General features: G+C 44.2%; 2 protein-coding genes across 2 annotated transcripts; both read left to right on the top strand.

The window, feature by feature from the left end:
- Window positions 1–45,908: 45,908 nt before the first annotated feature.
- On the top strand, window positions 45,909–62,701 carry Epcam (epithelial cell adhesion molecule). Its single transcript, XM_035445840.1, has 9 exons — window positions 45,909–46,105; window positions 46,198–46,337; window positions 50,091–50,334; window positions 52,008–52,073; window positions 52,707–52,770; window positions 53,758–53,859; window positions 56,251–56,454; window positions 59,940–59,984; window positions 62,251–62,701. The coding sequence occupies exons 1-9, from the start codon at window positions 45,909–45,911 to the stop codon at window positions 62,290–62,292; spliced, it is 1,104 nt and encodes a 367-aa protein (XP_035301731.1). The 3' UTR covers window positions 62,293–62,701.
- Window positions 62,702–66,460: 3,759 nt separating this feature from the next.
- On the top strand, window positions 66,461–119,022 carry Msh2 (mutS homolog 2). Its single transcript, XM_027417993.2, has 16 exons — window positions 66,461–66,760; window positions 71,094–71,248; window positions 72,546–72,824; window positions 75,670–75,816; window positions 81,475–81,624; window positions 82,205–82,338; window positions 84,999–85,198; window positions 95,619–95,728; window positions 103,675–103,798; window positions 104,871–105,021; window positions 107,099–107,196; window positions 110,721–110,966; window positions 112,116–112,320; window positions 113,782–114,029; window positions 115,435–115,613; window positions 118,625–119,022. Exons 1-16 carry the CDS (start codon window positions 66,550–66,552, stop codon window positions 118,790–118,792), a joined length of 2,805 nt encoding a protein of 934 aa, XP_027273794.1. The 5' UTR covers window positions 66,461–66,549; the 3' UTR covers window positions 118,793–119,022.
- Window positions 119,023–144,179: the final 25,157 nt, after the last annotated feature.

Here is a 144,179-nt window from a genome sequence, read left to right on the forward strand (position 1 = left end):
TTGGGATTAAAGGCATGTGCCACCACCGCCCAGCATTTTTTTTTTACTTTTGAGACAGGTCCCAGCAAATTGCTCTATCAGGCTTTAAAGTCTTAACTCCTCCTGCCTCTGCTTCCCAAATGCTGGAATTACAGGTGTGTGTCACCACTCCTGGTTAACACACAACCTTGCCTAGCCTAGGAACAAGGTTTTAGACTTGGTCATGACCTCCAGTGACCCCCATCTACCACTATCGTGAACAGTATGCTTTGAAAGCAAAATGCCAACAACCAACCACTCTACAGCAAAACACAGAAGAGGTCAGGTGGTGGTGACGGCTTTAACTCCAGCACTTGAGAGGCAGAGGCAGATGGATCTCTGAGTTCCAGGTCAGCCTGATCTACAGAGTGAATTCCAGGACAGCCAGGGAAACCCTGTCTCAAACAAACAAAAATCCCAAGCAAAACAGTAGATAGTCTCAGGGTAGGCACCACTAAGAAGCATTCAGTGGGCAGTGTCAGGTCTTGAGTCCCATACTAGGTTGGATACACAATGACCAGGGGGAGAAAAAGCACGCTATCTAGTTGGGTGGTGGGGAGGACATTAGACTTTTTAATCTTAGCACTCAGGAGGCAGAGGTAGGTGGATCTCTGTGAGTTCAAGGCCAGCCTGGTCTACAGCATGAGTTCCAGGACAGCCAGAGCTATTACACAGAGAAACTCTGTCTTGAAAAACCACAGCAGAAGAATGAGGAGGAGGAGGGGGAGGAGGAGGAAGAGGAAGAGGGAGGGAGGGAAGGAAAGAAGGAAGAAAGGAAGGAAGGAAGGAAGGAAGAAAAGAAAAAGAAAGAAAGGTAGACATTAACAAAATCACCTAAGTATGCATTGCAATCTGTCATGAGAACCTAAAGGAAGGGTGAAGACAGAAGTTTCTGTGCCACCTGGTCCCACAACTGTTCAGTCCCAAATAAACACACAGGGACTTCTATTAATTATAAATTGTTTGGGCAATGGCTCAGGATTCTTATTGGCTCTCTCTCTCTCTCTTGATTATTAAATTATGTATTGCCATAATGCTGTGACTTACCCATAGTGCTCCCACATGTTACTCCTTCAGCGGCTACATGGAATCTCTCTGGCTACTCTCTGCATTTCTCTTCCCAGCCTTCCCCTAGCCTAGTAGCTCCACCTGCCTGGTTACTGGCCAATCAGCATTTATTCACCAACTGATAAAAGAAACATATATTCACAACATACAGAAGGGCATCCCCCATCATCATTCCAGGTGATAACTCAACCCAGGACTAGGTAACCATAGCCCTTGGTGCTCTAAGGGACCCTCAACTCTGTGCACTCATTGTTTCTGGAGGTGAAGTGACTCCCAGATACCTAGCCCTCCTCTTGGCAGACAGACAACAGGAAGGTCACCAAAGCATGAATGGGGTCCCAGAAGCAGGGTCAGCAAGGTGCCCAGGGCTAGTACATCTCAGACTATCTGTGAGCAAATGTGACTGGTGCATAGAAATCACAGAGTAAGGCTGATGAGATGTCCAGCTGGTAAAAGCTCTTGCTGCCTGAGGACCTGAATTAGATGCCCAGAACCCACAAGGGGAACAGAGGGAACCAACTCCTACAAGTTCAAGTTGTCCTCTGACTTCATATGCCTGCTAGTTCATGCACACATGCAATTAGTAAATATAATTTTAAATAAGCATTGTTTATTGCTATTTGAGATGACTTGAGGAAAATCCCATACTCTTTCTATAGGCAGTTTTGACTTCAGTTGTGTTGAGGTTTCTTTTTTTTCTGTTTGTTTATTTGCTTGGATTTTTGAGAAAATGAGCCAAATTTTATTTGTTCATTTCTCTTTCATAATACTTTATTTTAATTTCATGTGCTTTCATGTTTTGCATGCATGTATATAAGTGTGAAGGTGTCAGATTGCCAGAAACTAGAGTTACAGACAGTTGTGGGCTGCCACGTAGATGCTGGGAATTGAACCTGGGTCCTCTGGAAAAGCAGCCAGTGCTCTTAACTGATGAACCATCTCTCCAGCCCCATATTTGTTCATTTCTTGCATCTGAAATATCTGTAATATCCTTCAATGACATCCTTGGCTTGAGATACTTTGCCATAGTCTTTAGCCACTGGACAATTTTGACCAACCACTTTACAGTGTTTCCTCTCTCAGTCAGTTTTACAGAGACCAACCTCTTCCCTTAGTTTCTTGTCACCAACCTCGATTAGTTTGATATGGTGGGGAGGTGGAGCAGGTGGAGTGTGGTGGTTTGAACAGGAATGGTCCCCTCCTCCTAGGCTCATAAATTTGAATGCTTGATCATTAGGCAGTGGCAGGGATTAGGAGGTGTGGCCTTGTTGGAAGAAGTATGTGATGGGGAATGTACTGTATATGTTTATCTTATTGATTGTTAAATAAAGTTCTGTTTGGCCAATGAGGCAGCAAGTTAGACGGGACTAGGAGTCAAAGAGGATTCTGGGAAATGTAGTAGAGAAGTGGTGATCCAGGCAGTAAGTGACATAGCAAGGAGACTCATATTTAAGCAAGGAGAAACAGGAGGCGTCCCCTTTCCCCTTCACCTCCCCCAGTGGCAGGATGTGAGCCACCGGCAAGAGAGGGTACCAGCAGAAGGCATCCTCTATAAGATAAGTCTTATAAAATATATAGATTTATGATAATTAAGACTGAGCTAACAGATGAGAACTGGCCAAGCAGCATTGTACCTAATTCAAGTCTCTCTGTGCATTAATTGGGGCCCTAACTCAGGTGGCGGCTGGCGTAAAGCACACATGTGGCGGTAGGGCTTGTTGGCTTTTGGCGGAAAGATTTATCGTAACAAGTATGTCTCTGGGGATAGACTTAGGGTGTTTCAAAATATCAGATCAGTCTCTCTCTCTCTCTCTCTCTCTCTCTCTCTCTCTCTCTTCCTACTGCCTGTAGATTCAGATGTAGAACTCTCAGCTCCTTCTCCAGCACCATGACTGCCTGCATGCTGTCATGCTCCCTGCCCTGATAATAATGGACTAAAACTCTGAACTGTAAATCAGCCCCAATTAAATGTTTTCTTTTATGAGTTCTGAAGTCATGGCGTCTCTTTACAGTGATAGAACACTGACTAAGACAGCAGAAGCTGGTACCAGGAGTTTGGTAATGCTGTGATAGGCCTGATCATGCTTTTGTTTGAAGGAATGTGGAACACTTTAGGACTTTGAACTAGAAAAGTGATTAGATACTTCAAGTAGAGCTAATGGGCCAGCCTCACAGAAGCATAGAAGGCAGTGATGCCAAGGGTGATTTGAACTTTGGGAGCCCAGGACAAGAAGCTTCAGAGGGGAAGAATATTAGTAAGTGACCTAGAGACCATTCTTGTGATATTTTGGTGAAACGTGAAACGTGCAGCTGCTTTCTGTCCTTGTCAAAAAAAAAAATCTGTCTGAAGCTAAATTGAAGAGCTTTAGATACATGACCTAGGCAGAGGTGATTTCAGGACAGCCCAGTATTAACTTTGTCATGTGGTTATTATGGTTCTCGTGTGGGTCTATAATGAAAAGAAGCAAGTTGAGCAAGGAAAAACACAAAATGTACAGTTTGAGGAGAAAGGGGAAACTAAGAAGTTTAATGGAGCCAAGAACTGTGCCCAAGGAGATAAGCAGATTAAAGAAAAGCCTGAGGCTAAATGTAATTAAGGGAGTGGTGAACTCAGGGCAAGACCTCACCCAGCTAAGTTTCCAACAAGTGAAAAGGAGTTAAAGAAAAAATGTAGGGTTGCATGGTGGCACATGCCTTTAATCCCAGCACTCGGGAGGCAGAGGCAGGAGGATCTCTGAGGTCCAGGCCAGCCTGGTCTACAGAGAGAGTTCCAGGACAGCCAGGGTTAGGCAGTAAAGGAAACCATAGAAAACAGAAATCTGGTGAGGCCAGGCATTTGTCAGGGGTGTCCCTGGATGGAGGCCTAGAGAAGCCATTGCATGAAGCTGTGAAGTGAAGCCTGGATTGCCTCAGAGACCCCAAGATGATGGAGATGCCAGAGTCAGAGGATACCTGCCAAGGTGAGCTGCTAATGGTATGAAACCAGTCCAAGAGAATAGAAGTGTGTTCAGTCAACAAAGCTGAAAGGAGTTGGAGATCTAAAGAATACTTTGACATCAAACATGGAGATACAGAGTTTAGTTTTTGGTCTTATTTTGGTCCAATATTCCCTTGCTATGCTCCCTTCCCTGCATTTTGGAATGGTAATGTATATACTAGGCCATTGTATATTGGAGTATGTGATCTGCTTTTTGATTTTGATTTTACAGAGGGCTACAGTTAAGAGATTGCTGTGAGTCTCTGTAGAGACTTTGAACTTTAAAACAGTATTGAGACTGTGATAGACTTTGGGGACTTTTGAAGTTGGATTGAATGCATTTCTACATTTTAATATTGTTGCAAGCTTATGGGGGCCAGGGAGTGGAATGCGGTGGTTTAAATAGGAATGACCCCCATAGGCTCATAGACTTGAATGTTTGGTCACCAGGGATAGATTTGGTCACCAGGCACTGCTTGACAGGGATAGGAGGTGTGTGGCCTTTTTGGAGGCAACGTGTCACTAGTGGTGAGCTTTGAGATTTCAAATTCTCAAGTCAGCCCCAATGCCTCTCTCTCTCTGACTGCTGCCTGAAGATCGAGATGTAGAACTCTTAGCTACTCTCCACTTCCATGTCTGCCTCCATGCCTCTATGCCCCATGCCATGCTGATAATAGACTAAACATCTGAAACTGTAAGCCAGCCCCAATTAAATGCTTCTTATGTAAGAGTTGCCTTGGCCATGGTGTCTCTTCACAACAATACAACACTGACTAAGACACTGAGGTTTCTTGACTCTTAGTCAGAAAGAAAAGCAAACTAGATCCCAGGATAAGGGTTCTTCATGACCCCCCCACCTCACCCCACCTTTCATTTCTTCTTTCCACAGAAAAATCTTGTTAAGTGAAGGCTGCCCTTCAGCCAGGTATGGTGGGACACATTAGTGATCTCAGCACTCAGAGTAAGGCAGGAGAACCTCAATAATGAATACTTTAAGAGCCCTGAGTTGTACTGCTTTGCCCAGAACATACTCTGTGCTGCCCCACAGATTCTAATGTCTCAGAAATATCAGGCACCGTTCCTTTATGGCTCGTATCAGATGTCAGGCTCTGCCTATCGACCCACTAGAAACAGTTAACCGTCTAGACGAACAAAAAGAGCATCCAAGTCATTCAACATGTACTGTCAGGACTCTTGTTCCAGTTCCTTCTCAGTGGAGTGTGTCCTGCTGAGAATGAGAGGTCTGAGGTACAGGGGGAAGTGTTTACCAGACCAGACATTAGGGCTGCAGAGATGGCTCAGCAGTTATCCAGAGGACCTGGGTTCAATTCCCAGCAATCGTATGGTGGCTCACAACCATCTATAATGAGATCTGATGCTCTTTTCTGGCCTGCAAGGATACATACAGGCTGAATACTGCATACATAATAAATAAAATAAATATTTAAAAATAGACACTGTGGACACACGAAGAGACCATTCCTGAGAGGCAATGAGGTCTGTTCATAGCAGTGAAGACAAGTTACCTGGGGCTGCAGAGATGACTCAGCCATTCACAGTGCTTGCTGCTCTTGCAGAGCACCGGGGTTCCATTCCCAGCACCCACATGGTGGCTCACAAGCATCAGTAACTCCAGCTCCAGGGGATCTGACCCTTTCTTCTGGCCTGGACACCAGGCAAGCATATGGTATACATACATACATGTAGGCAAAATGCTCAGATATATCATACAAAATAAATAAGTCTAAGATCGAGGGAGAGGGAAGGAGGAGTTAGCTGGCAAGCTTCCTGCACCCTTTATGTGAGGTCGTATTTGAATAGGGTTCAAGAGGGCAGCTCATTATCTTGAAGTGGTAAATTTTATGGCACTTGCTGGCCCTTTGGCCTTTTTGGGGTGAGGCACTAGTAACCACAGGGCTCTAATTGTTTGCCTAAGATCTCAGGAGCCACTAGCTCCTGGGTTTAGTAAGGGATTTTGCTTTTTATTCTGGCTCTTTTAATTTTGTCTTCTTTGTCTCTGTAGAGCAAGAGACTATGAGTCAGTTGGGGAAGCAAGAAGCAAGTGGCACTGTCCTCCACTTTCTCATGTCCTCCATGCTTTCACATCCTTTCCTCTGTGGCCCATGCCATACTGTGACCCGAGCCAAATGTCACAAGACACAGGAAGAGAACGTGAGCTTCCAAGCCTTCCAGGCTGGGCTCAAGACAAACGCCAATAGAGCATGCTACTTGTGAGCTCCACCCAGCTGTGATTTTCCTTGGTTTGTTCTTTTATTCATACCATTTTTTTCTGGGTTTTTTTGTTTGTTTGTTTGTTGAGACAGGGTTTCTCTCTGTAGCTTTGGAGCCTCTCCTGGAAATCACTCTGTAGTGACCTCAAACTCACAGAGATCCACCTGCCTCTGCCTCCCGAGTGCTGGAACGAAAGATAGGAGCCATGATGGGATCTTTGAATTTCCCAAGTTTTGTGGATTCACCTCTCCCATCTTGTCCCCTGCCCCATGCCCCTAACCTACCCAGTACCCTGGCATGACCCCATTGCCTCCTTTGCATCAATATGTCCTGTTGCCCTCCCCTTTTCAATGCTTTCTTCCTTTCATGGTCTTGTTACTAGTTTCAAAGCTTATACTCTCCTTGAGACTTCTTACCCACTGAGCCATCTCCATGGCCTCCATTGTTTTGTCTTTTAGAGTTTGAGCTATCTCAACTATCTGAGCTATCTCAGTTAACATACCATGCTCCAAATCCATCCATTTTGTTTTTCATTTTCTTTTCTTTCTTTTCTTTTTGGTTTTTTGAGACAGCGTTTCTCTGTAGCTTTGGAGCCTATCCTGGCACTCACTCTGTAGACCAGGCTGACCTCAAACTCACAGAGATTCGCCTGCCTCTTCCTCCTGAGAGCTGGACTAAAGGCATGCGCCACCAACGCCCGGCTTGTTTTTTTTTTTTTTTTTTTTTTTTTTTTTTTTTTTTTTACAGCCAAGTAAAATCTCAATGTGTATGTCTATGTCACATTTTTGTCATGCATTCACCACGGATGGACTTGTTCCATTCGCTTGCTATTGTTGAGTCAGGCAGCAATAAGCATGATATGCAGGTATCTGTAGGACAGATACAGAATCCTGTGAGTGCATGCTTGGGTATCGCTGGGTCATACGGAAGTCCCGATTTTTTTTTTTTTTTCGAGACAGGGTTTCTCTGTGTAGCTTTGGAGCCTATCCTGGCACTCGCTCTGGAGACCAGGCTGGCCTCGAACTCACAGAGATCCGCTTGCCTCTGCCTCCCGAGTGCTGGGATTAAAGGCGTGCGCCACCAACGCCTGGCAGAAGTCCCAATTTTTAAAAATTATTTTTGCCGGGCTGTGGTGGCCCATGCCTTTAATCTCAGCACTTGGGAGACAGAAGCAGGCTGATGTCTGTGAGTTCTAGGCCAGCCTGATCTACAAGAGCTAGCTCCAGGACAGGCTCCAAAACCACAGAGAAACCCTGTCTCAAAAATAATAATAATAATAATTTTTACTTATTTATTAATTTTATGCATATTGGTGTTTGCCTGCATATGTGTCTGTATGAGGGTGTCAGGTTCCCTAGAACTGGAGTTACAGACAGTTGTGAGCTGCTATGTGGTTGCTGGGAATTGAACCCAGGTCGACTGGAAGAGCAGCCAGTGCTCTCCAGCCATGGAAGTCTATTTTTAATTTTTGAGAAACCTCCATACTGATTTTCATAACGGCTATGCTAGCTTACATTGGTTTTCTTCATGAAAGCCATTCTAATTGGGGTGAGATTAAAAACTCAAAATAGTTTGCATTTCCCTGCTGGCTAAGTATAATGAAGACAGTATCTCTTTAACAAGAGTCTAGCATGATGGCTCAGTTGGTGAAGGTGCTTGCTTCAAGTTTGACAACCTGAATTTGATACTGGAGCCCATATAATGAAAGGAGAGAACCCACTTCAGTAAGCTAGCTTCTGAATTCCACAGCTGTGCCATAGCACCATACCCACACACATGTGGCACCCATACACACACACACACACACACACACACACACACACACAATATTTTTTAAATTAAAAAGGAGAAAAAGGGCAGCGGACGTAGCTCGGTTGGTAAAGTGCTTGCCTAACATGCACAAGTCCCTGGGTTTCACCTTTAACATGAAGAATAAATCCTGCATAGTTGTACACACCGGTAATCCCAATGGTTAGAAAGTGAAGGCAAGGGCAGGAGGATCAGAAAGTAAGTTTGAGGCCAGCCTAGTATATGTGAAACTTTGCCAGGAAACAAAAGTTGGGGCCAGGGATAGTAATGGAGGGAGACCGGGAAAGTGGTTCAGGGAGGAAAGACACTTACTTCAGAGCTTGGTGACCCAACTTCAATCCCACGTGACAGAAGGAGCAAACTGATACTCTAAATTGTTGTTTGGCCTCCACATGCAAGCCATGGCATATCCATAACACACACATACATACACACACACACATGCACACACACACATTACACATGCACACACATACACATGCATATACACACACATACATACACACGCATACGAATGTATACACATGCATATACACACACATACATACAACACACATACATACACACACACATGCACGCACACACATACGCATGCACACACATACACATGCATATACACACACATACATACATACACACAGTGTAGTGGTGCTCACCTTTAATCACAGCACTGGGGGGTGGAGAGAAAAGAAAAGAAAGAAGGCTGGAGAGATGGCTCAGAGGTTAAGAGCACTGACTGCTCTTCCAGAGGACCCGAGTTCAATTCCCAGCAACCACATGGTGGCTCACAACCATCTGTAATAAGATCTGGTACCCTCCTCTGGTGTGCATGCATGCAGATAACTATATACGTAATAAACAAATAAACAAATTAAATAAATAAATAAATAAATAAGATCTTTAGAAAAAAAGAAATATAAGACTATGTAAGGGGGCTGGAGAGATGGCTCAGAGGTTAAGAGCACTGACTGGCTCTTCCAGAGGTCCTGAGTTCAATTCCCAGCAACCACATGGTGGCTCATAACCATCTGTTCTCATAACCATCTGTTATGAGAGCTGGTGCCCTCTTCTGGTATGGAAGCAGAATGTTGTATACATAATAAATAAATAAAATCTTTAAAAAAAAAAAAAGATATGTAAGGTAGGTTTAAAAAAAGAAAAGAGAAGAGCAGCTAGGCATGGTGACACACACCTTTAATTCCAGAACTCGGGAGGCAGACTTTCCAGGACAGGCTCCAAAGCTACAGAGAAACATTGTCTCAAAAAACAACAAAAGAAAAGAAGAGAGCTAGCTGCTCTTCAGAAGACAGGTTCAAGTTCTAGAACCTACATGGTAGTTCAAAACCTGTGGCAACTCCAGGCCAAGGGAATCCAAACCCTCTTCTGGCCTCCCTGGGTACCAGGCCTGTAACTGATGCACAGACATATATACAGAGAAAACTTACATACATATAAATAAAACTAATTTAAAATAAATAAATAAACTGGGCAGTGGTGATGCACACCTTTAATCCCAGCACTTGGGAGACAGAAGCAGGAGGATCTCTGTGAGTTCGAGACCAGCCTGGTCTTACAAGTGCTAGTTCTAGGCCAGCTTCCAAAGCCACAGAGAAACCCTGTCTCAAAAAAAGCTCTGTGTGTGTGTGTGTGTGTGTGTGTGTGTGTGTGTGTGTCAGTCATATATTAAACTTAAACTTCCCAAACTGCTTCCCATATCATTTTGAATAAATACCCAAGTTGAAAATGTTTTTGCCAGGCAAACATAGCAGGGCATTGAAATTCCTTTCTGTGTATGGGCCCCTGTTGCACGTGAAACTGACTGGGCTCCAGCATTTAGAGCGAACTGCCTACAAGTTTCCATCCTCCACAATGTCACTCGCTTCCAGTAGTTCTGAGCAGAGCCGAGATGGGTCCTCAGACTGGCCTTAGGAGAGATGGGACTTTTGGGATACTGCCGCTTCAAAAATAAATCGTGAAAGTCTCAGGCCTAGTTCTTGCGAATGTGCAGATTTAGAGTGCCGCCACCTCCTGGGGGGCTCTTGGGACTTAAATTTGTTGGTGTCGAAAGGAATAAATGGCATTTGGCTTGCTTCTTTTGTTTGTTTGATTTTTGTTTGTTTGTTGGGTTTATCGAGGCAGAGTTTCTCTGTGGCTTTGGAGGCTGTCCTGGAACTAGCTCTTGTAGACCAGGCTGGTCTCGAACTCACAGAGACCCTCTGCCTCTGCCCCTGCCCCTGCCTCCCAAGTTCTGGGAGTCAAGATGTGTGCCACCACCTCCCGGCTGTTTTTGATTTTCAAGACAGGGTTTCTCTCTGTGTAGCCTTGGGACTGTCCTGGAACTCCCTCTGTAGACCAGGCTGGCCTCAGAGATCCGCTTGCCTCTGCCTCCTGAGTGCTGGGATTTAGCATGAGCCACCACCACCCAGTTCAAAAAAAAATTTTTTTAATATAAAAAGGCAATACATATGGTGGCTTTTGTTAATACCGTAGCATAGCACCAGGCAACTAAATCACTTTTTTTTTTTGACCATCCAAGTGTATCTAACATAAACTCTAACTAATGCTGGGCCCCTTCTGCAGAAACTGGGCCTATTTCAGCTAGCAACTGTGGGGGATTTAAACATCAGTGGTGGAAATCTTTGGAGAGGCAGGGAAGCAGGAGCTTGGTGGCTTCTACCCATGCCGGCAACCCCAGGCCATGAACAACCAGCAGGAACTTCAGAATCTCCGGGCGTGTCTTTGGGAGGCAGCCCAGGACCTGGAATCTAGGAGGTGGGTGGGGCTAGCAGCCATTGTTCTTTGAACATTCAAGACCCTGGAACCTAGTTTGCTAAACTCGCGCCCGAGAATTAGCTGTCCCTGTTTAAATTCAAAGCCAAAGACAGCCAGAGGTGTTTTCCGAGGATCTTTCCGGGTTTGTGCTGTTTTTGTGCAGCTCTCCCCCCAGACAAGGAGTCAGGGTCCCTGAGGTACAGAGCCGCTGTACCTCAAGACAGCCAGCAGAGGGCAGCACTGCATTTCAGAGCGACAGGGACCAGCCAGAGAGCTAAGACAAGCGTTGGAGCCGTTGGAGCCCTCGGAGCCACGCTCTGGTTTCACAAGTTTGCCCAGGGGGAAAGCTCTGGTTCTCCGCCGCTGCCCCAATTGGGGAAAACTGAAGTCAGCTGGAAATGGTTCTGCTGCCTTTGTGATACGGAAAACCGATTTATTCCCTTATAACAACAGGCATGAGCAAATCCAGACTATCCCACAGGGCCAACACACTCTCACACACTCACACACCATACACACATACCACACACACTCATACACACACACATACACTCACACTTCCTCTTCCTCTCTCTAGTTGCTCTTCCCACGCCATTTTAAGTGTGCTCTGTAATGGGAGTCCTGGCTCCTGGTGAAGGAATGCCAAGGAACACACTTGGGGAAGCACCCTGCTCTCCCAGCAGACCTGCCCTGCCGCCAACCCTACCTTAAAGGCAGGTCACAGCCAGTGCCCGATTTCGGAGAAGTACAAGCAGCAGTAACGTGAGGCCCAGTCTCCCTGCCTGGATCCCGCCTCCAACCCGCATGGCACCCCCACGCCCACCCTTCTCAGGACTGACAGCCCAAACAAGTTCCAGACCAGACCTGTAGCCAGCGCAGTGGCCACATAAGACAAGAGTTTCCTATGTAGGGCATTCTCCTTTGCTTTCTCCAGTGCCACCTTCGGGCCATCCAAACTGCTGTTTGGCGACTGCGAGCTCACTCTGATCTTCCCTCTGCAGTTTGGACCCTCTGGAACCTGTCTGTGCCTTTTCCCTGGCTCTTAGGATAGTTAAACAGACATTTCCATTCAGCCTGTTTTCCTTGCATTTGCCTTCTGCAGCTCAGGTGACAGGGTGTGCTCTCAGCTAGGAGCCTGAATGAAAAGGAAAGAAAAGAGAAACCCCATTCATGAGGAGATGTTCACATCTAACCAGGGGACAGCTCCCAAGGCATCAAACTGTAAGGCGTAAAGCGGCTCCAGCTTTTGGAGACTACGTCACCTGGGTGTTTGTCTGTACCCAGAGAACAAGAACAGCTCACCTGGCCAGGTTTGGTAAGCAGCCCTAGAGCAACCACTGTTTCTTGGCTCACTCATGGTGACCTCACTCTAGTGTCTGTTCCCAGACTCTCCCGTGAAGCCTTCTCGGCTCCTCAGCTCCCTAATGTGCACTGAACTCCGTGGACTTTACCTCAGCTCTGTTTCAGGTTTTCTCTCTTTCCACAGGCTTGGGGCCCAAGGCCATGGTATCTCACTTTTATGGTGCAGATAATACCCTTGACCTAGAACCTTCTGGTTCCACCCACTCCTTCCAGTGCCTGACCGTGTTTTTCTCAGGGACTTGAATGGGCTCCATTGAGCAACACTGTGTGCTGGGAAGGGTTATGGCAGACTGCATTCCTGCTATGAACTTCTCAATGTGATATTTTCATAAGCAGTCTCTCACCAGGAACTCCAAGCCATTTATGGACTTCTCTTTTAGCTTCCACAAGAACCCTGAAGTAGGAGGGAAGGCTTGTCATCCTGTAAAAAAAGGGCAGGCTGAAGGGAACTTTCAGACCTTCTCTGTAGAAGAAATAGCCCACCCGGCATTTACTCATGGCTTTCCCTCTGTGCTTGATAAGGGGCATTTAGGTTTGACAATCCCTGCGCCATTCCAAGAAAACTGCATTCTGCGGTTATGATAATCCTGATTCAAACTGAGTTTAAGGCCAGCCTGATCTATACGAGACCATTTCACAAAAACAAGAGAGAGGTATTGAATGGTCAGAACACAGAGAAATGATGTCTGGGATGAGAGTTATGCTAATTGCCCCGATCTGATCATTACTTGGTGTTGATTTGTTTGATTGTTGTTGTTGGGTTTTTTGTTTTGTTTTGTTTTTGTTTTTTGAGACAGGGTTTCTCTGTGTAGTTTTGGAGCCTATCCTGGCACTCACTCTGTAGACCAGGTTGGCCTCAAACTCACAGAGATCCGCCAGCCTCTGCCTCCCAAGTGCTGGGATTAAAATTATGCACCACCGCCTGGCTGTTGTTTTTATAGTGCCTCTTGTAGACCAGGCTGGCCTTGAACTCACCAAGTCGTTGAAGCTTGACCTTGAACTCCTGATTCTACAGCTTTTACCTGATGAGTGCTGGGATCATAGGGCATGCACCACTGACTACCGTTGTATACAAGAACTAAAATGTCACACTGTGCCCTGTGAGCACCTAGTTACGTGTCGGCTACTGAATTCAGGCTTTGAGGGTACAAACTACATTGACTCAGTTCCTAGCACCCAGATGGGGCAATTCACAACTGTCTGCAACTCTAACCCTAGGGGATCCAGTTCCCTTCCACAGACACCTCTACTCATGTAAGCAAACATGCATACAGGTACAATAAATAAAATAGCTGGGCATTGATGGTGCATGCCTTTAATCCCAGCACTCAGGAGGCAGAGGCACTGAGTTCTCTGTGAGTTCAAAGGCCAGCCTGGTCTACAAATTGAGTTCCAGGATAGCCAGAGCTGTTACACAGAGAAAGCCAATATTTAAAAGAAAAAAAAGGGGGGGGGGGCTGGAGAGATGTCTGGGTATTAAGAGCACTGGCTGCTCTTCCAAAGCTTCCGAGTTCAATTCCCAGCAACCACATGGTGGCTCACAACCATCTCTAGTGTGATCTGATACCCTCTTCTGGCATGCAGTTTAGATCAAAGAAGTTTGGTTGCTTTTGTTTTTTTGGACAGGTGTGGTGACACATGCCTTTGATCCTAGCACTGAGAGACAAAGGCAGACATCTCTTTTCAAGGCCAGCCTGGTCTACAGAATTCCAGGCCAGCCAGGACTGTTATACAGAGAAACCCTGTCTGGAGAAGAAGAAGAAGAAGAAGAAGAAGAAGAAGAAGAAGAAGAAGAAGAAGAAGAAGAAGAAGAAGAAGAAGAAGAAGAAACCTCTTTTTGTAGTAGGTAGCAATCACTGTAGACTCATGACTGGCCAAGTGCTGAGACTAAGTGACTATTGAATGATCAGTCACAAATAGGAAGTCCTATGACAATCCCCTCCACAGCTCAGGGAGCATGATGGCGGAGAGAACAGGAAGAATACGAGAGCTGAATCATGAGGTGGAGCACTGTGGAACTCTGCCTTCCAGTGCCACCTGCCACAGAAACTGACTGATCACTTGCTCCGGACCAGCACAAAGCCTAGCCCATCAGCATCCTGCCACAGGGCAGGGAGGGGCTCACAAGGCCTGCACTCACCCTGAGGAGCTACAGGTAAGTTGATGGTTGCTGGGGGCGGGAGAGATATTTTCTTCAGTGATGCTGTCATGTGTGAGGTGGCTGTGCTCAAATAACCTGTCATCATCCATACTCCTATGAGTCACCCTGATGGAACTCACTGAGCACTGGGACATACACACACACACACACACACAACACACACACACACACACACACACACACACACAGAGAGAGAGAGAGAGAGAGAGAGAGAGAGAGAGAGAGAGAGAGATTAGCTAGGAGGAAAGGGATCAGCTACAATGGGAGGGTGGGAAGAGAGCTTGATGGAGGAAGAATATGTTCAAAATACATTTTATATATCTATAAAAATCTATAAAAATGTCAATGAAGCCGGGTATTGGTGGCACACACCTTTAATCCCAGAACTCAGGAGGCAGAGGCAGGCAGATCTCTCAGGAGCAGAGGCGAGGCCAGATCTCTCTCCAGAGCGAGGCCAGCCTGGTCTAGAGCGATACAGGTACTAAAGCTACACAGAGAAACCCTGTCAAAAAAAAAAAAAAAAAAAAAAAAATCAATGAAATCGTCATTGTAAGTAGCATATACTAGTAAAAATATAAAATAGACAGATAAAATATTTTTTAAATCTTCCTTTTTCCAGATATTCCATTCTCTACCAGGACAAAGAAACTTCCCATCCACTTGAAGTGAGGGGCTGGCAAAATAGATCCCGCTAAGGTCTAACCAAGGAGAAAGAGCAGGCGGCACACAACTGGCTGGACTGGTTTTCTCACAAATCTCAGTAACTTAATCCCAAAGAGATTCAATTTTAAAGGCAATTGACTAGAAGAAGCAGGGCTGAGGAGCAGCCCCGAGTGAGGCCAGCCTTGCTCTCCTGGGAAAGCCAGGTGTGTCAACCGCCCTCTGCCCAGGAGGAACCTTTTCTATGGAGATTCATTCACCTGTGGAAGATGTAATAGGTCAGAAATTAGCCAAGATGTGAGCAACAAGCTGTGAGGGTTCAAAATTAAGACAGTGATTCATTCCATCTGGGGAAAGGAGTCCCTTCCCTGCGGAGGCGATGTCTCACTAAGCAATGTCTGGCCAGAGTCCTTAGCCCTGAGAGGGCGGCATTATGTGTCACACTGAGAGACAGAGAAGACACCTACCTACCAGGAACACTTGGGGTTTTTCAAGGAGTGTTTCACTGATAATGGGTTAGTGCTCTTTTCTGGGTGGGGAGACAAAGCCTTCCATTCTTGGCTTGCCAAGAGGGTTCTCACTATCGCCCCTCTGGCCATCCAGTTGGGGACAGAATTCACTTTGGCACAGCTGAGAAACAGGACATTTGAGGAAATGTACATAGAAGATTCGGAACTGCTAAGAGCCTCTTCTCAAATACATTTTACTTTAAAAAAGAAATTTATTTATTTTTATTTTATGTGTGTTGGCGTAGCGCCTGCATGTAGCCTGTGCAGTACATATGAAAGTACCCTCAGAGGCCAGAAGAGGTTGCTGGGTATCCTGGAATTGGAATTACAGATAGCTGTTGGCTATTATGTGGGTGCTGAGAACGGAATCCAGGACCTCTGGAAGAGCAGCCAGTGCTCCTAACCCCTGAGTCATCTCTCCAGCCCCCCTCAACTACATTTTGTTAGGTGGCTTCTGTGGTGTGGGGGAACCCTTTGTCTAACACTTTCAAAATCTGGCTACCATATCTAAGCTCTAGCTACATCACTAAAAACAACAATGAAGCCAGGTGGTGGTGCACACCTTTAATCCTGGCACTCGGGAGGCAGAGGCAGGCGGATCTCTATGAGTTCAAGGCCAACCTGGTCTACAGAGCTAGTTCCAGGACAGCCTCGAAAGCCACAGAGAAATCCTGTCTCAAAAAAACCAAAAGAATTAAACACACACACACACACACACACACACACACACACACACACACACACCTAGTGGCCCCATTTGTTTCTTCCTGGGGCATAGCCCATAGTCAAGACATGTGACCTAAAAAGGAGACCATGTAAGTCCTGAAAGTAGAGTTGACTCTGGTGTCCAGAACGTGGTCTAGGGAAAGGGCGCAGGCTGCAGTGGACATGGTCCTATTGACTCTTCCCGAGAGAAGGAAACATGACTAGAACAAATATAGAGCAGACTCTCTGAGACCTGGGGCCCCCAAAGGAGACTCCATTTCCCCAAGTCCTAGAACTGCAAGGAAACAGAGCTAAACTCTATAAAAACTGCCATCATTTCCTTGCTTTGTCATGACCACTAGACAATGTCAATCAGCACAGCTATGCAGTATAGAGAGTTCCCTAGGGCAAACTTCTCTGAGGCAGGGCTCCTCAAGCATCGAGGGACATTTTCTGCCACACGTAAGAGGTAAGGCTGGCGGGATAGCTCAGAAGTCAAAGCACTTGTTGCCGGGCCCGATATGATCTAAATTTAATCTCTAGAATCACATGATAGAGTGAAAGGACCGACTCCCACAAGCTGTCCTCTGACCTGTTTGCACACATGTACACACATGCATCCAGACATAAGTAAGCAAACAATCTTATGTCTAAAAAAGATGTATGGGGGCTGGAGAGTCGGCTCAGCGGTTAAGAGCACTGACTGCTCTTCTAGAGGTCCCAAGTTCAATTCCCAGCACCTACAAGGTGGCTCACAACTGTCTGTAACTCCAGTTCCAGGGGCTCTGCTGGCAATTGCATGTAAAATAAAGTTTTAAAAAAGATGTAGTAGATGATAGTCAAATATCTTACGATACAGCCCTAAAGAAAGTCCTTGCTCACAGTTTGTTCCTGGGAACCCTTGTGAAGGTGGATGGAGAAAAAGGGAGAGCAACCAAAAAAAAAAAAAGCGTAAGAATCAATAGCAAGGTGTTGCAGGCCTGTAGCCTCAGCACTTGGTGGGCAGGAGCAGGGGACAATGAGTTCAAGGTTATCCTCAGCTGTAGTTTGAGTTCTAGGCCAATCTGAATTACATGAAAACCTACCTCAAAAAAAAAAAAAAAAAAGCAATAAAACAATTTGATGGTGAACTTGGGATTATATTATCAAACTAGGGGCCCAGCCACCAGTTGTTCCAGGCTCCCAAAGACTAGACAGTTTAAATTTTTCCATCTCCTCTCTTACACAGCTTTGCCACCTGCCACACCTACCCTTCCATGCACAAAGTTTGTTCTCCAAGCAACTAAATCCGCATTGATTCATTGATTGATTGATTAATTAGATTGGATTTCTGTAGTCATGGAGATGAACCCATGACCAGGCAGGGGCTCTACCACTAAGCCATATCCCCAGCAAAAATAAATAAATAAATAAATAAATAAATAATTTTTTTCAATGATGCAAAGTTGGAAGAAGTTTTTTTTTTTTTTTTAGCATAGACGGAAGCACAGAGGTTAATAGGTTTTTTTTTTTATTTTTGGATTAATTTAGTTTCATTTTTTGGTCTTTTGAGGTGGGGTCTCATGCTAACTCCTGGTTCTTCTGCCTCTACCTTGCCAGTACTGTGATGACAAACATGTGCCACCATGCCACACTCCTAACACCACAGTAAGAAAGCCAACTGTTTGGTTTTCTTTGGAAACTAACGTTTCAAGTAGGCTTTACATAGTCTACTTTAAAAAACAAAAACAAAAACACACACACAAAAAAAAATAATGCTGGGTGGTGATGGTCTACAGAGTGGGTTCTAGGACAGGCTCCAAAGCTACAGAGAAACCATGTCTCAAAACCAAACAAAGCAAAAATAAAATGAAACAATTTTTTTTTTTTTTTTTTTTTGGTTTTTCGAGACAGGGTTTCTCTGTGTAGCTTTGGAGCCTATCCTGGCACTTGCTCTGGAGACCAGGCTGGCCTCGAACTCACAGAGATCCACCTGCCTCTGCCTCCCGAGTGCTGGGATTAAAGGCGTGCGCCACCAACACCCCGCTGAAAAATTTTTTTTTTTTTTTTTAATGTATAGAGGTTTTGCCTGCATGTCTGATCACCTCACTACTTGGCATGACTGGTTCCTGCTGAGGCTGGAGGAGGGGACAGGTGCCCTGGCACCAGTGAGCTGCTATGTGGGTGCTGGGAATTGAACCCAGGTGGCTCTGGAAGAGCAGTCAGTGCTCTTAACAGCTGAACCATCTCTCCAGCCCTACACTATGTTTTCCAGGTTGTTCTATGTAGGGCATGGAAGAAGAATTTAGACTTAGGCTGCATGATTATATTTTGAATATGTTACCTAGTGTTTTGTCCTCTCTCTGGCAGAAAATGGTTTTCTAACTATCAACCCTCACGGCCCCATCCCCAGACTCAGGACTTGAGAAACAGCGTATTTCAGCCACTTATTCTTCCAGACATAAAACAACCAATAGCTGTGGTCCACTCTGCGCCTGTGCCACATCGCCAGTCTGGAGGTCACAGGACATCCTACAGGAGACCGTTTTGGTCTTACACCATGTGGTTTCCTGGGTTCTAACTCAGGGTCGGGCTATCAGACTTAAACATACTTAAACCTCTGTGCCACGTCACCAAGCCCTGCTAATGAGGCGGTTGGCATGCAATTTCACTGGAGCCAAATCATCTCAGAAAATAACTCGTTTGTTTCAGTCGGGCGGTGGTGATGCTGCGCTCAGGAAACAAAGGCCGGTGGATTCCTGTGAGTCCGAGGCCAGCCTGGTCTAGAGAGAGAGCTCCAGAGAGAGAGCCAGACCAAGGTCCAAGGTGGTGGCTCTAGGCTCTTGCCTGTAATCCGACACAGCACTCTACAGGCTGAAGTAGAAGGTTCAAGTCCAGTCTTTGCTACAGAGTGAATTCCAGCCTTGGGCGGGGGGAGAAGAAAAAGAGGCACACGTCCACGCAGAAAGGAAGCGGATGCTATACGTTCTGGCTCGAGGCTTTTCCTACAAACATTCCTAAGCGGTGGGCACTCTCTCAACATCTGGGGACGATGCTATAAGCGTGCGAGCCTTAGAAAGAACCGGACAAAAGCGCTTTCCTGAATTAGACCTTCTTACCTTAGCGCTGCTTTTGCTTTTTTTTTTTTTTTTTTAAGTTTCCACTGACCTTAAAACACGGAGATCTAAAAACTGGTGTCTGGTGTTTAAGGGAAGAAAACCCCAGGGCTGAGATCACGCAGCCACATTAGTAACCAAAACAAGGCGAAAGAAATCCTGGTCCCCAACGCGGAGCCCGGGAACCGCCGCACCCCCACCCCACCCCCTCGTCACGTGACCGCCCTCCAGCCTCCCTCCCAAACAAAGAAGTGGGAGGAGACTTGGGAACAAAGAGCCAGGGCTGTAGAAACTGGACCTAGAGAGGAAGTCACCCCGTCTGAGTTTCTGCTTTCCTTACCCAAGGTATATTAAAAATTAACCCGAGCTGTAAAAGGGCTGACTGAGCCCAGCTCAGCCTAACCTAGGGGAGAGGGAGGCTCTCCTCGCCAGCTCGAGCAAGATCCTCCTTTAGGGCGTCCTTCGGTGCTTCAGGCTGTCGCCTCCCACCTCTGGAGAGATCTGTGCTAGCTTCCTCTTCGCCTCCCTCTGTTCAGCATTCATGAGTTTGGAGAAAACTGCCTCTCTGACAAACGGATGGCCCCAACGGAAACCGTGGATAAGAGATTTGGCGCTCTTTAGGAAAATGCAAACAAGATAATGAGACCACCCTAGAAGAGAGTTGAAAACTGGACAGAGAATCAGGACCCCTGCCCCCAGCAAACAGAGACGCACAGGGAGACAGGCGGTGGTGAATGGATATTAATGAATCAGGACCTGCGTTCATGCTGAGACCATGTCCTCCAACTATTGCCTCTGACTTCCCATTCTTTTTTCTTCCCTTCTTCCTTCCTTTCTTTCTTCCTTTTTTTTTTTTTTTTTGTTTGTTTCTTTGTTTTTGTTTTTCAAGTTAGGGTTTCTCTGTGGCTTTGGAGACTGTCCTGGAACAAGCTCCTGTAGAACAGGCTGGTCTCGAACTCACAAAGATCTGCCTGCCTCTGCCTCCCGAGTACTGGAACTAAAGGCGTGCGCCACCACCTCCCGACCTGACTTAACATTCTACAACGATTTCCATTATCTAGAATATTTGTGGCTGTCATACGTACAGTCCCATACTTAGAAACAGATGCAATTTATAAATAAAATCTGTTGAGCAGACTGAATTTAAATTTTTCAGAAAAGGAACACAATCTCTTTTCTTTTTGTTTGCTTGTTTGTTTTCGGTTTTCAAGACAGGGTTTCTCTGTGTAGCTTTGGAGCCTGTCCTGGAACTCACTCTGTAGACCAGACTAGCCTCGAACTCACAGAGATCCACCTGCCTCTGCCTCCCAAGTGCTTCAATTAAAGTTGTGTGTCACCAATGCCCGGCATCTCGTTTCCACAATTCAGTGTTGCATTTAATCTGCCTTGTCATCTTCTTTTTAGATTTATTTACTTACGGGCATGAGTGTTTTGCCTTCATGCATGTATGTGAACCACTTGCACGCCTGGCGCTGGTGGAAGTCAGGGGCATGGGAGCCCCTGGAACTGGAGTTAAGGATGCTGGGAGTCATCATGGAGGTGCTGGGATCTGAACCTGGGTCCTCTACAAAAGTAGCAGCTGCTCTTAACAGCTGAGCCATCTCTCCAGACCCTGGCTTTGTCTTCTTTGCACTTTTGCCTTCAGCTTGTCCCTGCTTCAGCTGCCACTTTGGATGTTGGAGAATCGTCTTGAAGTTCTTTCCCTACTCTCAGCACATCTAACACCCTCTAAAACATCACACACACACAAAGTGAGTATCTTAAAAATGACCAAGTAGAGGGGGCTGGAGAGATGGCTCAGAGGTTAAGAGCACTGACTGTTCTTCCAGAGGTCCTGAGTTCAATTCCCAGCAACCACACAGTGGCTCACAACCATCCGATATGAGATCTGGTGCCCTCTTCTAATGTGCAGATAGACATGGAAGCAGAATGTTGTGTACATAATAAATAAATAAGTAAATAAAAGACTTTATTAAAAAAAGACCAAGTAGAGGTTAAGAGTATTGGCTACTCTTCTAGTCACCTGGGTTCAAGTCCCAGCACCCAAAAACCATGTATACAGAGCTCCAGTTCTCAGCAATCTGAAGACTTCTGGCCTCTTATAGACACTGTGTGCAGGTGTCTCAGAGTCATATTTGTAGACAAGACGCTGATACACACAAAATAAATGATACACACAAAATAAATTTAAAAAGATGGCTCACTTGACCTAGGCATGGTTGCTCATGCATTTAACTATTGGGAGGCAGAGGCAGGCAGATCTTTGTGACTTCAAGTCCAGCCTTGTCTGAAGAAATGAGTTCTAGGCCAGTTAGGACCACACAGCGACACCTTGTCTCAAAAAAAACAAAACAAAAATCAAACCACATTAGAGCTGGATGTGGTAGTACATGTCTATAATCCCAGCATTTGGGACACTGAGGCAGAAAGTTCATTTCAAGTTCAAGGCCATCTTGGGTTATATTGTGAGACCCTGTCTCTAAAACAAGACCATTCACCTAATATACACAAGGTCCTCGGTTTCATTCCTGGCATTTAAAACAGTTCCTGTTACCCCCCACCCCCGAAAAAAGGCAGGCTGAGAAAAATACAAGGTCTACACAGTATAGTTCTCTCTCTCTCTCTCTCTCTCTCTCTCTCTCTCTCTCTCTTCAGAGACAGGGTTTCTCGGTATTGCTTTGGAGGTTGTTCTGGAACTCGCTCTATACACCAGGCTAGCCTCAAACTCAAAGAGATCCACGTGCCTCTGCCTCCCAAGTGCTGAGATTAAAGGCTTGTACCACCAACGCACGACTCACAGTATAGTTCTTACTTTCCTTATTATTTATCATCCTATTACCTGTATTTGTTTATTATTGTTATTGTTTTCTTTTGAGGCTGGATCTTACTGTGCAGTCCTGGCTGTCCTGGAACTCAGTTTGTAACCAGGCTGGCTTTGGACTCAAAGAAATCCTCCTGCCTCTACCTCCATGGTGTTGGTATTAAAACCATGCACCACCACACCTAGCCTTGATTTCTTATTTTATTTTTAAAGGGTTTATTTATTTTATGTTCATGGGTGCTCTATCTGTATTTATGCCTTTATGCAGGAGGAGAACATCAGATCCCACTACAGATGGTTGTGAGCCACCATGTGGTTCCTGGGAATTGAACTCAGAACCTCTGGAAGAGCAGCCAGTGTTCTTAACCACTGAGCCATCTCTCCAGACCAATTTTTTTAGTTTTTAAAATGCATTTGTTTGTTTGTTTTGTTGAGATAAACTCTAGTTTTGTAGCTCAGGCTGGCTTTAAATGTTTGATTCTTTTGCTTCAGTTTCCTGAGTGCGGAGAGCACAGGTGTGTATCACCAAGCCCAACTTTGTAATGATAAATCTTTCTGCCAGCCTCCTACTTCCACCACAATGTTAGGACCCCCAAAATAATACACAGAGACTTATATTAGGTATAATGCTGCTGGCCAATGATTAGGATTTCTTATATGCTATCTCTGTCTTAAGTATTAACCACAATTATTAATCTATATATTTTATAAACTTATCTCATTGAGGATGCTGGCGGAGTGTGTCCATTCTCGGGATCACATGGTGGCGACAGAGCAGAGAGCAGGAGGAAGAGGAAGAGAGTGATTTCCTCTTTGTCCCTGCTTATATTTTGAGTCTGCCTGCTATGTCACTTCCTGCCTGGATCACAAGACTTCTTTTTATTACGTTTCCCTGAATCCTCCTAGACTCCTAGTCCCACCTAATTTGCTGCCTCATTGGCCGAATAGTGCTTTATTCAACAACCAATAGGATAAACATACACAGAAGGACGTCCCCCATCACAACTTGAAGATACTTTTCTTTAGCGTTTTTCGAGGCAGGGTTTCTCTGTGTAGCTTCGGCTGTTCTTGGCTGTAACTGATCAGTAGACCAGGCTGGCCTCAAACTCACAGAGATCTGCCTGCCTCTGCCTCCTGAGTGTTGAGATTAAAGGTGTGCGTCACCATGTGTGGGCCTTGAAGGAACTTTAAAAAAAAATTTTTAAAAGATTTATTTTGCCAGGCAGTGGTGGTGCATGTGCTATCTCTCAGACCCACTGCAGGTACTTTTGGTAGGATCCCCAACTGATGGGGGAAGTCCTTCTGTGTATATGTTTCTCTTAACGAATGAAACACTGTTGGCCAATAGGGAAGCAAGATAGGCTGAACTAGGAGAGAAGGAGGATTCTGGGAAATGTAGTAGAGAGATGGTCGCCATGTGATCCCAGGAAGAGATGACGCATGCCACTGTCGTCCTCAATAAGATACGTCTTTATAAAATATATAGATTAATGGTTATGGTTGATACTTAAGACAGAGCTAGCAGATAAGAAATACTAGTCATTGGCCAGCAGCATTGTAACTAATATTAATCTCTGTGTGTTATTTGGGGGCCCTAACATGGCGGCGGAACTCAGGAGGCTGGCAGAAAGAGTTATCGTTACCCCCAACAAGTGTTTTAAATCCTGTGCCCAATGTCTGTTTGTAGGCACTGTTTAGGTGGAGGGGATGGAGTGACTCTCTGCTAGGTTAACTGAACTAAACAGTAATGAAATGTCCCAGAATCCCAATCCCTGTATATTCCAGATTAGTTAAAGTCATCACATGGTGTTTGAAAGACACAAGGGAGGCAACACCAGACTTTTGAATACTCTAAAGGTAAGCTACTCATGGGCATTTACTGGGATGCTAGTCCCTATACATGAGGGAACATCAGGCCCACAGCTCCTCTACCTCCTAACAGAATTCCTTAGTTTCCAAGGTCTGGGCCACACACACATACTAGCCCACTAGCGGTAGGAGGTCAGCATCTTCTATAAAGCATCTACAACATCGGACTCCGAAGAAACCACAGTCAGGTCTGGCTTTGCATCAGTCTTCATGTCTTCTGGTATGTACTTGCTTCCATCCAAGTCTGTCTTTCCTGGCTGCTGGTGTGATGACCTACATTCATCAGGCTAAACAGAAGCAACACTTGTTACTTTCCACGAATTCCTCCAGTGTTGTGATTTTACATAATCCTAACAAGTCCAAGTCTGTCAGGCTCTGCTCAGCATGGCCCTGCTTCTCCAGTCATACTGCAATTATTCAAGAGGCAAAAGCCAACAACTGTGTGGACAGTGCCAAGCTCCTAAAGCAGAAACTACAGCAAGCCTTAGCTTAACCACACCCCACGTGCTGGACCACACAGGACTGCGACACCTCAGCTTCTCCCACACACAATCCTGTTCCTCCTGCTTCCTTCCTCCCTGGACCACATCTGGCCTAGCTGCCGTCTGCTTCTCCTTTCCTTCTCATTCCTCAGGCTTCCCTGTCTCCTCTCTGGCTTACACCAGTAGAACATGACCTTGCCCATCTGCTTCCCTGCAGACAGCCTCACTGCTGGAGAGGAAACTCATCCCAAACCTGAAAACAAAGCAAAATGACTGCTTGCCTCCTCAGTGTTGGTTGGCCTGGTTGAACAGGCTCACCGAGGGTTATTTGGTATCTAGAACAAAGAATCCAGTGTGACTTTGCTATTTCCTGTGATTATAGCCCAGATACCTGAAGTTACATGTTAATTTACAGGTTGCTGCCCAATAGGAAAACATTTTTTTTTTTTTTTTTTTAAAGACAGCCTCACTTTGTAGCTGATGTAATTGAACCTGGCCTAGAATTTACTACTGTGACCTAGCTAGCCTCCAACTCCCAATTCTGCTTCAGCCAGAGCTATACAAAGAAACCCTGTCTTGAAAAAAGATACAAAAAAATTATAGGAAAATAGTATTTTGTATATTTATGATTTTCTTTTTTATGATTTTTTAAAAAAATGGTTTCGGTTTTATTTGCTTTATTTTATGTGTATGAATGTTTTGTCTGCATGTATGTATGTGTACCATGTGCATAACTGGGGCCTGAGGAGGTCCGAAGAGGGCGTCAGATGTGCTGGAGATGGAGTTAAGGTTGCCCCTGAGACACCATGTGGGTGTGGGGACTTGAACAGGGACCCCGGGCAAGAGCAGCCAGTGCTCTAATGTGCTAAGCCATCTCTCCAGCCCCTATGGTTCCATTTTCAGCAGACAGAGGTATATCACCTGCCAATTTTCAATGCACACAACCCGAATGTCGAAAATGTCAGGTCACTTTCATAGGTCCTGTCCTTCAGGGAAAGTTACCCTCACTTCACAGTCACACATTATTCCTGTCATCGCTTTGTGGCACCAAATGACCTGAACGGTCAATTAGAGCAGAAATGTGTGAAGAGCACTTCAGGACTCCCTAAGGGTGGCAATGCATGTGCTGTACCCAACAGACGCCTTAGTGTCCCAAACACAATGTCAAACTCCTCCCTAGTTTTATGCCAGCTTCTTTTCTTTTACTTTTACAATAATAAAGTATCCAAAACCCAAAGAACGGGTGAGATGGCTCATTACACACGCTGGTTAGTTTTCTGTCAGCTTGACACAAATTAGCCTCATTTGGGAAGAGGGAGAAAATGTGAGTATAATGGCCTCAGAGTGGTCTGCAGGTGAGTCTGTGGCTGCTTTCTTGATTATGGTTTATGGGAGAGGGTCCAGCACACTGTGGGTGGTGCCACCCCTGGGCAGGTGTCCTAAGAGGTATAAGACTTATTTATTTTATGTACATTGGTGTTATCCCTGCAATCATGTCTGTGTGAGGGTGCCATATTCTCTGGAACTGGAGTTATAGACAGTTGTGGGTCCTGGGAATTGAACTCAGGTCCTCCGGAAAAGCAGCCAGTACTCTTAACCACTGAGCCGTCTTTCCAGTCCTGTAAGAGGTATAAGAAAGGTAGCTGCCACCCTTTCCGACGACTGACCCAGGAACTAGAGCCCTCATCCAGTGGCTTATGGAAGCAGAGACAGACATCCACAGATATACACTGAGCTGAAATTGGGAATTTAGTTGAAGAGAGGGAGGAATGAAGAGCGAAGGGGTCTGTACCAGGTTGGAGAAACCCACAGGAACAATTGGCCTGAACAAGGGAGAGCACATCGACCCCAGATGCTGTCGGGGAGGCCAGTGCAAGACTGATCCAGACCCCTAAACATGGATGTCAATAAGGAGGCCTCTGCACTCCAGGGAGCCTCTGGTGGTGGATTAGTATTTTTCCCTGGTGCAAGAAGGGACTTTGAGAGCCCATCCCACGTGAAGGGTTACACTCTGGTCCTGGACACATGGGGAAGGGCCCAGGACCAGCACAGGAAGATTTGGTGGACTTTGCAGAGCCCCTGTTGAGGGCCCTACCCTGCCTGGGGAGTGTTGGGTGGATGGGGTGGGGGTAGGTTGGGGGTGGGGGAGGAGGGATGGGGGTGAGGGGAGGGAAAGGGAAAAGGGACTTACATGTGAAACAAGCTTGTTCCCTAACTAGAACTAATAAGAAAGAAAGAAAGAAAGAAAGAAAGAAAGAAAGAAAGAAAGAAAAGGAAGAAAGAAGGAAGGAAGAAAGAAAGAAAGAAAAGGAAGAAAGAAGGAAGGAAGAAAGAAAGAAAGAAAGAAAGAAAGAAAGAAAGAAAGAAAGAAAGGAAGAAAGAAAGAAAGGTAGCTGCCACCAAGCCTGAGGAGCAATCCAGTAAACAGTGTTCTTCCATGGCTTCCCCTGGTGATGTGCTCCCCAAGTTACTTCCCATTACGGTGTTTTATCACAGCAATAGGAAGCAAACTAAGATGCGAGGTTAAAACTAAGCCTTAGAAGTTGGCCTAGAAACCCTTCCCCTAGAATGAGATTGATGAATACTCTCTATGCTATTCTAGAGTCCTCATCCAGTGGCTGATGAGAGCAGAGACAGACATCCACAGAAATACACTGAGCTGAAATCTGGAACTCAGTTGAAGAGAGGGAGGAATGAAGAACGAAGGGGTCTGTACCTGGTTGGAGAAACCCACAGAAACAGTTGGCCTGAAAAAGGGAAAGCATATCGACCCCAGATGCTCTTTGGGAGGACAGTACAGGACTAATCCAGCCCCCTGATCATGGATGCCAATGGGGAGGCCCCTGCACTCCTGGGAGCCTCTGGAGGTGGACTGGCGTTTTGCCCTGGTGGGTGGGAGGGACTTCGAGAGCCCATCCCACTTGAAGGGATTCGCTCTGTCTCTGAACACATGGGGAGGGGCCTAGGCCCAGCACAGGAAGATTTGGTGGACTTGGTGGAGCCCTGGTTGGGGGCCCTACCCTGCCTGGGGAGTGGCGGGTGGATGGGGTGGGGGGTAGGTTGGAGGTGGGGGAGAAGGAATGGGGGTGGGGGAGGGAGAGGGAGAGGGAAAGTACATGTGAAAATATTAATAATTTAATAAAAAAAAGAAAAAACAAAAACAACAACAACAAAAAAAAAACTAAGCCTTACAACCCGAGTGCCATCCCCAGCAGAGCTCACACAGTAGAAGGAGAGAACCAATTTCTTCAGTTGTCCTCTAACCTCTGCACCGGAACCATGGCATGTATGTGCACATACACAATAAGTAAATGTCTTTTTGTTTTTGTTTTTGTTTTTTGAGACAGAGTTTCTCTGTATTGCTTTGGAGATTGTCCTGGAACTGGATCTGTAGAACAGGCTGGCCTTGAACTCACAGAGATCCACCTGCCTCTGTCTCACAAGTGCTGGGATTAAAGGCATGAGCCACTAATGCCCCGCTAATGTCATTTTTTTTTTAAAGCAATGAACTTTTATTACTCAGGTGTATTCATTTTCCTTGTTAGTGATTACAAGCTTGAGAATCCACTAAAAAATTTTAGAAGACTGTTATTGAATAGGGGCTGCATAATTAGAATTTTTTGTATTTATTTAACGTGTGTATGGGGGGAGTGATCAGAGGACATCCGGTGGGAGTCCGTTCTGTCATTTCACCATGTGGGTTCCAGGAATCAGACTCATGATGGCAGCCTTGATGGTAAGCGCCTTTGTCCTCTGAGCCATCTCACCGGCCCTATAATTATGATTATTAGGTGAGGACATTTTGCTTAGTTGTAGTAGCAGATATCGTACAAATTATCCCCCAACCCCACCCCCACCCCAGTCAGCTTTCTTTAGTGTTTGTGTGTTTAATGTGGTCCTGGACAACCCTGCTTTGTCCAGTGTGGCCTGACAAGCTAGAGCCTTGGGTGTTGAGAATTAGGGCTTTCCTCCGAAGATGGGTGGGAAGCCACTGCATTGGGAATGGCATCGTCACATTTCCCTCTAGTCTCTGTGCCAGGAATGAGGCCGTAGGCTGGTGAACAGAGGAAGAGGGAGAGGGAGAGGTAGGCGGTAGAACCCTGACCAAGTATGACTTCATCTCACACCCTTCACTCCCCATCCCTTATGGTCCCTTTCCACCTTCAAGGTGTCAAAACTCCCTGTTTCTGTCTTTTCCTCAGTGTTCACCTTCAGGGTGCATTGTTCCTTCTATATGTTGAACTGGCGCAGTTTCTTTCATGTGGGGGTTGTTTTGTGTTGTCTTTTGTTTCACTATGTTTGTGGCTTTTGTGTGTGGGAAGGGTTCCTTTTAGATTTCCTGATTTTTAAATTTTATGTGTATGAGTGTTTTGCCTGTGAGTTCCAGGACAGCCAGGGTTACACAGAGAAATCTGTCTTGAAAAATCAAAAAAAACAAACAAACAAACAAAAAAAAACAAGAAACTTCTTTTGGAGTTTAAGAATATTCTTGGATATAACTAGCTAGCTAGCTATAGCAGAGTAGCAGTCATTAGTATCAAGATTGTGACTGACGTTTCAAATGTGTATGAATTAATTACCTAAAAAGAGAAGAAAAGAAAATTAAGACCCTGGCCATCCTGGAACTCACTCTGTAGACCAGACTGGCCTGGAACTCACAGAGATCCTCCTGCCTCTGCCTCCGGAGTGCAGGGATTAAAGGTGTGTGCCACCACGCCTGGCTCAGATAAAAATGTCTTTAGCGGCACTAATGTCTGTACCTCTGTGTGGCTCAAGTGCCTCAGCTGTGAATTCACTCTTCTCTCCAAATGTGCTGCCAGGCTCCTCCCCAGCCCTGACTCCCTATCTTTGTGAATGGACCGATTTACCGTGTCACCAGATCTGGAAGGCTGGAATCACCCCCAATCTCTAAGCTCCTACACTATGCCAGGTATATTCCCCGCCTGGAGCAGGACCCCCGTCTCCATGACCATCTCCCCATTATGTTTAGCGTAGGTCCAGTGTGCTTTCTCCTTTCACCTGATTTCTGGGCCTCATCCTCTGCCTGTAAATCAGTCTTCCATATTAATATGGAAGGAATTTCTCCACACATCTGACCAATCACTCATCACTTCCAGGTTAGTCATCAGGGAGATAGCATCCAAACTGGTTATCATTTGCCCTTTGCTATCAGCCGTCTCTCCCATCTCCCATACACTATAATAACCCAGCCACATACAGCTGCTTGTAGCTTCCCAAACCTGTCATACAGTTTACCTATCTTTTGTTTTTGTTTTTGCTTTTTTGGAGACAGAATATTGCTGTGTGGTAGCGTCTGGTTTCTAACTTGAGATCTGCAGTACATTGCTTGTGACTAGCACCAAGGCTGATCCTGGAGGTGATTGGGCCAAGCCTGTCGGATCACACCCATAATTAACAAAGTGGAGGTGGACCAAGGAAGCAGACCAACCCAGGTTACCTAGCAAGACCTTTCATAAAAAGCAAACAAACAATAAAGATAGAGGACTTGATTAAATTTAAAAGCTTATTCAAGAAATATAGATTTTAGCTGGGTGTTGGTGGCCCATGCCTTTAATCCCAGCACAAGGGAGGCAGAGGCAGGCAGATCTCTGTGAGTTTGAGGCCAGCCTGGTCTCCAGAGTGAGTTCCAAGACAACCAGAGATATGTAGAGAGACCCTGTCTCAACATCCCTATACATGCACACCCCCCAAAAAATATGCTTTGTTCTGTTTGAGACAGGGTCCTATTCTGTAACCCATGCTGACCTGGAACCCACTATGTAACCCAATTTGGCCTTGAATTTGAAACAATCCTTCTGCCTCGGTTTCCAGAGAATTGAGATTATAGGCATGAGCCACTAAGCCCAGTTTTAGAAACTTACTACAAAACAAAATTAGCCTATATAAAAAAAAAGACATAGAGCTAAAAATCTCGAAATTCAGTTTAATCAAATGTCATTAAACTAAGACCAGAGCTTATCAACTAGATAGGCTTCTGATTGGAATCATGTTTATTTAGATGACTCACATAAAGATTATACACACACATCGTATATTTCTTCTATCATTTCATTTTATTTCATTTCAGTGTATGCGAGAGTAAGCATGTGACAAGGTGTGCCTGTGGAGGTCAGAGGACAACTTGCAGGAGTAGGTTCTCTCCTTCCACCTGTGGGGCCAGGGATTTAACTCAGATCCCTCTGGTGCAGTGGCAGGGTCTTTGCCTGCTGTGCCATCTCTCCGGCCCTCCGGAGATTTTGATATTTTGGTACACGTAAACATTGTATAATGTTTGAGTCAGGGTAAACATATTTATCTACTCAAAAAATTTCTTTGTGGCAAAAAAACAAAACAACAAAAACACTTAAAACCTTTTTTTGGCCAGCACTCGGGAGGCAGAGGCAGGTGGATCTCTGTGAGTTTCAGACCAGCCTGGTCTACAAGAGCTAGTTCCTGGACAGCCTCCAAAGCCATAGAGAAACCCTGTCTCAAAAAACAAAACAAAACAAAACAAAACAAAACAAAACCCTTTTCTTCCAGGGGTTGGAGAGATGACTCAGTGGTTAAGAGCCCTGGCTGCTCTCCCAGAGGACCAGGTTTCAATTCCCAGCACCCACATGGCAGCTCACAGCCTTCTGTAACTCCAGTTCCAGGCATCTGATATCTTCATCTGGCCTCTGTTGGCAGTCACACAGTGGTGCACAGACATACCCCAGGCAAAACACCCATATGTAAAAGAAAAGAAATCTTTTTTTCTAGCTTTTAAAGTACATAGAAATAGCCAGGCAGTAGTGGCACATGCCTTTAGTCTCAGCACTCAGGAGGCAGAGGCAGGAGGATCTCTGATTTTGAGACCAACCTGGTCTATAAGAACTAGTTCCAGGACAGCCTCCAAATACTGTCACGGAAAAAAAAAAAAAAAAAAAAAAAAAAAAAAAGAAAGAAAGAAAAGAAAAGCATTGAGAGAGACAGAGAGAAAGATGCCATTTGACAGGGTTCAAGCAGGGTTGGTTTTGTTTTTTTTTTTGTTATTTTTTTTTAATTAGGGAAAGGGACATAAAAAGGGGGGGCTGGAGAGATGGCTCAGAGGTTAAGAGCACTGGCTGCTCTTCCAGAGGTCCTGAGTTCAATTCCCAGCAACCACATAGTGACTCACAACCATCTATAATGAGATCTGGTTCCCTCTTCTGGCATACAGGCATATATGTAGGCAGAACACTGTATACAAGATAAATAAATAAATCTTTTTAAAAAAGGGGGGGAGGGAAGGCGGGAGACCAGTCTCCAGAGACAGCAACTGCAAGAGAGAGCAAAGAGGGGGAGAGAGACAGAGCAGAACAGAGAGAGAGGGAGGGGGAGGGAGGGAGGGAGGGAGGGGCGGGAGGGAGGAAGAGAGGGAGAGAGGAGAAGAGGGAGGGGGAGACAGAGAGAGAATGAGAGAGAGAATGAGAGAGAGAAAGAGAGAATGAGAGAGAGAGAGAGATATGTGTGGTGGGCAGGGCACATTTAAAATCGAGCATAGTGAATGTGAATGTGCACAGAAGGTGCTCTTAGTGGCTGCAGCTGAGGTCGTATCCTGTCAGGACCCCAAGGGCAGGCCAGTACAGATGCCTGAATACTTAACAGTATCAGAACATAGCATGATATCGATACTTTAAATTAATGAGTCTATAAAGTAACTCTGCTGTGTGTGGTGGTGCATAACAGTAATTCCAACATTTGGGAGGCTTTAGGAGGACTGAGGGTTTGAGACCAACCTGGACTACCTAGTGAGACCTTAGTGAAACCAAAATAAATAAAATAAAAATAACCCACTGGGGATGTATGTGTAGCTCAGTAAGAATACTCACCTACCACATGCAAGGGCATGCATTCCATCTCTGACACCACAAAAATAAAGAAATAAATCAGTAAATATATTGCCCATGTTTTCTAATATAATAGCTCGAATTACCCATCTCTTTCTGGAAGTTTGAAGATCCCTCATAAGGAAAAACACCCAGTAACAGAGTCCTGCTGGAATCAATCAGAAGTACCTAATTTTATTTCATATACAAACATTTCCAAAGCCTTGACTATTGAGATATCAACATGAGGTAGACCAGAGTTTTAACACACACCAGCTATGATTTCACAAACTACTGAAATGCCGAGAGCTTAGGCACAAATTACTAGAAGTTGCTAAATAGATTTGAATAGAAACTGAGAGCAGTAACTCAATGGCAATGCTTAATTATTAGCCAAAGTGCTTTTCCACCTGAAACATTTGCTCATTGGCCCATTGTGGACACTTTCAAACAATTATTATTCTCTTTGGGCTCAGCTGTGCTCCACAGTCTGCCTGGACTTTGGAGCTTAGAAAAAGTTGTTATTAACTTTATCTGAATGCTGCCTCTAGGAATTAGTTTAACAACTGCACCAGCCCCTGACTCATGAGGGGCTTGGTTACCATGGTGTCTTATTTTTCTGAAAGAACTCAGAGTTGTGCCCCAGTATTATTGCCCACAAGAAATATATAGCTCTTTTCTTTTTGACATAGTCTCATGTATCCCAGGCTGGCCTTGAACTTCTCATCCTCCTGTTGTTGCGTCTTGAATGCTGGGATTGCAGGCATGTACCACTGTACAGTTTGTAGCCATTTCTTTTTTTTTTAAGTCCTCGTGAGGGAGGGGAAAGAGGCTTGGTAGCTAAGGTGCTTACTGCCAAATCTAATGGCCTGAGGTTTGATCCTTGGAACTCACACGGTATAGGGACAGAACTGACTTCCACAGGATGACTTCCACAGGATGTCCTCTGATTGTGCTGTGGCATATATGCATACACACACACACACACACACACACACACACACACACACACACACACACACACGCGCGCGCGCGCGCTCACGGACACACAAAATAAGAAAAAAGTGTAAACATTTGTGAAAGAAATAAAACAGAAAGTCATAGGAGGAAGAAAAAAAGAAAAGTTGATCGGAAGGAGGGATATGGGTCAGTGAAAGAGTGCTTGCCTAAAGCCCAGGGTTCAATATCCAGAACTTAAAAAAAAAATAACTAAACTGGAAGGCACAATACATTAGCATGTTTGTTGGGTTTTGGTTGGTGGTTTGTATTTGAGACAGGATATCACGATGTAGCCCTGACTAGAAGTCACTATGCAGAACAGGCTGGCCCTAGATTTGGTTTCTAGGTTTTTTGTTTGTTTTCATTTTTTTAAACAATTTTCCATCAGTGAGTTTAGGACAAGGATTATGTCCAGGGAAAGAGCCATAGAAAGTTGAGCCCCACTTTGGGGATGACAATTGTAAAGGCTCTGAGTTCACTTCCAGCATCTCCGAGTGACTCACAGCTGCCTATAGCCATCTAACACCCTCTTCTGCACGTTTAGTTTGTCTGGTTTTTTTTTAGTTTGTTTGTTTGTTTTTGGAGACAGGGTTTCTCTGTGTAGCTTTGGAGGCTGTCCTGGAACTAGCTCTTTTGGACCAGGCTGGTCTTGAACTCACAGAGATCCTCTGCCTCTGCCTCCCGCGTGCTGGGATTAAAGGCGTGTGCCACCAATGCCCGGCTTATGATTCTTTTTTTAAAAAAAAAAACAATTTATTTAACTTTATTTTATGTGCATTGGTATGAAGGTGTCAGATCCCCTGGAATTAGAGTTACAGATGAAAGATCCCCCATGGAGTGGGACCCCGGTGTGACCACTCGGGCATGTGGCAACCCCAATCACCAAGCGGAGGTGAGGACTTGATGCAAACCGCAAGAGGCTTTATTGCAGTTGTTTAACGAGCTAACCCCATTAGCTCGGGCCTTTCATCCATCCACCATGGTGGATGGCTGGGGAAAGACCCTGAGAAACCCCAGTACAAAGATTTTATAGGATAGCATAAGGGAAGTGTCTAGGTACTCACAGGCTCAGGATTGATGTGCCTCCAGGCTTGGAGGACTTGCCCTGTGTTGATTGGCCAACTGGTTGTTATGGCCCAAAGGCCCTCCCAAGGCAGTTGCTGTGCTCTGCATGCCATTGCTGTGCACTTGTCCATAAAGCACACCCAGAGCCGTAAAGCATAGCACTACCAGCTAACAACTTCTTCTTCTTCTTCTTCTTCTTCTTCTTCTTCTTCTTCTTCTTCTTCTTCTTCTTTTTTTTTTTTTTTTTTTTTTTTTTTTTTTTTCGAGACAGGGTTTCTCTGTGTAGCTTTGGAGCCTATCCTGGCACTCGCTCTGGAGACCAGGTTGGCCTCGAACTCACAGAGATCCACCTGCCTCTGCCTCCTGAGTGCTGGGATTAAAGGCATGTGCCACCAATGCCCGGCCCAGCTAACTTCTGATTGGTTCCTTGCCACAAGGCAGGCATCTGAACTCCTAGTGACCAAGGCAAGGTCAGGCAAACACGTGTTAGATTGTCATGGCTGCAGAAATGGAGAGCTGATCCCTTCAGAGGCAGGAGGATTGCTTGAGTCCAGGAATTAGAGACCAGCCTAGGCAACTCAAAGAGAGCTTGTCTCAAGAGAGAAAAGAATCATAGGGAGAGATGGCTCAGAGTTTGGGAGCACTGACTGCTCTTCCAGAGGACCTGGATTCTGTTCCCAGCACCCACATGGCAGCTCACAGCTGTCTGAAGGGACCAGAATCCCATTTTGGCAGCCATAACAGTCTAACACATGCTTGCCTGACCTTGCCTTGGTCACTAAGAGGTCAGATGCCTGCCTCGCAACAAGGAACCAATCAGAAGTTAGCTGGTGGCGCTATGCTTTATGGCTCTGGGTGTGCTTTACGGACAATGACATGCATAGCATAGCAACTGCCCTGGGAGGGCCTATGGACCATAACAACCAGTTGGCTAATCAACACAGGGCAAGTCCTTCAAGCCTGGAGGCACATCAATCCTGAGCCTGTGAGTACCCCTAGACACTCCCCTTATGCCGCCCTATACGATCTCCGTTTTGTGGCTTCTCAGCACCTTTTCCAGCCATCCGCCATGGTGGATGGATGAAAGGCTCGAGCTAACATGGGGTTAGCTCATTAAGCAACTGCATTAAAGCCTCATGCTGTTTGCACCAAGTTTTCACCTCTGCCTGTTGATTGCGGCCATTGCGGTCCTGGGCCGAGATCCTGGGGGCTTGAGCCACAGGGGACTTTCACCTCAACCTCCCAAGTAGCTAGGATGGTAGCTGGGCACCACTGCACCCAGCCCATTTTCACATGATTTTTTTTTAAGATTTAACAAAATGTTTTAAATGTGTGTGTGCACATGTAAGAACATGTGAGCACAGGTGAGTGCAGAGACAGAGGCAGGGGGATGTCTGTGAGTTCAAGGCCAGCATGGTCTACAGAGTGAGTTCCAGGACAACCTCCAAAGCTATACAAAAAAACCCTATCTTGAAAAACAAAAACAAAAAAACCCTAAAAAACAAAACCAAATCAAGCAAACAAAATTAAAAAAAAAAAAAAACAAAGAGAAAAAGAAAAGAAAAAAGAAAAAACTGTCATGCCCTTTGTCCGTTGTCACAAGCAGTGCCTCTGTCTGAATCCTGCAGATCTATACACAAACACACCCATGTCTGTTACAGGGCAAGGACCTCCATGTTAACAAGCCCTGTGTTTTTTTCTAAGAATTGCCTTCTGGGGTGATGAGAAGGCAGGAAGTCAGAGCCAACCGAAGGGAGTGGGTAGGTGACAGCCATCAGGCAGGATCCTCTGGCCTTCCACAACCCTTAGCAGGAAGCAGAAGGGGAAGGTTCCTATGGTGACCAGGCCTGTTCTGCTTTATGGCTTTCATTCTGATGAGTGTTTTTACAAGATGTAAGCAAAGTACAACTGTTTTATAGCCAGGTGGTTAGAAAGACTGATACCTGTGAGGCTCTGGGGAAAGCTGAGCCCTGGTGCACAAGCTCCTGTGGGGTGCAGCACTGCTGCGTATCAGACCCCCAAACTCTTCTCTGACATTTGACTACCCAGACACAGGCTGCTGGGTTGGCAGCAGCGAGGTCACACGGGCAGGTATTTTGGTCCACAGACCTAGGACCAGGCCTTGTAGCCCATGTGCAACAAATCAGAGAACTTTGTAACCAGTTTTCTCGTGTCATTGGGAGTATTTGGAACTGTTCACCGTCTGAAGAGTGAGCGAGACAGGGAAGAAAGCATGTTGTGTGAACATTCCAAACATCTCCTTCTCCTGATTTATAAATGCTCGGCTAAGTGAAGCAGCTGCTGAGGAAGATTTCTGACCGGTAGCCAATAAAGTCCTGAAAATCCAGGGCCAGAGTATCTTTTTAGTTTATTTATTTTATCTTATTTTTAAGGTTTATTTTTGGTTTTTAAGTGTGTGTGTGTGTGTGTGTGTGTGTGTGTGTGTGTGTGTGTGTGTGTGTGTGTGTGTGTGTGCCTGTGTGTGTCTGTGTGTGTGTGTTCGAATGCAGGTGTCCATGGAAGCTAGATCTCCCTGGGCCTGGACTTACAGGCCATTGTGTGGTGCTCAGCTTGGGTAATAGGCCTCAGGAAGAACAGTACAGGCTCTTAACTCTGAACCATTTCTCCAGCTCTCAGAGCTCTCCCTCCCTTCCTCCCTCCCTCCCTTTTTTCTTTCTTCCTTTCTTTCTTTCTATAGTTTATTTTTATTTTATGTGCATTGGTGTTTTGCCTGCATGTGTATCAGATCTTAGAATTACAGACAGTCGTGAGCTGCTGTAAAGATGCTGCGTATTGAACCTGGGTCCTCTGGAAGAGCAGTCAGGGCTTTTAACCGCTGAGCCATCTCTCCAGCCCTCTTTTTTTTTTTTTTTAATCCCTCTTTTTTTAAATTGAGTTTTAGTACATACACTTTATTTATTGTTGTTGCTGTGCACATGCTGCTGTGTGTATCAGAGGACAGAGGTCAGAGGACAACATGTGGGAATCAGTTCTCTTTTTCTACCAGGGGTCCTAGAAATTGAACTCATGTGTCAACCTTGGTGGCAATTGCCTTTGCTGGCTGAGCCATCTCACTGTCCTAAGACTCTTTGAGAAAATCTGTAACATAGGAAAGGAGTATGTCTCACTAAGAATTACAATTCTAAGCGCGGTGGTGGTGGCGCACGCCTTTAGTCCCAGCACTCAAGAGGCAGAGGCAGGTGGATCTCTGTGAGTTCGAGAGCAGCCTGGTCTACAAGAGCAAGTTCCAGGACAGCCTCCAAAGCTACGGAGAAACCCTGTCTCAAAAAACAAAACAACAAACAAACAAAATTTACAATTCTATTGGAGCTGGAGAGATGGCTCAGCATTTAAGAGCACTGGCTTCCCTTCCAAAGAACCCACATAGTTTGCTGCCCGGTGGCTACCAAGAGGACCAACTTCCTTGTGTGCCTTCCTAAAGCATGGCAGCGATGTCATCAGACATGAAGGCTGCCATGTCTAAAGAGCTCTAGGGCACACACTGTAAATGAGTCTTCATGAAGACCCACCCTCTGCGATCCTGATAAGGCAAAGGTGAAGGTCCAATTCTGTTTGCCACACTCTTACTTCCTTCTGTCTAAGTCAGAGTGGTTTCTGGAACCAACTGTGTACACTTTGTGCCCACAGAGATTGGAGAAGGTTTGTCAGGTCCCTTAGAACCAGAATTAACCATGGTTGTGAAACACCTTGTGGGCCTTTGGAGCTTGGGTCTTCTGGACGAGCAACAAGTGTTCCTAAGTGTTGATCCAGCCTCTCCCCTTTTCTCCTCCCATCCCCTCCTTTTCTTTTGACAGTCTTTTATTATGTCGCTCAGAGAGGCCTCAAGCCCACAATCTTGCAGACTCAGCCTCATTCCAGGCTGACAGTGAATCCTTTTTACAGTGTTGAAGAGTTAAATTATACACCAAGTAGATAATTCTGCGTTTTCTTTTGCTGTCTTGAAACAGGACATTACTATGTAGCCCTGGCTGGCCTGAAACTCACACAGGTCCACCTGTTTCTGCCACCTAGAGTACAGGGAAGCTTAAAGGCTTACTCTGCCACTTCTGGTTTCAATAAATCATTCTCTTTTTGTTTGGTTGGTTTTTTTTTTGAGACAGTGTTTCTCTGAAGCTTTGGAGCCTTTTCCTGGAACTCTCTCTCTAGACCAGATTGGTCTCAATATGCCTGTTTCTGCCTCCTGAGTGTCAGGATCAAAGGCATGTTCCAACACCGCCCACTCTCTTTGTTTGTTTCTTTGAAATAGGGTCTCTCCCTATGTAACTCTGGCTGTCATGGAACTCTATGTAGACCAGGCTACCTTGAACTCAAACAGATCCTCCTGCCTCGGCCTTCCGAGTGCTGGGATTAAAGGCGTGTGCCATTATGCCCAGCTCTAATAAATCACTCTTAAAAGATGATGACATGACTTGTCCATTCTAGTCCTTATTGAGGTGAAGTCATCACCAGCTGCTTCCATAACACATATGCTCTCAGCAAGCACACCTGCCCCTCTGTACATAGATGCCACACCCCAGGACTCTGCAGCAGAGAACAGATTCCTAACCTTAAGACCAATTGGTGGTGCGAGCCTTTAATCCCAGCACTTGGGAGGCAGAGGCAGGTGGATTTCTGTGAGTTCAAGGCCAACCTGGTCTAAAGAGCTAGTTCAGGACAGCCAGGGCTACACAGAGAAACCCTGTTCCGAAACCCCACCCCCAAAACAAACAAACAACAACAAAAAATTCCCCCAGTTGAAACAGATTTCCCATCTCCCTCCAGCAACCCCCCACGCCAAACCCATGATGTCATTTTCCCTCTTGCCTTAGCCACTCCCACAAGGGTCTTCTAGTTATCCAATACCAATCCTGCATATTTAACCTCGTTCTTCCTCTAAACTCATAAAAATTCTTTCTGTTCCCCTCCCAAACTTCCTCTGAGTCCTTGGCAACTCCAGATCTGTCACCACCACACTTGTCTAAGCTATTGAACGCTGCTCTGACACCACAGGTAGAGCAAGCCAGAGGCTATCCTTTTTCCTCCTCCTCCTCCTCCTCCTCTGTCTGGCTTTGAACTCACAATCCTCCTGCCTCAGCTTCCTAAATGTTGGAATTATGGTTATGTCACCACCTCAAGCTACAGAAAAATATTCTCCATCAAACACCTAATTCCTTTGCAGTCCCTGAGGCCACTCACTGTCTTTTTGGCTTCACTTCTCTAGAGGACCCACTGACTAGGGCATGGGGCCAAAGCCTGTGATCCCAGCACTAGGAGGCAGAGGCAGGAGGAGTGATTTAAACTCCATCTGGAGCTATAGTGAGTTTAGACCAGCCTAGGCTACAGAGTGAGACCTTGACTCAGTGGAACTAAATCAATCAAAAAGCTCTGTCACCGTCCTTTAACCTTTTCTCAGAACTGTTCTTGACCCTCTTCACTTAGAAACCCTGCCTATGCTCTAAGGCCCAACATTGCCTCCATTGCATCCTGTTTTTCTTTTCCTCTCTTTCTTTCTTTCTTTCTTTCTTTCTTTCTTTCTTTCTTTCTTTGTGTGTTTTCAAGACAGGGTGCACATGTATGTGGAGGCCGGAGGACAACCTTGAGTATCATTTCTCTTCAAGCTGAAGATTTTTATTGTTTTAATGCCCTCAATTCACAGGCTCATCTATCTATCTATCTATCTATCTATCTATCTATCTATCTATCTATAAATTTGTGTTTTGAGATAGGGTCTCACTGTGTTGCCCAGGATGTCCTGGAAATCTCTCCACAGATCAGGCTGACCTCAAATTCACAGATCCTCCTGCCTCTGCCTCCCAAGTGTTGGGATTAAAGGAATGTGTCACCACAGCAGCTCATTTATTTATTTATTTATTTATTTATTAAAAAAAATAATTTATTCACTTTTACTTCATGTGCATTCATGTTTTGCCTGTATGTAGGTGTGTATGAAGGTGTTAGGTATTCTGAAACTGGAGTTATAGATAGGTGTGAGCTGCCATGTGGGTGCTGGGAATTGAACCTGTGTCCTCCAGAGAACACAGTGCTCTTAACCACTGAGCCATCTCTCCAGCCACCCTCTTTTTACGACAGGGTGTCTCAGTAGGTCAGGGGGCTCACTAGTTAGACTAGGTTAGCTGGCCAGAGTGTAGGGTCTCTGCTGCTGTGCAGTGTTGGGATGACAAGCATGAGCTTACACATTGGATCCTGGTGATGGAACTAAAGCTCCCATGCTTGCAAGGCAAGTACTTTTCCAACTCTGTTATTTCACCAGCCTCCCTCACAAATTCCTTAATACCTCTTCCTTTAAGAGACAGCATTTAATTTCCCTCCCTTCAGGCTAGACTTGGTGACTCATTTCTTTGTGAGTGGAGTGTGTGTGTGTGTGTGTGTGTATAAGTTGCTGGGAAAAATCCTAGGGCCTTATACTTGCATTAGACCCCTCCTCTTCTTCTCTTTCTTTTCTTCTTCTCCTCCTCCTCCTCCTCCTCCTCCTCTTCCTCCTCCTCCTCTTCTCTCTTCTTCCTATTCCTCCTCTTGCTCCTCCTCCTCCCTTTTCTTTTCAATTTACAGGTCTCAAAACATTGGGCTAAGATTCAGAGTTGGTCTTTTCTTTTTTCTTTTTTTCTTTCTTTCTTTCTTTTTTTTTTTTTTTTTGGTTTTTCAAGACAGGGTTTCTCTTTGGAGCCTATCCTGACACTTGCTCTGGAGACCAGGCTAGAAGAGTTGGTCTTTTCCATGGCAATCTTTAATAAAAGATGAAAGATTTATGAAATCTGAAGAGAAAAAAGAGTGTACAAGCCACTCATTTCTACTGAATAGAGTATGAAAACACAAATAGAAGCTTTTTTTTTTTTTTAAGAGAAAAAATAAAGACAACACTGGGACATGCTGGGAGACCCCACTTTATTCACATGATCAAGATTGATGCCATCAGCTGAATAATGATATCTGTACATACCTGCTGACATGGGCATTACACCTTTGTGGCATCCCCCTGAGAAGTCCCTAGTCAAGGAATAGTGTATCAAACAGCTAACCAGCACTGTTTGAAGACATCAAACTCAGGAAATTATGCTCTTACAAAGCATAATTAGGCTCTGGCCAGCAACAGAAATTAAAAAAAAAAGGAAAAATTGCACCTTCCACCCGACGGAACCTCATAGCTGCTGGGCTAGTAAGGACTGGACTAGGGAGAGAGAATTCTGGGAAGGAACAGTACAGTATCTCCTAAAACAACTAATTAGTCCACCTCTCTGTTTGGCGATGCTTAAGGTGAACCTGCCTTCTAAAGGTGATCCCTTGGCCAGGTGATTGGCCCAGCACAACTGGAGTGGTAGGTCTCTACCCAGGCCACTGATTATCTTGACCAGAAGTTTCCCCTAAAAAGGCCTTTATTGCTACTCAAAACAATAGTTAAAAAAAAAAAAAGTTGGGGAATTCTACATAAAATCTATAGTTTAGTAAGTACTACTTCCCCAATTCTAGTGTCTTAATTTTGATAAAGTTACATGGTTTTTTAAGATGTCAACAATGGGGAAAAGCCCATAAAGACAAATGGAGACTTTGAGTTGTGTATATGTATCTCTTCTGGTTACATAAACAAATTCACTCCTCATCTCCACACTAGTCATACTTCAATATGATGGGAACCATGCAAGGCTTTGTGGCTCATGTCTGTATCCCAGGACCTGGGAGGAAGGGGAGAAGGGTGACATAGAGAGTTTGTAAGGCACTGCCTCAGGGCTGGAGAGATGGTCCAGCCTCTAAGAGCACCAGAAGACCCAGGCTCTGCTGCCAGCACCTACGGTGGCAGTTTACAACTGTCTGTAACTCCAGTTCCAGAGAGCCCTGATCCTGTCTTTTGGCCTTTGTGGGAACTGCATACATGTGGTACACAGACATACATGCCGGCAAAACACCCATACAAATTAAATAAAAATAAAATATGTAAGAAAAGATACTGTCTCAAAAAACAAACAACAACAAAATAAGTAATCACCCATTTGATCCTTCCTCATGAATCCGGGAGGTAGAGGCCTCTGTTGCCATTTGCTTTTCATGAAATACTGTTCCTTGTTTATTTGTTTTTGAGACAGGGTCTTCTATGTAGTCCAGGCTGTCCTGGAGCTAAAATGTAGACCAGGCTGGCCTCAAATTCAGACTCACTTGCCTCTTCCTCTTGTTGGCTGGGATTAAACACCTGTGCCATCATCATGCCCAGTTTTTTTTTTTTTCAACATCCAAAGCTTTTTTTAAATAACAGTAAAATCCAGGGTTAGTTTTTGTAGTCAAAACTGGTCCTTCTGCTTCTGGCACGTTTGACTTTCCAGCCCTTGAGGTGGACATAGGCTTTTTGGTATGGCTGTGTTGGGGTTCCTGAGGTCTTGCCAAAATGTCGGGAAAGCTTGTTTTGTTTTTTGAGACAGAGTCTCAAGCACACACCTAAATCACAAACACCTACATCTCCTGAGGACTGGGAATGCCTGCGGCTTCTTCTGAGATGTGAGCTGACTGTGAGATTGGGGCAGGCAAGGAGTTAGAGGCTATTCTTGAAATGCTCTAAAGAATATTGTATCCAAAATTCTATCCATGATCCATGGATAGAATAGATATCTAATCTAACACTTTCTGTAAAAACTTTCCCCCCCCATTTTAGTGGGAAGTGCGATGCTGGTCAAAGGATTAACTAGTGGTGGTTGGCTCTCTCTCTCCACCCAGTGGGTCCCAGGGACTGAATTTAAGTCATCGGGTTCTCAGTGAGGAACTAGGAGTTAGAAGATCTCTGACCAGCAGACATCTGGAGAGCTGGGCACACAAAGCTGATGAAGGTGGCAAACTTCCGGCTTCTTCCTCACCTTCCCGAACTGAGACAAAAGCCCAGCAACTTAGAGAGGCCAGGCCCGCTTTTCCTCCCGCCAGCAGGCCAGGCCCCCTAGCTGGCGGACCGGTTTAACGAGTTCAAGACTGGATCTAGACGGTTTGCCTCAAAGTTGTGAGCCTATCAGCCTTTGCGTCTTTGTTCAAACTGACCAACTCCAAATTAGGGAATGAGGACCTCCCCCCACCCCCAAACTCTTAATACCCAGCCCTGGAGGAGCAGGACTTTGGGCGCTGGAGAGTCCCCTTGGCTTTGCGGAAGCTCTTTTCCTGTGTGTCCATTGTGTTTCCTCTCCCCTAGTTAAAAAGCCTCTTTCCCCGGGCTGATTCTGTCTATTGTGTCTGAGGTCTTCCCCTGCTGCTTCCCGTTTCTCTCTAGATTTTCCCTACCTATTAAATCTTAGCAGAGAAAACTGACGCGTATCAAGACCCCTGGATGATAATAGCAGCTGGAGCCTTTATCCCCTGAGCAATACTGCCAGTCCCTAAGGCAGTCTCATACTGGAAGAGTTGGGTAAGGGGGCTCACAGGAAGCTAAGCAGCGTAGAGTACACCTGTACTCCCATCACTTGGGAGTTAGATGCTGGAGGATCGAAATCTGAAGGTTAACCTTGGCCGCATGTAAGCTGCCACACACAGGACTTCATAAAAACCTGTACAGAAAACTACAGCCTTTACTCCTAGCAGAGGCAGGCAGATTGCCAACAGAGGCAGGCGGATCTACACAGTGAGCCAAAGGACAGCCAGGGATGGCTATGTAGATACCCTATCAGAAAAAGAAAAAAAAAAAAAAAAAGAAAAGAAAAGAAAGAAAAAAAAAAAAAAAGGCGGGCTGAGATGGCTCAGTAGTTAAGAAAACTTGCTACTGTTGCAGAAGACCTGGTTTGGTTCCCAGTACCCAATGGAGGTTCAAACCCACCTGTAACTCCAGTTCCAGGGCATCTCTGACGCCTTCTTCTGACCTCTGTGGGCACCAGGCACACAGGTGATGCACATACATACACGCAGGAAAAACACTCAAACACACAGAAATTAACAAATCTAAAAAAAAAAAAAACCACAAATTTCCAACTATCTTATTAGAAAAGAAATTTGAATTTTGAGAATAATTTTAGAACTATATTTGGGTATAAAATTTCACAAATATATTAAGTGTTTTAAAAGTATATGTATTTTGATGTGGGTACGTGCTTGCCTGCGTAGCTATATGCACCATGGGCATGCGATGCCAGCAGAGGTTAGATCTGGGCAGCCAATCCCCTGCAAATAGTCACATATGGTTGTGAGCCATCATACAGGTGCTCAGCAGCAAACTCAGGTCTTGTGCAAGATTCTAGGTATCCAACTGAGACACATCTTCCTATATGAACATATTAATAGTTAATAAAATCAAATCATCAAAATTATTTAATTATTTTGATTTCGATTATTTTAAGAATGCAGAAAGAGGCTGGGCAATGGTGGCACACGCCTATAATCCCAGCACTGGGGAAGCAGAAATAGGTGAGTTCCTGAGTTTGAGGCCAGCCTGATCTACATAGTTCCAGGACGGGTTCCAAAGCTATGGAGAAACCCTGTCTGGAAAGACAAATAAATAAACAAATAAATAAATAAATGCCTGTAGAAAGAGCTTTTAATTCATTTCCAATGAAATAGACTGTCCTTTGTTTCTAAGACTTTCCCTAAATTTTCGAAGAAATTGATTTTTATCAACACTGTTCTTTGACACACGAATAGGCGGCATGACGCTGAAAAAGAGCAGGAAGGGGTATATGGCAAGGTTTGAGGGAGGGACGGGAAGGGGGAAATGATGTAATTCTATCATAATCTCAAAACATAAAAAATAATTAAAAATACATAATAATCAAAACTGTAGCACTTCAGTAAAAGACAAAAATCAACTTATCGGGTTGGAGAGACGGCCCAGCGGTTAAGATCACTTCCTGCTCTAGCAGGTAAATCGGTTCCATTCTAGTCACCCACATGGTGGCTCGCAGCCATCCATAACTCCAGTTCCTGGGGATCCGAAGCCCTCCGCGGGCACCAGGCACGCACGTGGCGCACACACACGCAGGCAAAGCATTCGTACACATAACATATACTTTTAAAGAGTTTGAAAAGGCTCTGGAAAGTAAACTGCCCGGGGTAGCGCAGTGACAGTGCGCCTTATTGTTGCCTCTTGCCCGGGAAGCTCTCGGTGTGACTTGGTATCTCTTTCGGCTTTCATGTCCAGGTCTAGTCATCCTGGCCGCCACATCCGGTTCTTCCCGGGTACTCCACCTGACTCCAGTCCCCGCCTCGAGTCCCACGCTGGAGCACCAGGGCAGCTCACACCTGGACAGGGAGGCAGGGAGTGGGACGGGCATGTGGGGCGGGTGACTCACCGCAGGGCAGGGCGGGCGAGCGGAGGGGAGGTGCGGGGCGGGCACGGGGCGGGGCCCCGGGGCTGCAAGTCCGCAGGTGGGTCCCGCCTCGCCGCGCGCCCAGAGCGCACAGTCCCTCGGCCGCTGCGCAGCACATCTGTCCCCGGAGCCGTCTCGCGCCGCAGTCCCCGCAAGTCCTCGCCACTCCGCGCGCAGCATGGCGCGCCCCCAGGCCCTCGCCTTCGGGCTCCTGCTCGCGGTGGCCACGGCGACGCTGGCCGCGGCTCAGCAAAGTGAAGGTGAGGCACGGACCTGCAGCGGAGGTGTGGGGTCGTGTCCCGCCGGTGATGGGGAGAGGGACCTCGGGCTGGCCCGGAGTTCTGAGGGCACGGACCGGACGTGCGCTCGGATGAGGTAGCGGTGTGGTGAGCCAGGAGGGGACCTGGGTCCAGGGTGACGGAGCGGCCACCGCCCCGGGGTCCAGCGGCTCCAATTTGGGTTTCCAGGTCTCAGAGCGCGGGCCTTTGTCGTGGCGACCCGCCAGTCCTTCCTCCCTCCCCTCCCATACCTGCGACGGTCCCCGGATGTGGGCCCCGGGAGGGGACAGGCAGCTCCCCAGAGGCCGCTATGCACCTGCGCGTCGGAGGCGGGCCTGCAGGGACTTACCTGCCGGAGGTGTTTCCCTTTTCTAAGAATCATGACTAATGCCGTGTTTATTGTAGGGAGGATAGAAACAAAGATAAACTGTAAGGACCTTGTTAAAAATCCCATAATCTTTACACTGTTTAAGAATTCCCTAGTTAAAAATTGCGTATATTTGTGGTTTCGGAGTACAAGATTTAAATCCTGATCCAACATTCATCAAGAAGTTTTCCACTTCCTTTAGACTTTTATTTGTGTGTGTGTGTGTGTGTGTGTGTGTGTGTGTGTATGTGTGTGTGTGTGTGTGTGTGTGTGTATGTGTGTGTGTGTGTGGTTAGGCAATTTGTGGGAGTCAGTTCTCCCACCACGACGGTGCTGGGGCTCAAAATGAGGAGGTCATGGGCCTTTATCTCCCCGTTGTCTTTATCCTTTAAGAACTGTGCTGAAACTGTGACCGAACAATTTGTAGAGAGAAGGACATGGAGTTTGATCTTAGTTGTTATTACTGCAGAGTTGGCCGTGACTTCTGACTTATTTCTAAAATGGTGTCTGCAAGTGGAGACGATTGATCAAGGCACTCTGCGAAGAATCTCTCTTCCTTCCGTTTCTTTCTTCCTCAATTTTTAAGTTAAATATAGTTTAGTTTTGCTTCCTGGGAAGAATTTCATTCTCTACTAGCAGAGGTGGCTTATATTCATTAGTTACACTTTAAGTTCAATCAATTTATATTTTTTCTGACTTCAGCCTGGGGCCAAACTGTAGATGGAGGGCTGTGGTGTAGAGTGCTTGCTTGCCTAGCAAACCCTGGGCTTGATTCCCTCACACACCATAAGCCAGGTGTGTACCCATAACCCCCAGCACTTACAAAGGGGAAGCTGGAACATCAGCAGTTTAAGGCTATCTTAAACTGTATGGTTTAAGGCTATCTTAAACCGTATGGCGATGGGGGCCAGCCTGGGCTGTAGGAGACCCTGTTTAATGAAGATTGAATAGAAACCTATTGGGCCCCAAGGCAGGCATTTTTAAAGAAAACTGGGTAAGGGAGGCATAAGGGGGAGGGTCCATATTCCTCAGAATTGGAATTGTTGACTCTTTTTTGGGAAACGATAAAGGAACTAGTATACCAGGGTGTACTAGGAAAGGAGGAAGATACTGGAAAGTGAGGCTCCACTCAAGCCCAGCAGGAGGCCAGAGGGCAGTAGTGAGACTGGGCTGTAGAATTAGACTCTTCCAGAAATGTTGGGGGGGGGGTGAGAGAAGAAGGAAGGAAAAAAAATTTTTTTAAAAATGACTCACTGTGTTAAGTTACTCTGGAGTTCAATTCCCAGTACCCACAGGTAGAAGGGGAGGAGAATTGACTCCCCAAATTGGCCTCTGACTTCTGCATTTGAACTGTGGTATGTGTATACATAAAATATATAGATAAGTGGACAAAGTAATAGATAAAGGTTGGTTTTAAAAAAATGAAGCCTGGTAGCACAAAAGAAGGCTGATAAGATCTTTAGAGGGCTGTATTTAAAAAGCCTTGTTTCTAGCTGGGCTGCTGGTACAAGGCCCAAGCACTCAGGTTGAAGATCTGGCAGGCAGATCTCTGGTTAAAGAAGGCCTGGTCTACATAGAGAGTTTCCGGCTATCCAGTGCTACATAGTTAGACCCTGTTTCAAAAACAGACTGAACCAGCTGTAGTGGCCCATGACTGTGATCCCAGCCCTTAGAAGGCTGAAGCAGGAGGATTCTGAGCCTGGATTTTGTAGCAAGACCCTGCCTCAAAAATGAGATAATTAAAAATCAAACACAAATCCAGTGACAACAAAGTTGTCCGAGGGTAGTAACTGACACCTCTCATCCGGTACTCAGGAGGCCCAGGGTGAAGAATCTCTGGTTTGGTGCCTATGAAAAGGCTCAGTGAGTGAAGGTGCTGTGGATCACTGATCCCTGGACCCATGGGATGGGTGGAGAGAAAGAACTCTATATAGTTTATCCTCTGACCTCTATACATATACTACAGGGTGTCCCTGCTCCCAATAAGTTAATAAATGTAATACATTTAAAAAGAAAGAGAATCTTGGGCTTGACACCAACCTGGGCTATCTCAACAACAATGAAATACAGGCCAAGGGAATAGCTCATTGGGAGGCTAAGCTAGCATCAGTGGGGCCCCAGGCTCTATCCTTGGCACTGCCCCAAAGTATTCTTCCCTTCACAGTTTCCTTAATAAGTCTTTTTGGCTTTTCGAGACAGGGTTTCTCTGTGTAGCCCTGGCTGCCCTGGGACTTGTTCTGTAGACCAGGCTGGCCTCGAACTCACAGAGATCCTCCTGCCTCTGCCTCCAGAATGTTGGGATTAAAGGTGTGTGCCACTACCCTTACCACTACCTGGCTCCTTAATAAATCTTAATTTACTCTGTCCCCATCTCCTCCCGCCCCCAATAAACAACATATAGAAACTGGCAAGACACTGAAGTTCTTAAATTTATAGCTGAAAAGATTCGGGGCTACATATTTCATTTCTTTTCTTTTCTTTTCTTTTCTTTCTTTCTTTTTTTTTTTTTTTTTTTTGGTTTTTTGAGACAGGGTTTCTCTGTAGCTTTGGAGCCTTTCCTGGCACTGGCTCTGGAGACCAGGCTGGCCTCGAACTCACAGAGATCTGACTGCCTCTGCCTCCTGAGCACTGGGATTAAAGGCGTGCACTGCCGCCAAGCCTGATGACCCAAGGGAACACTGCCCTGCTCCCCTTTCCCATTTATTTTTTATTTATTTTGTTATTTTTGAGTCAGGGTCTCCCTACACAGCCCTGGCTGTCCTGGAACTCACTCCGTAGACCAGGCTGGCTTTGAACTCACTGAGACCCACCTACCTCTGCCTCCAGAGTTCTCGGATTCAAAGAACACACCACCAGGCCCTGGTACATTTGTTTATTTTTTGAGGGGGTGGTTTCATGTGTGTGGCAAGGCACATGTATGTGGAGGGAGGTCCGAGGACAATTTGAGGGAGTCTGTTCTTCGCCATGTGGGTCTAGAGGTTTGATCTTGGGTCATCAGGCTTGGCGGCAGGCACCTTTAACAGTTGAGCCGTTTCATCTCACCAGCCCCAGGTCCACCTCTTCCTCTTCCTCCTCTTATTCATCTCTTTGTTTTGAGACAGGGTCTCTCAATTAGCCCTGGCTATCCTGGAACTCACTCTGTAGACCAGGCTGGCTTTGAACTTACTGAGATCCACCTGCCTCTCCCTCCAGAGTGCTGGGATTAGAGGTGTGCGCCAGCATGCCTGGCCCAGGACCACTTCTTAAAGGCATGACTGACTAGATGACTTGACAGTTGTAGCTAACACTGTAAACTAAATTTTTACATTTTTCTAGCCTGTGTCTGTGAAAACTACAAGCTGGGGACAAGTTGCTCTCTGAATGACAGAGGCGAATGCCAGTGTACTTCCCTTGGTACATCGAATACTGTGGTGTGCTCCAAACGTGAGTAAAAGATTCTTATTGCCTGCTAGTTTGATCTTGATAACATAATACTTTTTAAATCTAGGCCCTTTGAGTTGAGTTCTATCGGCTCTCATCCAACTGTGTTATTTTATGGAAATGATCTGACTCAAGGTTCTTATCTCTACTAAGCAATTTGAGTGTGGGAAAATGGAAGGGATCGTGAAATAATCTTTGGCCTGGGATTACGACCTTAAATTAAAAAAAAAGTTTTCCTAGATTGCACATGGAAACTGTAGCTGTTTTGCAGTTTGCTGTTACATTTTCTTTTCAGTGGCATCCAAATGTTTGGTGATGAAGGCGGAACTGACTTACAGCAACAAGTCTGGGAGGAGGCTGAAACCCGAGGGGGCCATACAGAACAACGATGGCATGTACAACCCTGAATGTGACGAGCTGGGCCTCTTCAAAGCCAAGCAGTGCAATGGCACCGCCACCTGCTGGTGTGTGAACACTGCCGGTGTCCGGAGAACCGACAAAGACACGGAAATAACCTGCTCCGAGCGAGTGAGGACCTAGTGAGTGTTTTTTTCTTGTTGCTGCTTTCATACTGTTCCCATTTGCTTAATTAAATCAAGGTTTGAATATGAAATAACATTTTGCGGTTTGGAGTCCAAAAGCCAAGAAAAGGTGGGCGTGGCCGTGCACACCTGTAAATCCTGTGCTCTGGAGGTAGGCGCAGGAGGATGAGGAGTTCAGGGCTAGCCTTGTCTACACAGTGAGTTTGCGACTAATGAGATTCCCTGGGCTACTTGAGATCTTCTCAAACAAAAACGAGAGAGACAGAGAGGGAAAGGGTATGGAGTGGTAAATGTGTCCATCCTGCCTCGTTCCTCATAAAACTGGTGTCACCAGTTTTGAGTTGAGTTTTATTGGCCCTACTCCAGTTGTGTTAGTTTTATTGGCTCTAGTCCAGCTGTGTTTATTTTATGGAAATTATCTGACTGCTGAAGCCTATCTTTGGCAAATAATTGTGAGAAAATGGAAGGAAGCATGAAATAACCTTTGGCCTGATTATGACTTTAGTTTCGTTTTCCCTTATGCACACATGAAATAGTAGTTATTTTTCTATTTGACGTTACCTTTCCAGAACTGGTTTATGAATTCCCAGTGAAGATAGGTGGCTCTTAGGTTTTACAGAGGTTGTAGTGTACTGCCATCATTTTCCTTTTAACCTCTGTCCTGAATTTTGAAGTTGGATTAGCATTAAGTGATTTAAACTGCATTTTCTCATTATTGTTTTTTTTTTTTTTTGTGGCATGTACTTTTTTTTTTTTTTAAAGATTTTTATTTATTTATTATGTACACAGTCTTCTGCCTGCACTCCAGCAGTGGGCAACAGACCTCATTCAAGGTGGCTGTGAGCCACCATGTGGTTGCCGGGAATTGAACTTAGGACCTCTGGTAGAACAGTCAGTGCTCTTAACCGCTGAGCCATCTCTCCGGCCCTTATTATTGTGTTTTTTAAAATGAGCTATTTGGGCTGAAGATACAAGTGGTAGAAAATCTGGGGGTCGGTTGCTAGCCAGCATGGTGGAGGGGATTGGAGAGAGATTCATGAAAATCCACTCAAGCTTCGATTAATCAAAAAAGACTATTGGAAGGGACAAGAAACTGGAAAGACGTCAGGCCAAAGCCTGCAGTTGGTTACCTTTCACGTTTGGAGCCTTGCAGTCAATTGTTTCTCTGTGTGTTTCTGTGCTCCCCGCCCCCCCCCCCAAAAAAAAATCTCTTTCTGACATGGTTTCATGTTAGAATCTTGGCTTGCCTCAAATCCAGGCCATCTCCTGCCTCTGCCTTCACAGTGCAGGTTTACACCACCATGCCCATCCTCCACAGTTCCACAGTGCAGGTTTACACCACAGTGCCCGTCCTCCACAGTTCTATAGTGCCAGCTTGTACCACCATGCCTGTCTGTTTTGTCTGTTCTCTGGAACAGGGCCCAGCATGACCAGACCAACTTTGACTTCAATTCACCTCTCAAGTTGTAATTGTCACCATCCGGTCAATGTTAGACAGGGTGTTAATTCTGGGTGGGTTCTCTGTGAAGGATGTGTGAAACATGTTTACCACAACACTCTATTTGTTCTGTTAGCATTAATTCTATTTTAGCGTTAATTCTATTTTGGGATTTACCTCTTTGGAAAAAAGCCAGAAAGACTGAGTTACACACAGCCATCTTGTCTTACAGCTGGATCATCATCGAAATAAAACACAAAGAAAGAGAAAGCCCTTACAACCTTCAGAATTTGAAGACGTAAGTGTTATATATACACTAGTGTATCAATGCACCTTGACAGTAATTACATGTACTCTAGTGTATTTATGTACTTTGGTAGTAATTACATACATGCTATTATATTGTGCACCTTGACAGGAAAACTATGTAAGTGATTCTGTGTCTTTCTCAGTACTCATCAGGAAATCATGAGCTTCTCTGTCTCTTTACGAACCATGTCTGCCAGGTTTCTCCATTGTAGAGTTACCATTTTCCCCTTTGGAATTTAAGAGTAATCTGTTGGCAGATTCATATGGGTACTGTGTTGTGTAAAGGTTCCGTTTCTAATCGAACTGACACTCAACAGCTCTAGGATCACTGACTGGTGCTGGTTTAAACCACTTACTGTTATGATAATTGCAAGTGACATTAAAATTATACAGCCTAGCCATTGTTGCATACCTGTAATCCCAGAGGCAGGGACAGTGAGTTTTTTTGAGTTTGAAGCCAGCCTGGTATATGTAGAAAGTTCCAAGTCAGCCAGGGAAACATAGTGAGACCCTCTCTTTAAAAAAAAAAAAAAAAAAAAACAGTCCTTGAGCTGTCTGCCTAAAATGTAGAGATTCTATTATTGTGTGTTACATACAAACAAAACTTTTAAATTATTTGCAGTGCACTTGAGGAGGTGTTCATGTCTCGATACAAACTGAATCAGAAATTTATCAAAAATATTCTGGTAAGTTTTTTTTTGTGTGTTTGTTTTTCGTTCTGTTTCTAGGTGAATTAGCTATCTTTGGTAGCAAGTTGGTAGGATGGTATGGTTTACGTATAAATGAAAGCAGTGCCGGGCATAGGTGGTGCATCCATGTCCCAGTCTATGGCATGATTCAGCCAAGTCTGTCAGTCTTACCAACTCAATTCACATAAAAAAGATCATCTCCACAGATTAGCCTGTAGATCAACTCAATCTAGACCGTCCCTCATTAAGAGTATCTTCTTGAGCTGGAGAGATGAGTCATCAGCTAAGAGCACTGGCTGCTCTTCCCGAGGTCCCGAGTTCAGTTCCCACATGTTGGCTCACAACCATGTGGAATGAGATCTGGTGCCCTCTTCTGGCCTGCAGGCATATATACATATATACATAATAAATTAATCTTAAAAAAAAAAAACTTCACAGGCAGAACACTGTATACATTATAAATTAAATCTTTTTAAGAAAATGTGACTCTAGATTGTTTATTCTAGTTGACACTTGACAGCCAACCATCCTACCCAGTTAGCCTTTTCCTTAACTCCTTTTTAGAAAGATTTATTTATTATGTATACAGTATCTTGCCTGAATTATGTGTGCATACTAGGAGAGGGCACCAGATCTCATTACAGATGGTTGTGAGTCACCATGTGGTTGCTGGGAATTGAACTCAGGACCTCTGGAAGAGCAGCCAGTGCTCTTAACCTCTGAACCATCTCTCCAGCCCCCAGTTTAACTCTTTTTTAAAAAATTGTTTGTATTGCTATTTTATTCTCTTAGATAGATTGGAAGACCTCTCAAAGATGCTTTTTTTTTTTTCAATCACAAATGATAAATTTAATTATTCATCAATGGAAAGAGCTCTTGGTGGATGTAGATTATGAAAGATCAAATTCTAAATATTCTGACTATTGACCAAAATTTTCATATACTTTAATTACTCAATTTGTATTTTTCACCTTTCCCCCCCAGTATGAGAACAATGTTATCACTATTGATCTGATGCAAAACTCTTCTCAGAAAACTCAAGATGATGTGGACATAGCTGATGTGGCTTACTATTTTGAAAAAGATGTAAGTATAAACCTCATTTTTAAAGCTTAGTTTTTTTTTTGTTGTTTGTTTTTAAAGACAGGATCTCTCTTTATATAGTCCTGGCTGTCCTGAAACTCAAGATATTTATGGCTATCCTTGTAGTCACAGAGACTTGCTTCTGCCTCCAAGTGCTGGGTGCCTTAAAGGCATATGCCACCATGCCGGTGTTTGTTCCTTTTTGAGATAGTCTGTCATACAATCTAGGCTGGCCTCGAGCTCTCTGTGTAGCTGACCTTGGACTTCTGATCCTCCTGCTTCCATCTCTAGTCAAGAAAAAAAGAAGTAGCCACTCAGGAAAGGAGGTGATATGAAATTATCCTTCCAAATATGAGCTTTACAAGAAGGGGCTATGCAGTCATGAGGGCTGTGGTTGGGCTATGAGGTCGGAGAGCATTATGAGGGATGATGCAGTCATTCTGGAAGCCATGGGGTAGGAGAAGATAATATATATACTTTGTAAAAATGTTAGGTGTAGGCCGGGCGTTGGTGGTGAATGCCTTTAGTCCCAGCACTCGGGAGGCAGAGGCAGGTGGATCTCTGTGAGTTCGAGGCCAGCCTGGTCTACAGAGTGAGTTCCGGGACAGCCTCCAAAGATACAAAGAAACCCTGTCTCCAAAAACCACCACCAACAACAACAAAAATTAGGTGTAAAGTGGGGTTGGAGAGATGGCTTAGCACTTAAGAGCATGTACTGTTCTTTCCAGAGGACCTGTGTTTGATCCCCAGCAATAACATCAGGCAACTACCAACTGAAATTAAATTAAGAATAATAAAAATCAATCTAAATCTGAGTAAAAATAATAGAGATATCCATCATGGATGGCATGGCATGGGAAGCAGGCCAACTCAAGAGCCAGAGAGAACCCTTTTATAACTTTCCTAGGGACTGAGGAGCCTGGCCAGAGCTCAGAGCCAGTTTGGGAGGGTGTCCAGGCATCAGAGTTATGTTGTTAGGAGCAGCGGAGATTAGGAAGCTCAGTTTCTGTTGGCTGGGCATATAGAAACCAAAGGTGGTGGGAAATACATGTCTGATATCTTAGGGGGAGGAGGGCCAGCTAGGGGTCTGTGATGTAACAGTCCCAAGTGCTAGATTACAAGTATGGGCCACTGTGACTAGTTTTTGTCATTTTGGGGACTGAACCCTGGACGCTGTGTGTACTAGGTAAGCATTCTGTCAGTCCCTAACCCCCCTGACTCTTCTGTTTTCATCTTGGCTGTGTTAGGAATTGAACCCGTATGTAATCTACTACTAAGATATGTATACATAGCCTTCTAATTCTTGTTTTCTCTTTGGTTAGTTACTATATTGGTATATATAGTCTCCACCTATTAGTCTAATAATTTCTAAGACTAATCTCCATTTTAAAGCCTAGTGTTTAAATTCTGTGTGTCTGTGTGTGTCTGTGTGAATGTTGGTGCAGGTGCCTTCGAAGACCAGAGGCCAACTGGACCCCAGGGACCTGGATTACACTTCTGTTACGAGCTGCCTGTTGTGGGTGCTAGGAACCGAACTCAGGCCCTCTTAAATGCTCTTAATTGCCGAGATGTCCATCCAGTCTCCATTTTAAAAACCTTTATGTAAAAGCCAGACGTTAACAGTGTACACTATATCCCCAAACCTGGAGTCCTAGCACTCTGGATTCTGAGGCAGGAGGACTAAGTTTAAGGCCAATTTCTTATAAACATATGGTTTTGTTCTTTGTTGTTTCTTTCTTGTTATTACTTCTTTTTTCTTTGACAGAATCTTATAGTAGCCCAGATTGACCTAGAATTCATGGTGGAGGGTAGACACCCTGCTTCAGCCTTCTAAGACTTAGGGTTACAAATGCAAGCCATAGTACCTGGCTAAACTTGTGCTCATCTTGTTTATTTATTTATTATATATGCAGCGTTCTGCCTGCATGTATCCCTGCAGGCCAGAAGAGGGCACCAGATCTCATTACAGATGGTTGTGAGCCAACATGTGGTTGCTGGGAATTGAACTCAGGACCTCTGGAAAAGCAGCCAGTGCTCCTAAGGACTGAGCCATCTCTCCATCCCTTAAACTTGTGTGTACTATACTGAGATATTTCTTTGGAGATTTACTTTAGAACATTTTAGGCATGGGAGATGACGGGATAGAAGAAAGAATGATGAAACTAAATTGGCCACGTGTTGATGTTTTCTGATCTGGAGGGTGGGAACATGGGCTTTGTTTCTATTTCCGTGTATGGCATTTTCCTGTAAGAAACAGTGCCTTAATGTTCCACTGGATCAGGTGGTTATCATTAAAACTGATAAAATTCTTGGCAGCTTTTCTCCTGGTATATACAATTGGTAACCATGGCTGATTCCCTTAAATGATTTTCATTGTTTTTTTTTCCGTTGTAGGTGAAAGGGGAATCCTTGTTCCATCATTCTAAGAAAATGGACCTGAGAGTAAATGGAGAACAACTTGATCTGGACCCTGGCCAGACCCTGATTTACTATGTTGATGAAAAAGCCCCGGAGTTCTCAATGCAGGGACTCAAAGCCGGCATCATTGCTGTTATTGTGGTAGTGGTGTTAGCAATCATCGCGGGGGTAGTTGTGCTGGTAGGTACAGAACGAGTCAGGGCTCTGAAGGATGTGTTCTTAAAGTTGATCACTAAGAACTATATCCATGTTTGCTAGTTGGTGGTGGCACACACCTTTAATCCCAGCACTCTGGAGGCAGAGGTAGGTGGATCTTTGCATCTGAAGCAGTCTATAGAGGGAGTTCCATCTCAAAGAAAACAAAGAAACAAACAAAGGACTATCCATGTTTGAAAACCTTAGTGAAGGACTCTATTGCACTTCTGCTTCCTTTTTTTCCAAAAATAGTCACCTTCTAAAGCTGGAAAGGAATAGTCATGGGAAAACCGCTTGCAGCTGAACACCTCACAGCCTGGTTCCATTGCCTTTGAGTAGAATAGCCTTGGGTTCTTTGCAAGGAATTCAGTGGTCCTTCCAGAACACAGTAGCATAGAGAACTCCCAAAATGTTCACTGAGCTGGGCAACACATCACTTGTTTCCGTTTTTGGTGGGGATGGGAAGATGAGCACGGGTCGCAAGCATTCCAGGCTATAATGAGCTATGTCCGCCCCCCAAAAGCACAAAGCTTAAGTTAGCAAGAAAAGAATCAGAAGTAGTACATGTAGCAATGATTCTTCATAAATAGCAAATTTGCACTGGGTACAACGGCACATGCCTATAATCCCAGCATTGGGAAATTAAGGCTGGAGTATTAGGATCTAAAGAAGTGACCTTTATCCCAGGGCCTTAAGGGTGATTGGCATCCGGTGGTCTCATCAACATAACAGAATTCAGAAATAGATTTGATCAGAGTAAGATAATGTATTTCTGTATTCATGCCCTTGAGAACCCGAGGCAGGAGGATCAAGACTTTAAGGCCAGGGCCTGGAGACGTGGCTCAGTGATTAATAGCACTTGTTGCTCTCGGATATGACTTGGATTTGGTTCCCAGAGCCCACATGGGAGTTCACAACCATCTGTAACTCAGTCCCCAGGGATCTGACTGCTTCTGACCTTCTTAGGTATCAGGTGCTAGGCACCAGGCACACATGTACAGAAAATAAAAGAAAAGTCATGAGTCGGGGGAGCCATTAAGTTTGGCCAGAATTACATGGCTAGACCTTATCTTAAAAAGCTCACCACCCCCTTGTAAAGAAAAAGATAAGATCTGAAGGTGCATGGTTACTTGATTTTCAGTTCAGGATTGTTATCTCACTTGGTTCCCATCTGATTAAAAAAAGGAACACTGAATTCTGATTTTAGCCTATGGGGGCTGTCTGTGTTACCCTCAGGTATGGACAGGTACGTGAGGGCATGGGAACATAAAAAAAAGAGAAGGGCAATGAATGTACTTGTGTTCAAACATGAATTCAGATGGATTATTGGATAGAACGGACGAAGATAAGTTCAAAAGAAATTAGTATAAGGAATGTTGATATTTTACAGTCAGAGAAACCACGTAATGCAAGGAACTTAAAATCCATAAAGGGCTATATTAATACATAAATTCCGTTTTGTTTTTGTGGTACTGGGAATTAGATTTTAGGGCCTCATGTGGCAGACAAGCGCTGTCTCAGCATCCCCAACTGTCTTGGTTACTTTTCTATGGGTGTGACAAAACACTGTGACCAAGGGAAACTTATAAAAAGAAAGATTTTACTGGGGGCTCCTGCTCAGAGTTCTGGAGAGTTAACGTCCATGACCATCATGGTGGCGAGTGTGGTGGCAGGCAGGCTGGAGTAGTAGCTAAAAACTTACGTCTCATCTTCAATCCCAAGGCAGAGAGAGACAAGGGGTGGGGGCGGCTTAGGCTTTTGTACTGGCAGAACCCACTGACATACCTTCTTCAACAAGTCCACACCTGATAGATACTTCCTAACCAGACAGTTGGACCAACTTTGGACCAAGCATTCAAGTACATGAGCCTATGTATGGGGGTCATTCTCTTTTTTTTTTTTTTTTTTTTTTATTTTGGTTTTCTGAGACAGGGTTTCTCTGTGTGGCTTTGGAGCCTGTCCTGGCACTTACTCTGGAGACCAGCCTGGCCTCGAACTCACAGAGATCCGCCTGTCTCTGTCTCCCGAGTGCTGGGATTAAAGGCGTGTGCCACCAACGCCTTGCTACCCTTTTCTTTATTGAACTCTGTAGCCCAGGTTAATCTCAAATTCTCATCTTAAGCCTCAGCCTCCCAAGTACTGAAATTACACACCTGGCTTTTTCTGTCTGTCTGTCTGTGTGTGTGTGTATTTGTCTTCCCATCCCTTACCCCCATAGGAGTCTACATAAACTGGTATTGAATTCCTGGGTTCAACTGGTCATCCTATCACACTTTGCTGGGACTATAGGAATGTGTCTCTATGCCCAACAAAAATTGAACATTTTAACATTTTGGGCTGTGCTTAGTGGCTCATACCTGCAGTTCTGATCTTCAGGAGGCTGAGGTAGGAAGATTGAGAGTAAAGGTGGCTTAGGCATCTACCAAAAGAAAAACAAAATTCACATTTTCATGGCAAAGATATTATAAAATAAAAAAGTAGAAGTAGCTGGGCATGGTAGCACATGCCTTTAATCCCAGCACTCTGGAGGCAGAGGCAGGGGGATCTCTGTGAGTTCCAGGATATCTTAGTCTACATAGTGAGATCTGGGACAGCCAGGGCTGGCTACACAAAGAAACCCTGTCTTGAACCCCCCCCCAAAAACAAAACAAAACAAAAACCAAAGACTAACTTTATGGGGCTGGAGGGATGGCTCAGTAGTTAAAAACACTAGCTGGTCTTTCAGAGGTCCTGAGTTCAATTCCAGCACCTACATGGTGGCTCACAACCATCTGTAATGAGATCTGGTGCTCTCATCTGACCTGCAGACAGAACACTGCATACATAATAAATAAGTAAATCTTAAAAACAAAACAGTAATTCCCTCCCTTTAATTGAAGACTGGTAATAAGTAAGGGTAGATGGTTCCCAGAACAGGAGCTTCAGTTGGCAAATAAACACACGGAACAGACAGAAATCTAATTGTCACATGGAAACCGAAGTACAAGTTCAATAAAGTGTGGAGTGTGGAGGCACATATGCTTCCAATCCCTGCACATGGATGACACAGATCAGAGTTCAAGGCCAGCCTGGTCTCCACAGTGTGTTCCAGGACAGTCAGGGCTTCTTCATGAGACCCTCTTTCAGAAGAACCAACCTACCAACCAGAACCAAAGAAGGACATTCAGGGTATCCTTGTTACCTGTAATAATCTAGGAAGCCGTCTGAGTGTTCACTGTCTGGAGAATGGATGGGTAAATGCATATATATAGGGTATTTTATCTGTGTGCAGTTAAAAGCTTTTACTCCAGAAAGGTACTTACTTATGGTGTTGATATAGCTGTTCAAAGAACTGGTACTGCTTGACCAGTTTTTAGACCTCGCCCCAAATTTGTACACATGTGCTTACAAGGGTTCAAAGCACGTATGTTCATTTGGGCCATTTTTGTTTGAGTAATAGTTTCTAGAACTAACTTTTTTTTTCTCTCCAGGTTATGTCTACAAGGAAGAGATCAGCGAAGTATGAGAAGGCTGAGGTGAGTGGATACCGGGCTATGTTGAATGTCTTACTCCCGGAAATCACTGCCCCTTCCTAGACAATGACAAAGCACCCTTACACTGATGTCCTTCACACTGTCGTACCTAGTTCCGAGTCCCATGACAGGCCACTCCATACTCCTTTCTGCTTCTGAGAACAATGGTATAGAAACCTGTGGCTTTAGTGGAGGCATATTCTAGTTGAGCAGGGTAGGAGACACTCACTGTGATTGTTGATTGCCTTTGTCTCTACTGGTGTCTCTATCACTGAAGCTGGGCTTGCTGGTGTATGCCTTTAATCCTACCACTAGGGAGGCAGAGGTCAGCCTGGTCTACAGAATGAATTCCAGGACAACCAGGGCTACACAGAGAAGTGAGAGTCTCTCTCGAAAAACCTAAAAAAGAAGAAAAATCAGTTAAGGTGAACTTAAGTTAACCTAGTAAATCTGTTAGATGCTAACTAGTCACAGATGATGATGATGATGAAATTGTGTGGGGTGGACTGTTTACCAATTGTAATCTCAGTACATGGGAAGCTGAGCTAGGAATATTCACTGTGAGATGAAGCCAGGCATGAGTTTGTTGGCTGTGAGTTTGGGTCACAGAGTGACTTTTGGGTCAGGCAGAAGAACTATAAGATTTGGATTTGACCACTTATCAGATAATTAAGAGCCGGGGCTACTTTACTTCTCCATGCCTTCTTATCTGCAAAATGGAAAGTGCAAACCTGTCCCCAAGGGTTTAACAGAGGGCTCTGTCACGTGCTGGCTCTGCGATTATCTCATGTGAGATGTTTACCAAGGGTGGCGGTCAACTTCATTGTCCTTGTCAGCCTAGAACTAAGGCTTATGGTCTGGGAGGCCACTTAATTCTGTATTTAGTTTCTTTACTTGTAAAGATTGAATCAGGTATGGTGACTAACACTTGAAATCCCAGCATTCAGGAAGCTGAGGCAGGTGAATCACATTGAGTTGAAGGTGAGTTCCAGGAGTTCCAGGTCAGTCAGGGCCACCTAGTGAGACTTTGTCTTAAAACTTAAAAAAATTAAAAAAGAATGTGTGGTGGAGTCCTACACCTTTGATCTCAGAACTCGGGAGGCAGAGGCAGGTGGATCTCTATGAGTTGGAGGCCAGTATGGTCTATACAGAGTGAGTTCCAGGACAGATGGAGCTGTTACACAGAGAAGCCCTGTCTCCACGCCCCCACCCTAACGGGGTGGGCATGGAGGGGAATAGGGCCAGCAAGATGGCTCAGTGGGTAAGGAGCTTGCTTCTCAGCCCTGTTGACCTGAGTTTAATCACCAGAGTTCATGTGAAGGTGAAAGGAGAGAACCACCCCTGCAAGTCGTCCTCTGACTTCCACATGCAAGTCATGGCATGTGTGCCTGTGAGCACACACACAGAATAATAGTTTCAAAAACTAGTATTTACTGGGAGGCAGAGGCAGGAGGATTTCTGTGAGTTCCAGAGCAGCCTGGTCTACAATAGCTAGTTCCAAGACAGCCTCCAAAGCCATAGAGAAACCCTGTCTCGAAAAACAAACAACCCCCCCCAAACTAACATTTATTACTTATTTATTTAGAGACTTATTTATTTAGAGATATTTACATATCCCTGGCTGTCCTTGAACTCACTCTGTAGACCAGGCTGATTTCGAACTCATAGGGATCTGCCTACCTCTGCCTCCAGAGTCTGTGATTTTAGATGTTAGCCACCAGCCCATCTGAAGAAGTAACTTTAAAACCTCAAAAAAAAAAATTTTTTTTAAGCATGAAAGATTGATGCTAAATAATGAACTATAGAAGTTATATATTTAATTGAAAATCTTAATCTGTGAAAAAACAATCTAGCTTCATTGTGGCCATCTTGTTACAAATAGAAACCTAGCTGGGGACAGTGGGTCATACCTTTAATCCTAGCACTCAGGAGGCAGACAGATCTTTGTGAGTTTGAGACCAGCATAGTTTACAGAGTGAGTTCCAGGACAGCTAGAGCTGTTATACAGGGAAACCTTGTCTTCAAAAACCAAAACCAAACCAAAACAACCCCCCAAAAAAAAAACTTCTCTGAGTCCGGTGTGATGCACACACCTTAATCTCAGCACTCAGGAGGCAGAGGCAGGTAGATATCTGCGAGTTCCAGGACAGCCAGGGCTACACAGGGAAGCTCTGTCTTGAGAGAAAAAGCAAAGAAAAACCTTTTCTGAAGGAACAAAGACTTGAAAGTTACTTATATGTTCTTGTGTGTTCCTCCCTTCCTGTTGCAGATAAAGGAGATGGGTGAGATACACAGAGAACTCAATGCCTAACAACAGCTCTGCTTTTTGAGAATGGAACCACCAGAAGGGGGATTGGCAAAGGAACGCAGATTAAAAACGTATAAGTATGGGACAAGATGAAGACCTCAAAAGGGTTACTGTTTTGTTAACATCCTAAATTTTTAATTGTGAAAATTACTCACAAATATAAGCAGCTTGACACTGGCATTACCAATCTGTAAATTAGACAAATGTCTTATGTGTGCAGGTCTGGTGTGGAACTCAGAATTTAGCCTGCATAGTTAATAATTTATGCTGAATACTGAAGTGTGTATGTCACAAACATCCCACAGTAGAATACGGTGACTAGTCTCATTTTCTGATTTAAAGCTGCCTTTCTATATACCCAAGTCTTGTACATAAAACTTTTTTTTAATGAAATAAACATTTTTAAAATGAATTTTCTGAGTTTCCATATGCATATCTGAGATCATAAATTTTTAAGTGGTCTGGTACTGCCAAGTGGCACAAACCTGTAATTCTTGCTCCTGGGAGGCAGACACAAGGAGATTAGAGTTTGCAGGGTATCCTCTGCTACAGAGTTCCAGGCTACACAGTGAGGCCCTGACCATCAATAACATATTCCCAGAGATGAGGTATCAGGGAGGTTCAATGGTGGTATGTGCTTTTAGCATGTTGGAGGCTCTGAGTTCACTCTGCCTTATTAGAAAATATGCTACAGTTTTATTACAAGCTAGAGCTTTTTGTGAGTAGTTACACACAGGATGTATAACTACCTACATGTAGAACTTCACAGAAAAACAGCCTTGATGTGAACATGTGCACACAGAAAGTGGGCAGGGCTGCAGCGGTAATCATGTAATCACTGCTGACCCCTGCTGTGACGTGAGCAGCTGCCTCAGGTTCCTGCCACCATGAAGGACTTGAGCCAAAGTGGACCTTCTCCTCTATAAAAAGTTGCTTTGGCCAGGTGTTTTTGTTGTAGCAATGAGAAAAGTGACTGAAATTTGTGCTTTCCAATGGTTGGGGGGTGGGGGGTTGGTAATCAGGATAATGCTACTCAGTGTGTGAACATATGAAACACAAAGCTAAGAAGCTGTTGCTGGTTTCTTGTCCCGCCAGGTCCCGCTTTAGCCCCAAATGAACACACAGACGCTATGTTAGTTATTAAACTGTTGGTCGATGGCTAGGGCTTCTTACTGGCTAGCTCTTTCAATTATTAACCCATTTCTATTAATCTATGTATTTCCACATGGTCTTGACTTACCTGCCCAGACCTGTTACTCCTTTGGCAGCCCACATGGCATCCTCTCCACTGTGCCTCTCTGCCTACCTTTCCCAGAATTCTCCTCGTCTCCTAGTCCCGCCTATCTTCCTGCCTCTATGGCCAAACTGTTTTATTCATCAACCAATAAGAGAAACACATATACAGAAGGACATCCCCCATCACAAAGGTTTTTGGAACCACAGCTACAATGGTTCAGTTATGCTGTGTGACACAGCTTTAGAGGTAGTGGTACCTCAGCCTTTACAGGGAGTTTGTTGAATCCGCTGAAGTACTGGGAGAAAGCTATTCACAGGACGTGTCCCACTTTGAGTAACACAGGCATTCTTCAGACATGGTTGTACTTTGATCCCAGCTTGGGAAACCAGACATGTGGATCTCTGAGAGTTTGAGGCCAGCCTGGCCTACAAACTTGATTTCCAGGCAGGTCCATGAGAGAGCTATCTTTCTCCATAGACCCTTTGTAAAAATAAATAAATAAAAATAAATAAATAAATAAATAAATAAATAAATAAATAAATGGCATTCCCTAAAATTGCAACAGCCGTTGGAGGCCCTTGGAGAAGCTGCTAGAGAAGTCACACATAGTGCAGGAGTGATGAAATCAGAAGTGGGGAACAACCCTTTCCCCTTGCTGGGTCTCCCTAGTGCCCTCTGCTGGCACAGCTTCATGTTCACTTCCACAGACCTGGCCAAAAGGGCGAATTTGGAACTGGTACTTTAACCCATTGCTTTTTATTCTGAAGCTACTAGTAAACATGTATATATGCATGGCCAGTACATCCTAAGGCCTACCATGGTCATATTTGCCCCATTCCCCACCCAGTATGCTATCTAGACATTATTTTCAGTGTCTCCTTGTTATTTTCCGCTCCTACCAATTCTGAAATACTGTTATGGTGGAAATTCCACCCAAGCCCTCCTTCTCTATCTCCCTCCAAACCTTGCTACGTCTCAGAAAGCCCGCCAAATGATGGCCCCTCCCCCAGAGATGCTCAAGACTACTCCCACAGGGTGTTTAAACTGCCTCCCAGAAAATAGACTCGTGGCTCTTCCAGGTCTCTTTCCCATATCCTCTCTGGGGGACTGGAAGGCCATCCGGGAGTGTTGTATCTATTAAACATGGGCTTTTTCTAATTCGGCTTGATTTGGCCTGTTTTGGATTGCTGCATCGACAGAGAGGCTTATCAGGGTGCAGAAACTTTTCACTAACATTTCCAGGATTTGTTTCTCCCATTTTGTTTCTCCTGCTGCAGGATTCTCCCATCCCCTTGCCTTTGTTGCCTGCCTTCTAAGCCTCGACAGCAGGTGAACAATCTCCATTTCTCACCTACATACTGAGTTCCAAACTGTTTCAGATGACTAACCTTCGGGAATCTCATTGCCTTCCTGTATGTGTTAGTCAGGTGCTCTACCACTGAGCTATATCCCTGGCCCGTTTCTTCTCAACCATTTAATGGCAAACGGGGTCTGGTGGCATAGACTAGTAGTACAATTTAGCCTTTAGGATACAGAAACAAGATTATCCCTATGAAGTTACAGCCCCTTTGGTGTACCCAGATGGCTGGCCCTCAGGAAATTGTATAGTAACAGAACAAAGTTATAAATCAAGGCACTTTCCCAATGTGTTGGTTAAGCATCAGGTTACAGTTAACGAAGGGGTGGTGGTGGGGGTACTCTTAAGAGACCTTAGATCTTATGTCATGCCATTTTTAGTCTGAGTTAGTAGAAGCTAAGGGGTCTTTACATTTTACAAAGACTTTACCTGATAGTCACAAGGCTATTAAGGTAAACACAGAGGTGGGCATTAAACAGCTCTTATGGGGACTAAAGTTAGCCCAAGATAATTTGAATCCGGACTTGAAACATTTCAGCTCTCCACAATCACTTATGTCTTAGTCGGCTAATTAGCCCTGTGGAATATTTGTAACACTGCAGGGTTTTTTGTTTTGTTTTGTTTTCTCTAAGTGCTAATTTACAGTCTAATGTAGCTCAGACTGGCCTCCAACGGTGTATCCAAGGATGACACTGAGCTGAACTTCTCACCAGCCCCACCCTGCTCCCACCTCCTAAGAGCTGCGGTTTCAGGTATGCGCCACCTGCTTGTTTTCAAACTAGATTTTTTTCTTTAAATTAAAAAAAAAGTTTAAAAAATTATTGTGTGTGTGCTTGTCAGTGTGAGTACCTCCCCTGCATGGGTGCAGTCAACTGTAAAAACACTATGAGGGTAAGAAACCGCTGAGCAATCTCTCCAGTCCCCAAAGTATACATATATATATTTTTTTTTCTGGTTTTTCGAGACAGGGTTTCTCTGAGTAGCTTTGGAGCCTATCCTGGCACTCGCTCTGGAGACCAGGCTGACCTTGAACTCACAGAGATCCGCCTGCCTCTGCCCCCCTGAGTGCTGGGATCAAAGGCGTGCGCCACCTCACCTGGCTTCCAAAGTGTCTTGAATATATCAAAGAATGGATGAAGTGAGGAAAAGAGTGAGTGGGAGGCTGTGGAGAATAACTGAAACCTTAGAGCAGGCAGGTTGCTTAAAAGGGGACCATCGGTCACACATTTAAGACTGGCTAGAGGAAGTGGGGTAGTTGCCGTTTGCTTACAAGTTCTGTGTGTTTCCCTCCCACGTTTCCGGTCACTCGATGGCCCCGCCCACCCGAGTCACCCACCCACCTGGGCACCACGCTGTGCTCCCTGAAAGCGTAGCCGCCGGAGGAGGTGTTTTAAGGATGCTCGCCAGCAGGTCGGCGGACCCCAAGTCTAGCGAGCATGCGCAGTAGCTACAGTCCGAGAGAACGCGGGAAGCCGGGGCCTCGTTTGCTTCTGATTGGTTACCACAGTAAGAGTCCCGCCCACCGCGCGCAACGCTGCGTGCTGATTGGGCGATCCCACCGCGGCCGTCCGCGGCCTAGCGGCGAGGGGGGTGGTGGTGGCGGGAATCGACCCAGCGGGCGCAGGGTTGCGCTGTCTCCTCCGGGCTTGTGTGGAGCGGTACGGAAATGGCGGTGCAGCCTAAGGAGACGCTGCAGTTGGAGAGCGCGGCCGAGGCGGCTTTCGTGCGCTTCTTTGAGGGCATGCCGGAGAAGCCGAGCACCACGGTGCGCCTCTTCGACCGCGGCGACTTCTACACGGCGCACGGCGAGGACGCGCTGCTGGCGGCCCGCGAGGTGTTCAAGACCCAGGGCGTGATCAAGTACCTGCGGCCGGCAGGTGAGGGCAGCCGCGGCCACGGCTCCGGCTCGGGGCGGGAGCCCGGCGAGCAGCTTTGCAGCGCCGAGGCCCGGGGCCGGAAACCTGCCTGCATCGTGCAGCCTGCAGCTTGCAGCCGGCGGGACAGCGAGCGCTCGAGAGGTGGCTCCTGGTGCCACGCGTTTAGTGTGTTATTCTGATCCTCCCTCCCACAGCGGGGTGGGCTTGCCTAGGCTCGGTCGAGCTCATACTCAAACACTGCCTAGTCCCGGCTGTGCTCGAACTCCCGACCCTCGTGTTTCAGCCTCCAGAGTCGATAGGACTGGTCGTGTGTCTTCATGCTTAGCTCTGCATCTCTTATTACAGTCAGCAACCTGGGAGGAGTGGCTGGGCGCCTTGCGAGACTCCTTTACGTTACCCTCATTTTGCCTGCGTAACTTGTTATTTTTACCGTCCCTCTTGAGACCCTGCGGTGGACCATTGTCGATGGGGGCTCGGTCTTGGAGCTGAACTACCCAGATTTCAGTTGCAGCTCCGCCCCCGCCACACACACACCGTTTGCTGTGTGCGGTTGGGCTAGTTGGAGAGCTGTGCTCAGCATTCGTTGTTGTCTGCCACCTGGCTCTGCCACCTAGCATCATGTGCCCTTAAAGGCTGCAGACCTCACTTGGAGCCTAGGCAGATAATCTACTCGCCCTATTTTTGGAGTTCTGGGTTCTAATTCTTATGCCGTCATGTGCAAACGATGTTACCGTCAAAAGATAGCTTTAGCTTTCAACTACCTGACCAGTGCTGGGTGTGTAGTCTGGTGTCACCACACCCAGCTGTTCTCTCTCTCTCTCTCTCTCTCTCTCTCTCTCTCTCTCTCTCTCTCTCTGTCTGTCTGTCTTTGAGATAGGGTTTCTCTGTGGCTTTGGAGGCTGTCCTGGAACTAGCTCTTGTAGACCAGGCTGGTCTCGAACTCAGATCCACCTGCCTCTGCCTCCAGAGTGTTGGGATTAAAGGCATGGGCCACCACCGTCTGGCTCCAGCTGTATTTTTCAGACAGCTATTCCTTAACTTGACATACATACATACATACATACATACATACATACATACACACACACACGAAATCCTGTGACCATTATTAGTTACTCATTTCCCCTACAGTTTTCCCAGCCCTTGCCACTAGTTGATGGTCTGTCTCTAGATGTGTTTATTCTGGGATGTAACATATAAAGGAAGTCATATTTTATCTGTGTTACCAGTATTTCATCCCTTTTGGTTGCTAAGTAATTGTGTGGATCTCCCACGTTTTATTTGTTCATGGGAAGTTGTTTTGGTTTTTTGAGACTCAGTCTCACTATTTAGCCTTGGCTGGAACCCAGTGGGTTTACCAGGTTGTCTGTGAATGATCTCTGCTTCCTGGAGTGCTGCAACTAAAGGGTTTCACTCAACTGAACTTGTTTCTTGAACCTATACTTTCATTTGCCTTTGTGCCCAGTCTTCCCAGCAGTGCAGTGACAGGCAAGCTCTCTGCAGCATTCTGGCCCTCTCCCGTGGGCTCAGATAGGTTCCTGTTGGGTCTTCATTTTCCTCTGGAGCCTGCATCTGGCATCTGTTGACTGACATTTTACATAATTGCCATCATGTAATCATCCATGACTGTAAAGGCCTGTCTGTGCTTATAGGGAGAGCTTCCTACCCCAGCCTCTCAAGTTCAAGTGCTGGAATTCCATCATCACAATACCTGGTTTAACCCATTTCTTTATATCTCCTCACCTGGCACACTGGAATGCAAGTGGGGGTTCCAGATTATTTCCAAGAGAATCTTGTACAAATTTGAGTATATTCCTTCTGAGTAGAGCATGAGTAGCTTTCAATTCTGATCAATTGTTTCATGGAAGAAAAATCAATCCTGTTCCCTGCAGAGGTTCTCTCTTGAGGAATGTAGAATATACTCATACAAGCCCTTCAGATGTTTGTCTGAAGGTGTGTACTGCCAGTTAGTGTGTCATACTTACTCTACTTTCTAGAGAAATGATATCTTCATTGGACAACCAGATAACTTTTTTTTTTTGAGATACGGTCTCTAGAACATGACACTGGAAGGCCTCTGACTTCAAACTGGGGCCTTGTTCGCTTCTGATTGACTAGTCTTAGCCACTCTGGTGTGCAGCACCTTGCCTGGGAAGTCTGTCTCTGATGCTAGGATTAGAAGAGGGGAATCACCCCATTTACCCCCTCACTGCCATTCATCAGAGGTCAGCACACCTAACAATGAGTTCCCTTTGGTCAGATATCAATCAAGAAACATTTCTCTGGGTTCTAGCTAGTGACAGGTAGATACCAATTGCTGTGCACAGCAGTTAGGCATAAGAACGGTGAAGCAGGGAGTGGTAGCACACACCTTTAATCCCAGCATGGGGACTGGTGGATCTCTGTGAGATCAAGGCCAACCTGGTCTATATAGAGTTCTAGGACAACCAGGGCTACAGAAAGAAACCCTGTCTCAAAAAAAAAAAAAAAAAAAAAAAAAAAACCAAAACAATTACTACAAAAAACCAAGAAAACATGCTGGGTGTTGGTGACTCACGCCTTTAATCCCAGCACTTGGGAGGCAGAGGCAGGCACATCTCTGTGAGTTCAAAGCCAGCCTGGTCCAGGACAGTCTCCAAAGCTACACAGAGAAACCCTGTCTCGGAAAAACCAAAAAAAAAAAAAACCAAGAAAACAGAGGGGCTTGTATGTCTGAAAAGGCTTCTGTATGTCTGGTGCCTAAGGAACCCAGAAGAGGACATCTGATCCCCTAAGACCAGAGTTACAGATGGTTGTGAGCCACCATATGGGTCCTAGGAATTGAACTTGGGTCCTCTGGAAGAACAGCCAGTGTTCTTAACTGCTGAGCCATATCTCTAGCCCCTGAAAACTAATGTTATTTTGAGACAGAGTCTCACTGGGTAGCCATCCCTGGCCTGGAGCTGAACTCCATATACACCAAGCTGAGAGTTCTGGGATTAAAGGCATATGCGACACTCAGCTCTCTGAGAACTCTGTGTTGACTGTAGGAAAATAGATTACTTGTAACCAAAAGAGGGGGCAGCCTGTCAGTTTATTAAAATGACACATGTGATAAAATTGGATTTTAGAACTTCATCATATTTAAAAGTTTATCACATCTAACACATTGGGGGCCTGAAGTGTTTCCAGGATTCTTGATGAAGCGTTTAGATGTTGAAGAGACTGGGAATCACTACACATATCTGGTAGTACCTGGAAGGCAGTTATGGATTGTTGGAGCAGCCTCCACATATATTAAACTTAGTCAGCATTGACTGAAACTACAGCCTGTAACTGGTAAACTGCTGTGTAGAAGACTGTGCAGGAAGGAGAGGAGACTCTGCTCTATTCATTTGAACACTTGAATCCTTGGTTGTGTAATGACCAGGTTTTGTTTTGTACTGTGTCGATGAGAATCTAACCTAGGAATCACACAAGCTGGAAAAGTGCTTTAGCGCTGAGTGAGGAACCCCAGCCCTAAGCAATTTCACGAGAGAGAGAGAGAGAGAGAGAGAGAGAGAGAGAGAGAGAGAGAGAGATTTTTTATTATTATGTAGACAGTGTTCTGCCTACAAGTGTCCCTGACTGAAAGCCAGAAGAGGGTACCAGCTCTCATTACTGATGGTTGTGAGCCACCATGTGGTTGCTGGGAACTGAACTCAGGACCTCTGGAAGAGCATCTGAGCCATCTCTCCAGCCCTAGCAATTTCATTTTAAAGAGCTACAAAAGTTCCTCATAAATTTATTTATATTTAGCCTGGCGGTGGTGGCACACACCTTTAATCCCAGCACTCGGGAGGCAGAGGCAGGTGGATCTCTGTGAGTTGGAGGCCAGCCTGGTCTACAGAGTGAGTTCCAGGACAGGCTCCAAAGCTACAGAGAAACGCTGTCTGGAAAAACAAACAAACAAAATTATATTTATTGGTTTACTTTGTGTGCTATGTGTATGGGCACACACAGTACAAAAGTGTGCAGGAATTGGGTCTTTCCTTCCACCACCAGGGTACCAGAGATTGAACGATCAGCTTGGTGGCAAAGTGCCTTTAGCTTACTGAGTTACCGAGATAGCCTCATGTTTGCTTGTTGTGAGATAGTACCTTGCAGTTTAGTCCAGGTTGCCCTCAAACTCCTACTCTGAAGTGGTCCCCCTGCCTCAGGCTTCCAAGTAGCTGGACCTGTAGCTATGCTCCACTGTGTCCAGCTTGTGGTGTTTGTTTGTTCCTTTAACGGTTTGTTATAGAGTGTTTGAACATGTGTTACCTCAAACCTTCATCTTTAACATCTAATTCTATTCATTTCTTGTTTATTTTAGGGGCAAAGACACTGCAGAGTGTTGTGCTTAGTAAAATGAATTTTGAGTCTTTTGTAAAAGATCTTCTTCTGGTTCGTCAGTATAGAGTTGAAGTTTATAAGAATAAAGCTGGAAATAAGGCGTCCAAGGAGAACGACTGGTATTTGGCATACAAGGTGATTAATTCTGTTTCTTTCTTTCTTTTTTTTTTTTTTTAAAGATTTATTTATTTAATTTGTATATAGTGTTCTGCCTGCGGATATTGCTGCAGGCCAGCAGAGGGCACCAGATCTCATTACAAATGGTTGTGAGCCACTATGTGGTTGCTGGGAATTGAACCCGGGTCCTCTGGAGGAACAGCCAGTGCTCTTAACCTCTGAGCCATCTCTCCAGTCCCTTAATTCTGTTTCTTTTGAATGCTTGTTTTAGAAAGTTAAAAAAAAAAAAATTAGGATGCATGTTTTACTATATTAACTAGGCTGTGATAGCAAAATGGTTTGAAAAATTTTGATATAGTGGGTTTGTTTGTTTGTTTGTTTGTTTTGTTTTTTGAGACAGGGTTTCTTTGTGTAAGAGCCCTGCCTGTCCTGGGACTCACGCTGTAGACCAGGCTGGCCTTGAACTCACAGAGATCAACCTGCCTCTGCCTCCTGAGCGCTGGGATCAAAGGTGTGCATCACCACCACCTGGCTCAGAATTCAGGGATTAAAGGGCACCACTTTCCTTTTTATTTCCCTAGAAACAAGTCCAGTTTGTCGTCAAACTTTTGGCCCTATTGCCTCAGTTCCCTCTGTGCTGATGTAATTATGACCATGCTCTGCCACACCTGACTTCAATTTTACTATTTCTGAAATAAGTCAGTTTTTATTGTCCATAACCTCTCTTTTACAAATACGTCATTTGTGTCTTTGTAAGTACATTTCTCATTAAATGTGTAGGTTCAAAGGAGCCTGGAATGTTCTTTTTGTGGATTGTTTGTTTGTTTGTTTGTTTTGGGGAGTGGATAGCCTCTTTTTATAGCCCAGTCTGGCCTTGAATTGAGCTCTCACCCTGCTCTCTCAGTTTCTCATGTGCTGGGAAGTTTGAAAATCCCTTTTGGCAGAATAAGTTTTAGATGTGCCTACGAGTTACAAAAGAACTGGAGCCAGGCATGGTGACGTGTGTATAAGGTCGTTATTCTCAGGCCAGGCTGAACTTCAAGGGAAGTCCATCTGGATAGAAAATGGCGCCTGCAGCTGGTCGTGGTGGCGCACACCTTTAATCCCAACACTCTGAATGCAGAGGCGCTAAGAGATGCACACACAAGCACACGCACATGGACGAACTCACACATGCACACACAAATTGAAGATACACTGAAAAGCATGTTTCTGTAAGGAAATATAAAATTTATCAAGTTTAGAAAATATATTCACTAGCAAAAATTTTAAGTATGTTTTAAATTTCCTAAAAATTGCCTTTACTTTTGCTTAGGCTTCTCCCGGCAATCTTTCTCAGTTTGAAGACATTCTGTTTGGTAGCAATGACATGTCGGCTTCCATTGGCACTGTGGGTGTTAAAATGTCCACAGTTGATGGTCAGAGACACGTTGGAGTTGGGTATGTTGATTCCATCCAGAGAAAGCTGGGCTTGTGTGAGTTCCCAGATAATGACCAGTTCTCCAACCTCGAGGCCCTTCTGATTCAGATTGGACCAAAGGAATGTGTTTTACCAGGAGGAGAGACTGCCGGCGACATGGGGAAACTGAGGCAGGTAAGGGACTCCAGTCCAGGGAAGTCCTTCATACCCCTTCCCCCTTATTCACTGAATCTAGGAGACCTCTAGATGCTAGGTAAGTACTCTGCCATTAAGTTATGATCCTGGTTGATGTCACTTCATTTGTGGGGGAAGAAACAGTTTAAATTCTAATGGAAACAGCTGCCGGGCGTTGGTGGCGCATGCCTTTAATCCCAGCACTAGGGAGGCAGAGGCAGGTGGATCTCTGAGTTCGAGACCAGCCTGGTTTACAAGAGCAAGTGCCAGGATAGGCTCCAAAGCTACAGAGTAACCCTGTCTTGGAAAAAAAAAATTTTTTTTCTAGTGGAAATAATGTTTTATTTAGAGGACCATCTTGATATTTAACTTTGAAAGGAACTTGGAGTCCTTAATGTCATCAGGATGAGTGTTTGAATAAGACTTGCTTTGCCATTGACCTATCCCCCCTCTCCTTTTCGGTCTTCACTCCAAGAGCATTATTTTACAGTAAATATAACTACTTAATTAGCATGGTTTATCAAATAAATAGTGTATTGTTATTTAGGATATATTTATTTTAAAAGTATATTTCTGGGGATCTTGGCCAGGAACATGCTCTGGTTAGGTAGCACTATGGTTAGGTATCAACCCAGACCTAGAATTTTATTTAATTAGAAAAAATTTTTAAAGATGTATTTATTTATTATGTGTACAGTGTTTTGCCTGCATGCCAGAAGAGGGGCGCCAGATCTCATTACAGATGGTTGTGAGCCACCATGTGGTTGCTTGGAATTGAACTCAGGACCTCTGGAAGAACAGCCAGTGCTCTTAAAGATCCATCTGTCCAGCCTCAATTTTAAGTATTTTGAGTCATAGCCTTACTTGATAGTCCACGTTAGCCTAGCACTCAGTCATCCTGCCTCAGCATCCTGGGTTCTGGGATTATGGGCGAAGACTACCACATATGGCTTCTAATTTTTAAATTTTATTTAACTTTTATCAAAGTTTGTGTAGAGCTCAAGTGTGTGCGTGCGTGCGTTCGTGTGTGTGTGTGTGTGTGTGTGTGTGTGTGTGTGTGTGTGTGTTTGTGGTTTACTACTGTTATTTTAGATTTGCTTAGGATGGTGTCTCATGTAGCCAAACCTAGCATTGTACTTGGAAGAAAAAAAATAGATTTTGTTTTGTTTTTTGAGACAGGGTGTCTTAGGGTTTCTATTGCTGTGAAGAGACACTGACCATGGGAGCCCTGGCAACTCTTTTTTTTTTTTAAGAGTTATTTATTTATAAACAGCATTCTGCCTGCTTGTATGCTTGAAGGCAGAAGAGGGCACTATTTTTCCTTATAGATGGTTGTAAACCTCCATATGGTTGCTGGGAATTGAACTCAGGACCTCTGAAAGAGCAGCCAGTGCTCCCAGCCTTTGAGCCACCTCTCCAGTCCCCGCCATGGCAGCTCTTATAAAGGGAAACATTTAATTGGGGCTGGGTTATAGTTCAGAAGTTTAGTCCAATCATTATGCTGGGACGCATGGCAGCACACAGGCAGGGATGATGCTGAAGAGGTAGCTGAGGGTTTTACATCTCGATTGGCAGGAAGAGAGAGAGACATTGGGAGTGGCTTGAGTGTTTACAACCCCAAAACCCACTTCCAGAGACACACTTCTTCCAAAAAGGCCACACCTACAAATAGTGCCACTCCCTGGAGACCAAGCATTCAAACACATGAGTCTGTGGGAGCCATTCCTATTCACACCATCCGGGGTCTCGTGTAGTCCTGGCTGTCCTGGAACTTACTCTGTAGATCAGGCTGGCTCTGAACTCAACAGAGATTTGCCTGCCTCTGCCTCCCAAGTGCTGGCACCATGACCAGCTAAAAATTCACGAGTGTTTTACCTGCATGTGTATATGTGCAGCATAGGAATTCCTGGTGCCCATGGAAGTTAGAAGCCGTTAGATCTCTTGGAACTAGAGTTACAGGTGGTTCTGAACCACCCTGTGGATGCTGGAAATTAAACCTTGGTGAGCGTGCCCAGTGTTCTTAACCACTGAGCCATCTCTCCAACCCTGGTAGATATTTTTTTTAAGGGATGTTGTATGTACTACTTGTATAGTCCAGCCTGGCCTGCCTCCCAAGCGCTACAGGTGTGTGCTACCATGCCTACCTGATAACACCCCCCCCACCCTTGTAATACTGGGCATTGGTAAGGTTTCCCGAATTGCAGGCAAGTTCTCTATTGCTGGATTTATGTATCCCCAGCATCTCATTTTCAGAAAGGGTCTCACTATATTCTTTAGACTAGCCTCCACTCCAGCTTACTTCACTGCTGGTTAAAGGTGTGAAGGTGTGCATCACCATACCAAGCAAGGAACTTTTTTTTTTTTTGGATTTTTGAGACAGGGTTTCTCTGTGTAGCTTTGGAGCCTATCCTGGCACTCAATCTGGAGACTAGTCTGGCCTCGAACTCACAGAGATCCGCCTGCCCCTGCCTCCCGAGTGCTGGGATTAAAGGCGTGCATCACCAATGCCTGGCGCAAGGAACTTTTTTTGAAAGTTTATTTTTGTACAAGTTTAAAGTTGAATTAATAGTTCATAGTTTTTGCTCCTTTTTTTTTTTTTTTTTTTTTTTTATATGAATGACTGTGTCTTTCTGTGTAGTCCTGGGTAGCCTGTAAAGACCAGGCAGGCATCTACCTCTGCCTCCAGAGTGAGTTGGTAGGTTTAAAAGATGTTCCTAGGGACTTGTATGGTGAAGAAAATTTGGTAGACTAATAGTCTTGTAAGCTGTCCTTACTTTCTGTCTGTTAGAATTTCCCTTTGCTCATTGATTGGCATGCAGTGATTTGAAATGTTTTCCATAAACAGGTTATTCAGAGAGGAGGGATTCTGATCACAGAAAGAAAGAGAGCTGACTTTTCCACTAAAGACATTTGTCAGGATCTCAACCGGCTATTAAAAGGCAAAAAAGGAGAACAGATGAATAGTGCTGTCTTACCAGAGATGGAGAATCAGGTATGTGGGTTACAAGTATGAGTGTATCATAAATCATAACAGGGACATTTTAAAAGGCTAATTCGCTTTTAAAAATTGCCTTATTATGTATGTGAGCACATTTTTAACAAATTCTCAATCAATGCGTTTTACCAATAAAGACTTGGGAGCCAGATGCTGGGGTGAAAATCTGCTCGCTCACAGAGACAGAGGAAGCTCCCAGCTGACCTTCCTCAGCTGACTGACGTCCAAGAAGCCATACCTTCTCCTATGCTGTTTCAAGACTGCTCCTATCTCCCTCTTACTCTCTAAGGCTTTTTTTTTTTTTTTTTTTAAATCATCCGATGTTCACTTCCTGCTAGCTGGTTGCTTGCTCTGCCTCTTGACATGTGGTTGACTTTTTTTTATTCCTGTTTACAATATTCAAGCAGAAAGTGCTTGGATTAAAGGTGTGTGTTAAGGCTAAGCCACACCACAACTAGAAAGAGGCTTTTCCAGTACATAACACAATCTTGGTGTAGCATAAATTCTAATTGTTCTTTTTTGTTTGTTTTGTTTTTCAAGACAACAGTTTCTCTGTATTGCTTTGGAGGTTGTCCTGGAACTTGCTCTGTAGACCAGGTTGGCAGTGAACTATCTCCTCCTTCCTTATATTCCTCTCTAGTGCTGGGACTAAAGGTGTGGGACCCCAAGTGCTGAGATCACCTTTGCATGAGCTCTTGTTTCTCTTTTAGACTGGATCAATTTTATGTAGCTCAGGGTGGCCTTGAACTAACAGACATCAGTCTGCCTGTCTCCTGAGTGCTAGGATTAAGTATGGCTACCTTTGCCCTCTGGTCTTCAGGCAAGCTTTATGTGTTAGATCATAAACAAAGTATCAGCACACTCGGGTTCACAGTGCAGTCAAATACCCTGAACATGTGTGCTTATGTGCGTTCATGTGCACACACCACAGCATTCAGGTGGAAGTCAGCAATGTTGAGGAGTCAGTTTTCTTCTGCCATATGAATCCTGGGGATCAAATTCAGCAAGTGTTTTCATACTTCTGTCACACTTATCTTGAAATCTAAACTGTACATCAGTGATATTATTTGTTTTATGTACAATAAAGTTTGTGAGAAAACTCAAGAAAATGGCTAGAAAATTTTAAGCATAACTTTATATAGTAATATTTAAAATTTTATTTTTAATAATGTGTATGTGTGTGTGGGTGTTATGCTGCCCTTTGAGGCTAGAGACATGGGCTTCCCCTAGAGCTGGAGTTCCAGGTGGATGTAAACCACCTTTTGTAGGTGCTGGGAACTTATGGGTCCTGGAAGAACAGTACAGGCTCTTAACTGCTGAGCTATCTCTCCAGCTCTGTATATATGGCTCATCTCTGTAGCGTTTATATATAGAAGAGGTTTAGCATTGACATGTGAACCTGACATGTAAGCCTGTTGATTCCAACAATTGGAAGGTAGATCAGAAGTTCTTAGCAAATTTAAGTGTCCAGGACTGATGCCTTCGGGGCTGTGATCGGAACCAGCTGACCGGCCCCAGGTCCGTTCCTGAGGGGGGGGGAGTGTTGATGAGGGAAGGCTACCTATCCAACGGCGTTTAAGACAGAGACATCTGATCATCACAGTAGGGCAATCCAGTTAATACTGAAAAGCCCCCAGTTTATTGATGCATCGTCTTAAGAAACTATCCAAAGGTTGGGGCAATGGCAGAAGACATCTGTTAACATGTATAAAGGGCTGATAGCAATTATTTTCCTTAATCCTAAAGACACTCCTCTGCAACATGTACTCAGGCCTTCATACTCAGGCCTTCCAGCCTTCAGGCACTTCACCCCAGCACTTATTACTATCCTTCAGGGTGGGTGTAAACTGCCCTGGCCCAAGTCTTTTTCTTTTTAAATTTAATTTATTTATTTATTTATTTATTATGTATACAGTCTTCTGCCTACATGCCAGCAGAGGGCACCATGTGGTTTCCGGGAATTGAACTCAGGACCTCTGGAAGAACAGTCAGTGCTCTTAACCACTGAGCCATCTCTCCAGACCCCCCCCCCCAAGTCTATTGTTATTTAGATAGGAGCCATTCTCCACTGAGGCCAGGGCATCTGTAGCTACTAGCTGACATCTAAAAGACAATAGAAATTCTGGGCTCTGCTGAACTTATGGCAGGGTGGGATAGATTTCCAAAATAATTCCCAACATTTGAGGCTAGCCAGGTGTGATGTGAGAGCATGTTTTTAGAAAGAGAAGGGGAAAGAAGTTAATAGCCTGATTACTGTATCTCTCTCTCTCTCTCTCTCTCTCTCTCTCTCTCTCTCTCTTTGATTTTTTTCGAGACAAGGTTTCTCAGTGTAGCTTTGGAGCTTATCCTGGCACTTGCTCTGTAGACCAGGCTGGCTTTGAACTCACAGGGATCCGCTTGCCTCTGCCTCCCAAGTGCTGGGATCAAAGGCGTACACCACCAACGCCCGGCATGATTACTGTCTCTTAATAGAGGACATAGCATAATGTTGCCTGTCTCAGCTTTGCTGTGGACCAGTTCTGGGATCTTTCATAAATTCCCTAGCCTTTTTAAGAAACAATTTAATGTTTTGTTAAATGAGAATAAATATGTCTATCTGTATTGAAGGTTTTTTTTTTTAAACTTTTTTTTTAAGAATTATTTTAATAAAGGTTTTATTTATTTATTATGTCTTCTGCCTGCATGCCAGCAGAGAGCACCAGATCTCATTCAGGGTGGTTGTGAGCCACCATGTGGTTGCTGGGAATTGAACTCAGGACTTACTGGAAGAGCATAGTCAGTGCTCTTAACTGCTGAGCCATTTCTCCAGCCCACATTGAAGGATTGTTATTGGAGGTGTTTTTTTGTTTTGGTTTGGTTTTTTGGCTTTTTTGTTGTTCTTTTGAGACAGGGTTTCTTTGTGTAGCCCTGGCAGACCTGGAACTCACTCTGTAGCCTCACAGAGATCCGCTTGCCTCTGCTTCCTGAGTGCTGGGGTTAAAGGTGTGCACCATCACTGCCTGGCCCAGTTAATACTTTCTTATGGTTAGGTGTGGCTTACTTGTACAGTCTAGTACTTCATAAGCTGGGGAAGGTGCATTACTGATCAAAACAAGCTTAGGCCACAGAGAGTCCCCTGTCTCATAACCAAAGAAAGAATGTTGATGTGTGCCTCCTGGTGACACGAGGGTAGATTCTTTGGACAGCCTTGTATGTTAATTAGTTTGACACAGGCAATTATTGTTATCACATAGGAAAAATAGGTGTGTTAAAATGAATCAGTTGTTTTGTTAGAGACAGGGTTTCATATAGGCTGCCCTTGAATTGGTGATTATAGACAAAGTTGGCTTTGAATTTTGATCTTGCCTTCTTCATAACCTGAGTCATGGGTTTGTAGGTAGGGACGATCATGTCTGGCCCATTGGATATAGTTTATATATAATTATTTTGTGTGTTTGATTGCTGACATGAGCGTGGATATCGGAAGATACAGATTAACTCAGTTCATCAGCCTTGTGCTCTAAGTGAGAACACTAACCCAATAAAACATCTCACTGGCTCTCAAGGATATTTTAAATAAGTATTCATCATTATTTGATGTCTTGACTTCTTGCTGTTTTAATTTTTTTATTGTGTATTAGTCACATAGAATATAGATAATTTAAACTGTTCTTTATTATTTTATATAATCTTACATATCAATAGGTCTGTATGATAATTTGTAACTGAAATTCTTACAACTTAATTGTTCTTCTCTAGCATCTGTAGCTCAATGTCAGTAGTATTCCGTGCTTCCTACCGATGTGGATTTGTGTTTTTGAGACTTCTTACTGTCTTCATGTCTTTAGGGGACTATCCTGGTTCTGACAGTTGATTAGTTTGCCATTGTTTGTTTGCTTATATAAATGATTTATAGGGCTGTATTTTTATGTCTTTTTTCTATTTTGTTTCTAGAGATAGGGTTTCTACTTTATGTATACTTCTGAAATATGGTGTGGTTTATTTATAAATGAGATCAAAATAACAATGAGCAGTATTTTAGAAGGTGTAAAAAGGCAGTCTGGTGGTGGTGGCAGTGGCCCACACCTTTACACCAAGTACTCTGGCAGCATAGGTAGGCTAATCTCTTGAGTTGGAGGCTATCCCAAGACAGCCAGAACTATGCAGAGAAACCCTGTCTTGGAAAACTAAAAAGAAGTTGCAAAAAGGCAACATTAACAGGACTAAATACATGGCCTTCTTTATTTCTTACAGATCAGAGATTTGGGATTAAATTATATAAAGATAAAAAAATCAAGTTTTGCAACTTGAAACTATTTACTTACTAAAACTTTATTAATACTTCAGTAAACTATACGAAGACGATGAGGAGACACACATGTATGATTATAGAATTGCGTGCCAGTCAGTTCAGATCCTCTAGAGGGGATTCCCAGCATAACCTCATTCATTTGTAAAGACACGGAGCAGTCCTTGTTTAGACACAACTTCATCTTGTCCAGCGTGAGCCATTCTTCATTATTTATTTATTTATTTATTTATTTATTTATTTATTTCCCGCTTTCCGAGACAGGGTTTCTCTGTAGCTTTGGAACCTGTCTTGGCACTCACTCTGTAGACCAGGCTGGCCTTGAACTCACAGAGATCCGCCTGCCTCTGCCTCTGGAGTACTGGGAGTAGCGCCACCAACGCCTAGCTTCACTCTTCACTTCTTGATGGTTTTCTTTTGCACATGTGCATGTCTTGTTGTCTGCCTCTTAGAGCATACATTTACCTTCCTCAACCACCAGCCGCTGGTCTTCATGGAGAGTTCCATGGTGACTCTCTTCCATCATACCTGGAATCACATGAGCTTTCATAGCCTCCTCTTTTTTTTAACCTCTTACTGTAGTAGAGTTTTGAATTAAAAAAAAAATACAAATTCTGCTATTCCCCAGAAGAAAATCTGTTATAAAGGACAGTCTCTATGGGGATTGATTCCAGCTGTCCATTCTCCAGGGATGTAAACTGTCTTCCTTCTGGTCTCTCATTCCAAGCAACTGGGTTTCTTTTTGAGACAGGGTATCACTGTGTATGTATCCTTGCCTGACCTGGAACTCATGATGTAGTCCAGGCTGGCTTCAAACTCACAGTCCTCTTCCTTTGCCTCTCAAGTACTGGAAAAAAAGGCTGTACCACTGTTCCTTGTGGGTTTCACTTTAAACATGCACCTTTATGTAATTATTGTGTTTGAACATGCATGTATGGTTATTAGGGTGCCCCAGCAGCATGTATGTGTGAGCATGTGTGTATGGTCATTAGGGTGCTCAGCATGAATGTGTGAGCACACGATCATTAGGGTGCCCTGCCATCAGGGGATGACCTCCGGAGTTCTCTTTCTGCTGTGGATTCTAGGGATCAAACTCAGATCATGAGATTTGGGGAGTAGCTGCTTTTACCCACTGAGCCCGTTGACCAGCATGAGAGACAAAGTTTCACTTTGTATTCTATATTTGCCCCAATTTGCTACATATTCCAGGCTGGCCTCAAACTTCCACTTTTCTGTCTTGGTCTTTCAAGTACTAGAAACCCAGGCACATGCCTCCATGCCCAGCTAGTCTTATTTTACTTTTGTTTTGCATTTGTAGTCTCTAGTCTTGGTGATAGAAGAATCTTTTACTGTAAATTTATTTTTAGGTTGCAGTTTCATCATTATCTGCAGTAATCAAGTTTTTAGAACTCTTGTCAGATGATTCAAATTTCGGACAGTTTGAACTGACTACTTTTGACTTCCGCCAGTACATGAGATTGGACATGGCAGCAGTTAGAGCCCTCAACCTTTTCCAGGTAAAAAAGGCAACATGGGTTAAAAATACTGAATGATTTAGCTGGGTGGGGTGGCACAGTTCTAGGCCAGCCTGGTCTACAGAATGAGTTCCAGGACAGCCAAAGCTTTACAGAGAAACTCTGTCTTGGGGCAGGGGAATGGGACACAGGGACACACACACACAAAAAAAAGAATAATTTTTAAAAAAAGTTTCCTTTCACAAATAATGATCTCTTTAAGGAATTTGAATTTTGTAATGTTATAGCTAGACTAGGTAAGTAATTTTTAATTGTTGCATTTTATTTTTTCTAGTGAGACAGTATATATAGACTTGTCCTAGTCTTTTGGGTAATTTTGTGTTACAGCAGTGCTTTAAAGTCCTGTTTCAAATTTGTTTAAAAATTGCAGTAATTATGAAGCAGTTTAGCTGAGGGCAAAATGTTCATATGGAAATATAGAGGTTTTACCTTGGAGAATTTTTTGTGGATAGTTCAGAGTTTATATTTGGAGAACAGTATTCATTATTTCCCCCAATTCTATTTCATGGCATAATAAAGTCTTTGTTGATGAGTCTTTTTATTTTACTTTTTTGTGTACTAGGGTTCTGTTGAAGATACCACTGGCTCTCAGTCTCTGGCTGCGTTATTGAATAAATGCAAAACTGCTCAAGGACAAAGATTGGTTAACCAGTGGATTAAACAGCCTCTCATGGATAAGAACAGAATAGAAGAAAGGTATAGCATTGAATGTGTGCTTTCCCTACCTTTGAGCAATTTCCTGTAACCCTGTTTGCTAATGCCACTTATTCTGATACACAACTTACACTCGTTTTATTTTTTGTTTTCTTTTGTTTTGGGGCCCTGGGCTGACCTTGAAGTCAATATTTAGCTGAGGATGAATTTTAATCTTTAAAAACATTTTATAGCTGGGCAGTAGTGGCTCACCCTTAATCCCAACACTTGACTGGCAGAGGCAGACAGATCTCTGTGAGTTCAAGGCCAGCCTGTCTACAGAGTGAGTTCAGGACAGCCAGGGCTGTTACATGGATAAACCCTGTCTCATTAAAAAAAACAAAAAACAAAAAACAAGCTGGGTGTTGGTGGCGCATGCCTTTAATCCCAGCACTCGGGAGGCAGAGGCAGGTGGATCTCTGTGAGTTCGAGGCCAGCCTGGTCTCCAGAGCAAGTGCCAGGATAGGCTCCAAAGCTACACAGAGAAACCCTATCCCCGGGGTGGGGGTGGGGGTGGGGAGGACACACGGCACACACACAACAGTTATCTGTATTTCTTATTTGTGGGTCGAGCACAAGTGGAGGGCGGGGAGGACAACTTTCTGGGCTTGGTTTAGTTCTTTCCTTTTACTGTGGGTTGTTACATCTAGCCCGTGTGCACCACGAGGAAGGAGAGAGACACCACTTAAGTGTTCCAGTGGTTTTTTTTCTTAAGATTTTATTTATTTATTATGTATACAACATTCTGCTTCCATGTGTATCTGCAAACCAGAAGAGGGCACCAGATCTCATAATGGATGGTTGTGAGCCACCATGTGGTTGCTGGGAATTGAACTCAGGACCTCTGGAAGAGCAGTCGGTGCTCTTAACCTATGAGCCATCTCTCCAGCCCCCAGTTCCAGTGGTTTTAATAATTCACTGTAGGAGCAGTGTTGCAGGACAGGAGAGCCTTGTTTCTTCTGGCAACCCCAAGCAGGGGCAGAAGTGGGGTTTATGATCACAAAATTTGTTGCTAATTTACCGTTACAGTTTTCACCAATCAGAAGTTAAAGATTAAAGATTTTCCATGTGTTTCCCATCATTGTCAGTTGATATAATGCAAGCCTTTCAGTTCAACCAGTCAGATTCATTTGTTAGAACCTGCTATGCATCTTTGTATGTGCAGGAGCTTGAGGAAATCAGAAGAGGGTGTCAGGTCCCCTGAAACAAGTTAGAAACAGTGTGAGCTGCTGCATGGGAACCGGAAATAGAAACTGCTTTCTCTGGAAGAGTAGCAGTACTCTGGTCCACTCGGTCCCTTCTCCAGACCCCAGGAATGGTTTTGAAAACCAAATGTTGGTCTGGTGAAAGACTCAGTGGTTAAAGGTGGTTGCTTCCAAGCCTGGTGGCCTAGTTCATCTGAGAGACCCACATGATAGATTGCAAAAACTGATTCTTGAGCTTTGTCTTCTGACCTCCATGTGTGTGCTGTACATGTATAAGCACATGTATACACAGATATAATGTCATAATTTTTAAAAGTACCCGATGTTTTATGATTAATTTCCAAAGAGTCATGTTGGAATTTCGGGGATTAACTGACTCTAAAAATACATCTCATGTTCCAGTTAAATGTTGATTTAATACAGTGTCTAATTTTGTGCAGCTGAGAGATTGAATTTAATATGACTGATAGGTATACTCTGTTAATGCCAGTGGTAGCTTTGATGTGTCTGAAATTGTGGTTTTTAAAGTGGCATTGTCAAGGAAACAGAAGTCTTTTCCTTTTTTTTTTTATGACATCTGTTATCTAGAAATGTAAACTGACACTATAATTTACTTCTGAAGTGGTTTACTGAGTAGGCTTATGAAACTAGCAATTCATTAGGCTTTTCAGGGTATCTGGGTCAGACTGAGGGAGTGTTTCGAATTGCTGTGTGCTAGTGTGCTGTTCTTTGCTTTGAGGCAGGGTGTCCTGTAACTCACTTTGCTAGGCAGGGATCCCCTCCCTTCTGACCCTGCCTTCACCTCCCAGGTGCATTATGAGGTGGCTGACTGTGTTTCTCTTGTGTTAGCCTTATAGATGGGCTCCCTCCTCTCCTTCTCTCCCCCGTTCTCTTCCCCTCCCTCCTTCCCCTCCCAGTCTCCCCTTCTCTCCACCACTCTCTCTCCCTGTCTCCTCTGCCCTCTACCCCCCAGACAGGGTTTCTCTGTGTAGCCCCTGGAACTTATTCTGTACACCTTGAATTTGCTGAGATCCACCTGCCTCTGCCTCCCCTGTGCTGGGATTAAAGGCATGTGCTATGACTATCTGGCTTAATTTTTCATTTTTAAGGTTTTTCCTTTTTTCTTTCTTTTCTTTTTAGCTAACCACAGTGAGACCCATATGTAGTCCATATGTAGTATAACCCAGTACTGAGGAAGACCAAGAGCCAGGATAGTGATTTAATGTCTCTTTCAACCCTGTCTCATTTAAAGAAGGGTGTGTGTGTGTGTGTGTGTGTGTGTGTGTGTGTGTGTGTGTGTGTTTGGCACACTGGTGGAAGTCAGAGGACAACTTGGGGGAGTGAGTTCTACTGTGTGGACTCCCTGGACTCCCTGGGAATTGAACTCAGGAACTTAAGCTTGGTGACAAGTGCCTACCTATTGAGCCATTTTATCATTTCCTCTATTTATTTTTTCAGATTAAATTTAGTAGAGACTTTTGTTGAGGATTCAGAACTGAGGCAGACTTTACAGGAGGACTTACTTCGTCGATTTCCAGATCTTAACCGACTTGCCAAGAAGTTTCAGAGACAAGCAGCGAACTTACAAGACTGCTACCGACTATATCAGGGTGTGAACCAGCTCCCCAGCGTCATACAGGCTCTGAAGAAATACCAAGGTAATGACAACTTTGTTTCACTTAACTCTTTTGCTTTTCTATCTTTTTTTTTTTCCGAGACAGTGTTTCTCTGTGTAGTTTTGGAGCCTTTCCTGCCTCTCACTTTGTATACCAGGCTGGCCTCAAACTCAGAGATCCAACTGACTGCCTCTGCCTCCTGAGTGCTGGGATTAAAGGCATGCGCCACCACTGCCTGCCCCCGGCTTTGCTTTTCTATTTTTTGATCAGCCCTGTCTTGCTTCACTCACATGCTGGACAAAGGTGCTGTTTGTTTTATTTTTATTTTTATTTTTTTAATGAAAGGCAAGGCAGGTCTAGTACCCTCTCTGATGACAGGTTTCTAATAGGTTGTATTAAGCTTCACTTGATGGTGGAAGCCAGAAGTCTTGAGATAACTTGGAATGTTTGCTACTTAGTATCGTGTGGATGTATTTTGCAATCCTAGAAATGAATTCTCACCAAGGTTGATGGCTCAGTCCTGTCTCCCAGCTACCAGTGGCGGTTCAGGCATGAGAATAAATAGCAAATACAAGGCCTACCTACGGTACAGAATAACTCTAGTCCAGCCTGGTATACAAAGTGAGATGCTTGCAGATAAACAGATAAATGGCCCAGGCACTCAAGAAGAAGAGGCAAGCAGATCTCTGTAAGTCTGAGACAAGCTTGGTCTACATAGCTAGTTCAAGGCCAGCCAGGGCTATGCATTGAGACCCTATCTCATAGAAACCAACCATCTAAATAAACAAAAAGAAGTAGGCCAGGCATGGTGGTGTAAGCCTTTATATTCCACCACTCAAGAGGTAGAGACAGGTGAATCTTTGAGTTTGAGATCAGCCTGGGCCAGTTACATAAGAAGACCCTGTCTCCAAAAGGAAGTGAAAAATAGCCTGGTCAAGCACTTGCCTAGCACACACAATTTTTAGTGCTCTGACCCAGATAAAGAGCAATGTCAGTGTTACTGGGTATATTATTAATGGGATAGTCACACAGAGTAGCAGTCATTTAAACAGTTTTGTTGCTAAAGAGTCATAGGACAGTGTGTATGGTTGTAGTTTGTTATAGGAACAGGATACAGTCCAGCGGGAGTATGACATGGAAGGATGTGCATCTTGCCCTTTGGAACCACGGAGCACAAGGTGGAGTCCAACAGGGACTTAAAAAATGTTTTCTGGGGGCAAAGGAATGTGGCCCAATTGGTAGAGTGCTGGCCCAGCTTGCCCATAACCTTGGGTTCAGTCCTCAGCAGTGCAGAAAGACGGGTGTGGAGGCACACTCCTGGAAGTAAGCCTCTAATATATCACTCAGGAGGGTCATCCTCAGCTACTGAGAGTTTGAGGCTAGCCTGGGCTAGAGTTCTTGTCTCAAAACCAAACCAGATCAACATGTTTGCTGTCCGGGGAGCATTTTCCTGTTTGATAACTAGCCTCTAGAGTCAGGGCTCTGAGGAAGGCCTTACTGTGACAATGTACAAGTCACCAATCCCAATACACACTGAGAAGCTCAGCAAGCTACTCTGAATATTATACCATTTTGTATGTTTATGCTTGTGTGTTTGTCATAGTTACATTATAACCAGCAGTCATCACCATGTACGAACCTTAACAAAAGGAATGAACAAATTGGGCTCTTCCAGAGACCTGTGTTCCCAGTTCCTCTGGATGCTAGGTGGGAGGACTAACTTGGGTTTGAGATCAGCCTGGCCATCCAGCACAACCCTGTCTCAACAGCAAGCCCACGGGCTGGTGTAAAGCTTGGTAGAATTAACTTAAGCACATCCCATGATAGGACAGAGGGTCTTGCCATGCTCACAGTTGAGATCGAAATGAAGTTCCTAGCTAGCTGTGGTGGCATAAGCTTATTAGCCAGTCCCTGAGAAGTAGAAACAGGAAAACCAGGCATTTTGTGTGATCCTTGGCCATATAGTGAATCAAGTATTTTGGGGTGCTCCTCGATGGACCCTGGGTTAGGCACAGACCACACCCAAATACAAAGAGATCCTTTTGAAGCAAGGCAAAGAGATAAGGCCACTGAATCTGAATCTAGCAAATAGCTTTGTAAGTGTTAATTTTAAGAGGTAAGTGGCCTCCTGTTAGAATGAGCTGAGATGGGTTGATAAATTCTGATGGATTATTTAAATTAAGGTAGCCAAATGGGGATTTTTGATTGGTGGGCCTTGATGTTTTGACAGTTGGACCTTGATGATCTGCCTCAGGGATGAGTCAGGCATAAGAAAATGGCCAAATATGGGATAGATCTTGGTGGCTAGCTTTAGGAATGTAATTTAAGGGTTTAGCAAGGGAAAGGAGAGGTGGAAGGGGAAGGAGAATGCCTATTTGCCATGTCCTGACCTGCTAGAGCCCTTTATGTGAGTTCAAGGTCAAAGTAGAATACATAACACCCTGTCTCCCAAAAAAAAGCTGATAGCATATTAATGAGTAAAGTCAACTAGCTTGACAAATGTGTATGAGTGCAATCTGTGGTGCATGGATGTAAAAGCAGTGTATGCACTTATGAATATATGTGCCCAGGTCAGCCGGGTGGTAATGGTGCACACCTTTAATACCAGCACTGGAAGGCAGAGGCAGTCGGATCTCTGTGAGTTCGAGACCAGCCTGATCTACAAAAGCTAGTTCCAGGACAGCCACCAAAGCCACAGAGAAACCCTGCCTTTAAAAAAAAAAAAAAAAAAAAAAGTGCCCAAAGCAACATGTTAGGTATTTTCTGTACTCTCTGCCTTACTGCCTTGGGACAGAGGTTCTCACTGAATCAGATACTTGCCTTTCTAGTTGGGTTGAGTGACTGGTGAGGTGAGCTCTTGGGATCTGCTGCTGCCTACCGCACGGTGGGGTCATAGGTGCAGCCATGCCTTACTCTCTATCTGGCTGCTAGGCATTCGAGCTTAGTTCCCATTCTTCTAGAACAAGTAAGTGCCCCTACGTGTAGCTTTTACCTTGAAGTGAATGTATGTTTCTACAGCACCAACTTCAGTTTCTATAGTGTTATTAAGTATCTAACATGTAAAGTATTTTAAGTTCCAACCAAATGTCAACAGCACTGAGAACTATTAACATAGCCCTTAGTGGCTTGGTGGTAGCCTGCTTGTGTGCCTGACTGGGTTTGAGTAGATCCTTTAGTACTGTGGGAAAATTTGGTTCTTTTCCAGACAGATTTAAATTCGATTCGTGATGACAGAATATACATTAAATCTTTTTTTTTTTTTAGGATTTATTTATTGTGTATAGTATTGTGTCTGCATGTATGCTTGCAGGCCAGAAGAGGGCGCCAGATTTCATCACAGATCGTTGTGAGCCACCATGTGGTTGCTGGGAATTGAACTCAGTACCTCTGGAAGAGCAGCCAGTGCTCTTAACTGCTGAGCTATCCAGCCCCACATTAAATCTTATGTTAACCTTTTTCCTTACTTAAAACTTTTTTTTTCTAATTAATTCAAATTAGGAACAAGCTTGCTCTTCTTCCCCTCCCCCAATCACCCCATGAGCCCCCTACCTCATTCCCCCTCCACTCTTCAGGGAGGGTAGGGCCCTCCACATGGGGGGGGGGCTCCCCAAAGTCCACCACATCATCCTGGGTTGGGCCTAGGCCCTCCCCCATGTGTCCAGGCCGAGAGAGCATCACTTCAGGTGGGATGGGCTCTCAAAGTCTCTTCTTACACCAGGGAAAAATATTGAAGTAGGAGGGCAACTTTGGGTAGTTGGTTCACCTCCATCATCTGGGTCCTAGGAATTGAACTCAGGTAGTCATACTTGACAGCAGGTCCCCTTACCCACTGAACCATTTGTTGGTCTGAGGTAATAAAGGGTTAGGGAGATGGCTTAGCAGTTAAACCACTTGGTACACAGGCATGGGGACTGAGTGCTGCTGGATTTTCTTTCCCGCCTGGACCCACAGCTGCTTTAGCCCCAAATAAACACACAGATACTATATTAATTATAAAACTGTTGACTGGTCACTAGGGCTTCTTATTGGCTAGCTCTCTCTTTCTCTCTCTTTTTTTTTTTTCAAGACAGGGTTCCTCTGTATTGTTTTGGAGGCTGTCCTGGAACTCACTCTGTAGACAGGCTGGCCTCAAACTCACAGAGATCCGCCTGCCTCTGCCTCCCAGGTACTGGGATTAAAGGCGTACGCAAACAACGCCCAGCTCTCTCTCTTAATTATTAACCCATAACTACTAATCTATGTATTTCTACATGGGCTTATTTTACCAGAGAACACCTGGTGCATCCTGTCTTCCCAGTTTCTTCAGGGCATCTTTTGCAGTCTCTCTTTGCCTACCTTTCCCATAATTCTCATCTCCTAGCCTCGGTTATCTTTCTGCCTCTACTGGCCAAACAGTGTTTTATTCATCAACCAATAAGAGAAACATACAGAAGGACATCCTCCATCAACTGAGATTGGGATCTCCAGAAACCATGGAAATGTCAGGTGCAGGTGCTTCTGATTCTAGGTGGCCATAAGGGATCCTTGAAGTACCAAGCTGACTAGTAAGGGTAGTCACATCAGCGAGCTCTGGGTTTGATTAAGAGACCTTCCCTCAGAATGAAGAAATGGCTCAGTTGTTAAGAGCACTCATTACTCTTCCAGGGGACCTGAGTTCAGTTCCCAGCACCCACATGGTGGCTCACATCTGTCTGTAACTCCTGTTCCAGGGGATCCGACACCCTAACACAAACATACACAGACCTTCCCTCTAAAGACTAATGTGGAAGAGCAGTCAGGGAAACTCCTTGACAGCAGCCTTCAGCCTTCACATGCATGAGCATCTACACAGATCTGAGCATGGGTGCACACACCACATACAAACAAATGGAAAGAAGAAAAAGGAGTGTGGCCTTGTTGAACACGTGTGTGACTGTGGAGGTGGGCTTTGAGGTCTCATGTATGCTCAAGCCATGCCAAAAGAATCAGACCACTTCCTGTTGCCTGCAAGTCAAGATGTAGGACACTACCCACGTCTGCCTGCACACTGCCATGTGGCACCATGATGATAATGGACTAAACCTCTGAAACTGTAAGCTACACCGGTTAAATACTTCCTTTATAAGAGTTGCCACACTCATAATGTCTCTTCACAGCAATAGAAACCCTAACTAAGACAGTGCTCTTCCTTTCACAGTACTTTTATAGAAATATTCCTGCTCTGAGCTGGTGAAATCCCTGAGTGGTAAAGGCTCACTCCCAAGCCTGGCAATAGGAGTGCAATCGTCATAACTCGTCCAGTGAGAAGAACTGAGTCCTGCATGTGCCCTCTGGTCTTCACACGTGGACCATAGCACATACACAAAGCAGACAGACAAACATGGCATTTCTTCTTAGTTCACGCCCTACTCAGGGTTCCTCATTAGTTGTGAACTCTTGTTAGTTCCACTAAAGTTAACTTAAGATAGTTCTTGGGATGTCCCTGTTTCCATTCACTGTGATTGTTTGTTTCTCCTCTTTGTACTTCATTTTTCCCATGGTATAAATGAGTGGCATTGGTCTTGCATTTCCATATTATATAATTTTTTTCTGGTTTCAACAGTATCTTCCAGCAATATTAGGTGATTGACAAGAATTAGGGATGCAATGTAACTATGGAGGTAAGTGCTCCAGACAGTCTGCATTTTGGACTTAGCTTTTTTCACCTATCTCTCACCTTATAAACTGTTGTATGTTTTTTGCTCTTTTGGCTTTTGTTTTTTTTTTGTTTTGTTTTGTTTTTTTGTTTTTGTTTTTGAGTCTACTACACAGCTCCCAAATAATTACATACATGGAGACTTGACTTGTTTCTAGCCAGCTTTTTTTATCTTAAATTAACCCATCTGTCTTTTCTTCTGGGTTTTTAATCTCTCTCTTCTGTAAATCTTACTTTCATTCTTACTCCGTGTCTGGTTGGCTTCCTCTCCTTGTTCTCTTGCTCTCTCCTCTGCCTAGGTTCTCCTCCTATTTATTCTCTCTGACTGCCAGCCCCACCTTTCCTTGCTCCTGCCTTGCTATTGGCTGTTCAGCTCTTTATTAGATCACCAGGTGTTTTAGACAAAGAAACACTGCTTCACAGAGTTAAACAAATGCAGCATAAACAAAAGTCACACACCTTAAAATAATATTCTACCACAGTAAACAAATATCATTTTGTTTTCTGAGAAGTCAGCTTAAAACATTTAATTTATTTATTTTGGTCTTTTTGAATGGGGTCTCATGAACCCTGGCTTTCCTGGAACTTGCTGTGTAGATCAGGCTGGCTTCAAACTCAGAGATCTGCCTGCTTCTGTCTCCCAAGTGCTGAGATAAAAGGCATGTGCTGGCAGGGCAGTGGTGATGCACACCTTTAGTCCCAGCACTCGGGAGGCAGAGGCAGACAAACCTGAGTTTGAAGCCAGCCTGCTCTACAGAATGAGTTCTAAGACAGCCAATACTATGTAGAGAGATCCTGTTTCGAAGACAAACAAACAAAGCCCCCCAGAATAAATAAATAAAAAGCATTCTAGTCTGTGTCCTTCCTTGGTACCAGTCTATGCTCTCTTCTTTCTATTTGAGTTTCTGAAAGCTTGCACCTCCTTTCATATTCTGTTCACCCAGTTGCTTCTATTCTTGACCACAGGACCAAGCTGACATTTGCTGAGTTAGCTGTTTGTTGCTAAATATAACAAACGGATGCAGCCTGGGCAGGTAGACTCTATGCTGAGGTCTTGTTCTGTTGTGTTCCCGATTTCTTTATTCTGTGGGCCCTCCCATCCCCATCAATTTTGAAGAGTTCAGCATTGTTCCTTAGTGTGTTGATTTCACAGAGGAAACCAAAACAGACTAATTTGTAACAAAAGAAAATAAAGCAAGTATAAAGTTTTTAGAGCAAAAGCATGATTTTGAAAAAGCGGGTTAGTGTATATTATTTATAGAAATTACATGTAACTTGCTGTCTTGTGATGTTTTCGGTTCTGATTGATTCTAGGCTATACTGTTAGTCCAGAAAACACTGAAAGTAAAGTCTCTTCACAGACAGTAGGGGGCAGCAACTGTATGGAAAGTAGGTTTGCAGTGATAAAAGTTTTTCTCTGTAAGAAATAAGCACTTGCTGGCTTATTGGGAGGTCCCAGCAGGTGCTCAACCCCCTTGACAAAAGTGGCTGCTTAGCTTTAGGTGGGATCCCACAGGGATGACACCTGTCTTAGTTATTGTCCCTATTGCTATGAAGAGACACCATGACCACAACAACTCTTATAAAGAAAACATTAATTGTGGCAGCTCCCTTACAGTTCAGAGGTTTAGTCCATAATAATGGTGGGGAGCATGATGGCATGGAGGCAGACATGGTGTTAGCAGGCTACATCTTGATCATAAGGCAACAGGAAGTGGACTGAGACAGTGGGCAGTATCCTGAGCATATGAGACCTCAAAGCCCACCCCCACAGTGACCCACTTCCTCCAACAAGTCCATACCCCCCCTAACAAAGCCACACCTCCTAATAGTGCCACTCCCTATGAGCTTATTGGGGCCAATTACATTCAGACATGTCAACAGATTGATATGCTAAAGCTAGATTGCCCTCACATCCAGAAATGGGGCTTTGAAAGCACAAAATTGACCTTCATTGCTGTCTCAAAGATGCTGGGGTACAGTCTAAAATAATAAATTAGCAGATTAAAACAACTCATCAGATATGTAAATTATTTTATGCCTAATTTATCTATTTTTTGTTTAAGATATTATTTAATTAAGTGGTTAAGAGCACTGACTGTTCTTCCAGAGGTCCTGAGTTCAATTCCTGGCAACCACATGGTGGCTCACAACCACCTTGAATGAGATCTTGTGCCCTCTGCTGGCGTGCAGGCAGAAGACTGTATACATAATAAATAAATAAAATCTTTTAAAAAAGGAAGTAATGAATTTTTATTTCTAATTTTAATTATGTACATGTGGGCCTAATACCTCTGGATAATTGTTAGCTGCCCAGCTGGGTCTGAAAACTGAGCTTGGATTCATTCATACTCTTACCCAGTGCGCCATCTCTCTACCTCCTGAAGTAATAAATATAAATGAAACTTTAGGATAACTCCAGAAGCTATTTTATGACATAAGTGTAGTTGATATTTTGGCTGATAACAGACAGTGGTCTGATGATACTACTCAAGTTTATACCTGTATTAATAATGAGGAAAAAGACAGTAAAGGTCAGAGAAGATATAATGGCGGAATTTCTTCTGTGTTCATGTTCTATCTTGCTTTCAAGGGGTTTGTGGACCTTGCCTTAGCTTGCATAGGGCTGTCTAGGATGTGGCAGTTTGTAGAGAATGTAGTTTTTCAATATCCAGATAGAAACTGGCAACTGAGGTTCAGTAGAGATTAGAAATCAGAGAAGGAATTCCAGGATGGTAGTGAGGATACAGGAGGTCTGTGTTGGAGAGGGTTTTAAGAGTCTTACATCTATAACAGGTATTTTTGTAATACCATGGGAAAAAATTTTTATGTGTATAGGTATTTTACCTGCATGTGTGTGAACCACATTTGTGCCTAGTGTCCTCTAAGGATGTTGAACCCTGGAACTGGAATGAAAGACATCTATAGCACTCACTGGCCTGGGACTAGCTCTGTATATGAGGCTGACCTCCAACTCATTGAGTTCACCTTGCAGATTAAAGGCGTGTCTCAACACACCCGGTGGCGGGGTGTTTGCTTTTAATAAGAGTCCAGTTTCAACAAATTACACATTTGCACTGAGGCTCAAAATTCAGTCTGTATGTTGGGGGCTTTTTTATTTTATTTTTTTAAAGCATTGGCAACTGTTTTTGTACCCTTCATCTACATATCTTAGCGTAGTGGAAAGCAAAGTGGATATTAATACCTCTGAGATCTTCATTGCTAAGATTCGTTCATGGTGGAAGTGGTTTAGATTTTCTGAGACAGGCTCTCATAGTATAGTAAGGCTGCCCTCAGAACTTAGCGATTCTCCTGCCTCAGTCTTCAAAGTGCTGGGCTTGCAGGGTCACACTGCCATTATCCCTTTGCAAACATAAATGAAGGCAGGGAAGAAAGCCATTCTTCAATCCAGCATCACTGTTTTGATTGGCTGCCATTCATCCTTTTACCAGTAGTTTCTAAGCCAAGGAGATAAAGAGCCAGGCATTGTAACACAACAGACATTATGTAGGCAAAGTGTTGTTTACAGTCTGACTAAATGTTTCACACATATGTACTGTTTTCTCAGTGGGTTAGAGGCTGTTGTGGTTAATAATGAAACATGACTTCATAATAGCTTTTCATCATTCTCATTCAAGAGCTACTGAAATTGGATTTTGTTACTTTGGTAATAAATTTAGTGGGTAAGGGATCACTCGCAGAATTCCTGTAAGAATTTATTGGAGATGAGAGGGAAAAAAATCCTTGTGTCCTAACTGGAGATGTAGTTTTCCTGCCCCAACTGCCTGCTCCCAAATACAGAGGCTTAATATTATTTACAGATGCTTGGCCGATAGCTCAGGCTTGTTACTAGCTAACTCTTACACTTAAATTAACCCATGTTTCTGATCTGTGCTTTGCCACTTGACTCATGGCTTGTTAACTCATTTTCTATATGTGTCCTGCTTCCTTGGCAGCTGGCTGGTGTTTCTTCTGATCCACCCTTCATCCCATCAATCTTAGTTTGGCTTTCCTGCCTGACTTTATCCTGTTTAGCTATTGGTCAATCAGCTTGTTTATTAAACCAATCATAGTGACATGTATTCACACAGTGTGCAGAAGGATTATTCTACAGCAGCTGATTACTAGTGGTAGTGTCTAGTAACTGCTCAGTGTGGAGCACTGCCTATGTGCTGTATTACCTCATGCACCTATCTTCTGGCTGTTGTCATCGATATGCCATTGTCCTGACAAGGAAAGGGGGCTTGGGACACCATGTTGCAGATGAGAAAGCCAAAGAGCAGAAAGCTTGGGGCTGGTGTCCAGTTCTGACTTCACTCCTTGCAGTTTACTTTGTTGGTGCTGTTCTCTTCCTCACGCAATTCCCCAGCATGACTCTTTCACATCCAAGTTCAGTTTTTTAAAGACTTGATTAGTTAGCCTGTTAGTTGGAACACTTGTGTTGTTAATGGAATTTAGAAATGTAAATTAGAGGTCTTATTTTAAAGGCTTTCTTTGACTTTGTCTCATTAGATCTGCAAGAAGCAATGTTCATTGAGTTGTAATTAATGTTTCTGTATGGCTTCTGAAGAAGAAGACAGACATGCAGGGAAGGCAGTGTCATCGTAGGAGGCCTGGGTGGCGCCACAGTATTTCCCTGTCTGTAGAATAAACTCAGGGTTCACTTTTCATTAAGACATAACTATACAATTAAGTTTGGAGACCTGCACAGTTTGTGCTTTGTGGTTCAAATGATGTTCTATTTTGTTATGAGCGGCTGTCTTTATTTTTGATTTTGCTTTGTTTTAGGAAGGCACCAGGCATTGTTGATGGCAGTTTTCGTGACTCCTCTTATTGATCTTCGTTCTGATTTTTCGAAATTTCAAGAAATGATAGAAACAACTTTGGATATGGATCAGGTATGAGATTTACATTTAATTCCCTCAGCAGAATATTTTTGAAAAGAAAAGAGCAAGCATAAAACTAAAAAAGCACATAAGAAAAAATGTGATTTCTATTGAGGGCTTTTTTTTTTTTTTTTGGCATTGTGGCTCCTTTGGAAGCCTATCTATGTAAGTTGAAGTGACAGACAAGGAAGAAATGGATTTGATAGGAGTCCTGGGATCAGATCCAGGGCCTTGATGAGGTGGGCAGGTGTCCATCCTGGTGCTCCATCCAGCCCCATCCCTTTTGTCCTTTAAAACAGCGGTTATTTCAGTGAAGGTGAAAGTCAGTGGCAGAGTGATTGCTGGGTGTAAGTGGCCTGGGTACAGGGGCTCTTCCTCTTGTTTACCCTCCTGCCTCACTCAGAGTGTTGAGAGCGAAGGATTATAAGGATGTATGTTGTTCAAACATGGAAGAAAATGTGTCATAAATTAGAATTACATTTTAATTCCAAGACAGAAGGAATTGTAGTTACTAGAAGTATTGGCCATGGTGGCTTATGTAATCTCAGCTCTCAGGAGACTGAAATGGATTGGATGAATTCAGGCTCAGTGTGAACTATAATGAAAAACTGTCTCAAAAAAAAAAAAAAAGAGTTAGGGATAAATGAAAATGTTTATTTTTTCCTGTAGAGAAGTTTTTTTTGGGGGGTGGGGCAGATGGGGTTAATTTGCACAAAATATGCATAAGTGGGTTTTTCTTTTTTTTAGAATGTGTGTGTTTGCCAGTATGTGTGTCTGGTGCCCACAGAAGCCAGAAGAGGTCATCTGATTGTTGTGCCATGTCTTTGCTCTTTTTTTTACTTTTTTTTTTTAATTTTATTTATTTATTATGTATACAACATTCTGCTTCCATGTCTATCTGCACACCAGAAGAGGGTACCAGATCTCATAACGGATGGTTGTGAGCCACCATGTGGTTTCTGGGAATTGAACTCAGGACCTCTGGAAGAGCAGCTGGTTCTCTTAACCTCTGAGCCATCTCTCCAGCCCCCCACTTTTTTTTTTTTTTTTTACTTTTTGAGGGGTCCACCACCTGCTTCCCAAATAAATCACACAGGGAGTCTTATTAGTTATGAATGCCTGGCCTTACTTAGCTTGGTTTGTTGCTAGCCAGCTTTTCTTAAATTAGCCCACCTACCTTTTCCTGCTTATCATTCTTTGGTATATCTTACTTTTCTTCTTACTCCGAGTCTGGCAGGGTGGTTGGGGGGCTGGGTGGTTATGTGGGTGAGTGGCTGGGTGGCTGGCCCCTGGCCCCTGACGTCCTCTTACCCATCTTCTCTTTGTGCTACTTTTTACTAGTTTCTCCTTCTGTTTGTCCTCTGTGCCTGCCGGCCCCCACCTATCCTTGCTCCTGCTTCACTATTGGCCATTCAGCTCTTTATTAGACCATCAGGTGTTTTAGCTTCACATAGTTAAACAAAGTTAGCATAAACAAAAATCAGACACCTGAAAATCTATCACATCTGATTGCCTGGTACTAGATACAGATGATTGTGAGCTGCCGTGTGGTGCTGGCAACCGAACCTGGATCCTCTGGAAGAGCACCAAGTGCTCTTCTAACCACTGAGCCATCTCTTGAGATAGGATCTTACTATGTCCTTGTGACCAAGGCTGGCCTCCAATTCAAGGCAGTCATCCTGGCCTACCATTTTAAGTGCTGGGATTACAGGCATTCAGCACTATCCATCTTGAAAAATTTCTAAACTGAAAAACCTAAGCTAAATTTCCAATTAAATGACCATGCAGAAAATATGTATTGGTATTAAGATAAGAGCTTGGTTGATTAAATTGTTAGTCTTTGGTTGTTAGTACCTGTAGATTTATTTGAGTTGATAATTTGCCCTATGTGATCTTGATTTATTTTGGTTGTATTAGGTTATGTATATATTTGTGTTTGTATGTATGTGCAGGTATCAGAGCATATTCTAAAAAGAATGAAATAGAAATTATAGTTTAAAAGGACTAAGATAGGCTAGATTTAATTAGAATTGCTAGGTCCAGTGAGACCCTCTGGGGACCTGGTTTCTTGAGCTCTGTGATTTTGATTCAATCAAAGCCAGTTTCCTTTTTGGCTCTGAAATGGTTACCAGCAGCAGGTGAGCTGACATGATGGGACCATTTGAAGCAGTGATTGCAGGTAGAGCAGGAGATTGACCTGAGCTGAGCAGGGTTGGTTATAGGATTAGCTTCCTGCAGAGAAGAGACATTTAAGTATGAGCATTACAGGGAGGGGAAGAACTGCTGTGTCCCATGGCAGTTACTCCCCGGACACTGTAACCAGAGGCTCTCACGGTTTATAGTGTGACACTGTCTTTCTTAATACTCACATTCTTTATTTGAGTGATACCTCTAACCTTATCCCAGGTTATAAGGCAAATTCAAGCTTTTACTGTTATCACAGGTATTTGTAATGAATTCAGGCATTTCAATCATATTTTTAGAACCACTTTGAGAAATTCTCCAAGGACTCTTCCATTGTTTCATATCTAATCTTTGAGAGCCTCACTGTTTTCCAGCTGTGCTCTGTGGAGTTCAGATGATGAAGGATCCGTCGTTTACACAATGTACTATGTGCTCTCGCCCCCCCTCCTCCCCAAGCTTTGTAAGTGCCTCTGTGGCTGCTTTCCACTGAGTCCTCTTTTTTCTACTTCTGAAGTAAATGTAGATCAAAATTATCCTAAGTCAAAATTCTAAGAAGGCATTGTCTTTCACAAAACTGAGCTTTTTCTTTATTGGTGTTTCAGTGAATTATATTACTTTTTAAATTTTTTTTTTGGACAATTTTGTCCATGTATTCAGTTTATCTTGAACATAATCCAACCCAAATCTTTCCACTTACCCTGAGTCTCCACTGTCATGTCTTCCTTTTTTCAATGATGCACTATGTCTTGTTAGCCCTGTCTGTATGCTCATGAGTGTGGTGCCATCCACTGGCAGCCCACCAGTGGCCACACTCCAGAAAACAATTGGCTTTTCTTTTCTTCCCTCCCTAGTAGCTGTAATTGTTAGTAAGTGCCTCATCTATTAGGGAACGTCACTCACCCCTTGCATGTGTGCTGGAGTGTTTACTGGCTTGCCCTTATTTGGCAAACTATACCTGCTGTGCTCATGAGAACAATGGCCGTGTTGTGTCCAGAAAGAATTTCTAGCACTCCCCCTCATCCTCAGGCTCTCACATTGTCTCCACTCATTCTCCCCTGATGTCACTCCCTACCCTTGGTATTCGTGTGTCTGAGCACTCAATAAACACTTACGAGTCTCTGAATTAACCGCTGACCACTTCAGAGAGAAGCTTCTCTGGCCAGGGTTGAGGCAGCGCTGATCTGGGTGAAGGCACAAATAATCAGTAGGCAGTTTGATGTGTCCATTTAGGAAAGCAACGTTAGTAGGTCTCCCCCACCTAGGGCCAGTGACTCCCTAGCCATAGGCTTCTGACCAGGTTTACAGTGTTTGGCAGAAATTCCCTTCTGTGGATTAGGCCTGAGATCCAATCAGAAAGCAGTCCCCTAAAAACTGCATGCTGATTGTGCTGGCCAGTTTGTTGTTCACTTGATATAAGCTATAGTCTCCTGAGAGGAGGGGTCCTTGAATGAGAAAATGCCTCCATAAGATGGGGCCATAGGCCAGCCTGTGGGTTAATTAGTGATTTTGGATGGTGTTATTCTTAGGCTGGTGGTCCTGGGTTCTATAAAAAAGCAGGCTGAGCAAGCCATAGGAACAAACCAGGAAGCAGTGTTCCTCCATGGCCTCTGTATCAGCTCCTGCCTCCAGGTTCCTGCCCTGTTTGAGTTCCTGTCCTGACTTCCTTCAGTGATGTGGAAGTGTAAGCCAAACAAACCCTTTCCTCCCCAACTTGATTTTGGTCATGATGTTTCATTGTAGCAATAGAAACCCTAACTAGGATACTCATGTTGCACCAGTGGGCAAATCTTGTTTGTTGATGGGTATTGCGGTATGCAATGTCCACTAATGGTGAAATTCATTGATGGCTTTTCTCTCCAAATGGCTTGCAGAGCACATTCTGGTACCATGAAAGCTAGCCAGTAGGAAGGACATTTCTAGGTCAGTTCCAGCTACTTGTTGTAGTTGATCCTGTGGTGTGCACACCACCAGCACGTCCTGGGCATTTCGGGTGTGTCTTGCCTAGCTATACTTGTTGCTCTTATCCTTATGTTTTCAATTCTGTTTCAAGTTGCGATGTTTAGTGTGTGTGTGTGTGTGTGTGTGTGTGTGTGTGTGTGTGTGTGTGTGTATGCACATGTGGAGTGTGGAGACCAGAGGACAATTTGGGGGAGTCAGTCTCCATGTGTGTCCTGTGGCTCACACTCAGGTTGTCAGGCTTGGCAAGGAGCACCTTCACTGCTGAGCATCTTTCTGACCCCGTGGTCATTTTTACAGATGCTGCTGCAATTGCAGAAGACATGCTCTCTGACAGAATGTCTAGGCTTCTCCAGCTGTTTGGAGAACTTAAGACTTTTAATTTCAAACATTACCATTTCTGTACCTCTTACTATTGTGGTTGTTTTTACTCATGTATGTGTGTATTTGTATGTGCATGTATTATGAGCACAGGTGTCTGGCATGGAAGCCAGAGTAGGACATCTGATCCCTTGGAACTAGAGTTAAAGGTGGTTTGTGAGCCACCTGCTGTGGTTACTGGGAACTCTGGAAGAGCATTGAGCACTCTTAACCACGGAGTCATTTTTTTTCTCCAATCCCCTTTTATTGTTTGACATTTATTTCTGGTGTGGGGGGGTGGGCATGCGTGTCTGTAGGTTTGTTATATGTTTGACATTTTACTTCCCTTCAGTGTCTCTTTGTTTTTGTTTGTTTGGCTTTTTGGTTTTTGTTTGTTTGTTTGTTTGTTTGTTTGGTTGGTTTTTGGTTTTTCAAGACAGGGTTTCTCTGTATTGCTTTGGAGCCTGTCCTGGAACTCAGTCTGTAGACCAGGCTGGCTTAGAACTCCCAGAGATCCCACTGCCTCTGCCTCCCAAGTGCTGGGATTAAAGGCATGCACCACTGCTGCCTGGCTGTATGCTGTTTCTTGTTGAACCTTTGCATGTGTGCATGTGTTCACATTCTTTTTTTTTTTTAAATCTATTTCTTTTTATTCTTTTTTTTTTTTTTAAGATTTATTTATTTATCATGTATACAGTGCATGCCAGAAGAGGGCACCATATCACATTACAGATGGTTGTGAGCCACCATGTGGTTGCTGGGAATTGAACTAAGAACCTCTGGAAGAGCAGTCAGTGTTCTTAACCCCTGAGCCATCTCTCCAGCCCATGTGTTCACATTCTTGTGTGTGTGTATGTATTGAAAAGTGCATGCATATGTGTGTACATGTGTGTCCTGTTGGTTTTTCTCCTCATGCATTTTACAAGGTAGATGGTAAATTGGTTTTTAGCTGGGTTTTGTGTAAATTGTATATATATTCCCATCCTGTCCTTGAAGTCACTTCCAGCTCCCAGCATTGCTGCCTGTGCCTCCTGACTGTTGATTAAAGGCATATGCCACCCTGCCCAGCCCCACAGAAGCTTGTAAGTTTCTTAGCCTGGGGCTTTCCACATTTATTTGGGTGAAGATTTAGCTGTGAATGAAAATAAAAACAAGGTGCCACAGTGAATACTGCTGGCTTAAACAAGATTGGAAGTGTTTTGTTGTTTGCTTTTACTAGGATTAGGACTTTAGTTGGCCGTGACAGTCTAGGTGTGTCAGCCTCGGCTGGTAGGGCAAGCAAGCAGCTCCTGTGGCAGGGACCTGGCTCCACTACTGTTGTACTTGTCTCCATCTGCAAAGTGCAAGGCGACTCACCTTCGTTCCAGCCAAGCAAGCTGTGTCATTTATTTTGGAGATGGTACATATGACTGTTTAAATATTCGTGTCTTCTATTACAAAGTCCCCTCTCCCTTACTTTGCTGCTCGTTTTAGGTGCTTATGCTAGTTCATTTAATGACCCTAATACTTAATATGCATAGAAGTACCTTGACTAAAAGAAATAGTAGCCTTTATGTTTTTATATTTTTGGTAAAACTGAGAGTATATCTTTCATCTTTAAAACTTTTATTTTAAATGTTTTATTCTTTTGCTGCTAGCTTTCTGTAACTGATTTTTATTTCTTAGGTAGTTCACTTTAGGAATGTGAAAGTGTGCTCTGATTAAGTGGATGATAATTGGGAGCACTTTGTTTCAGCCTTATTTAGTGAATATGTTTTTGTCATCTTGTTTTAGAAAATTGACTCACTCTCATATTAAGCTTTTATGTATAATTGTCTATTTAATAATTTTAATACCTGGTAGAGATAGAATTCTTTTTAAAATGTTCTTTTGTAATTTTATTTGTTTAAATTTTAGTCATTCGTTTTTTAAAAAAGAGCAATCATCAGGCTCGAAGAGTTATTAACATTTGATTTAAGTGCCTGTTTCCATGGTGTGCCCCATCACTTCAAACCAACTCCATTAAATCTTCAAATAAATTGTCTTTATAAAGGTCTCTGCATGATCAAGACTTGAAAATTTCACGTATGTCTTTGCTCTTATAAATGAGATTCGTTTTTCATTATAGTTTCTTGTTAGTTAATAACAGGTGCAAAAGCCAGGCGTGGTGTTTCACACCTTTAATTCCAGTACTTTGGAGCAGAGGCAAGCAGATCTCCAAGTTCTGGCTTCAGGCCAGCCCGAGGTACACAGTGAGACCCTGTCTCCAAAAAGTAATGTAGGAGCAGTTTACAAAAATAGTGTTTAAGAGCGCTGTGGCTGGGTTTGACCCAGCATTCACCCCAGCCCTACCCCAAACATGTGTTTTTGAAGTTGGATGAACTTTAAGGGTTTTGTCTCATTTATCCAGACTGCCCCCCAAATTGGTACATAGTTTTTGATGTCCTGGACCCCCTAGTCTTCCTGCCTCTGCCTCCCATGTGGTGAGGTTACAGGTGTGCACTGCCACGTCAAGCTAAATTGTATCTTCTTACTGATTTTGCACCTGTGGGTGTGGTGCATATGTATGAGCTGCAGGGTTGCACCTGTCCCTATCCTCAGGGTTCTAGGCACGCCCGGGGTAGGGGGGGGGGAATTTGGCCTCAGAATGTGCTCTGCCTACTTAGTCATCCCTCTAGTGCCTCAGATGGACTTCATTTGAAGAAAAGTTTTTTGGGTTTGTATTTTATTTTATTTTTTGAGATAACAGTCTCATTATGTAACCTTGGCTGGCCTGGAGCTCACTCTATAGACCAAGCTGACTTTAAATTCACAGAGAGATCTTCCTGCCTCTGCCTTCTGAGTGTTAAGATTAAAGAGAAGTACCACCATACCTGACAATTTTACAGGTTTTGAGGGAGGGTGGAGTTTGTTATGAGGGTAGCACAAATGTGCCAATCAGAGGACAACTTTTGAGTGTCGTTTTTTTCACCTTGCATCATATGGGGTCCAGAGGTGGAGCTTGGGTCCTCCAGGCTTGCCGTGTAACCTGTCACAGTTCCTTTACCCACTGAGCCATCCAGACAGCACTAACTTGATATATATATAGCTTCCTAAGAGTGGTTGTTTTGGGGAGTGGGGGTGCTACGGTGAGTTAGCACTATTGTTTGTTTGAGATTCTTCAGATCTTTTGTTTGGGAAAAGCTATAGTTTGGCAATGGTTCTGAATATTGACCGTTCTTTAGTAGTAAAGGGTAGTGCTGGAGATGCATGCATCTTGTTTTGTAGCTGCTTCATAGGAGTAATTCCTATGTATCTGAACTCTTAAGCTCCTGTTAAAATCTGTTAATAAGGAGAAGGTTCTCAGTGTTGTCAGAGTGACTCAGGGATGGTCGGTTATGCCACATTTGCGTAGGTAGAAGAAATGATGGGCAAGCTTTGTAAATTCTATCTTCACCCATTTGCTTGTATAATTTAGCAGCTCCTTGTTCTGTTTATAGGTGGAAAACCATGAGTTCCTTGTAAAACCTTCATTTGATCCTAACCTGAGTGAACTAAGAGAAGTAATGGATGGCCTGGAAAAGAAGATGCAGTCTACATTAATAAGTGCAGCCCGGGGTCTTGGTAAGAATGAGTTACAGAGGTTGGAATCATTCTTATAGGGTTCACGTTGGTACCCGAATCTTCTGCCTTTCTGCCCCCAAGGGGGCACTTGCCTCAGCTGCAGACTATTTGTTGCTGGAGATGGTAACTCTTGGATCCCTTGGAACATTTTGAGATTCTGTTATTAAACCTTATTTTTATTTATGAACAGCTCTCTGTTATGCTTTCTCTGCAGATCTGATCTGTCTGTGGTTGTTGCTATTAAATTCAGTTGCTCTTCTTCAGCTAACAAATTTCTGTGTAGTATTTTTGTTTTTCAGTGTAGTCTAATAATCACTTTGAGTAAAATTATGAGCAGAGGCCATGATAGAAAATTTCACAGATCTTAGGTATATAAAGTTTAGCTGGTAAATCATTGTTTGCTCTGTGAAGTTTTCTGCGCTTAACAAGAATAAAGCCTACTTGTTCCAGACTCTCATTGTCCAGTCAAATTTTGTTTAGCAATTGCATTTGGCCACTTTCCGGTCTACCCTAGTTTGCAAACATTGTTTGGTTAAATAGAGAAGCCTGTGTTTTGGGATGGTGGCTTAGTGGGTGAAGGCACTTAGCCACCACGCAGCCTAATATCAGCCTTGGACCCACATGGTGGAAAGAGAAAAATGACTCCCATAGTTTGTCCTCTGACCTCAACACATGAACCATGGCTCACAGTTCCACACACACCCACATGAAAATAATAAATGTAAAAAAATAAAAGAAGCCCTGTGTAAAACTCCTTAAGCATGGGCCATACATCCCCGTTTTCATAGGCATCCAAACCGTGTGTGCTGCCTATGGCTGGTGCTCTGCCACCTTGGGTGGGTTTCCCTGTATAAAAAGCAACTTCTTCCATGTTAGAGGCCAGCATTTATAAGAGCAATGAAGGATTCCATAGGTCTGTTTTACATAGTTTTCCAATGAAATGGGGTTTGAATCTTTTCCTGTGAGATAATAGTAATTTCCAGTATGTTGCCTTATCATAAGTCATAATGATTTTGACCATTTACACTGAAAAGTGTGTTTATGATGTAATGTTTTCTTTCTGATCATAAAGGATTGGACCCTGGCAAACAGATTAAATTGGATTCCAGTGCACAGTTTGGATATTATTTTCGTGTAACCTGCAAGGAAGAGAAAGTCCTTCGCAACAATAAGAATTTCAGCACAGTGGATATTCAGAAGAACGGGGTTAAGTTTACCAACAGGTCCGAGGGCACACAACTCTTTCTCTTGCGCTTTCGTTAGTTCATGGGTTCTCTGACAAAATTTAATGTCCTTGACAGAGAGTTTTTTACTTTATTTTATTGTTCGCTGTTTAAAAAGCATTGACTATTCGTTGAGCTTTACTTTCTCCTAAGAAGCTCTTCATATATTCAGCTCTGCTATCCAGGAGGCATGTTGGAGCCTGGAGTCCCAGCTCCACAAAGGCTGGGGGATTGCAGTAAGTTCAAGGGCAGCTCCAGCAGCACAGTGAGATCCTACCCCAAGCAATAAAAACATAGAGCTATCTCATCATTCTAAACAGTCCAAATAGATTGAATTAATTAGTATTTCTGTGTCCGTTGGAGCTAGTTCCCCCTTGTGGTCTACTTTTTGTCTATTTTTCTTTAAAAAAAAAAAAGATTAATTTCTGTTTTTTTTTTTTTATTTATATTTAGGTATGTGTGTCTGCAAATGGGCATGTACATAAGAGGCCTTGGATCCTCTGGAGCTGGAGTTACAGGTGTCTGGGAGCTCCCTGACATAGGTGCTAGGGGTTGAACTCTGGTTCTGCAAGAGCAGACCGAGCTCTTCAGTGCTGCATCGTCTCTCCAGCACTCATCTATTTTTCTAGCCAAGTTTCAGTATCATTTATCAAGTAGAAAGAAAAAGATCTGCCATTTCAGTTGAATGTATAAATTAGTTAGGGAGCTACTTAACTGCCTTACTGGGCTGTTCACTGTATTACAGCTATTTTGTGTTTGCTACTGAGAAAAAGCTAACTTTTTTTTTTTTTTTTTTTTTTTTAACTAATCTCAGGAAGATTTAGATGGAATTATTCATAGGTAGAAAAGTTTGGGGTTTTTTGGCATTTTTGTTTTTGTAATTCTTTTTGCATTTTCAAGATAGGATTTCTCTGTGCAGTCCTGACTGTCACTGTATAGACCAGACTGGTCTTGAAATTACAGATCCCCCTGCCTATGCCTCCCGAGTGCTATGGTTAAAGGCGTGTTGTTTTTCTAATACATTGTAGTACTCCTGTTTAAATAAAATAAATACCCTTTAGGTTAGATAAAGACAGAACCTATGGGTCATTCAGATATAAAAGAGATTGGATTGAATGGCCCCATGGCACTGAAAGTTGTGAGAAAAAAATCTGTTTACTCTTCATGTTATGGAAGAGGTGGAATGCTGTGTGTATGACTTTGATCAGATCATTTTTCTTCTTAAAAGACTCCAGTGAATATCCATTACTCGGAACAGAACCTTAGACTTACGGCCTCTCTGATGGGGCACCAGCTCACCTCTTCTGTAGCCCAGCTCTTCCTCGCAGTAGCAGCAGCAGCAGCAGCAGCAGCAGCAGCAGCAGCCTCTCTTATGAGGCGTCTTCTGTTTAATTCTCTCCATTTGCATATTCCTCAGGAGTCTCTGCTGTGCCGCTGTCAGGCCCTTTTGCAGCTAGCTTCCTCCCACCTCCCCGTGTCCCTTCTTTTTTGTTCCTCCTAATTCCTTTTCTTCTTTGTAAGGCACTGGTTTTTATTTATCTTGTAGTGGGGGGTCACATGCCACAGTGCATACATGGTGGGCAGAGGACAACAACTTGTTTTCTGCTGTTGGATGGGTCCTTGAGATTGAGGTCATGTCAGACTGATGTGGGTACCTCTGCCTGCTGAGCCACCTCACCATCCAGTTTCTCTTCTTTTTCTTAGCATTTTCCCTAAGTTCATTTTCAACTTGCTTCAGTAGTTTTTATTTTAACATGTGATTTTGATTTTCTGGGTTTCCCATTTTTCCTTCCTCTCTTTTTTTCTTTTTCTCCCCCAAGACAGAGTCTCTTATACAGCTCTGACTGTTCAGGAACTCACTGTGTAGACCAGGCTGACTTTGAACTCACAGAGATCCTCCTGCCTCTGCAGGCATCACAATCCCAGAGTTAGTTGCCTATTTTTCTGCTTGTGTTTCCATTTTTAATTTTCATTGCTCAGATGCTTCGTAAGACAAATATGGATATATTTTGTGTAGTGCACCTTACATCTGGCAAACATTTTGAGATTTTTAGTAACGCCATGTTTTGATTTGCAGTGAACTGTCTTCTTTAAATGAAGAATATACTAAAAATAAAGGCGAGTATGAGGAGGCCCAGGATGCCATTGTTAAAGAAATTGTCAATATTTCTTCAGGTAAATTTAGTAGAGCATTGAGTGTTTTGCATATGACCCGTGTGTTTGTTAGCATCAAGATGTTTGGAGATAGTTTGCTTTTGTTTTAATTTTTTATTATTACATTTATTTATTTGTACATGTATGTATGTATTTATTTGTAAATGTATGTATGTATATATGCATGCATACATGTGCTTGAGGAGGTCAAAGGACAACTTGCAAGAGTTGGCTCTCTGTTTCTACTCTGTGGGTCCTGGGATTGAACTACAGTAATCAGGTCTTGGTGGCAGGCATTTTATCTGCTCAGGAGGCTCTAACTCCATAGCGGACGTGACCTCTTGTCATCCCTCTTCAGTGCTGAGACTGAATGTGAGCCACCATACAGTGTTCGTTTTAAATCATTAGTTATCTGTAGGTTCACGCCCTTGGGCATGGAAATGAATATCACTGTAAAGCCAATGCAAATTATTCATTGTCAGCTGTTGTGAACTCTGTATGCTTTTTCATAGATTTTTCAGTCTAGTCTTCATATGCCGTTGGAGGTGGTGGGTTTTTATTTGAAGGGAAGTGTGACTCGCTGTATGTTACCTGCCTATAGAATGGCGTGAGTGTATGTTTAGTGCACGGTAGGGAGTGATGTGTGTTAGTCTGAAGGGTTTAGACATAAACTTACAGAAATATCCAGGGCGTGAGTGCCGACAGCAGCAACCGTGAGATGACGTCATGTGTGAGGTGATTGAGGGGCCCTGCCATCGCGGGGCTGTGTTCTTGCCCCCCACATTAACCTGCTGTATAAACAGCAGCTTAGGTTAGGTAGCTCTGGATTTGTGCGGCATTCTTTCTCATGAGTGGACTCTTTGCAAATGGTTCTTTCAAAAATTATAAAAGGGACAGGCTGTGTTTAAGATCACGGGACACTTGAAGAGGCAAACCAACCAAGTCAAAGGCCCAGAGGTGCAGTTGATAATAGCTGTAGAGGACAAGGCTGGGGGAAACGGGAACACTGACTACTGTGAGGAACTAGGAAATGTGACACTGCCATTGTGGTCTAGAACACACTTAATGCAGTGTGAGAACACAGGAAGGTTTTTTTTTTCCTGAGGGCTGTGTGCTGAATTATTTAGGAGTGATGGATCTTTTAAAAAGCTGTATGCATGTTTAATTCTGTAAATTGTTTTACTGTTATGAGTGTTCATAATAAAGCAGAAGAAACACAGAACTTAAGGTTTTATTTTAATATGCTGTATGTATTGTTGCGGAAATGAATGAGATGGTTTATGAAGATTATATTTTTGCTTGGTGATAATCAGGTAACCGAAGCAAAGTAATTTAGTTGATTTGTGTTCTTGAATCTAATTTGCATTTTAAAGAGCCCTATAAGTACTGTTTATTTCAACTGTGAGTCTTCCTCAAAAAACAAAACTGAAAAAAACACGGGGCTGGAGAGCGCTGGCTGTTCTTCCAGAAGTCCTGAGTTCACTTCCCAGCAGCTACATGGTGGCTCACAATTATCAATAATGAGATCTGGTGCCTTCTTCTGGTGTATACGCATACATGCAGCCAGAACACTGTATACATAATAAATAAATCTTCAAAAAAGAAATAAAAACCAAGACTGTTCATTCCCTGGCTAGTAAGGTTTGGATTTTAAAGTTTGAATGTGGAGCTTTGTATTTTGAATCAGCCTGAATTAGCGATAACTTCTTTTAAAACGTAGTGGAACATTTTTAGATTTCCTTTTTCTCCTTATTGTACCTCTCCATGGGTTCAGTTTTTGACCCAGGCTAGCCTCAAAGTTGAGAAGAGATGCTTTTACGAAAGTTGTAGGGCCTGTGAAATGTCTTGGTGGGTGCTTGCTTTAGGCTGTGTGACTTGGGTTTGGTCCCTAGGCCCCACATGGTGGAACGAAAGACCTGACTGCCCCCAAAAGTTGTCCTCTGATGTCCACATGTGTGTATTATGTGTATTGTGCACACAGAATAAATAAATGCCTAATTTTTTCTTGAATTATAAAAAACTTGCTTTAATTTTGCTTGAGATAGTTTATACATTGCAGGCTATGCTTGGGTTCATCACCCTCTCGCCTGCCAAGTATTGAGATTACAGCCCAATTTTACACTTGCATACAGGTCTGCAGAGGCCAGAAGAGGAACCCTTGGAACTGGAAACAGTTGTGAGCTACCCAGTGTGAGTGCTGGGAGCTGAACTAGGTTCCTCTGAAGGAGCAGCCAGTGTTCGTAGCCACTAAATCGTCTCTCCAGCCCCAGCGTGGTTGAAATTTTAACAAGTTTAAAAGTCATAATGAGTGGGAGTGTAGCACAGCTGTAAAGAGCTTGTCTAACATGCACAAAGCCCTGGCTTAGTCCTGTCATTTTGAAATAAGTATATTTCAGTAAGCACTACACTAATTGATAATTAATTCCTATAAGTTCTTACTGCATTCTGATAATATAGTGTAAAGCCTCCATTTCCTTGCTTTTCCTTCCAGACAAAAAAGCATAATTTTATATATGATGAGATATAAGTTAATTATCATTAAAACATTACTGTTAGAACAACAAAGAAAATTGAAATGTTTGAGCATGGTAGCACATGCTCTTAATCTCGTCACTCGGGAGGCAGAAGCAGGCACATCTCTGAGTTCAAGGCCAGCCTAGCCTACAAAATGAGATCCTATTTTTAAAAACCAGAGTTTTGAAGCAAATTTCCAGCCATTTAAACAGAAACTCTTATGTCTTCCTGAAGTACTATCCAGAAGCACTGACACCTATAACCACATGATAGATTATGAGGCATGTGGGTTTGCTGTGTCAGTCACTCCACCCTGTTAGCATTTAGAAATTTTGATCATGACTGTCTTTACATCTCTCGTCTAGCCTGTGATAGGGAGTTGTGTGTGATAGCTTTTGGTTCTGCTGCTATGGCAGAGTGGAGTCTTAAAAGTATCTTAAACTGAAACCCTCTACATGTGCCAATTGGACAAAGTGAAGCTCAGCTAATACTCTTACAGTCTGTTTGTGCTTGCACGTTTCTTGTGGTGATCTTACCATTGTCATCATGCTCTCCTAAATTTCCCATCATTTAGGGGAAAATGCCTTTTTGTGCTAGTTAATTGGAATTTTATAAGGAAAGCATATAAAGGTAAGGGTGTGTGTGTGTGTGTGTGTGTGTGTGTGTGTGTAAACATTTAACACCACATTGAGTTTCAGGCTTCTTTTTTTAAAAGATTTATTTATTTCATGTACATTGGCATTTTGCCTACATATATGTCTGTGGGTGTGTTGGATCCCCTGGAACTGGAGTTACAGACCGGTGTGAGCTGCCATGTGGGTGCTGAAAATTGAACCTGGGTCCTCTGGAAGAATAGCCAGTGCTTTTAACCACTGAGCTAATTCTTCAGCCCGGAGTTTCAGGCTTCTTTTCACATTTCATTATATATAGCAAACTTGTTAATTTTTTAGGTGGTCTTGAGCTAAACTTTTATTATAGGGTGTAAATTATTTGATAATCCTACTTACATGTCTTGTTTCATATTTTTACAGGCTATGTAGAACCAATGCAGACACTCAATGATGTGTTAGCTCAGTTAGATGCTGTTGTCAGCTTTGCTCACGTCTCAAATGCAGCACCTGTTCCTTACGTACGGCCAGTCATCTTGGAGAAAGGAAAAGGAAGAATTGTATTGAAAGCCTCCAGGCATGCTTGTGTTGAAATTCAAGATGAGGTTGCATTTATTCCGAATGATGTGTGCTTTGAAAAGGATAAACAGATGTTCCACATCATTACTGGTAAAGTTTTTGTTTTGTTTTTCGTTTTGAAAAACAAAAGGGTTTCTTTGTGTGGCCTTGGTTGTCCTGGCACTCGCTCTGTAGACCATGGTGGCTTCTAACTCACAGAGATCCGCTTGCCTCTGCCTCCCGAGTGCTGGGATTAAAGGCATGCTCCACCATTGCCCAGCTGGTAAGATTTGTTTGGGGTATGGGTGGCACAAACCAAAAACCTACTTTCCGGGCTTTGTGTGAAGGGCTAACACTTATTTATTTAATGCTAGAATGGGGATGTGTTTTAAGTTGATGAAGACAGTCTCTGTTCTGACTCTAGAGAACCAATGTATCCCTTGGGTTGGTAATACTTTCAGATCCTGATTAGAAGGAAGGCTTTTGGGGTGGCTAAAGTTTAGGAGATAATATTGTATTGATAAAAAAAAACCTTCTGTTTCAGGTGTTCACAGCATTTTAAAACATTGTTTCGCTCACAAAGCTCACCAGCATCAGTCTTTGGAGGATGGTATAGGAATTCTTCTGGCAAAACTTAGTCTAGCAATCCCTTTAAGATGTAGTACTGTGTTCATACTCTCTAAGTTGTTAAGAGAGATAGTAACCAGATCCAGAGTGTAGGAAACAATAGGAAAGTAAGAGTTATACAGAGAAACTGGGAAAGTGATGACTACATTCTGTCATTTCCCTAAGTGGGCATTTAAATTATTCAGCCTAACCCTAGCAAGGCAATTAATTGCATTTGCCAAAAGAAGGGTCGTGTAGTGTGGAGTTTAAGTTATATGAAGAGCTGGCTCAGACTGATTATTAATGAGTAATGTTATTGACTAATCAGTTGGGTATACTCTTGACATCATTAAATTAGCTGGGGTAATATATGTAGATTTTTATACCATAGTCAAGCTCCAGGTTAGCTGTATGTTTTAGGATCTGTCTCCTGTTAAAAGGCTCTGTGTAGGTTTGTCTAAAGAAACGATAAGAACATTGCATTTGGAGGCTGTGTGGACAGTGACTTTGTGCATGTTTTTCTGATGCTTGTGCATCTGATTGGCATATCATTGTGACTTAAGTAATTTTCAATTACAGTTTTGAACTACTAATATCTTAATTGTTAGTGAAAGAAGTCAACAGTCTTGCTTTTTGATATAATTTGTTTTATAGGTCCCAATATGGGAGGTAAATCAACATACATCCGTCAGACTGGAGTGATTGTACTCATGGCCCAAATTGGGTGTTTTGTGCCCTGTGAGTCAGCAGAGGTGTCCATTTTAGATTGCATCCTGGCTCGAGTTGGGGCTGGTGACAGTCAGCTGAAAGGTGTTTCCACGTTCATGGCTGAGATGCTGGAGACCGCAGCTATCCTCAGGTATGTGTGAGTCCTAGTCCCTTGAAAATGGAGACTCGTGGCCCCATTTTGTGTGAAGTACATTTGTGGATTCATTTGTAATATGTGACAGGCATTCTTAGTTCAGTGATTGTATGCACATTATATTATCTTAAAAGGGTGATTGATTGGAGCCAGGACAGCAGATGTCCTGGCTATGCTGTAGACAGGGAGGAACTCAGTCCTAGTTGTTTGAGACCAGCTTGGGCAACATAGCAAGTGTCTAAAAACAGAACAGGGGAAATGGCTTGTAATCTTTTAAAAACAAAGTTCTTGGGCCAGAGAGATGATGACTCAACAGTTAGGAATACTTAGTGCTCTTGCAGAGGACCTGGGTTGGGTTCCAGCACCCACATGGTGGTGCACAACTGCTTGTAACCTTAGTTGCACAGGTGTAGTTGTGACACCAACATGTGTTCCTGTGTGCCCATGGTGCACATACATATACTCTAGGACACACAGATACAGCACATAGAATAAATATTGAAGTTCTTACTGTTCACAACACCTGGAGCAGTGCTTCTTGTCCTTTGTTCAAATCCTTTCAAGTTCTTTTTTAATGTGCATTGGTGTTTTGACATGGATGTCAGGTCCCCTGGAAATGGAGTTACAGATAGTTGTGGGCTGCTATGTGGGCGCTGGGAATTGAACCTGGAAGAGCAGCCAGTGCTTTCAAACATTGAGCCATCTCCAACCCAATCTTTAACATTCTAATGGTGAAAATACTTCTTTGCTGATAGTTGATATGGTCATGCATTTATTTGCTCTTTTATCTATTGCTATTTTAAAGGGTGCTAAAAGGTTTTAAGGTGCAGAAATCCTTTGTGTGGTTGCAGTTTAACACTAATGATTGGTTTAGTAATTGATCAATAAATCTCTATCTGTAACTTTAAATTTAAAAAAAAATGAGGTGGCAATTGACACCCCAGGTGGGGAGTGGTGATGTAGGCCTTTAGTCCCAGCACCTGGGGAGGCAGTGGTAAGCAGATCTCTGTGAGTTTGAGGCCAGCCCGGTCTACATAATGAACTTTATGATAGCCAGGACCACAAAAAGCCGAGAGACAGAGGCAGACTGTCAGACTTGATAATGTGGATTCATGTGTGTCATGGCCTGTGTTCAACAAATAATATTGTGCAGCAGACATCTCTGCCTCTTTTAGTCTTTCCCTTTTCCATGATGATCCCTGAACTACATTGGGTGCATGTCCGTCTGTCCGTCCGTCCACCCGAGTGTGTGTGTGTGTGTGTGTGTGTGTGTGGTTTTTTGAGACAGGATTTTTCTGTGTAACAGCTCTGGCTGTCCTGGAACTCACTCTGTAAACCAGGTTGGCCTTGAACTCACAGAGATCCAGCTGCCTCTGCCTCCCGAGTGCTGGGATTAAAGGTGAGCCCCACTACACCAGGCTCTGAACTACATTTTATGTCCTGTAATTATACATTCAGGTCAGCAACCAAAGATTCCTTAATAATCATTGATGAACTGGGAAGAGGAACCTCTACGTATGATGGATTTGGGTTAGCATGGGCTATATCGGAGTATATTGCAACGAAGATTGGTGCCTTTTGCATGTTTGCAACCCATTTTCATGAACTTACTGCTTTGGCTAGCCAGATACCAACTGTCAATAATCTGCACGTCACAGCACTAACTAGTGAAGAAACCTTAACTATGCTTTACCAAGTGAAAAAAGGTGGGTATGTACAACCTGGTGTGGGACTTAGTGTCTGAAGTGGTATCCCTCGAACTATTTTTTCTCTGTTGTTGTCGTTGTTGTTTTGAGATTAATTTATTATTTTGCATGGGTATTAGCCTACCTGTATGTTGGTGTGATGGTGTCAGGTGCCCTGGAACTGGAGTTATAGACAGTTATGAGCTGCCATGTGGGTGCTGGGAATTGAACCCAGGTCCTCTGGAAGACCAGCCAGTGCTCTTAACTGCCGAGCCATCTTTACTGCCATCTGTCTAGTGTAGAGACAAGAGCAGTATACATTATCTGCTTCTGCATGGGGATGATAAAGGAGGAGAGGGATGATTTATTACATGTCCATTTGAACCTGGTGAGTCCAGATGCCCTGACACTGTTAGCAGTGGCTCTGGAGTGGCATTCTGCTGGAAAATCTGGTTGTGGTGTGGCCCCCACTCATATTAGTGAATCGATGATACTAACCTCCTGTGAAGCAATGGGAGATTTTCTTTTCGCCAGTCATCAGAATAAGGTCTGTCTTTATTGCCCATGAATGTGTTTTGTTCTTGTTACTATTGACATAGTCTTGATGCTTTCCTTTGGGTTGTTTTTGCTGCAATGGGAATTATTTTGAGTTACTGTGTTCATATTATTGATATTTGCTAGATCTGGCATTCAGCATGACAGCTGGTCCTGCTTTTGTTATTTTTGCGTTGTGTGCCACAGAAGTGGTCCCAGACCTCTTACAGACTCGGTGAGTGTGGTACAGAGAAATGAAGTGAATTAATGCTCATTGTAGGTGTGCTGGCAGATACGTGTCCATGGTCTACTTTTGTTTGTGTCTAATTGAGCAGTGTCTAGCTCTAGATAGAGTGTTTGGGATAAATAAGTAGACCTAGTATTTTTTAAACAGTTGATGCATAATTAAGGTGCAGCAGTTTTATAGTAGCATGGCTGGTACTTAAATGCAGCTGCAGTCTCTGAGTTCACTCTTTTATTTTCTTTTTAATTATTTCTTTTCATTTTTATGTGCATTGGTGTTTTGCCTGAATGTATGTCAGGTCTTGGAGTTATAGACAGTTGTGAGCTGTCATGTGGGTACTGGGAATTGAGCCCGGGTCCTCTGAAAGAACAGCCGTGTTCTTAACCGATGAGCCATCTCTCCAGCCCCCCAGTTCACTTGTTACTCAGGTCAAATACTTCATCTGTTTGCAGTGAGGCACAGTGAGAGAGAGGATGTGAGCCAGGTCATTGGAGATTCGTTGAAGGTTTATCCGAGGTGCCCTGAACCACTTGGCTAATATATTTGAAATCATCTAAAATTATGTTTCCTAATATGACAATAAAAAGGACATTGCATTAATGTAACTGCTGTTTCTTTCTCCCTCCCATCCAATCCTCTTTCCCATAGGTGTCTGTGATCAGAGTTTTGGGATTCATGTGGCTGAGCTTGCTAATTTCCCTCGGCATGTGGTAGAGTGCGCCAGACAAAAGGCTCTGGAACTTGAAGAATTTCAGAGCATTGGAACCTCACAGGGACGTGATGGAGAAATGGAACCACCCGCAAAGAAGTGCTACCTGGAGAGAGAGGTTGGTCACCTTGGCTTTAGTTACTGAACCTCTGCTGTGTATATCAGAGCCTCCCTATAGGATTTCAGTACTTGCCTTTTGATCATTCTTACTGGCTCATATTTCTTAGCATAACCAAAACCCATCCCTGGGTTGTTTGTTGTGGTTGTTTGTTTTTGACAAAGGATCTCATTGTAATGTAAGACCCCCGGAAGCTCAGGCCTCCAGGATCTCAGCCCAGGACCGAGGTTACCCCAATTACCAGGCAGAGTCGAAAGCTTGATGCAAACTGTATGAGGCTTTATTATTGTTTAACGAGCTAACCCCATGTTAGCTCGGGCCTTCCATCCACCTACCATGGCGGATGGCTAGCAAAGACAGCTCGAAGTGTCTGCATAGAGATCTTATAGGGCAGCATAAGGGGAGTGTCTAGGGATACGCACAGGCTCAGGATTGGTGTGGCTTCAGGCTTGGAGGGCTTGCCCTGTGTTGATTGGTCAACTGGTTGTTATGGCCCATAGGCCCTCCCAGGGTGGTTGCTATGCTCTGCGAGTCATTGCTGTGCACTTGTCCGTAAAGCACACCCAGAGCTGTAAAGCATAGCACCACCAGCTAACTTCTGATTGGTTCTTTGCCACGAGGCAGACATCTAACCTCCTAGTGACTAAGACAAGGTCAGACAAGCACGTGTTCAGCTGTTATGGCTGCCAAAAGGGGCAGGCATCTGACCTTAGTGACTAAGACAAGGCAGACAAGCATGTGTTCGGCTGTTATGGCTGCCGAAATGGGGAGCTGGTCCCTTCAATATCACTCTGACTGACCCAGAACTCACAGAGTTCCACCTGCCTCCAGAGTGCTGGGACTAAACATGTGAACCACCATCCTTGGCTCCCAGTCAGTCAGTCAGTCTGTCTGTCTGTCTCTCTCTGTCTCCCTGATTTCTGTACCATATTCCTTTGTATGATGAAAGGATAGGAGCTGGAGTAGAGTCATGTGACAGACAGAGCACCTGCTTAGCATGTAGGAGTCTCTGGATCCAGCTCCTGTCGTCCACACTGCCCTCATCTTCTGTAGTCCACACTACCCGCCCCAGGTCCTGTCACCCCCACACTGCCCCCCAGATTCCTTGAAATTACTAGATTTAATAGTGGGAGTAAAGAATGTAAAGAATGAATTTAATTACATGTTAATGTAGATTTAATTTTTAAAGCTATAAATGTCCAGCTAAACTGAATAAGTAAAACAACAAAACAGTTGCTGCCTTTCATTTTGTTTAGAATATATTTCAGCCAGTCAGAGAAATGGCTGTGTCTCAGGCTGATTAAGGAGAGCTGTTTGTGGGCAGAATGTTTGTTACCAGAGTGGATCTTGTGTTTCGCCTTCTCTGAGTTAATGGGTCAGATTTAGATGTTCACACAAGGCTGCAGCATATGTCTGACTTGTTTCTTTTTAACAGCCACAGGCTTGCTCAGCTTGCTCTTAGCTGCTGCCTGCTCCTGCAGTACTAAGTGGTGTACAGTGGGGAGCCTTGAACTTGGCGTATCTTCCGCTTTTACCCAGTAGATTTTTTTCAAAGGATAAATAGTTGCTATACAAAAAGGAAAAATACAACTTGCTCATAATTTCAGTTGTGGAAAGCTGCCACCCTGAGCTTGGAATGGTTTGTATCTGTCCTTCCCTGAGCATATCAAATTCATAGATCCTGGTGGTTGAAATTAGACAGGATGTTTTATGTAATTCCTGTTTTCCAAGAAAACCAAAATCATGTCCATTTGATGAGACATGTTTTGAAGCCGGGTGTTGGTGGCGCACACCTTTAATCCCAGCACTCGGGAGGCAGAGGCAGGTGGATCTCTGTGAGTTCAGGGCCAGCCTGGTCTCCAGAGCGAGTGCCAGGATAGGCTCCAAAACTACACAGAGAAACCCTGTCTCGAACTCCCCCCCCCAAAAAAGACATGTTTTAAAAAGTTTTAAAGCTAAAGAGACAACATTCTTACTGCTCTTAGTATAGGCTTTTATCTTTGTTTTTTAGAAAGTGCATTTTTGTCTTTGGGCACTGCTTGAGTTTGAATTTCCCAGAGAGGGGGAGGGGAAGAGAGTGTTTGCCTATATGATACCATATTGAGTTCTGCTTCACCTGCTATAACAAATTACATAGTACTTAGTCTTGCTTGAGACCTGCTATAGATGCCTTGAATCCTCACAATAAATGTGTGAACTTGATATCCCCATTTTGTAGATGAAGAGTGTAAGTTAAGATATTTGCCCTAAAAGTAATAGCCATGTCCTTTGGTACATCAATGATCAGTAAATAGAAATGGAAACACCCTATGTGCACACATGTATGTGTGTACACGAGCACAGGTGTTTATGCATGTAAGAGAGAATTTCAGTGCCTACAGTATGTCTTATAACCCTTAAGTTCTTTTTCACTGAGATTAAGTTCCAGTCAGTTAAAGCAGAGGGCTTGAAGAACTACTAAGTCTCCATTCCTTCTCATCTGAGAATAGAGTGTAAATGTTGCTGGGGGTGGCACCGCACACCTTTAGTCCCAGAGGAAGGGAGTCTCTCGAGTTTGAAGCCAGCCTGGTCTACAGTGTGAGTTCCAGACAGTCAAGGCTACACAGAGAATCCCTGTCTTGAAAAACAAAAAAAAAAAGTACAAATGTCATATTAAAGACTTGTTCTGTAGAAATTCATAGCAACCAAGGGCTTTAGATTCTAAGAATTGCTTGCCCACTTACGATAAAAATGTTTACTAAACATCTCGTAGCACATTTAGCTCAAAGCTAAGGAAAGAGTTGGTTGCTCCGGCTGGCTGGAGGAAGAGTGCTTGCTGCTTTCCCTGGTTGGTTCCCAGCACTGGCTCCAATGGATCCAACACCCATCTTCTGGCCTCTAAGGCACCCATGGATATATGTCATGCAGACACATGAATAAAAATAAATTTTTAAAAGGAAAAAGTGCGTTACTGCCTAAAAAGTGACTTTAAAGAGACATTTTAATGACATTGGGACATGTGTGTTTTTCAGCAAGGTGAGAAAATTATTATGGAGTTCCTGTCCAAGGTGAAGCAAGTGCCCTTTACTGACATGTCGGAGGAGAATATCACAAGGAAGCTAAAACAACTAAAAGCCGAGGTGGTCGCAAAGAATAATAGTTTTGTAAATGAAATCATTTCACGAATAAAGGTCAAATGAGAGAATGAAGACCAGCAGGATGGAGATAATAAGGAGAAGCTCACCTTCGTGGAGTTCTCTGCAGTGCTTACCACCAGGACGTGGGACAGTAGTGTATTGATGATACTTTAAACGCTTTCAGAGATGTTCTGAAATTGAGATCTGTAACTGGGTACTTACTGTAAAATGGGCATGGGCAGCTTCAGCAATAAGCTGAATTTTATAAATAAAATCATGTAGTTTGTAGAGTTTGGGGTGTCTCGTATTTCTTTGCAGTATGACTTTTTATGCATTTACTCTACTAATATTAACCTGTAGCATGAGTTCTAATAGGTCTCAATAAAAGCCCAGAGTCAGATATAGGGGGAAATGGTGAGAGATGAAGGAGCAAAACCACAGCCATCTTACCTACTTAACTTCCCAGCCAAAAAGAGACTGAGCTCTTGTCTCCTCCCACCTTATCACTTCCTTTCTCCGCCCAGCGATACCACTAACTGCCTGTCTGTACAGATCTCTATAAGACAAGCTTTATTTGTTAGAGTATAACAAGATATCACCACATTACCTATAGACCTTGTACAAATAAAAAATCTCAAAACGGGAGCCATGAATATCTGCACACATACATGATATTTTCCAGTATATAGGGAGCAGAGGCAGAAGGCTGTCTTTGATTTGGAGGCTAGCCTGGTCTACGTAATGAGACCCTGCCTCAGAGTTCCTATATAACTGGTTAATGACAAAATAGGCAAGAGACCTGGATAGATGTCTTTCCTAAGAAAATAGGTAATGTATAGTAAGCCAGTGAGAAGGCACAGAAAAGCAAAGTAAAAACCGAGTGAACCATTTGACTGAGTTGTGGTTTTAGAGTCAGGTGTGTATTGGCAAGCAAGAGAAGAGATGGATCTCTCGTACACCAGTGGGCATGTAAATGTTCAGCCTGTTTGGAAAAACAATCTGCTAGGTTTTCAAGCAAGGAAAACCCGGTTCTTTTCCTGGTTGTATATCTAAGAGAAAGAAAAACATCACAACAAAAATTGGCACGCAAACACCAAGATTTTCATTTTTTCATTGTAGCCAAAAGGGGGAAACAGTCACAGTGTCCTAATGGCAGGTGGATATACCAATAAAATGTGGTCTGGCTATATGGTGTTAGTCTGTGTCAAGAGAGATGAAGTGATACTTGGGAAAGATTGGGAGAGTCCTGCAAATGTGCTGAGTGAAGGAAGCCAGTCACATGAGGGGGTCCACACATGATCATCTGTACCTCAGTCACTTGCCAGAGAGTACTTGGTAAGCAGTGGTTTGGGTTCAGTGTTTGTGACATGCAAGTTTAGTCCTGGGTATACACACTTGTGAACACAGCAAAACCATCGAGTTGTGGACATGAAATGGATAATCATGGTGTCGCTTCACCCAAGAGAAATGGTAAGTCGACAGCTATAAACAAAAGTTTTCAGGCTGGGCATGGTGGCACACACCATTAAAACTTAGCACTTGGGGGACAGAGTCAAAGTGGGTCTGAGTTCACAGCCTGTCTGGTCTACACAGTGATGCCAGGACTGCAGAGTCAAACTCCCTCAGTGCCAGGCTACCCCTGCATCCTCGTGACTGGTTTCAAGTGGCAGCGCCCACTATTGGTCAGGTATAAGCTTCATAAAATGTGGCCCTGGCATTCTATCTAAAATTATCCCAGGGGCACGCTGAATGTTCATGATGGCTGAAAGATGAAGATGAGCTACAACCCCACACAGTACCATCAACGGACCTTGAGACAGGACTGTGTGTGGTTTGTATTTTGAGATGTGACAGGCTAGGCTGGCCTAGGACTCTAGATTTTCCTCCCTCAACTTCAAAAGTATTATGCTGTCAGTTTTTTTTGTTTTTTGATTTGTTTTGTGTTTTTTTTGTTTTTGTTTTTTAAAGACAGTCTCACTATGTAACCCCGACTGGCCTTGAACTCATAGAAAATCCATCTGCCTCTTGAATGCTGGGATTAAGGCGTGTGCCACCATGCCTGGCTCAGCCAGGAGTTTTTATGTAATTCGAAAAGCAATTTTTAAAGTGAGCTGAAATATTTTCATCCCTTGGATGGCTGTGAAGGGGTGTTTTTAGATTGCTGTACAGAAGCATGTTGGAAATGGAAATCAGCTGTGATGGTTTTAGTTGTTAGGACTACAAGAGATTGAAGGAGCCAGTACTGAGTCCAAGAAAACATTTAGTCTATCAAGCTCTAACAGCCAGGCTCCTTCCATTTATCTAAAAGAAGGTTGGTGTTTAGTTTTAAGATATTTTTGAGAAATGATTAGGATGCCAGGGACTGGGGCTGGACTCCTACATATGCTAACAAAAGAACCAGGGCTTTGGTTCGTCCCCTTTTGGAACTTAAAGCAATCTAATTTCTGGCCTGTCAATGACAGTACAAGATGGCTCAGCTGTTCTTGCAGAGGACCTAAGTTCAATTCCTAGCTGTAATAAATTTTAAAAACCCTAAAGAAATTAAAAAATACCCTAACTAAGCAAAAAACAAACAAAAAATAAAACAAACCTCTGACCCTAGCCTACAAGACAGGAGGCCACAAGCAGTTCCAAAAAAAAAAAAAAAAAAAGGGAATATCAACACATCACCAACTGTGTAAACACCGGCCTCTAACCCATTGTCTCTAAGAAAACTTGGAACTAGATGGCCTCTTGATCTGCCAGTCATAAATCCCCCAGACCACAGGACATGTTAATCAGCCCCCACCTAAAACAAATGATAGTTATAGCATCTTTGCTCAATACCTATTATCTTGTGATAACCTTGTATAAAAACTTTGTAACTTTACATGATACTTTGAGACAAGAGATCATGGGTCTCATGACCCCCTTCCCCTTTTTTGACTTCCCCTTTTGTTCTTTAAAAATACCTTGCATTTTGGTTTGGGGCTTCAACTCTCCCGATAGGATTGGGGCCCCAGCTACCTGGTTTTCCTTGGAAATAAACAGACCTTCTTGTACTTGCATTCAGGTGTCCTTAAGCTCCTTGAAGCTTTGGGTTCCCTCTCTTATTGGGCACAACACCAGCAACCACATGGAGGCTCAGCACTGCCTGTAATTCTAGTTCCAAGAGCTCCCAGGCACTGGGAGGTGGTGGCGCACGCCTTTAATCCCAGCACTCAGAGGCAGAGGCAGGTGGATCTCTGTGAGTTTGAGACCAGCCTGGTCTACAGAATGAGTTGCCAGGACAGCCTCCAAAGCTACACAGAGAAACCCTGTCTCGAAAAACCAAAAAAAAAAAAAAAAAAAAAGAGTTCCCAGGCTTCTGGCTTCCTAGGGCACTGCACCCATGTGTGCATACTGCCACATAGATAACATACACAATTAAAAAGTCATAAAAGTAAATGTTTTAAAAAGGCAATTAATATACATCTTAAGCTGCAATTTAGTGGGTTTTTTTCCCTAATTGAAATATTATCCAGTAATTGCAGAATACAGCAAATATATTAGTGTCTAAGATTACAAACACAACCTTAGTTAGCATGAAGTCTGTTAGCCATATAACTATGTTTCAGAGAAAATAACACAGTAAAAAAAAAAAAAAATCCATCTAAGAGCCTGGTGGTGGTAGTGACACACTCCTTTAATCCCAGCACTCCGGAGGCAGAGGCAGGTGGATCTCTGAGTTTGAGGTCAGTCTGGTCTACAAAACGAGTTCCAGGACAGCTAGGGCTACACAGAGAAACCCTATCTTGAATGCCGCCCCCATCCATCTAAGATGCAATTTTGTAATTGATTGTATTTTCCTCCAAAAAAATTTTTTTTGTGTTTAAATGTTGTAATAGGTAGTGGGAAAAGGTGTGTGTGTGTGTGTGTGTGTGTGTGTGTGTGTGTGTGTGTGTATGTGTGTGTGTATTTAGATGTATTAAGTTGCCAGCTGCACCGACTTAGCTGGCCGGGTGACTAGGGTAGGTATATTTAAAGAATAGCTTGTTCCCCTCGAAGTCTCAGCGTTCCACATACAAGCACATCCTGTGAGACTTCTTGAGTATTAAATACATCTTCTATCCTTGGTCTTTCTGCATTTAGCTTTTTTGGGGAAGTGTGTTTTTACCCTCAGCATATGGTATGAGCTGCTGATTCAGTATTGAATGGCTCTTTAAGCTTGTTAGTTACATTCTGTTGATTAAAATGGTATGTAGACTAGTCAGGAAAAGCCTGTCCCTGGTCTGAAATAAACATTGTTAATTAGCTTGTGGAGAACAAATGGGTAAAAGAGGCTTATTTTTCACACAGATTCTGTGTGTTTGGGTTAAGGAGGGAGGGTGTGGTCAGGCAAGAGGATGAAAATGCCCAGACTGACATAATGTTAGCGCAAAGCTGCAAGTGCAGCCCGACATGGAAGAATAGCTTCTGCCAGATGTCCCTTCTCCGTGCCCACACCTCTTTTTTTTTTTTTTTTTTTAAACAGAGATTTTATTGCTCTGCTTCAGAAGTTAGGCTTGTGCTGTCGCCCACCTGTAATTCCAGCGCTGGAAGGATCCTGAGTTTGAGGCCAGCCTGGGCTTAAACACAAAGTTTGAGGCTGCCTGAGAAGACTAAAAACAAACAAAACACCCCTGAAAACCTCTTAGGTCATGCACAGCCTGGTACCGTGCAGAGAGGGGTGGTAGCTCCTTGTACACAGCATGCCCCTGCAGCGATTCTATCTTCCTGTTCGCTCGCAGAGGGAAGCAGCCTTGCCTTGCACTGGCCACAGTATTTTCCTCCATCCAACAGTTTCAGACAACTGACTGGTGATGTCCTTCTGTATATATGTTTCTCTTATTGAAACACTGATTGGCCAGTAGAGGTAGGAAGATAGGCGGGGCTAGGAGACTAGGAGAATGTTGGGGAGAAAGAGAGGGAAGAGGGACGCCATGTAGAGACCAGGAAGATAGGATGTGCCGAGCATTCTCTGGTATGATAAGACCATGTAGAAATACACAGATTAGTAGTTACGGGTTAATAAGTAAGAGAAAGGTAGCCAGTAAGAAGGCCTAGCCATTGGCCAACAGTTTTATAATTAATATAGTGTCCGTGTGTTTATTTGGTGCAAAGTGGCTGTGGGACCAGACAGGACAGAAACCTCCATCTTTAGACAACATTCAGAACACGATCATATTCCAGTCAGCACGATTTTACTGTAGGATGTGTTTTGACCAATCTCAAGCGTACCCCTGCACACAAACAGCCTTATGGTTAAGGGACCAGCTTCCCTTTCGGCAGCCATAACAGCCGAACACGTGCTTGCCATAAACCTGCCCTGGTCACTTAGAGGTCAGATGCCTGCCTTGTGACAAGGAACCAATCAGAAGTTAGTTAGTCACTAGAAAGTCAGATGCCTGTCTCGTGACAAGGAACCAATCAGAAGTTAGCTGGTGGCGCTATGCTTTATGGCTCTGGGTGTGCTTTACAGACAAGAGCACAGCAATGACACAGAGAGCATAGCAACCACCCTGGGAGGGCCTATGGGCCATAACAACCAGTTGACCAATCAACACAGGGCAAACCCTCCAAGCCTGGAGGCATGCCAATCCTGAGCCTGTGCATACCCCTAGACACTCCCCTTACGCTGCCCTATAAAGATCTGTACGTAGTAGCTTCGAACTGTCTTTGCTAGCCATCCGCCATGGTGGGTGGGTCAAAGACCCGAGCTAACATGGGGTTAGCTCGTTAAACTGCAATAAAGCCTCATGCAATTTGCATCAAGCTTTCACCTCCATTCTGTGATTGGGGTGGCCGAGGTCCTGGGCTAAGATTCTGGAAGCCTGGGCTTTCCGAGGGTCTTACAATGGGAAAGTCACAGTGCAAGAGCCATATGACAACAGTGGAATGTTGGCTAGCTTCATATGGACTGTCCTAACTTAACTTTCTTGAGCCCAGGCTGGCCTCTGACTTGAGACAGTACTGCTTCAGTTTCTCTAGTTCTAGGATTATAGGTGTGAGCCACCAAGCCTTTCCCTACCCAGCCTCATTCATCATCTAGACCCTGTGCCCAGGAGACTGTGTTGTAGTCTTTGATTCATCTCAATGTAGCAAAAAAAGAAAAAAACAAAAACAAAAACAAAAAGATTCCCTTAAATGGTTAAATTTAGAAGAAAAAAAAATCTACCTGTAAATAGTTCTGATTCTAAAGAGGTTCATGGCAACAGATTTGCTTGTTCAGAATCTACCAGTAAATGAAGCTTAATAAGATTTTTCAAATTATCTTGGATGGAGAGATCTATAGCCAAACTGAGAATAATTAAATCTAAGACAATTTAATTTTTCAATTCAGTCCCTGACCTTCAGGTTTAAAATGCACCACCAGGATACTTTTATTTATTCATTTATTTTTTGACCCCAGTACTTCATGTAGCCCAGGCTAGCCTCAAAATACATGGGGTTACAGGGTTTTATATGGTGCTGGGGATTGCACTCTGTGTGTGCTACGAAAGAACGCTACAACTGAGAAATATGCCCAACCACCAGTTTTCACACATAATGATTAGGTTTAGTTTTAATGTTTATTATCAATCATACCGTGATGTTTTATTGAAGAACACTGTCTAGCTCACTCACATTCATCAAGAAAATGACTCTCCATGCTGAGTCCTTAATGTCACAACATGGATTCGTAATTTGTAGAGATCAGTCACAATAAATACTTCCCAAACGGGTCTGAGAAGGGCTCTAGATGTTTCAGGGACTCCTCCAAAGACTCGTAAGCAATAGTCTTAGTTGCTATTGTCATGACAAAACACCATGACCAAGACAGCTTATAAAATAAAATATTTAATTTGGGGACTCACAGTTCCAGAGGGTTAGAGTCCATGACTATCATTATGGGGGCCGGCGGGGATGGCAGCAGGTGGGCAGGCATGGTGCTGGAGCAGTAACTCAGAGTACATCTCTTTTCTTTTTAAAAAACAGGATCTTGGTTGTCCTAGAACTTACTCTGTAGACCAGGCTGGCCTCAAACTCATGGAGATCTGCCTGTCTCTGCCTCTCAAGTGTCGGGATTAAAAGCATGTGCCATCACTGCCCAACTGAGAGCTGACATCTTGATCTACGAGCACAAGGCAGAAAGAGCTAGGTGAGAATAGTGTGGGCTTTTGAAACCTCACAGCCTGCTCTCAGTAACACACCTCCTCCAACAAGGCCACACCTCCTAACCTTTCCCAAACAGTTCTACCAACTGGGGACCAAGCATTCAAATATATGAGCCTATGGGGGCCATTCTCATTTAAACCGCCACATTCAATTCCCTGGTCCCCACAGGCTTAAGGCTCTATCATAATACAAAATGCATTTAGTTCAACTGCAAAAGCCCCCAGTCTTCCATAGTCTTAACACAGTTTAAGAAGTCCAAAGTCTCTTCTGGGACCCAAGACAGTCTCTTATTTATAACTCTCTCTTAAACCCAAAAAGAAAATTACACACTTCTGTTGTGCCCAAATTCTAAACCCCCCAAATCACCAAGAGACCCATTCCGATGCAAAAGCAAAGAGTCTTTAATTATTTAATGAGTTAACTGTATTAACTGTGTCCTCCATCCATCCGACACAGCGGGTGGAGCGAGAAGGACCTAGAGGGACAGAGAGACAGAGATTTTATTGGGGCAGAACAAGGGGAGTGTCTAGGGTTCCTCAACAGTCTCAGGATTGGTGCACTTCTGAGCTTGGACAACCTATCCTGAGTAGATTGGTTAGGAATGGTTGCTATGGCCTGTAGGCCCTCCCAGGGTGGTTGCTATGCTCTGCACTGTTACTGTAAAGAATGTAAAGCAAGGTCCAGCAAGGTCAGAAGGTTGGAAACTCAGCAACATGTGCTGAGTTAGAGGCCTACATCTTGCTGGGTCTTTTCTGCAGCCTGTCTTGGCTGCCAAAGCAGGGGGCTGGGAGAGGGTCTGGTCCCTTAGCTTCTAACATAAAATGGCACAGAATATACATCACCACCCCAAAAAGGAGAAATGAGGACATGGTGAAGAAATACAGGACCGAAGCAAGATCAAAACCCAGCAGGGCAAATTCCAAATTCTATAGCTTCATATCTGACGTCAAAGGGCATAGGTGGCTCTACCTTTCTGGTTTTGCTGACCATGGCACACTTCTCTCTGTTGGTCTGGTCCACTCTCTACATGCAGCTCTCCCTGGTAGACATCTCATAGCTCTGGCACCTCCAGCATCCCAGGTATCCAATGCAATCCAGGCTTCACTTTCACAGATTCATGAAATGGCCTCTTAGAGCCTCCATGCAGGGACTCCCTTGCCACATGCCAGGCCTCAGTGGCTTCCTTTAACCATAGAGGAAGATTCCCCAGCCCCCTTTCCTTGTGCGTCCTGTATGATTCTAACGCTCGAACCATGTGGCCAGGGTTACCAAGTTTGGCTACTTGTTTGGGATGAAGCCTGGTCCCCTGCTTGAGTTACACTGGCATAAGCTTTTCTTTGGGGCCTGAGCTTTCCATTACTTCCTTAGGCTTCTTTGAGTCGGATACTTGCCCTGAGGGCACCCCTTCATTCTCTTTCACCTCAGGCCTCTCCTTGTCTCTTTTAGCACAGGCCTTGGCTACATTAAATTTCCTGGTGTTCTTTTTCTCCTCAAACTGTACATTTTGTATTTTTTTGCTCCACTTGCTCATTTTTATTGTAGACATGGATAAGAGTAAGCACTAATAACCAAGTTACAGTGTTATAATTCGGTGTCAGAGGGACCGTGGCAGAAAGCTCCACGTTGGGTGAGGGACAGGCATGCCATGCAGGCAGAGCTTACATGGGAAGTTTTATTAGGGGGAAGGGAAGAGAATGGGAGAAGGGAAGGGAGGGGAGGTGATATTTTGACAAAGAATGTGGCTGCTTTTTGCCCTAGTCCTAAGAATCTGCCTGAAGCTAAATTGAAAAGTTTGGAACTAATTTTGTTGGCAGAAGAGATTGCAAGACAGCCTAATATTGACTCTGTCTGTTAGGATTCAGTCATTATGTTGGCCTGCCCCCTGTCACCTGGCAGGAGACACTCAGGCCAGCCCAGAGTCCTATGGCTGCTGTGTCATCACATTGTCTGTAGCAGGCACAAAAGGCCCCTTTAAGAGACAAGCTCCACCCATTCCAGTTCTCGTTCCTCTGCTCCTGTGAGGTAGGAAGATCTCTGTGTTTCTCTCTCTCTCTCTCTCTCTCTCTCTCTCTCTCTCTCTCTCTCCTCTCTCTCTTTCTCTCTTCTCTCTCTCCCAAAATCCTAGGGTCGTCCACATTCCTCCAAAAAAAACTTGTACCTCAGGATGATCAATAGTTCACTTCCTAGTACCAACTTCAGCTTTGTTACATTTCCATGGCCGTGACGAAACATCATGACCAAGGCAGCTCATAAAAGAAACTATTTAACTTGGGGATCCTGGTCCCAGAGGGTTGGAGTTGGTGACCACCATGGTTGGGAGCATGGCAGCAGACAGGCATGGCACTGGAGCCGTATCTGAGAGCTCACATCTCAGTCCACATGCATGAGGTGGAAGGAGCTACCGGGAATCGGCAGGAGCCTTGGAAATCTCAAAGCCAGACATGTGGACAATGATGGTGAGAACAGTCTTAGTAGCGTTTGAAGCAAGACACAGAGGGAGATGCCGTCAAACCTTGGGAAGCCATGTGTGATCTTCCACAAGCTAAGAATGCTTCAACCAGCCCAGAGGGAGTTGCCCAGGGATTCTCCTTATTGCTCTGCTTGGAATGTGTACTGCTGATGAGTGAGACACATGAGTCAGGTCACAATAGAACTAGAGAGAGCAGTAGTGGTGCATTGTTTATGATTTAATAAAGCCACTGGGGATCAAAATGCAAAGCTAGCCACAGCCATAGAACCAGGCAGTGGCGATACGCACTTTTAATCCCAGCAGCCGTACTAGTTAGCCATAGAGGCCAGCTGGTTGGTACACAACTTTAATCCCAGGCCTTGGGAGACAGAGGCAGACAGATCTCTGTTAGTTCGAGGCCACAATGAGCTACACGAAATTGATTCAGTCTAAGAGAGAAACAGCTCACACAAAGGTGATCTCAGCACTTGGGATTCCCACGCCTTCAATCCCAGGATTTGAGAGATATAAAAGGAAGAAGCAAAGGGTCTCATGTGAGAATTAGTCTCCAGTCATGCTGAGGAGAGCACTGCAGTCTATGATTGCAGTCTGAGGCTTGGTGGAGAGCAGTGCAGTCTTCATTACACTCAGGATTCGTGGAGACAGGAACATCCATTTCGGTCTGAGGTAGAGGTAAGAGCTAGTGGCCAACTTCTCTGCTTTTCTTATCTTCAGCTTGAACCCCAATATCTGTTGCCAGGTTTTTGTTATTCATGTCACAAGTCTAACCTATTCTGAAGACTGCCTTGGTCTGCAGTCCCTAATTATCTATGTGACTTTAAACTGGTCCCTACTCTCCTTGGTTTTCTTCCCTCTTCTGTAGTAACCTAAGACTGGATGATCAGAGTTCTCAAATGCCATTCCTTTGGGCATGAATGAGTAAGGGACGCAGAAAGTGCCTAAACCTAACAGCATTCAAAATGTAAAAACACCCCTAGCAAGGCATGATGGCTATTCTTGGTTGTCAACTTGACTATAGCTGAAGTGAACTACAATCCAGAAATGGAGGGCACACCCGTGAAAGATACTCTGCTTGGTGTGAAGCAGGTGAATCCACTCGAGTCCGGACCTCGGGGGTAGGAAGACACTCCTCTGATTCAGATGTTGAGCTGGGAAGACACCTTTAATCTGGGCCACACCTTCTGCTCAAGCCTACGTAAGGACGCAGAAGAAGGCAGCGTTTGTTCTTTGCCTGCTTGCCCTCGCCTTGTTAGAACGTCCATTCCTTCCCTGGCATTGCAGCCTCCTCCTCTGGGATTCTAGCATATACAGACGACTGGCTGAGACACCCAGTCTTGTGGGACTGAGAAACTACTAGATTCTTGCTCTTTCCATTCACAGCCAGTTATTGTTGGATTAGTTAGACTGCAATATATATATATATATATATATATATATATATATATATAGAGAGAGAGAGAGAGAGAGAGAGAGAGAGTTCATTCTATAAGTTTTGTGATTCTAGAGAACTCTGACTAATATACTAGGGTTGAGGGTATAGGTTCAGGAATACAGCCTTGCTTGAGATTTTCAGCTCATCCCCCAGCTCCACAAAACAAAATAAAAGCCCATTAACCAAGAAAATGTGTCTTCTGTCCTTAGTTTGATACCTGAGAACCACATGGTGGATAAGAACAGGCTCCAGCCAGTCAGTGGTCATGTCACTTTCATGGACATGTGCTCACACACACACACACACACACACACACACACAGAGAGAGAGAGAGAGAGAGAGAGAGAGAGAGACAGACAGACAGACAGACAGACAGAGACAGACAGAGACAGAGACAGAGAGACAGAGACAGAGAGAGACAGAGAGAGACCCGAACCCTAAATGACAAAATGTAAAAAGGATATGTTAATGCAGATGGTGATCTTTCCATATATGTATATGTGGTTTATGTGTAAATGACATTAGACACACATGTCCATGAACATTTTTCCGGGTATCAGACCCGGAAAAGCATTCTACCTCTGCACCATATCTCAAGTACTTACCATTTCTCTGTGACAAAACTACTCAAAATCACTTCTTCCAGCTTTTTGAGATTCAGTTGCCTCTGAGATGCAGCTGCCGCACTGTTCATGAGTGTGGTGTGCTCCTGCCTGGCTCAGCACTGCCAACCTCTCCCCAGCTCCTTCCTCTCTTTCCTCCAAGCCTCTGGTCACCACATCTACTCCCATGAAGCAGCCTTATTGTTGGCACGTCAGTGAAGCCACCTGGGACTTTCTCTTTCTGTGTCTACCTTGTCTCGTTTAAAATGATGACCTGTGTTTCTGGGGTGAGCCTGTGTCACTGTAGCGTACAGCACATCTCTGCTGTGAGTTCTATTCATTTACCCACAGAAATGTGAATGCCAGCAAGTGTTAGGATAACAGCTACACTGGACTGGGGGAAGGGTGTGAGCATATAAATCTGCTACTCTTTGCAAGATAATATCTAAAATTGGAAAACAGCCACAAAAGCATGCTACTGAAAACTAGAGATAAAAAGCTAAAGGACTGTGCGGAGAGGGTTGAAAGTGGCTCCCTCAGGGAGAGTGAAGGAGGCAGCATTGGGAAGGGGTTGTACTTTCTATTGTGTTTTTCTCCCGCATACTATTTGTGTGTGCGCCCGTGCATGTGTGTGCGTGTGCACTAGTGTGTGCTTGCTATTTGAGTGTGTATGCATACGAGTGTGTGTATATTTGAGTTTGCATGTGTTAGCGTGTGTGCATGTGTAGAGAGGCATGCAACACAGGCTAAGGATCAAAGGAAGGGCCTTACACATACTATATATGAGCTCATCCACTGAGCTAACCTGTCTCCAAGCTCAGTCATAATAATGATTAAAGAGAATTTGTGGCTCAGTGGGTAGAGGCACTTTGTTGCCAAGCCTGACAACCTGAATTCTATTCCTAACACCCATGTGATAGAAAGAGAAGTCAGGCTTCCAAAAGTTGCCTATTGATCTCCACACATACCCCACTTCTGCTAAGGCTCAGGGACATTGTGGAAGAGAGAATGGGGCAGAAAGGATGGAAGACGCTGTGAAATGCTGTTTCTGGGACACATGGCTGTTCACTCAGAGAATTCACAGAAGCTATGGTGACCTGCACAGGATCAAGCCAGCAAGTCAGGCAACAGTCCAACTCTCTTTGGACTTAATGGGCTACAAGCAAACACACAGACACACACACACACAGACACACACACACACAGACACACACACACACACACACACACACACACACACACACACACACACACACACAAGGCATGAAGGAGGGAGGGGAACATGTTGGAAGTGCCTGCAGGGAATGGAAGTGGGAAGTTGGGGGTGGATTTGATCAGGGTGCATTGTTTACATGTGTAGAAGTCTCCTCATAGAGGAGACAACTTCAGGAACTTCATCCAAAGCATCTACATTTTAGAACCTTTAGTTGTTTTGTTTTAGGCAGGGACTCATTATATAACCCTGTTGTCCTGGTTACTCACTATGGAGATAGACCAGGCTGACCTGGAAACCACAGAGATCTGGCTGCCTCTGCCTTCAAAGGCTGGGATTTAAGGCAGATACCACTACTTCTGGCCCCACCCACATTTTAGGATACAGGAGACAGGACAGCACAACTCTTCCTCCTATGACAGGCACAGCAAAGTTGTCCCTGGTGATCTCACTTGCATCTTCTATGATTGGAAACATTGAAGCATATTTCTGCAGTGGTAGAGTGTCGCCAGATAATGCTGGCCCAAATGATATGCCCTGGGCTGGCTAGCAGATAAGCTCCTGGTGCTTGGGCACCTGGCTCTACCATAAAGCTTCTCAAACCCCAATTTCAGGCAGAGCCTCATCACACAGGGCCATTAAGTAAAATGGAAACGGTTAATAAATCTTCATGTGTTTGGAAACTGTTTCCTTCTCTCCTCTTGGGGTTGATTAACTTAAAGTAACAATTCTGAATGGCCTTTTTAAGAACCAGGTCCAAGTGGTGATTAGTGAGTGCACGCTCTATTTATAGGTTAATGGGAAAGACCACAACCCTTATTAACAGGGTCCTTTCTCTCATTTTCCCAGTTCTCCCCTTTTGTATGAGAACTGGTAAGCTGGAGGAGGATGAGATGGAAGGAAACCAGTTCTCTTTTTTGCATTGAGGGCAGGCAGTGTGTGTGTGGGGGGGGGGCGGGTGGTTAAATGAGTTCGCCAGACCCAACATAAGTGATAAATAGGTGTTTATCTGGGAAGAGCTTACACAGATAAGAGTAAATAACCACCATGGCCTTCCTGCTCCACAAGATGCAGTCTCTACCCTTCTGATGCTCTCTGAAACCTGAGAGAGGAAGAGCCAGCCTCTCCTCTACCTAATGGGTCATGCCTACACCTGAAACCACACCCAAAGGATACAAGTTCACAGTGTCGTATAGTGGGAAATTACCAATACGGAGTCAGGTAGAAATATAAGGGTATTTAATAGGGAAAAGCCTTACTTACAGAGCGACCTAGCCAGCCGGTGTGGCCGCAGCCTGTACAGCAAGCAGGAAAGTGAAACCAAAAGAGCAAACGCAGTCACACTGTCACTCTGACCACGCCCTCACAAGCGTGGTCAGGGACACCTGACCCTAAGTAGGCGTGGCTACAGCTTCCCCTACAGAGTCGTGCTTCTAAAGAGCAGTGCTAGGAGTTATAAAAACTGTCCTCAGAATTTGGGAGGTGGAATCAGAAGGATCTCTGTGAATTCGAGGTCACCCCAGGGATTCATAGTGAGCCCTTGTCTCAAAATCAAAACAAAAGCTGGGCGGTGGTCGTGTATACCTTTAGTCCCAGCACTCGGGAGGTAGAGGCAAGCGGATCTCTGTGAGTTCAAGACCAGCCTGGTCTACAAGAGCTAGTTCCAGGACAGGCTCCAAAGCTACACAGAGAAACCCTTTCTTGAAAAAAAAAGAAGAAAAACAAAACAAAACAAAAAACAACCCCCAAACAAAAACAAAACCTATAACAACAAAGAAACCCAAACAGAAGCCTTTATATACACCAATAATATACTCATAGAGAAAGAAATTAGGAGTAACATTTCATTCAAAATAGTTCCTCCACCCCAAATTAATTACGTAGGAATACACCTAACTAATGAAGAGAATGCCTCAGGGCTGGAGAGATGGCTCAGAGGTTAAGAGCACTGACTGCTCTTTCAGAGGACCACATGGCAGCTCACAACTGTCTGTAGCTCCAAGATCTGACACCCTCACCAGACATGCATGCAGACAAAACACCAATGCACATAAAATAAGAATAAATAAATTTAAATAGAGAGAAAGCCTCTGCGTTGAAAATTTTAAGACATTGAAAAAGGCAACAAAGCAAAGGAGGTGGGAAGAACGTCTGTGGTCCTGGAGCAACAAATACAATGCTGTGAAAGTAGTTATACTGCTCAAATTAATCTACAGGTGTAATACAGTATCCACCAAAATTCCAATGCCATTTTTCACAGAGCTAGAAAAAAATTCAAGAATTCACATGGAACCACAGAGTATCTCAAATAGCCAAAGCAACACTATGAAGTAAGTACATAGCTGAAGAGATTCTGTGTCGGACTTCAAATCACACCATAAATCTATAGTGATAAAGACAGCTCGGTACTGGCATAAAAACAAACAGGTGGACCTGTGGAACAGGATGGAGGACTCACATGTAAACCAGGAAAGCTCTGCCCACTTAATTCTTGACAACGGAGAAAAGTAAACACAAACAAACAAACAAAAACAACCGCATTGGAAAAAGTCTATTCTACTAATGGTGCTAGCAAAACTGGATATCTGCCTGCAGAGAATGAAATTAGGTGTGTATCTTTTACATGGTACAAAAATCAATTCTCAATAGACCAAAGACTCTTAATTAAAAATCTGAAATAGGGGGGCTGGAGAGATGGCTCAGAGGTTAAGAGCACTGACTGCTCTTCCAGAGGTACTGAGTTCAATTCCCAGCAACCACATGGTGGCTCACAACCATCTGTTATGCGATCTGGTGTCCTCTTCTGGTGTGCAGATATATACAGAAGCAGAATGTTGTATACATAATAAATAGATAAAATCTTTAAAAAAAAATCTGAAATAGGCTGCCCGGCTGCTGAGACTGAGCTTGACTGGGGCAGTCTCTGCATATGATGGGGAGACAGATGCTGCTGCCTCTGATGGATTGTGGTCCTCACAGCTCCAAAAAGAAGCAGGGTCTTAATAAGCTCTATGAGCTGAAGTCCAAAGCTCTAAAGATTATGAACCAGTTTGGCCCTAATCAACCTCTTCAATTTCTCATCTATAAAACCAGAGCCAGCCAGCAACCCTTCCATAAGGCTCCACGGCCAATAGCACCGCTGTGGCACTCTTGGGACTGGTGGTCGTCTTAGCCCTGAAAACAATCGGGTATTGACCAAGAAGAAATTACAAGACTTAGTCAGAGAGGTGGATCCTCATGAGTAGCTGGATGAAGATGTGGAGGAGATGCTGCTGCCTAACGCTGATGATTTCATGGAGAGTGTGGTGACAGCCGCCTGCCAGCTCACTCGGCATCACAAGTCCAGCACCCTGGAGGTTAAAGACGTCCAGTTGCATCTAGAGCTCCCAGGATTTGCTTCCGAGGAAATCCGACCCTACAAAAGACCTTGCACCACAGAAGCTCCCAGATAATGGGGTGATGTGGGACACAACCAAGAAATAATACAGGGGACAGTCAGGGGATGGACAACATGTGTCTGGAAATACTTGAGCTGAGACCCCAGCCATCTCATCCTTGGATTTTCTTTCAATGCTTTATGGAGAAGCATATATTTTTTATTAACAGTACAGAAATATCTATAATGACTGAGAAGATCTGTCATAAGAATAAAGCCTCCTACCCCAACTTCTGGCCCCCTTTCCCTGCCGTCTCAAAGAGAAGCAGAGTATCTTCCAGAGAAGACTTCACCTGTGGTTTATCTTATAAATGATTGACTGTTGGCAGAGCGGGATGGTCATGCTGGATGAGACAGTGTTAGCAGGTTTGTAGAGGGTTTGTCTGCTTGTCCCTGTACTTTGTAATGTCAGTATTTATATGAATATGAACTTAATAATAAAAAAAGAAAAATGAAACATGAAACAGAGTCAGGTGGTGGTGGCACACGCCTTTGATCCCAGCACTGGGGAGGCAGAGACAGGCTGATCTATGTGAGTTCAAGGCCAGCCTGGCCTACAGAGTGAGTGCCAGGACAGGCTCCAAAGATACAGAGAAACCCTGTCTTGAAAAAACAAAAAACAAAACTAAAAACCAAAAAACAAGCACAAAAAAACCCTGAAACAGTAAAAAAATAAATAAAACTTTTTTTTTTTTTTAAGTGCCAGTCCATCACCAAGTCAGGTGATTTCCCCAGGGACAGCAAAGTGCAAAGAGCTGGCAGGAGCTCAGGGCCTCAGCCAGATTCCCAAGGCTGCATAGCTGCAGGGCCGGTCCTCTCCCTCTCATCTCAGTCCCATCATGCATTACTCAACTACCTAGGGCAGATGTTGATAGGCCTATATTGTCACTGTGGCAACAAAACGTGACAGTTTTCTCTTGCATCAGCTGCAAACTAGATAGCAATATTTTCCTTTTGCTTCCTTTCAGGGTCGACTGAGGAGATGGTGAGGGTTCTAGGGGTAGGGTGTATTGCATAGCCCTTTCCTGGCTTCTTGCCTCCAGGCCACTGTGTGCAGGGAACACAGGCCCATGAAGACCGTTTTTAATGTATCCATCATCTCCTCATTTAGATTGTTTTATTAGTTTCTGGATCCCTCATGTCGGGTCCAGTTAAAATCTTGGAAGAAATCTGGATGTGTACATTGTCCTCAGAGGAGTGACTAAGCATTGAATATAGAGAAACAAAAGTGAGGGCAAAGCCATTGCCCAGGCTAAGATAGTTAGAATGCCAGGCACCTTTCTTGTATAAAAAGAGAAGAGTGTTCTAAAGTTCTCATTAGGGAAGAGAAATTTGTACCAGGTAGGAGGAAACCCTAGCATTTGTCTTTGAGTGGAACATGAAAAAGAGGCCTGGGAGTATTAGTCATCCAGTGTAGCTTCTGGATCTCTCTTAAGACACTTTCACTTCTTGCCAAGTTGTTTATTTCCAGGTTGGATATTTAGTTGTTGCCTCTGGGTTGCACTGTCCTATCTACTTTGATGGACAACTTGCGGTGGGTGTATAACAGGTTGTCAATAAAGATGTGTTATAGGGGGCCACCAGTTGGCTCAGTGGGTAAAGGAACTTGCCTTGCAAGTGTGAAATTCTGAGTTCCTGTTCCGGGACCACATAAAAGCCAGAAGCATAACATGAACATCTGTAATCTCAGAGCTCCTGTGGGGAGAAGAGAAGCAGAGGCAGAGGCAGCAGAATTCCTGTGAACTTGTGTGGCATATGAAGCGACTGTCTCAAACAAGGTGGAAAGTTGGAGGACATCTAAGGTTGTCCTCTGACCTCTCATATGTGTACCACATATATCCACATTCTCTCTCTCTCTCTCTCTCTCTCTCTCTCTCTCTCTCTCTCTCTCTCACACACACACACACACACACACACACACACAAACACACACGTGCCGCGACATTGATATAATGCATATATTGGCAGTGTTGGTGGTGTTTGGAGAAATGGGTGGGTAGATGGGTGAATGGACAGTTCAGTGAGTGCATCAGTGAATAGAAGGATCAATGGATAGATAGATGGGTAGATGGATGGATAGATGGGTGGATGGGTGGATGGATCAATGGATGAATAGATGGGTAGATGGGTAGATGGATGGATAGATGGGTGGATGGGTGGATAGATGGGTGGATGGATGGATAGATGGGTGGGTGGGTGGATAGATTGGCGGATGGGTGGATAGATGGGTAGATGGGTGGATAGATGGGTAGATGGATGGATAGATGGGTGGATGGATGGATAGATGGGTGGATGGGTGGATAGATGGGTAGATGGGTGGATAGATGGGAAGATGGGTGGATAGATGGGTAGATGGGTGGATAGATGGGCGGATGGGTGGATAGATGGGTGGATGGATGGATAGATGGGTGGATGGGTGGATAGATGGGTAGATGGGTGGATAGATGGGAAGATGGGTGGATAGATGGGTAGATGGGTGGATAGATGGGCGGATGGATGGATAGATGGGTGGATGGATGGATAGATGAGTGGATGGATGGATAGATGTGTGGATGGGTGGATAGATGGGCAGATGGGTGGATGGATGGATAGATGGGTGGATGGATGGATAGATGGGTGGATGGGTGGATAGATGGGTGGATGGGTGGATAGATGGGTGGATGGGTGGATAGATGGGTGGATGGGTAGATAGATGGGTAGATGGATGGATAGATGGGTAGATGGGTGGATAGATGGGTGGATGGGTGGATAGATGGGCAGATGGGTGGATGGATGGATAGATGGGCGGATGGATGGATAGATGGGTAGATGGATGGATAGATGAGTGGATGGATGGATAGATGGGTGGATGGGTGGATAGATGGGTGGATGGATGGATAGATGGGCGGATGGGTGGATAGATGGGTGGATGGGTAGATAGATGGGTAGATGGATGGATAGATGGGTAGATGGGTGGATAGATGGGTGGATGGGTGGATAGATGGGTGGATGGATGGATAGATGGGCAGATGGGTGGATAGATGGGTAGATGGATGGATAGATGGGTAGATGGATGGATAGATGGGCAGATGGGTGGATAGATGGGCAGATGGGTGGATAGATGGGTAGATGGATGGATAGATGGGTAGATGGATGGATAGATGGGCAGATGGGTGGATAGATGGGCAGATGGGTGGATAGATGGGCAGATGGGTGGATAGATGGGTGGATGGGTGGATAGATGGGTGGATGCATGGATAGATGGGTGGATGGATGGGCAGATGGGTGGATAGATGGGCAGTGGATGGATAGATAGGTGGATGGGTGGATAGATGGGTGGATGGATGGATAGATGGGTGGATGGGTGGATAGATGGGTGGATGGATGGATAGATGGGTGGATGGATGGATAGATGGGTGGATGGGTGGATAGATGGGCAGATGGGTGGATGGATGGATAGATGGGTGGATGGATGGATAGATGGGTGGATGGGTGGATAGATGGGCAGATGGGTGGATAGATGGATAGATGGGTGGATGGATGGATAGATGGGTGGATGGGTGGATAGATGGGTGGATGGATGGATAGATGGGTGGATGGGTGGATAGATGGGTGGATGGATGGATAGATGGGTGGATGGATGGATAGATGGGTGGATGGATGGATAGATGGGCGGATGGGTGGATAGATGGGCAGATGGGTGGATAGATGGGTGGATGGGTGGATAGATGGGTGGATGGGTGGATAGATGGGTGGATGGGTGGATAGATGGGTGGATGGGTGGATAGATGGGTGGATGGGTGGATAGATGGGCGGATGGGTGGGTAGATGGGTGGATGGGTGACTAGTTCTGGATAATTAGGCTTGGCACAGGAAAGATTGTGTATCCATGAGGAAAGGAAAAAGAGGAACTGGTACTCATTAAGTGTCTGTGCTGGACACTGTTTGTCACTTTATAAAGTTCACTGCAGGCGATCCTCACACAGAAACAGCTAGATAGGTCTGTGTTCTCATCTCAAGATGTGAAACCCGATTGCTGGGTGTGGTGGCACATGCTTTTAATCTCAGCACTTGGAAGGCAGAGGCAGGTGCATCTCTGAGTTTGAGGTCAACAGAGTTCCAGGATGGCCAGGGCTACACAGAGAAACCCTGATTTTAGAAACCTTAAGGAATTTGCGAGTGGGACTCTCATCTAAGTCAATGTGAATAAAAACGCCCACTATATTATAACTTAAATCGACAGTATCCCACCCCAAACATTGCTACTTTACATCGTATTGTGTAGGAAATAGGTCTCTGTTATCAAGACAAAGGCAGACTGGGAATCTTCCTCACTCATTTCTATTCACAGTAGTTGACAGTACACTTTTGCCCATTCCTCCTTTGGGAGGCGGCTGAATGTGACCCAGTTTTTTTGCTGTCTGCTGGGAGGCTCATTTGCTTCTGTGACAGGCCCAGGTAGGCCAGGAAGTGCTGAGGTTTATTTGCACAAGGACCTTGGCCTTTCAAGCAGAGCACATCAAGATGCAGGACCAAGGTTGCCTCTTCCCATCCCAGGGAGTTGGCATGGCAAGGACACAAGGTCCCAGACTCACAATGCTTGCATTGGATCTTGGAATTCTCGGAGGGGAGGTGTTTCTTGGACAGGCTGGAAAATGGTGGGATGACCTGATCCTTGCAGGTTCTTGTTTATCTCCATCTGAAGTTAAACAAACGCCTCTTTGTGGGCTCCCCTCTGCCACTGAGCTACACAGTGAGTAGCCAGAGCAGTCCCATGAAGTTCTGCTTTGTGTCTTCCAACATCACCCAGGACCAGGCTTTTATATAACTTTGTGGAGTGTGTGTGTGTGTGTGTGTGTGTGTGTGTGTGTGTGTGTGTGTGTGTGTTTGTGTGTTTGGGCCAATGCTGTCAGATGTGTAAGCACACATTCCCCTCCTCCTCTATTTATAACCCAAGGTCTGTGGCAACTGTGGTGGAGGGCACTCCCATTGTACAGTCATGTCCCTGGAATATAGATTTATACTCATGTAAATTCATGGGGTGACTAGATACTCTGGTTGTAGGGTATGGATGTGAATGTATGGGTGCGTACGGTAAACAGTGCCTGGGACTCTCCCTGAGGATAAGGGAGAAGAAGCCATTTGGAGGTAGAGGGGACCACAGTGGGATGTGAGTGTTGGAGCGAGACATTTCCTTCAGACCCTCTGCCTCAAGGTTGCCCCTGAGTTCAGGCCTTTCGATTTTAGAGATCTGTCTGTCCTAGCACTGTGACAGAGCCTTCTGGAAGGACAGACACACTGTTCCTGTGCTGACCAGAAGAAGCTTGCACCATCACACAGGACCTGACAAAGCTACTCAAGGGAGGAAGGGTTTATTTTGGCTACGGTGTGTGGGTGCTGTCCTCCCAGAGGGGGAGTTGTGGTGGTAAGAGTGGCTCTAGCTGCAACAGTGAGAGTCACTGGTCATATTGCCACCATGCTAGAGAAGCAGAGAGAGGTGACTGCTCATTTGTTTCCTCATATTGATTCTGTCCTGGACCTCAGTCCATGGAATGGTGCCACCCACACTTGTGCATCTCCTTCTATAAACATGCCCAGAGGTTGTCTCCTGGGAGATTCCAGATCTCAAAAGGACAATGAAGATTAGCCACCATGGTTGTTGTAATTTAAGAAAAGCATCGTTCGGGAGAAAAGATGCCCTATGACAGAGTCCAAGCAGAGGGGTTTTTATTAGGGAAAGGAATCATTAAAAATAGGGAAGGGGGAGACCGGCCTATGGGGACAAGAACAGCAGGAGGGAGTAAAGAAGGAGAGAGAGAGAGAGAGAGAGAGAGAGAGAGAGAGAGAGAGAGAGAGATAGAGAGAGAGAGAGATAGAGAAAGAAGGAGGAAGAGGAGGAGGAGGAAGAGGAGGATGGGAGATGGGCAGGGCCCTTTTAAAAGGGAACACAGTGAATGTGCATAGGTGGTGCTCTTAGTGGCTGCAGCTGAGGGCATATCCTGTCAGGACCCCACGGGGAAGCCAGTACAAATGCCTGAATACTGACAGTGGTTGTTAGTGACATGTAGCTATTGACCACATGTGTCTAGTGCAACTGAAGATTGGGCATTTTGAAAAGTTTGTTATATTCATTGTGTGTATGGGTGGGTGGGAGAATGCATGCCGCAGTGAGTGTGTGCAAGTCAGAGGACAACTTGCAGGTATCAGTTATCTCCCAGGATCAAGTCAAGTCACCAGGCTTGGTGACAAGTCCCTCTACCATCTTGCCAGCCCAAGACTGGAAGTTTAATTTTAGTTTAAATCCATGTAAATGTAAGTATCTGTGTGTAGCTAGTGGGGTATGACAGGACGGCATGTGTCTAAAGAACAGTATCCTATGTATTGGGGACAGGAATCGGAGAGACCAAGAGCCTGGAGCTTGTGCTACTCTAGGCTGTGGGATGCTGATGCTGCACCCTTGGTAGGGATGTTTCTTTCCATTATGCATCCGGGCGGCTGGTCCTGCTGTACCTAACTGATGGAGACAGCTGGGATAAATTGTCCCAGCTAGACAGACACTTGGTAGATGCTCGCTGCATGTGGTTCTTGATGGGGACACCTGGGGCCCCTTACATTTCTCCCCTCTCCCCTTGGCTATCGGAGCTTCAGGGTGACAGAGACCAAAGGCCAGCCACTCATTTTACTGACATGAAGAAAGAACAGGAGTGATAAGAGGGATCAGGTTGCACTCATGGAGAGGCAGGGCCAGGCCAGAAGTGCTGACTAGCCGTTGCCCTCCAGATAAGAGTTTTTCTAACGATTCTACCAACGGTCCTTTGTGAATGTGTCCCTCAAAACGAAGTTATTACGCTCTCAGAGTGGACTAGAGTGGAGCGTGAGGGAAGGATGCTCTGTAGTTCCTGTGGATTCTGAGGTACCCTGAGTCCAGGTGCTTACACCAGCCTGTGTAACATAGTGAGTCCTTGTCTCCATATAAACTGCTTAACCTGGGGCTGGAGAGATGGCTCCGAGGTTAAGAGCACTGGCTGCTCTTCCAGAGGACCTGAGTTCAGTTCCCAGCAACCACCTGGAAGCTCACAGCCATCTGTAATGAGATCTGGTGCCCTCTTCTGGCCTGCAGGGATACATGCAGTTAGAACACCATATAAATAAATAAATAAGTCTTTAAAACAAAACAAACCCCCCAAAACCACAAACTGCTAAGCAAATAAAAGACTGGAATATAACTGTCTTTGCTTCATGGTGGCTAAGGTATCCTAGTGGAATGGTGTACCATTTATCTTATTTTTAAGAATTTATTTTATTTTTGTTTATGTGTATGTGTGTGTCTTTCTGTGTGTATATTTGTACGTGTGTTAAGGCACCCAGAGAAATCTTCTGAGGGTGTTGGATCCTGGAGTTACAGGAATTTGTGAACTTCCCAATATGGTGCTTGGTGTACCATTTTATTTTACTGCCTGTGGTGGTTTGACCAGGAACGGCCCCCATAGACTCAGGTGTTTGAATGCTTGGCTCATAGGAAGTGGTGCTATTAGGAGGCATGGCCTTGTTGGAGGAAGTTAGTGTCACTGTGGGAGCAAGCTTTGAGGTCTCATATTGAAGGAACCAGCTTCCCTTTCGGCAGCCATAACAGCCGAACATGTGCTTCTATGACCTTGACCTAGTCACTAGAAAGTCAGATGCCTGTCTTGTGACAAGGAACCAATCAGAAGTTAGCTGGTGGCGCTATGCTTTACGACCCTGGGTGTGCTTTATGGACTAGCGCACAGCAATGACGTAGAGAGCATAGCAACCACCCTGGGAGGGCCTATGAGCCATAACAACCAGTTGACCAATCAACACAGGGCAAGCCCTCCAAGCCTGGAGGCACACCAATTGTGAGCCTGTGCGTACCCCTAGACACTCCACTTACGCTGCCCTATAAAGATCTGTACGCAGCAGCTTCAAACCGTCTTTTCTAGCCATCCGCCATGGCGGGTGGGTGAAAGAGCCGAGCTAACATGGGGTTAGCTCGTTAAATTACAATAAAGCCTCGTGCAGTTTGCAGCAAGCTCTCGAATCTGCCTGGTGATTGGGGTGACCGCGAACGTGGCCTGGGACCCCGGATACTTGAGGTTTTCTGGGGTCTAACAATATATGTTCAAGCTATGTCCAGACAATCTCTCTGCTGCCTGTGGATCGAGATGTAGAATCTTCAGCTCCTTCTGTAGCACCATGTCTGCCTGCATGCTGCCATGTCCTACTATGACGATAATGGGCTAAACCTCCAAAACTGTAAGCCAGCCTCAATCAAATGCTTTCCTAGTAAGAGTTGCCGTGGTCATGGTGTCTCTTCACAGCAATAGAAACCCTAACTAGGACACTGCCTCTAAACTGTTTTTGCTTCACTGAGGCTGGAAGTGTAAAAACTACATTTCCCAGAATCCCTTGGCAGTTTCCTTCCAGAAAGGCTTGTTGATAGGGCACAATTGCTAGGAGATGTAGTGACAGGACAGACATTGAGCAATAAATAACAAAGAGCTATAAGCCCAGCCTTGCCATGAGCTCTTAGAGATCCCACTGTAGCTGCAGAATGTCCCCTCAGTAGCCCGAACAGGAGCCAATTTCACCAAGCCCATGGCTAACTTGAAGAAAAAAAAAATTAGTTTTCAGATCCGCTTGCAGCCAGGTTAGGTCATATTACAAAGTGTGGGTTGATAGAGAGAGAATGAACATGATGTGTGCTGTCTGGGGGCCAAGCCCTTGAAGGGAGGCATCTGTCTAGACCGTTTCCTTGCCTGAATGGAAGTGAATCGTCTTGGATCCCAGAGCCTTGGCCCATTCTGCACAGGATGGTGTGGAAATAGGTAGATATGGCAGGGACATGGATGCTGGGACCTCTTTCTGGGAGAAAAAGAAACCTCTTACCTGCTGTTAGCTAGTATTATTTCGAACTTCTGTTGGCATAGCCCAATTTGCTTTCTAACTAACATTTATAAGGTGTGACCCATGAAAATTAGACATGGCAGTCCCATTCCCAAGGACTCATAGGAGCCACTCACAAGCTGAGGCCCTTGTCACCAAACTCGCTGTCTTTGCCTCCTCCCCCATCTTCTTTCTCTTTCCACACTGGTGGGCTACCAGCAATTCTCAGCATGTGGGTTGTGACCCCTCTGGGGTTGAG

This window comes from Cricetulus griseus, chromosome 5 (genome assembly GCF_003668045.3).
Source record: "Cricetulus griseus strain 17A/GY chromosome 5, alternate assembly CriGri-PICRH-1.0, whole genome shotgun sequence".
Classification (NCBI taxonomy): Eukaryota; Metazoa; Chordata; class Mammalia; order Rodentia; family Cricetidae; genus Cricetulus; species Cricetulus griseus.

What these genes read in the sequence shown, in the direction of transcription:
- Msh2 (XM_027417993.2), top strand. Translation starts at nt 66,550, where the DNA reads ATGGCGGTGCAGCCTAAGGAGACGCTGCAGTTGGAGAGCGCGGCCGAG. An exon ending in AAGAACAGAATAGAAGAAAG is followed by an intron (nt 82,339 to 84,998) that starts GTATAGCATTGA and finishes TTATTTTTTCAG; the next exon opens with ATTAAATTTAGTAGAGACTT. An exon ending in CAACTTTGGATATGGATCAG is followed by an intron (nt 95,729 to 103,674) that starts GTATGAGATTTA and finishes TTCTGTTTATAG; the next exon opens with GTGGAAAACCATGAGTTCCT.
- Epcam (XM_035445840.1), top strand. Translation starts at nt 45,909, where the DNA reads ATGGCGCGCCCCCAGGCCCTCGCCTTCGGGCTCCTGCTCGCGGTGGCC. An exon ending in TCCGAGCGAGTGAGGACCTA is followed by an intron (nt 50,335 to 52,007) that starts GTGAGTGTTTTT and finishes CTTGTCTTACAG; the next exon opens with CTGGATCATCATCGAAATAA. An exon ending in AATTTATCAAAAATATTCTG is followed by an intron (nt 52,771 to 53,757) that starts GTAAGTTTTTTT and finishes TTTCCCCCCCAG; the next exon opens with TATGAGAACAATGTTATCAC.